Source organism: Chamaea fasciata, unplaced genomic scaffold (assembly GCF_029207755.1).
Source record: "Chamaea fasciata isolate MVZ Bird 193981 ecotype frontalis unplaced genomic scaffold, bChaFas1.0.hap1 SCAF_4, whole genome shotgun sequence".
Taxonomy (NCBI): domain Eukaryota; kingdom Metazoa; phylum Chordata; class Aves; order Passeriformes; family Sylviidae; genus Chamaea; species Chamaea fasciata.
In genome coordinates, this window is record NW_027094089.1 from 45,254,016 (window position 1) to 45,398,194 (window position 144,179).

Genomic DNA, 144,179 nt, shown 5'->3' on the forward strand with positions numbered 1-144,179 from the left:
CTACCATGTATGTCCAAGAAGGGAATAATAACCAGTGCTAGAGGGGCCCTGCCTCTAGCCAGGAAGAGGCACGGGAAAATCGGGTTTTTTGGACTGTGTGGATTCGATGGCCTGGCACATCAGAGCCACAAAAATATGAAGCTTTAGTAGATACTGGGTCGCAGTGTACTCTAATGCCATCAGGACATGTGGGGGCAGAACCGATTTCCATTGCCGGGGTGACGGGGGGATCACAGGAACTGACTCTGGTTGAAGCCGAGGTGAGCCTGACCGGGAAGGAGTGGCAGAAAATTCCGATTGTGACCGGCCCAGAGGCTCCATGTATTCTGGGCATAGACTTCCTCAGGAATGGATATTATAAAGACCCTAAAGGACTCAGATGGGCTTTTGGAATAGCTGCTGTGGAGACAGAGAACATTAAGCAGTTGAACACCTTGCCGGGACTATCAGAGAACCCATCTGCAGTGGGACTCCTGAAGGTAGAAGAACAACAAGTACCTGTTGCCACCTCGACAGTGCACCGTCGGCAGTATCGGACAAATCGGGACGCCGTGATCCCCATCCACAAGATGATCCGTGAGCTGGAGAGCCAAGGGGTGGTCAGCAAAACCCACTCACCCTTCAACAGCCCCATCTGGCCTGTGCGCAAGTCTGATGGAGAATGGAGACTGACTGTGGACTATCGTGCATTGAATGAAGTGACTCCACCGCTGAGCGCTGCTGTGCCGGACATGCTGGAACTTCAGTACGAGCTGGAGTCCAAGGCAGCGAGGTGGTATGCCACTATTGACATTGCCAATGCATTTTTCTCCATTCCTCTGGCTGCAGAATGCAGGCCTCAGTTTGCTTTCACCTGGAGGGGCGTGCAGTACACCTGGAACCGGCTGCCCCAGGGGTGGAAACACAGCCCCACCATCTGCCATGGGCTGATCCAGGCTGCACTGGAGAAGGGTGAGGCTCCAGAACATCTACAGTACATCGATGACATCATTGTGTGGGGAAAGACTGCAGCTGAAGTGTTCGAGAAAGGAGAGAGGATCATCCAGATTTTGCTGAAAGCCGGGTTTGCCATCAAGAAGAGCAAAGTCAAGGGACCTGCCAGAGAGATCCAGTTCCTGGGAGTAAAGTGGCAAGATGGACGGCGGCAGATCCCCACTGAGGTCATTGATAAGATCACAGCAATGTCTCCACCGACCAGCAAAAAGGAAACACAAGCTTTCCTAGGAGCCATAGGTTTTTGGAGGATGCACATTCCTGAGTACAGTCAGATCGTGAGCCCTCTCTACCTGGTTACCCGCAAGAAGAACAATTTCCACTGGGGCCCTGAACAGCAACAAGCCTTTGCCCAGATCAAGCAGGAGATTGCTCATGCAGTAGCCCTTGGCCCAGTCAGGACGGGACCAGATGTGAAGAATGTGCTTTATTCTGCAGCCGGGAACAACGGTTTGTCCTGGAGCCTTTGGCAGAAGGTGCCAGGGGAGACCCGAGGCCGACCACTGGGATTCTGGAGTCGAAGTTACAGAGGATCTGAAGCCAACTACACTCCCACAGAGAAGGAGATCTTGGCCGCCTGTGAAGGAGTTCAAGCCGCCTCAGAAGTGATTGGCACAGAAGCACAACTCCTCTTGGCACCCCGACTACCAGTGCTGGGGTGGATGTTTAAAGGAAAGGCTCCCTCCACGCACCATGCCACCGATGCCACATGGAGCAAATGGACTGCCCTCATCACACAGCGTGCCCGTATTGGAAACCCAAATCGCCCTGGGATTTTGGAGATAATTACAAACTGGCCGGAAGGAGAAAACTTCGGTTTCACGGACGAAGAGGAGCAAGTGACACGAGCTGAAGAAGCTCCTCCATACAACCAACTGCCAGCAGAAGAAACACACTACGCCCTTTTCACTGATGGTTCCTGTCGCATCGTGGGAATGAACCGTAAGTGGAAAGCAGCCGTATGGAGCCCCACACGACAGGTTGCAGAAGCCACTGAAGGAGACGGGGGATCAAGTCAGCTTGCTGAACTCAAAGCTGTTCAATTAGCCCTTGACATTGCTGAAAGAGAGAAGTGGCCAAAGCTCTACCTCTACACTGATTCGTGGATGGTAGCCAATGCTCTGTGGGGCTGGCTGGAAAGGTGGAAAAAGGCCAACTGGCAGCGTAGAGGAAAACCAATCTGGGCTGCTGATGAATGGAAGGACGTTGCCACTCGTGTAGAGAAGCTGCCTGTGAAAGTCCGCCATGTAGATGCCCATGTTCCCAAGAGTCGGGCTAATGAGGAACACCAAAACAACAAGCAGGTAGATCAGGCTGCCAAGATAGAAGTGTCAAAGATAGATTTAGATTGGCAACACAAGGGAGAGTTGTTCCTAGCCCGATGGGCCCATGATGCCTCGGGTCATCAGGGCAGAGATGCCACCTATAAGTGGGCCCGAGACCGAGGGGTGGATTTAACCATGGACAGTATTTCTCAGGTTATCCATGACTGTGAGACATGTGCTGCAATCAAGCAAGCCAAGCGGGTGAAGCCCTTATGGTATGGTGGGCGGTGGTCCAAATATAAATATGGGGAAGCCTGGCAGATTGACTACATCACCCTTCCCCAAACCCGCCAGGGCAAGCGTTATGTGCTAACCATAGTGGAAGCCACCACTGGATGGTTGGAGACCTACCCTGTGCCTCATGCTACTGCCCGGAACACCATCCTGGGCCTGGAAAAACAAGTCCTGTGGAGACATGGCACCCCTGAGAGAATCGAGTCGGACAATGGGACTCATTTCAAGAATAGTCTTATAAGCACCTGGGCTAGAGAACATGGCATTGAGTGGGTATACCATATTCCTTATCATGTACCAGCGGCCGGGAAAGTTGAACGGTGCAATGGCCTGCTTAAAACTACCTTGAAAGCACTGGGTGGGGGAACCTTTAAGAATTGGGATACTAATTTAGCAAAGGCCACCTGGTTGGTGAACACTCGAGGTTCCACCAACCGAGCAGGTCCTGCCCAATCTGAGCCCTTGCAAAAGACAGACGGAGATAAGGTTCCAGTGGTACACATGAGAGGTATGCTGGGAAAAACTGTTTGGATTAATCCTGCCTCCAGCAAAGACAATCCCATCCGTGGGGTTGTCTTCGCTCAGGGACCAGGTTGCACCTGGTGGGTGATGCAAAAGGATGGAGAGACCCGATGCATACCTCAAGGGGACCTTGTTTTGGGGTGAACTACCCATGACAATGTGGCTGCATCCATATTTGCATATATATATATATGTATTTTTAATAGTTAAAACTCAATGTAATATGTTTGTATGGGAAAAAAATTCGGGGTGGATAATGTTGGGGGTTGGGTTTGTTCCTTCTTTCTCTGGGGAATTTTTTCCCCACGGGTTGCCAAGGGGACCGGGTGTTGGATACTTGAGAGTGCTTGGCTGAAACAAAGAGATGGACAAAAGGTGGAAGGGGGAGATAACGCAGGTAAAAGACACAGCTTGAGGCAGCTGCGTGCTTTTCTGCTTCCGGCGTTCGGGAGACGCGTGTCGGCCGCTCCTCGAGGATCTCAGCCGCCGCAAAGCCCGCCGAGCAGAAGCTGGGCCGCTATTCTGCCTCGTCTTCAGCTTCTTCGGCGCTGCTCCTCTTGCTGCAGCGTGACCCTGCACTCCCTGCGCTGCCGGGACATCCTGCCCCTGCCTGCCGGGACACCCTGCCATCCCAGCTACCAGCCCGGGACTTTTCCACTGTTCCAGCTTGGTGCTCTGAGGATCCTGCAGGGACACCGAAACCAAACTGCCCTGGGTTTTGTGAAACAAAGCCCTCAAGGTTCTTGGTACTGTTGTCGTTTGTCATTAATGCTGTAGTTGTTTGGTGGGGGGGGAGTTTTTTTTGTGTTTGTTTGCTTTGTATTACATACTAGTAAAGAACTGCTATTCCTATTTCCCAAATCTTTGCCAAAGAGCCTCTGATTGTAATTTTACCTAGCAGATACCTGTCTTCCTAAACCAAGACACCTGACCACCTCCAAATACGTATTTTGAATTAGAGTGAGAACATACCAAAAATATTGATGTACCCTCAGAACAGCCACCTCATTAGTGATGCATTACATTCATACCCAAAATTCACACTGATTGGATCCTGGAAGAAGGGCAATGAAAAGGACTAAGAATTAGATCTTTGCTGCCATACTCACTGAATGGACTCCTGTTACATTTTTCTACTTTCTTCATCTCAAGGACAAAGGGTGTCCCAAAACAGTCAGATACAAGAGGAAGTGTTTCGTACTGTCTTATCAGCATTGAAAAATGGTTATCCTGATAGTTCAAACAGCAAGTCCTCCCCTTGCTCTGTGTCTGTCTTTTGTCTCCTGATCGTCTGCTCTGTGATTCAAATGGCTACCTTTGAGCTTAAACACGGATTTGGGGTGATATTCCGGGTTTCCTCTGAAATGGCCTATACCAAGTATTTATTTTAAAAAGAAAATTTATTTTCCTCAATTGAGGTGGGGGGTTGTATGTTCCAAATTTTACAGATTCTGCCAGTTCTATGCACAAATACTGATTTTGGAGCATAATTTTACATCCCAAATCTGCTACATTTTGCATCAGTGTTTTCCTTTAAGGTCTAGTAACAATTTAAAATTTTATATCAACAGGCATAATCATAATACCTTTCAATTTCTGCCATTCTTAAATATTACACACCATTTCAAGACTCTTGAAATCCAAACTATGCCAAAGCCTTTTGTTGTTCTCACCTGATCTACTGCCAACTTCAAAAGCATCCAAAGATCTTGCCAGCTCTGGACTAAATTGAACAGGATATAGTTAACAGGTTAACCATGTTGTTTCCAACACCAGTAATTTAGTTACTACATTCTAGGAGACAGACCTATATTAATTTGTTGTCATTTGCCAATAAATGCTATTTAGGTTTACTGTGATCTTAGAATGATTTTGCATTGAAATTAAGAGATAAAACATGGTCTCAAATGGTAGGTGAGTCCTAACTAGAAAAACATTTTCTTCGTTGAGGTTATTAAAGACCTTATAGTGAAACAGGGTAGCTAATTTCTTTAAAGATTACTAAATGCATGACTATAGCAAGAGCACATACATTTTAACACATTCTCACACTTACCTGAACAGAAGTTTCCCGAGTTCATCTCAGAAAAGAAAAACAACTAACCCCCTCCCCCTGCCTCCAGCTCCCGGGGGGGAAAAAAAAAAAAAAAAAAAAAAAAAAAAAAAAAAAAAAAAAAAAAAAAAAAAAAGCAGCTGCTGCTGAACCATGGCCACACAGTGATTTCAGCCTAGAGAAAACTCAGGTTTTTGATAAATACGGCTTTTAGTAGCTTAGCAAAACAATTTCTCCCTTTTCTTTGCTGCCAGTAAAATTCTGATAAAATTGCATCCAGTTTTCTGCAGTACATCAGGCCCCTTAGTGGAAGACACAGAATGGTAAATCACAATATGTAATTGTCATTTTAGTGGTTCTCTTAAAGGAATTGGTTTAGTTAGAGAAAGCATCTACTTTCATTTCTCTCCAGAAGTGATCAGCAGAGTCAAAGATGTACCTTGTATTTCTGACTCTCAGTGCAGTGAGCAGTTTAGTGGAGCAGTCATACTCTACTAGGAGCTGCCAACCTGTACACAGTGCACAGTAAACCTGAGAGGGGTTGGACCATAGCAGTCCGTGGCTGCTCTTTCCCTGCATCTGTTCTGCTACACCACTGTACTAATTCTAAGCAAAAAGGTGGAGGAAGTTAGCTTCTAAAATCCAGTTTGTGGAGTGACTTTGCATTTCATTGCACCACAACAGTTGAGCAGCCGGTAAAATTGCAGTCAATTGCAAGGTTTAATCAGGATTGTTATTTCTTGAGCTACAGTCTCTAGTTCAAAGCCTTGTGTTGTCAGGCTGGAGCAAAGTTAAATGACCTAGTCAATGACTACCCTGCTAAGAAATCTCTTAGGGTTTTGGTTTTTTTTTTTCCAGGCAAGTAAACAAAGAAGTTCCGACTAAAAGTGGTACTGTATAGTATTCTCAGAAATACAATGTTTCTGGCTACATAAACAAAACATGTTACAAAGACCTGAAGTTTCAGTAGGAGAGTTACCTGAAAAACAGCAATGCATCAAATTATTCTGAGTTAATAGGCACTACATAAAATGGATAATAGGTCCTCATTGACTAGAGAGCAGCTTAGAAGACCTTTTAGCTGCCAAATACTGATTTATGCTATAAACACTCAAAACCGTGGAATTACAATTACAAGTCCAAAACAGAAAAACAGGTAATTTGGTTTTGTTTTGTTTTTATAGTGTAAGTAAGTGTTAGCAATATGGACAACAACAACATCAATAAGAGAAAACTACAGTAGGTGTTAGTTTCTTTAAAGCTGATAGAATAACATCAAAGTCAAGTAATTTTTAGTAAAATATGGTGTTGCTAAAACCACATAAACATAGTTTGTTTAAAATAGACCAGGTTGACTAATTGCATCTGTCTACTTGTATTTGTATGCTGAGGAGACAAAATATTGTGCGCCCAGGCCCTGACGCTATAATTGGATCTGTGCATACAGATCTCTGTTCTTCCTCGAAGTTCTCTTTAATTAAATTACACTCTATACCTCTTAAAGACCATCATTTGGTTTATGTCTCCATATAAAAGAGGAAGCTGGAAACAGCACATCCATTCAACACAATTACACCTAATTTATATACAGTACAACTCCACAAACTTCCCTAAAGTTGCCAAAAACATGAATTTGACATAGATCAGGAAGAATACAGTTTAAATTAATGAGAAAAGGAGAAAAAGTAACAGAAATAACCAGTTAGAGAAGTGAGCAGAAAATAATAAATAGAATAAGTGAACCAATTAAAAACAAACAAACAAACAAACCCACAAATGAACAAAACCTCCAAACTCCAAACAAACAGAAAACCACTAAAACAGTGACAGGTGAAGCAGGAATATAACTCCCAAAGCCCAAGTTTGCTTCCTAGGAGTGTTTTTCCTCACATTATCTTTATGCCTCTCCCCTTCACTCCTTGCCTCCCAGGAAGGGAATGATCAAAGTTTTCTTCCTTTCTGTTGTTCCCTGCTTGTGCTGGCAACCAGCTCACAGGCCCTATCACAAAGGATTTATTTTCTTTTTCTATTATAACAATCTATCAAAATTCCTATTGGCTTTGTGAATTGCAGTTGAAAGTTAATTTAAAAGCATTCTTCAATGGCAGCAAAGTCTAGATCACTGGCAAAACACACTTCTTTCTATTTTTATAGTGTACAGAGCAATTACAGGGGAACCCTTATAGTATTTTTAAATTACATTGTATATTTAACTTGTAACAAGAAACATGTGTGCTAAGGGATGAAACTGTATGTCATTTTTCACAATCTGACCTCTAAAGAAAAGTTCTTTCAAAAGCCTCAAAAATTCTCAACTTTTAGATTTATACATGTATAAAAATTTAATTACTAACATATAAAAATTATATTCCAATACATTGGAAATATTGAATGTATTAGTATATTCTCATGTGTGTATGCATGCTCCCATATTAGCATATCTAAAATAGATACATCTATATTCTTACTTCCTTTTCTCATAACTGATTCAAACATAATAATTTCTGAGTCTGCTGTTATAATTTATTTTTGAGCCTTATGTTAAGACTAAAATTCATTTTTTTCAAACAACTACTTCCCAAAGTACTTCTTTGATCATGGTGAATTGTCTTGTTCCTGTAGTTTGGGGGGGAACAGAAAAGTAAACTTCTAGATACTCCTGAAGTCTATCAGACTCAAAGGACATTCAAGAATTACACTGTGACTATCATCCATTTGATTGAGGCTACACTTTTCTTTAACAACATAGCCCAGAAAATGAGTTAGCTGAGGGAAGTCCACCCGACACAGGACATAACCAGAGGAACACAATTACTTGCAATCACATGAAATGCAGATGTCTCTATTAGGTATTTCCAGGGTACCTCCTGCCCTTGGGCACCCACTTCTAGGGAGCAGGATGTAGATGCAACTCACTTGAACTGCGCACAGCCATGAATATGTCACCGGACCTTGCCTTGCCTCAACTTCCTTTACTCTCTGGTCAGGGGACCAGACATCTGTCCACTCTCCCACTGACGGATATCGGAGGCACCAGCTTGAGCTGTTATTTTGTTGTCCAGTGATTGCACCCAGAGGATGTGAATGTCTGAAACTCTGCTATGGGAAACCTGGGGTCAAGACGGTTAGGAAATCTGGTGTGACTGTGTGAAGGGGCCTTGGCCCAAGCTCAGGTGGTGCAAGAGTGACTGCCAGAGTGGTTCCTGGTCAGGAGAGAAGTCTCCTTAAGTAAGAGACTTACATGGCTCAGCAAATTTACAAACCCACGTCAACCCAGCTTTAACGTGGACGGGGCTGACCATCTTTTAGCAGCGCAACAGCCAGCACTGAGGCTGTGCCACGTGGAAAGGCAGCACGACCAGCATCCAGCTAGGGGCTGGTACCTGAACCCCGTCTGGTGGTGCTGGGTGAGTGGCTGGCTTTCTCCCTCTGTCCTGGCTTCCCTGGGTGGTCTGTGGGACCCCAAGGGCAGGAGGACACTGGGGCCACTCAAGGGATGGCAAAGTCCCTGACCTGTGGCTGCCGCCCTAAATCTTGCAGCGCTAGAGGCTGTGGGAGGAGCGGCTGGACAATGTAATCTTGGCTTGTACGAGCAATAACGTGGCCAAGAGGACCTGGACAGTGACCATTCCCCTGTACTGGGCACTGGTGAGACTGTGCCTCAAGTCCTGCTTTCAGTTCTGAGCAGGAAGGAAAGACACTGGGGTTCTGGAGAGAACCCACAGAAGGAAGACGTAACTGGGGAAAGGTTTGGAGCACAAGCGTTAAGAGCGGCTGAGAGAGCTGAGGTTGTTTAGTCTGGAGAAAAGGACGCTCGGGGGGGAACTTATCACTCTCTTCAAGTGCCTGAAAGGAGGATATAGCCAGGTCGGGGTCGACCTATTCTTCCAAGCAACCAGAGACATGACAAGAGGAAATGGCCTCAAGCTGTGCCAGGGGTGAAACATGGCAGAACATCAGGAGGATTTCTTTCACAGAAGGGGTGATTAAAGCTTGGAATAGGCTGCCCAGGGAAGTAGTAGCGTCACCGTCCCTGGCGGTGTTTAAAGAAGGACTGGACCTAGTATCATGGTCCAGTTGACATGGTGTTCGGTCACAAGTCGGAATCGATGACCTCGGAGTCTTTTCCAGCTTAAGTGATCTTAAGCTGAGTGACCGACGCCAAGTTCTCGAACCAGTGCGCGCGGGGAAGTCCTCGCCACAGGACGACCGCGCCCCACAGCGACGGGACGGCCTCAATGCGCAGGCGCCGGGGGGGGGGGGGGGGGCGTGGGCCCTCGGTGCGCCTGCGCCGCGCTCCGTTCCGCTCCACTCCGGGGCGGCCCCGCCCGCGGCCTCCCCGCCCGCCCCTCGGGCGGTACACTGGGGTGCCGCTCCGTCGCCGCGCCGGGGCCGCGCTGAGGGGTGGGCGGTGGCCGCTGGCCGCGGGGACCGCCCCGAGGGTTGCACCTGGTGCCGCCTGGGGCGAGGCGGGGTGGGGCGGTGACCAGCACATCCCGGCTCCTTCTTCCTCGGAGCAGCGGGGGTGGAGGGAGAGGGGCTGGGGGAAGTCCTCTTCACCTCCGTCGGAGGGAGTGGAGCGGAGCGAGGGGAAAGGTGGGTGTGGGAGAGGGGCCGGGTTTCGGAGGGGCTGGCTTGGGGTGGGGATATTCCCAAGGGCTGCTCCGCCAGGTACTTGTGGAAGAAGGAAGCTGGCGGCCGTCACCGACCTGGAGCTGAGGGGCCGGCCGCTGCCGCGGGGAACTTTGTGGTACTCAGGGCGTGCGGGTCTCGCTTCCGTTCCCTTCCTCTTTCTTTCTCTCTCTTGTTCTCCCAGCTCGGCCGGAGTCACGTTTTCCCCACGGTCGTGGCCAGGGCCGGCTTTCTGCCCCGCGGGGCTGTGGCCCCACGCCCGGGTTCGGGCCGGGATGCGCTGGGAAACGCCGCTCCGGAGGCTGGGCGCGCTGCCGTCCCTCCGCGGGGCGGGGGTGGCGGCCGCCGCTGAGCGCCTGCGCTTGCCCGGTTTTTAAACTTCTTTTCGGAGTTACCCCTGTTAAGGTGGTAAAAAAATCCTTTGGTGCGCGGGTTTCTTAGCGGTGGGATGCGATGAGTTTTTGGGTATTTGCGGTTTCACGTGGTAGCTGAAGTTTAGTACCCCAAGTCTGGGGGGTTCTTGCCTGTAGCAGAGAAAACGTGGAGCCGCTGCCGTTTCTCTTGTCGCTGGTGCCTGGTGGAAGTGCATATGTGGAGACGAACTGATTATTATCTATTCTGCAGGGTTAATCAATAATCAGAGTGGTAATTCATATAATGCATTTTAATAGACCTTACTGAAAGCCTTAACTATGCAGCAGATTGTTACAGTGATGAAGTTTCTACAGCACTGTCGTCCTCAGAAGATAAAACTACTTTTAACAAGTCTGAAGTATTGTGCTCCCATTGCTGGGATAGTGTGATGGTAGCTGACTGTATGTCTTGATAAAGTTTCTCAACTTGAAACAAAGTAATGAACCCAAGTTCATTATGTGTACTGACAACTTCCCTCACTACTTTTTAAGTGAAAATGTGATTACTGGTATTTTTACTTTGCCTATTGATATTTCAAAATCCAAAGTCTGGGAAGCTTGGTCATGGTGGGAAATTCAACTGTCCCAGGAAATTAACCATGCCTGATGTTTATTTTTTTTTTCACCATAACCGTATGCAGAGGTGAAAATAGAAATGTTCACTGAAGTCAACACTTCTAACTTCATTCAAAGATGCAGACGTTACACTAGCTTAAACTTGCATCCTGCCTCTCAGTGATATCTAAAACCTTTGCTGTTCTTAAAATCTAGGTATTCTGATACAGAAATTAAGAATGTTCTTTTTTTCCTTGTGTTTCAAAAGATGTCCTGAAGTCTTTTAACTCACTGTTGTACTAGGAGCCTTAATAGGGAGACATGTTGATGAGAACAGTCTTGTATAAATGCTGATTAATCAAACAGCTAATAGTCTTAGGAAGTATCTTTTTTAAGAATTTAATTTAAAAAATGTACTGAGTAATTCTGCTATGATCAGTGTATTTTCATATTTGCTTTAAAACTGCATGTTGCAAAATTTCAAGAGAAAAGTAAGTTCTCACTGAAGTGAGAATCTTTTTTACTAATCTGACAAATGTGCTTATGGAGGAACTTGTAATTTTCTTTTTTCTTTGTTCTATTTGAGAGTTCGGGGCTTTTTTTTTTTCTTTAGTTGTGGGATTGCTATCTAATGTGGGTGTATGATTCCTATACTGTCGTACAACTAGTATGATGAGTCTCTGTTCCCAAGTATTTTTTTAAAATTTTTGTAATAGTTTTATTAAACACAGTAAAACAAAGACTATAGACATACTACAGGTGAATCAAATCAGTGTTTTTGAAGACATTTTCTGAAGTAGAGCTTTTATGTGTTTCAATGAAGACACAGCTGGTTGGTGGTAACTGCAAGTTTGGGTGTGCTCTGAGAGGCTGAGATGCTAGAGTTCTGCCAGTGACACTTCAGGAAGACCTGGGGTGTTGGGGGTGTTTTGGGGTGATTTTTTTGTTAGATGCTAAATATCTTCTGAGAATTGAATGTCATTGGTTGATCTCCAAACTGTTAGTTGAAAATGCAAGATAATTTAAGATAGATGTTGGTTAAAGCTGCCTTAGTAAACTTAAACAAAATTTTTCGTAAGCTGTCTTGTGACTTCTTATTTTCAAGGGCATTAAAAAAAAAAGCTAAAGAAGAAAGATTACATTTCCTTGCTGCTTTAATACAGAAATGAAATGCTGAGGCTCATTTAGATTTAAACCTTATATTTAATGAGGGTGAGAATATGTAAAAGTAAACACAGAGAAATAATTTTTATTTGGATCAGAAAACTGTAGAAAGATGTGAGAATTCCAGATTTATGGCAAAGAAATTTGCTCTTTATTTGAGCTTACTATGTTAGCAGGAAAATGTAACTCAAGTTAAACTGATAAAATTCAAAGAAACTAGAATGGTGTGAACTGTAATTTTTTTATTTGCTATCAAAAGCGGACCAGATATGTACGTAGAACTGTGGGTGTTTATAGTTGAGGTTAGTGGCCTCCTTGTGGGTTAGTAAGAGGGAAACTCAGGAACAACAGTAAACACAGCAGCTGTATATTATTTTCAAATTAAATTCAGTCATTCTGGTACCAGATTAAATCTTCTGGTAAGGAGACTATGGAATTCTGGAAGATAATGCTCAAGCTTTTAAAGAGTCATCAATCTCTTCCTTATTATTGTCCATAGATTTGTGGCTCAGAAGCCTTTTTTTTTCTTTTAAAATTTTTATTTATTATTTTTATTTATTCTACGTAGAATTACTCAGTTTACTTTTTCCAGTAGTTGCATCATAAACACCTGTTTTTAACCCACTTTGAAGTTACGTGCTTGTGCAAAACATGTAGTATAGCCTAGCATGAATGAAATTGTCTCTTCTGAGCTTGCTGTCCACTCTCCAATCTTGTTTACTACTATTATCTGATATAATCAGAAATGGAAATCACCTATTACAATCAGAAACATGAAAATAGCAAAATATAAATGAGTCTCCTAGTTTCTCTAGCAGTTGTCAAGTTGCTGTTCGTTTGATTTGGTCCTTAGTCAAGAAAATTAATCTGCTCTGTGCACCCTGTATGGGGAGATAAGCAGTTGATTTGGGTTCTACCAGGGAGTATTTTCAGGTTTTCTGCTGAACTAATCCTATTTTAAGTGATAAGCACAAGTGTGTGTTTGTCAACTTTCTTTTAAAGGATATCCTAATTAAACAAATCTTATGTCAAAACATGAGGATGAGAGTTAGTTCTATCATGAAATTATGCCTGCAGCTGCTGTTTCAAAGAACAGTTCTTAATTCTTTTGCACCCATTAACTGTTGCATGTAATTGCACTCTTGCTTTTGGTTTTCCTGCTTTTGACCATTGTATATATTTTGTACTTGTAGTTTCATTTGATGCTTTGTATTTTTAATGCAAGACTATATTTAAGAGACTTTTTTCCCTTTTTCTTTTCTCATTTCAGCATGTGAAAATTGTGCCTATTTCTTGAGGTCTGTGGACGTAAGTTTTACATTGGAGTTAGAAGCAGCATTTTTGACACGCTTTGCAGAGTGGGTAGGTGAAAAAGTATTTTGTCTACTCTTGTTGATACCACTCTTCCCTGCTCTTGCTGTTTCCTTCTTGGCTGAAGTTGTTCAAACTCAGGTCTGCTGCCAAAAGAGCAGCACCATCCTCAACAATGCATTTCTGCACCTCCCTCATAGTGTAGCAACTGTCATATGTGAACTGCATGGTAAAATAAATTATTCTGGTACCGTGCTGCCTCGAACTCACTGCAGTGAGAACTGTGAAAACACAAGGGTGAGGAATGACATGACTGCCTTTGCTCACTGCAGCCATGGATCAGCTTAAACTGACCAGGAAACCACACCCTGAATTTCTTGTGAAAGCTAGTGGAATGAATGCTCATATGATTCAATAAACTGACCATTATCTTTGCAATTAACTTCCTTAGTCATGCTGAACTACTACTAATTTAACTTGTTGCCATTCTTATTCATTAAAAGATATGTTGTATTACGATGGCATTTAAAGTCAAGATAAATCATTCTTTCTGCCGAGTGAGCAGTAGAAGCAAAGGAATCAGAATCGTGTTAGCGTATGTACAGTCTGTGAAAGTGTGCATACTTCACACAAGTGTACAAGTGTATAGTGGGCTCAGGTCCATTAGGATCTTACCATTTGAATGAGACATTACCATTTTCTTGGAAGATGGATTGCATTAATCACGGGAATAAGTATGATCTGAAACCAGTTCACAAATAGGCAGAAATCAAATCTTACCATGTCATCTGCTTTGGGTGGGACCAGACCATATGGCAAAATTGTGGAGTGGTAACCTTGTCCTTGTCTGTAGATTGCATGGTAGCTACAACTGAAGTGGCATGTGAGAAGGATGTGACAAAATTTTAGAGTATTGCTCCAGCTTTTGATCAAGCTTACTAGGTGCGCTACTAGACTGCAGTTCTTTGGAAAGACAATAAACATTTTTAAAGCAAGAACTCAAGGCACATTTTTGCACATGTCTAGAGTGATACCATACTTCAAGGGCTGCATTTGAATGTGTAAATTATGCTTCAGCACTCTGAGGTACAGACTCTCCTTTCTTAAACATCTTTTCCAACCTAAATGATTCTATGATTCTATATGTCTTCAGGCTTTTAACTATAGGGTTTTCTGGGCTAAAAACAAATACTGTTCGGCAGTCAGCATGAAATGCATGATGATGTGGTGATCCCAAGAGCCATGAAAATGAAAAGAATATAGCATCCAAGTATTTTATTGACTTGTAACATTAAGAGGTGACATAGTTTAATTAATAAATTACATGTAATCCATCCTGGTATTTTTAGGCCTTCTTTGTCTTCCTGATTGTGCTCAGCTTGATTAGGATTTTGTTTCTCTATTTTTTTCCCATTTCTGTAGCTTTTTTGTTGGTTCACTTCCTCATTTTATTACATGATCCTGAATTCATTTTCTTACTCTTTTGATTTGTCAGTTCATCTGTTTCTATTTTCTAGTCTCTAATTTGTCCTTCTTTCTCCGTGTATACAGACAAGCTATTTGTTTTGGTCTTGTGTTACTAGGAAAACTATTTGAGCTTCACATGTGTTCCTTCCCCTTCATCTCAGTTATCTGTTCTTTCTCAAAACACAATCAGCGTTGAAGTAATTAATGTGAAATTATTCAGTGCACAGTATATGACCTTGGATATGGTGGAAGCTGTAGTGCAAAACTTAGTTTCTTGGAGGAAACTTACTGAACTCAAAAGTAGGTGATATGCTCATTTTTCGTTTGATTTCTGTCAGTGCTAGAAGCCTTTTTTGTGTGTTAAAAAACCTGGTGGAGAAACTGAGTTGTCTTAATTGTCATTAGTTTGAAATTCTGTCACAGAAGATTCTCTTTCTATATAATTTTCTTCTACTGTGTGCAGCCCTGCTTGTAAATGTACAATGGTTTTCTAAAATAGAAAACAAATGTATGGAAGTAAAATTAAGTTTAAAAGGGTGAAAGTAACTTGAAAATAACTCTTCATTGCTGAATCTTTCCTGCAGTGCTCCGTAACGTACTGTCTGTAGGGAAATCAGTTTGCTTGTGGTGATTTTTTTCTTGCCATCACATAGAATAAGTTTCAACTGTGTGTGTGTATATAAATATATTTGTACAGTAATGGGACTTCTATGTAAATAAAAAGGTCACTCTGTCTATACTGTTCATCTGTAGCCTCTGCTCTAGATAGCTTGTTTTTGGTGTATAATGGTTGCTCTCTGTAGGGCTGAGGGTTGGACAATAAATGCAGTATTTGGTATTGAATACCTAAGTAACAACATTATAATTAATTGGAATTTTTTTATTTCTGTGAACTTTATTTTGGACGCCTAGGGTTCATCTATTTTGTGTACAAAATTGATAGTTTTAGTGCATGTATGTAACAAGTGTAGCCTAGTGTGTTGTGAAGGATGTTACATCTCTCAGAGGAGCTATTTATCATGGTACTGGTTGCCATTTCAGTGTGTACCTTAAAACATAAGGAGAGCAACTCAGAACACAGACACACACAGAGCAGTGTTGTAGCAGGGTCCAGGGTTCTCAAAGCATCCTGTCTAAAGACTAGATTTGAACTGTCCTAGACTGAAAAGTGTTAGTCATTCAATTTTCAACCAAATGGTGAAATTTAAAACTGTAGACTTTCCAATGGTGGTAACTTGTTTAATAACCAGTGTTTTGTAAAGCACAGAGGGTGCGTGGATTTAATTATTGATAAAACTCAGGAGTTGTATTTGCTTTGTAGGTTTTCTTCTCAAAATCATGTTTCTTGCATAGCTGTTTGTATGTTTTACTGTTAAATCACTTCACAGTGTACCCTAATCACGGAATTTTTTTTTTTTTACCAACTAACTTTTGTGTTCTATTGAGACGTGGAAGAAATAAAGAATATTAGAGGATACATCATTGTGAAGTAAAACTGAAGGGGAAAGTTCGTGTTGTGTGACTGATGTAATATTTAGGTGAAGGAATGAGCAAGGAGAAGAACTTGTCCTTGTCCATGTATACTGAAAAGATGAAGCATTAATTTCAACAAAAGATGCATGTTTTCTGTATATGAGGAGAATGTAAACAAAAATAGAGGTTTATTGCTGCTGTGCTATGTCCTGAGTCTGCCAATAGGCTGAGATCGACTTTCCTCTTATTTATGCAACTAGTGTGTCAATACAGAAGATTTCTCTAAAGGATAATCCTTACAGGGGCTAATTTATTACTGATTTTTCCAGAAGATGAAGTGAAGGTGGGCCCGAGAGACACAGACCACTGTATGGGAGAGTTTCTTAGTGTGAGAAACTTATAAGAAATGTGGCTAAGGAAGCAGAGAGGAAACCAAATACACATGAGACAGAAAGGAGAACTGTGGGGTTCATAGGTGTGACTGTATTTTCCTTGTAAAAAACACTACTCTCCCAGAAAGCATAGAGTAGTAATTAAAAATTCAACTTGTAAATAGAAATATGGAATTTATTGTTGATCTTGAGGCAAATCTGCTAGAACAAGAGCTTAATAAACTCATAGTTTATGATACACATCATCAAACAGACTTCTATTACTTTCCAACTTCTTTACTTTAAGTGTGCAATTCTTAGGGCTTTTAGTCCTAGATTTAAATGATTCTTTGTGCAGATGAATTTTCCTTTTAAAAAACAGTAAAAATTCTCTTTTGGATGAAATATTTAATTGTGAGGCAGAAAATTCAATAGTCAAAAACCATACAGTCAAGAACATGTGTCTTTGGAGTGTCAAACTGAGAGTGGAAAAAATTTCATGAAGCTATTTCTAAGGCTCTGAAAATTTGTAAGTTAGATAAAGTAGTTTCATGCTTCTAAGTTAAGTGATTGATCAGTTAAGAGACAAATCTTTTTGGTATCTTCCTATGAATCTATGATGCTTTTTGGATACATAACTTCCCCCCAATATTATTTTCTTAAACTAAGCTGTGTATATTTAGTTCTGCAAAACAAAATGAATCAAAGGAACAAAAGTAGATGTCTTTTATGCTGCAAGGTAGAGCTGCTGATAAACACTGTATCCTGGACTTTTTCTGTTTTCAGAAGGAACTCGAGTTAAAAATGAATGCTAAAAGGGATGCTGCAGATAGCAATTTTCTGGAAATTTTTACTGATAATTGTGATCCAGCTAGTTGTTTTCTTTCTTCATGCTGTGCAAGTTAAACTATTTCCTTTGCAAGAGGAAAGAAAATAATCCACAGTTCATCACATTTTTACTTTTATCAAAATGTTTCTTTCTTTAAGCTGTTTACCATTACCTTTGCATAATTTGCTAACATCTTTCAATCTTTTTTTTGAATTTTTTTTTTTTAAATACGTGTTATTACATAGCCTAAGTGTTGTTACAGATCTCTTAGCAGTTGATTTAAATGGAAGAATCTCTTTCGTAGGCTTTCACACACACTGGTTCTTTCATTAAAACCCCTCATGGGTTTTGCTGTTACCATGTTGTTTGGCATTAGTGACATGGTTTTGTTCTGTTTCTTTCAGCTCTACTTCTTTCTTGGTTTAACCTTTAATAATAAATTAAACCAGATTGACCAGTTATGGTACCTCATAAGGCTGTGTAAATTTTTTTCTGACCAAGTTCAAGAGAGACAGCTTACTGGTGGTTTATTTAGGATCCTGAATGTTTAGAGCATGACTTGTGCATAGTAAAGTATAACATGATGCAAAACTCTACACAGTGTGGCCTTGTGTAGATACATTTGTGACTTTAAGTGAAACACATTTAAATTTAAAGTCAAGTATCTTCATCTGTACAGCACTTCATTCCATGTAGTGTTTATTTACAGATATGTTCCCATATTCACTTGCTTATTAAGAATTAGAATGAAGACTTTTAATAAGGATGGTGTTGAGTATTCTAATGATAATTTGAAAAAGATATATGTGTGAAAGGAATATATTGCAGTAACTTAAGTAAATTTTCTTCACAAAAAACCTGTTAACTCCTAAGGAAAACTTAATCTTTACGTATTTAAGGCTTAAGCTAGTTAAGAGGCATAGACATCAATCTTTATTTTTAGTAAAGTTTGTATTTATACTGTCAGAGGGCAATATTTTTGGAAATTGTGAATGAGTGATGATATCATGAAGAAAAGCAGTCATCTTTGATGACAGTTTCAAAGAAAGCCCTGCCTCTGTGTCATGAAGTCTGCTGGGTCTCTGGAGTATTCAAAGTGGTATATGGCTTATTGTCCTTTTGGATGAGCTTAAAGCCTACACTAAGTAGAGGTATTTCTGACTTTAAGAATGAAAATGCATATTTTATATTTATTAAAAAAATTAAGGTTGCCACTCTTAATTTTGCATCTCTTGATAATTATATGCTCAAGGTTGCTTTTGCATATTTTGCATCTTGAAGAGGAAAATGTTATGTTCTTGCCCTGTATCTAGTTTAAATGCAAAGTACATAACGTTTTTCTCCTAACATTTTAATTACTGTTACATAACTCTTTGAAAGTGTGCAGTACCTTGTTACCAGTACAGGAGGGAGCTTCAGTAGTTGACAGCAGAGGCAGTGGGGGAAGCTGTGTTGCTGGCAGAGCCAGTGACCATTCAGGCCTACAGAAGACCCGCTATCAGTGCTAAGACTGCTTCTAGAGTGACTGGCAATCAAGCGCTTGAGCCTGTGTTTGGGGGGATTATAGTAGAGGAAAAAAGGCTTGCTTATTTGTGATCATTGCCTATAATTTCCTTCTTCTTCAGCTTACTAAAACGGTAGGCTTCATCTATGTAAGGTCAGTTTATTTTTAATACAAATATATGGTTTTGAAGTTTCCCGTAGTTTGGCTCCACTTTCCTTGAAATCTTTTTATTTTGATGCCAACAGCATTGTGCTTCACATTAAATCCCTATTTTGGAAGTAGGAGCTGCATCTCCTTTGCAAACATGAAAGTGGAAGAAAGAGTAAATGAATATAGCAATTATCTAGAGACATGCTGCAGAAGTAAAAGATAATGGAAATTTTAACTCTACTCATGACCCTTAGCTTTTGTTTTCACAGTCAGATTCTGTAAAACTTAATAAAGTAGAACAGTTAGTTTAAATATAGCTATGGTTTATCACTGGTATAGCTTGAAGTTGTCATGTTTTGAAATTTGTCCTTTTGGGGCAAATTTCAAGTAATTAATTTGTTTTGCCATGCAGAATCTTGTAGAAAAATGTATGGTTTTAATTTACATGCATGGAGAGAGGTCCTTTTTGAAAGAATTATTTTCCCTTAAAATTGCTCATGCTCTTTTATCATAATGAAACCTATGATGATATTCTTCCTTATTGTTGACTTAAAGATCATAGCATAGAAAGATAACTAGCTAAATTCTAGGAAAACCACCAATACAGATATGTTTATCTTGAATTATCTCATTTCTAATTAATTGAACTGTACTGAAGAATTTGTGACTTCTAGAAAATCAGAGAGGGAGAAAATACTGCAGTTGAAAGCTGAGGGGAGGGTAATAAGTGTGTTACTTATAGCTACTTAGAGCTTTTCTAAAAATTAAAAGATTTTTATAGGATTTAGTGATTCCAGAAATAATGCTAAATAGATACTTGCCATAGTTTTAACACATGGACATGTTCTAAAGAAGGATTTTGCAGTACTAGTTTACCCTTCTGTTTCCAACTATATGTAACTCACAAGGATTTTAGAAACCTGGAGTTGCTGACTTTCAGATGTTTGTATTATGTTTTAGCTATGAATGCAGTGGGTTTTATCCTGGAATTGCAGAATCATTAGCATAAATTACTATCGGAATTTTAAAACTCGTAGAACAGCTGAAGTAGTTTCGAGGCAGGCATTTGTTGCTGTAGTCAGTTGTGTAATATGCCTTATTTAGTTAGGGAAATTGATCTGTTAGGTACAGGAGAATACTTTGTTTCATTAATCTATCACTGAGTGCCACACTTTGTGGTGGCCTCTTGTAGGGCTGTTTACTCTGCGGTTTAGATGTTACCTGTTTTTAAAGAAATGTCCAAAAGAAAAACTAAGCTTTCTAAGCAGCTGGTTTCTAGTTCTGACTCAATAATACAAGGAAAGAATAAACTTAATCTAGCTGTAGCTGTTCTCTTGCCTTACTGGTCACCAAGTAATAATCTCCAAAAAATGCAAAAATGCTGCCTTGAAGTAGGCGAGGTGGAAAGTCTTATGGTGTAAAAAAAGGAGTCTTAAGATGTTAGGAGATGATTAATGTGTTGGGAACGATGGAATGAGTGCAGGAATAGAGGAGGATGTTGCAGCCTTGGTTTGATAGCTGTCCTTGTTTTGAACAATTCCATTTACCTTGTTTACCACAGTGTGAAAGACAGAGTATTCATTATATAATTGGTACAGTCCTGGCACTCAAGGCAGGTGCTGCTTTCTGTGAGGTAGGCTTTGTGCTGGAACAAGTGTTTATCAGGGAAGGGTTAGGCAGCATGGTTGCTAGTCCTGCCTGCCTGTTCACTTCCACTGTGCGGCCTCACAGGGAACTGGAGCAAGCAGCTCTCTGAGGTTACAAAGTATTTTAATAATATCTCTTTCACTTCTATGTGAGAAAGAAAGTGGTCGAACAAAGGGTTTTTACAGACTGAAATTTTGTAATTTTTGTTTATTTTATGTGAGCAGAGTTGTGAAACACTGAAAAAGTTAATGTCATCTTTTTCATTAATCCAGAATATATCAAACGTACACATTTTGTATTTCAACTTGAACAACTGCCATGGTGTCAGTTTGTCTTTGCAATCTTCTAGAATGTTTTTGCATTTGGCTTGGTTTTGCTTTCAGTCAGTGACTGAGGAGGCTTGTCATTGATAAACTGGCTAAATAGGGAGGTGGTGAAAAGCAGCTTTTTAGTATTCTTGTACTTGAGAAATATTCTGGTCAGCCACTTGCAAAAACAGTGGCATTCCTAGCAATTTTTATATAGTACCTCCTTCCAAGGGGCCTGCTACAGTCAGTAAATGTGCTGTAATTGTATGGGTGGGTATATAACTTAGTATTGATACAAAAAGTTAAAAATTGGAGTAGTGTTTCAGTGGAGCATTCAAATAATAGCAGAAAGCACAACCAAAATCATCAGGTAAGATTCTAAATTCTTCTGTTAGAAACTGAGTTTTGTAGGCAGGGCTCTAAAGTTAGCAAGCCTAGGCCTGGCCAGTTTTTCTACAGTGTCTTGATTTAATGTTTAATTGTTTTGTTTTTTAAAGCAAATATACTTAAAAGTATGTCTGTTTGAAAATACTCCTTGTATCAGGTTGAAGATACGAAGAAAGTTATACATTTGAAATTATGATGGTTCTCTGTATTGTAAGAAGCCCAAAGGTTTGTTGATCTTTTATTAAACCAAGTAAAACAGTTGCATAGGTGATGAGCTTGGGGTTTAACAAGTTGGTTTGTGTTTTGGCTGCTGTAGTGGGTTAATGGTTGTCAGTCTAACGGCTCAGTCTAGGGAAGTGTCTTAGAATATAGTGACTGAATGATGTGTCAGTTTTAAGTACAGGCACGTGTCATGGATGGAGGTTATAATTTTGGTATAATTTTTCTCCTGTTGAAGCTGATTTAGTCCACGGTTCTGGAGCAGCAATTCATGGTATACTACAGTGAGCTGCAGTGTCACTTTTACAGATACAGGCCAGTTACACAGAATTGCAACACAGTTCATGTGCAGCCATGTGAATTGTGTTTCTTTGTGTGTGTCCTAAAAATGGAAGAGGTTGAAAAATATTTTCTTCTGAAAATGAGGTGGTTGGGGTTTTTTTAATACCAGTGTATATAAAACTAAATATGAAATTGTAAGGATACATGTTGGACATGGTAATGCACTATGTTTTTTCACAGCCTTCTGGAAGTATGCAGGGATTTCTTTTGTTGAATAAATGCTAAGTTAAAAACCAAATTAAAGCCCCCACAGCAGGAGTTGCATCAGTAGCAGCTTTTCTTCTTGCCCTCTAGTAAATAAAAGGAAGGTTTGTTGTAATAAAGGACTGTTGTTAATGACACAGGTTTTGTTTAACTAGCATGATATGTATTTTTCAATCAAAATATGCTCTTTAGGTGCAGTACCTGAGAGCTGGTATACTAAATGTACTGCTGATAGGTGAAAATTAATATCAGTATTGCATGTAAATTAGATTCTAGTATCTGTGCAAGTACAGTGTGATATGCATGACATGTAGTAACCATTTAATTGATATTTCTTTAAAATACAGGGTTTATATTTTTTAGTTCTCTTAATGTAAAAATTATTTTGCTGTTTGGCACAATTAGATGTTGTATTTAAATATACTCTTGAGATGCAGTTTCATGGTTAAAAATAGATCTCTACTGTTGCCAGAGAGGAGTGAACACACTCATGTTTTCTTCCATTCCACACTAACACCTGTGCTTCTTCATAACAGCTAAATTTGGTTGAAAAGGTTTCTAAGCACCCTAGCCTAGTCATAGTCTTCTGTTGTGAATTACTTTCCCACACTAGGGAAGCAGCAGGAGCACATGATTAACAAGGATGAAGAGAACCTAATTGCTCCTTTAAGCACAGACCCCATATAAGCCGGTACTCTGAGTAGTGTTTTTGCAGCCAATGCAAGCCAGCATGATGGCTTATTCTTACCCTTTCTTTGCAGTGGATCCTGCCACTTCTCAACCTCTCTTTGAGCTGAATGACTAATTTAACTCAACTTAGAATGCTGGCTGGCTGGAGAATTGAATAATGTCATAGGAAAACTCTTGGGCATTCTTGATGCAAGATAAATAGTTCTTGCACACGTGGGAGTACTGGACCAAGGGCAGTGGGAAGTTCTCTTTCCACCAAAGTGATTAGGAGCTGTTTGGATCAACTTATTCCATCTTGTAGAATCACTCCCTCGGTTTCTATTTTTCATTAAAATGCTTTTATGGAAGAGTGTGGTGAAAGTTTCAGGAAACTTAACTGCCTTTCAGAGGTGTTTCGGTACCTTATTTCTTGTTTTGAAGCTGTTGCTTGGTTGGAACTAGTACAGTAGTCTTAATGTGTAAACAGACATAGCTGGAGCTAGATGCTGATTTTTGAATGAAGAACCTATAGTACTCAAACTTTTCTGTCTGTAGTTAGAGCCTCAAATTGTTAACACTCTTAAATCAAATACTTTGACATTGGTCTTAAGAATCTGATGGTAAGTCATAAGTATTTTTATAAAATGTACTGAAAACCAGGGCTTTTTTAAAAATCTGCCATGGGTATGTTTAAATATGTCTTGGATTACTTTTGCTCAAGGTTCCCTGTGTCCTGTTGCAAGTGCAGACTCTGCCTATGTGGCTGTGTGTTTGTGGAAGTGTTGTTTTGCAGACCCAGAGCCTGCAGCCTGCTCATGTCTTGTCTTAAGCATTTGTTATTCTTGGTCTTTTTAAAAGTGAACTGTAGTGGGATAGATTTAAATATGAAGTGTAACACAGCTGAATTTGCTAATTTCTTGAGACATGGGAAAAAGTTATGTTGGCTTTTTTTTTTCCTGAAAAATAAGTTCCTGGCAGCTGTGGGTAATGTGTATAGGCAGTGGGTGTTCTTGGGAAGAACAAGTAAAGGGAATTGTTGCACTTTTATATTGAGCATTCTCTGTAACAACTTTTACTAGTAATCTTGTCTTTTATTTCTTAGAGTGGTCCTAACAAGCTTCTTCTGGTGTCAGTAACTGACCTTTTACCATGAACAATTCTACTCCAGCTACAGGTATACATTAAAAAAAATCTAAGTTCTTCAAAGGTACTTTGTGTTTTTTCTTTTTCTTTGTTGTTTTTTTTTGTGTGTGTGTTGAGGAAGATGCAGTAAGAGTATATGCTTACCTGTAGTTTTAGATCAGACAAGAAGTTGAAAGTGAGAGAAAGCTGGCTGATGCTTTTATTAGTATTACTTCCAGCACTAGGTGCACAGGGACTGTTAATGACCAATGGTTGCATGAATTAACTTTATGTCAAATAAATGAACTAAATTGTGACATAGACAATTGCTGTCAACAGTGGTTTCCAAATAGTTTATTTTCTATAAGGGCCAAGGGCAGAGCAAATCACCTTTTGGTAAGTGTCTAAGACTTGCTATATTTTCAGTGGGGAAGAAGGAGTCTGAGGAGCTAATTTGAAGATTTTTCTTTTTGACTTCTTTGACTTGCACCTGTCAGGCTGTTTATACTTCTGCTGGTCAATTCAACATGATGTCCAAATGTCTGAGCTTGGCTTGAAATAGCATAAGCTTATAGCTTAGCAATGTAATAGCTGAAGTATATATTTTTAATTAACAATGCAATGACTGATGATTCCCACTGGTATCCAAGATGTCTAAATGATATAGAGGTTTTTGGGATATATTAGTAGGCATTTTCGTTAAAAATCATATAAATCTAAAATTAAATATAATCGCCATTAAAAGATATCTTTTTACCTAATACAGCTGCTTCAGCTGCACCACTTGTTTGTTGTTATGTTTGGGGTTTTATGTACTTTTTGGTCTGGTGGGTCACACATTTAAAATGTGTACCTCTCTACCTCAGGCTACTCGGGGAATACATTTGTACCAGTCATGATTTGTGATTGTAATGAACTTCCCCTTGTACATCAGGAACCAATTTTCACTTGGTTCAAAAGGCTTCTCTTGGTCTGTCTGAAAGCATTTTTTTACTTTTACTCAATTGAGCATACAGTTCGGAAAGATGATCATCTTTGGCATGCTTTAAAGAAGTGTTGAATCAATTTTTAAATTCAGATTCTGGAAGATACAGATGGTTATCACTCTGCATCAAAATTAGTATCAAACCACAGCTGGAGAAAGAAGCATGGTTTAAAAAACTATGAAGTTATATTTGAGATGTAGCTAAGTTTCTCGAGAAAGGAGGCACTTTAAAAGTTTGCCACTTAGCTCCATTTTGTCACCTCTGACAATGTGTCAGAACCCAGAAGATACTGCTTCTGCAAGAGTCTCTCATATTAAACTAAAAGCAAAATTAATACTAGACTTCATTTTCTGCTTTCTTTAATCAAGCATTCCTTGACTTAGTATAAGTCAGGGACATCTTGTCCGTTTTTAACCTGAAAAGTAACTAAATAGTTTGTTAGAGATTGCCGTGTCATGGCTTGGTATGAATATGTGTTTAAATGGTCATGTTTGTCTTAAAGTTCACATTTCTCAGAATGTATACAGAGTACATTAAGCCATTTAAAATTTCTTGATGGAAAAATCAATGCATAGCAGACTTTTCAGTTTTGCAGGTGGGAGAATTGTTAAGTGTGGTACAGTTGGGGCTTTGATCATCCAACTTGAAATTTTACAGGCTTCCACTAAAAAAAACACTCTCTGTAAACACCCTTATGCAGAATGACTTGTGTGAACCAGTTCTCAGCCTTATGCAAAATCTGAAATTTCTTATAAAGCTCATACAGAATTTTTTTCCCAATCCTTTGTGTTTCTCCTTGGAAGGCTAAATGCAACAGATTAGGCATTAAGGCTATCTCTCTTGCCTTCATTGCTACTGCTTCTAAAACAATATGCTTGTTCCAGATGTGGTGTTCTGCTTAAAAGTGCTCTCAAGGATACTGAGTGATGTTCTTGAAGTGTTGTCATTGGTCACTTACCAATCCAAATCAGTCACTTACAGGATCCAAATAGGCATATGTTCAAAAAAACCCCCACTTCTGACAGTGTGTTAAAGTGGAATGCTTAAGAGTTTATATGGATTTCATACTATCTTTTTCAGCGACTTTTTAAAGCTTAAAATCATTTAGTACAGTAGGCTTTCTTTAATAAGGAAAAAACAAGCCCCAAACCTTGGGTTAGCTACTCAGTCACGGAAAGGTAAGTTGGTGATAAGAGGAAAACTAATTTATTACCTCCCAATTAGGACTTTCCACTCTTCTGTGCAACTAATGTTTTGCAAATATCTTATGTAGGCATTTGGGGAGACATTACTGGCCTCCCATTAAAAAAAAAAAACCAGCAGCAAACCAAAACAAAATCTCCAGAAAATAAACAAGTCCAAAGCAAAGCCAAACATCCGCCACCCTCCCCCTGCTATCAAGATTTGGAATTACCGATGGTGTCTTCTTACACTGTCCCTTTGTTGTATGTGAAATATCCTTTCTTAAGGTTCAAGGATCTGTACCTAAGTCAATGTCAGTGCTGAGGCAGCAGTTTCTCTCCTTTAGGTTTTGATATGTACACTCGGCAATGGGTTTGTCTTGTTTGTTTGTCTGTCTCCCTCCCTAAAATATTTTAGATAATGAGAAGAAAAAAGGTAAAGGAAACAGATTGCCATATTCCCCTTCACGTGTCCTTCATATTCGTCAAATTCCAAGAGGCGTTACCGGAGCAGAAGTTGTTTCATTAGGTCTCCCTTTTGGCAAAATAACCAATCTCTTGATGCTAAGAGGAAAAGGTCAGGTATGTCATTTTCAATGTTTCAATAACAAGAGCAAGACTGAAGATGTGGTTCATGTTATGATAATTTTGATCTTGTGCTTGAGTGAAATGATTGCAACAATGTCTAAATATTTCATTGATAGTGGAAGATTTTCTTATTTTTAAATGGGAAAGAATATTTTGAAATTTATTTTAAGTTTTTAATATGCTTTTGGATTAAATAATGAACTAGAAATATGTTAATAATATTGCTAAACATTATATCCACTTTATGTGAGAACAGATAGATGATAAAGAACTATATTGTCACTATTGATGACGTATGTCTTCAAAGAGCCTGCCTGCTTAAGTTGCCTACATGCATACTAATTTTTTGACGTCTGTTTAGTCCTATCAGATGTGCCAGAGTAGTTTCTGTAATGAAGAAATACAGAAATCCTAAAAATAAGCATTCATTCAAAAAATTGTCTGGAATACTGAGCTGGATTAATACAATGAATAAACTGATGGGTGTTTAATGTTCTGTTCCAGCTTTTACGATCAGTATGGATATCAGCTACCTAGGTAATATTGCTTGGTTTCAGGAATTTAGCAAATTGATTAGCAGTATGGTACTTTTACCAGCATTGCTTCCCATATGTCATACTTATTCCACCTCTTAGATGACGTAGTGTACTTAAAATGTACAACTTTCTAAGAGACCCTGCAAATTGAATAAAACAGCACCGTAAACATGCAGACACAAATGCATTTTAATGCTGAGCAAATCAGTATTGTACGTTCACATAATCTTTTTCTAGTGAGAGTGGAATTGGGGAAAATTATGCTTTTTTCTCTCTTGCAAACAAAAACAACATTGAAATCAGCTGTGTATTGGTTGCAGGCATTCTTGGAAATGGCTTCTATAGATGCTGCTGTTTCTATGGTGAACTACTACACTTCTGCTATACCTTTCCTCCACCATCAGCCAGTTTATATTCAGTATTCCAATTACAAGGAGCTTAGGACTGACAATCAACATAATCAGGCTGTAAGTACAATATTTCCATTTAACAGAATATAATTGCATGAGTTATGCAATTACTGGTTTTGGCTAGGACAGATTTAATTTTCCTCATAGCGGTTTGTGACAGTAAGTATTAAGGCCTTTTCTGCTTCTCACGTTGTCGTGCCAGTGAGAGTGCACAGGAAGATGGAAAGGGTCTCAGCTAGGACACTTGATCACAACTGACCCAAGGGATGTCCCACACCGTATGATGTTGGGCTCAGCATTGAAAGCTGGGGGAATGGTGAGGAAGGAGGGATGTTCAGAGTTGTTACCTCTTTCTTTCCAAGTAGTTGTTACGCTCGATGAAGTTCCTACTTTCTTGGAAATGTTTAAACACCTCTCTGTAAACAAGTTTAAATACCTTGTTTTCCCTTACTTGCTAATTTTGCCTGTTCAGCTGTCTGAAACTGAACCCATGAGTTTTCTCACTTCCACTCTTCCATTTCCCTCTCCCATTGTGCTAAGGGGAAGTGACTGAGCAGTTGTGTGACACTTCACTGCAAACTAGGGTTAAACCACAACACTTGTAAATAAGCAGGCTGCTCTTCACTATACCAGCAGACAATTCTGATATATATAACTTCAGTAACTTCTTAAAGACAGGGAACAGTGAAACTATAAAACCATTGAGGAGGAGCTCAAGTTCAAAAGTCATTCATTATGATGGCCACGAAATCAAGTGAAGGTGGCAGGAGGACTCCTTGTAGGAGCAAGGAGCTCCTGACTGGGCTTAAGCAATAAAAGAGAGACAGAGAAAAGTTGTAATCATGAACAGGTGCCCCAGGAGGATTATAGAGCATTATCTGAACATGCAGGGGTATGGTTAGGAAAGTCAAAGGCCACATGGAGTTGTCTCTGATGAGAGATGTAAAAAGCAGCAAGTTTGGTTCCTGTCAGCTGTAGAAATAAGTTTTTGTTTTTGTTTTTGTTTTTTTTTTTTTAATACATAGGCCTGCTGCTGAATGGGGCCAGGGACAAAGGAGATGGAAGAGGCTGAATTACTGAGAGCCTTCTTGGCAGCCTGTAGTGGTTAAGACTTGCCCTTGGTATTATCAAGCATATGAGAGCTGTGCAAAAAAGTCTTGATGAGGGAAGCAGAAAAGAATCACATTAGAGAACATTTAAACTAATTGGAGAAGCAACAAGTCTGTGGCACTAGTGAGATGCACTTTTGAATGCTGAGGGAGCAGATTGATGTCATTGCTATGCCACCGTATGATCTTGAAAATGTCGTGGCAGTTGGCAAAAGTTACTGAGGACTAGAAAAAAGAAAATCCTTCTCCTATCTTAAGGCAGGACAACAAGGAAGATCAAAAGAAAGATCTGGAGAACCGCTGCTTGACCAGCCTTACTTTGGTCCCTGGATAAGGAATGGAGGAACTCATTCTGGAAACTATCTCCAAACATTCTAAGGAGAAGAAAGTGGTTAGTCATAGTCAAGCATAGGTTTTTAAAAGGACCTTATGCCTGACCAATGTGATGGCCTTTTATGGTGAGATGAGTGGATTGGTGGATGAGACAAGAGGGTATTGATTATCTCAACTTTGGCAAGACTTTCAGTGTTGTTTCCAGTAATATGCTAATAGATGAACTAGTTAATGCAGTCTACTGAAGCGAACTGTGAGGTGATTTGAAAGGCTAAAATGGTTGTGACCACAACAAGCATAAAGCTGGGGTCCAGTCACTAGCAGAGTACTCTAGGGCTTAATACTGGATTTTGGATTCTAAAATGAATTTCAATTGCCCTCCTGTTTAGATACATAAATTATATACTGTGATGTGTATATCATGATTTTTTTTTTCCTCGGTATGAATGTTGACAGTAGTGATTTGGGCATAAATCATTAATTTGTGCTGACACAAAAGTCACTGAAGTCTTGTGAGCTTGTCAGTCTGGTAAATATTATTTCTATCTTTCCTCATATAAGATTGCTAGATCTATTTGTTATCTGCAAAACCAAATAAGTAACAAGATTTTTGTTTTAAGGATGTTGTTTGCATAACAGCCTCAGGAACAGTATATGTATATTTGCAAATAAGACACCTTGGGTCTCTCTGTGTGTATTTTCAACTTGGTACATGGCACTTGCTTTCTTCTATAGCAGCATTGTTTATTTTTAAAAATAAGCTGTTTGGCACTTATATTGGAGTTTTATCTAGATTTTAAAGAGAGCATAGTAAAGCAGCTGAATACTGTTACTGTCCTACTCCCTTGGCTGAGCCCTGATGTACAGATTATTTTACTGGGTTATATTTTTCTGAAACTAGGTAGCATGTGCCGTGTGCTCTGTTTAATCTGTCTTCCAAAGAAATAGTGTAGCTGGAACATGACTTCAGGTCGCAATACTGTGTTTGGAAAGGAACATCTCTCCATGGTCCTGCCACTCACAGGAAGTATGAAGACCTTTTTGGGGAAAGCCCATGAAAAACAAGTGAAGAGACTTGTGTGATCACAGAAGTCTAGTTTGAGGAGTGAGATTTGAACCTATTTTTTGTGGCTTTGCTCTAAAAGAAGAGTAGGGTGTGTACCTTTAAGCTTATCCCCTGACTTTGCTCTAAAAGAAGAGTAGGGTGTGTAGCTTTAAGCCCTATCCCCACCAAATCTTAGTTTCTGAAGAGAATGAAATCCTAGTAAAGCTAAAAAATAGTTGTAATTTTGTGAATTACACTGACTAGTTGTAAGGTAGGGGCATGGAAAGTAAAGAGCTATAATTTATTTATTAATGTGGGATTGGAATCAATAATATGAAGGAAATATGTTTTTTTGAAGTTATGTTTTATGTCCTTTTCATTTAGGAAAACTTTGTTTCTGTATGAATAATTTATATGTAAAATAATTGCACTCTCTGCTATGACTTAATTTCAGAGACCCCAGGCTGCATTGCAAGATGTGAATGTTGTGCAGCATGGAAACCTGGGTATTACAAGTGCTCTTGCTGCTGAAGGTGGGGTCCTTCCAAGTCATGGTTCTGTTCTTCGAATCGTTGTTGAAAATGTTTTTTACCCTGTCACTTTAGACATACTGTATCAGGTAATGAGGATTGCTTAAAAAAACTCACAATCTTTTTCAATGTTGCTACTGTAAATCCAATATATTTTTTTTTAAAGTACCTGTGGTTGCTGAATCTTCTGAGTGAGGATTGTCTCCTTAAAATAATTTCCTGAATCCAGGTATCTAGGTTTGAAATAGTTCTGTGTAAATGAAATTCAAGTTAACAGGGTTTTAGTATTCAGATTTTCATGTTGTCTCATTTAGTTCCTTGCTCTGGAAGCAGCAACAAACTTGAACTGTTAATTCTTCTTTCATGATAAGCTAGTGAAATATTGGATCCGTAGCACTCTTTCTCCTGAGTAACCCTTGTAGTTTGCTTTGTATTTAGGGTTTTATATTCACTTTTATACCTCCGTGCAAGTCATGTAATATGCAAGTTTTTTGGACAAATGTTCTTGGTTGTTTACCTTTAGAATGGCATTTGACTACCTCTGAAGGCTTAGAATAATGGTAGGCTATGGTTATGAAAGACATTACTGTAACTTCTGCAAGTTGTTTGGACTATGCTGTTGAAAGCTCTAAGTTTAAAAATAATAACTTTGAGACCACTTCTTTGCATCCAGAGGATCTGTTGATAATTTACAAATATTGCAAAGTTTTTCATCCTTGAAGCTTTTGTAATTGGTAGTAATTTATGCAGTAAAAACCATGCCCCTCATATAAGTATCTTAAATAATACAATTTAGAATAACTGGGATGATTTTGTAAGAGCCTGCAGTCCTGGAAGATTCTTTTCCTGCTCTGCTAAGATCTCAAACAATTGCTGTTTTTAGCAACATTCTGGTTTTCCTCTTACCTCTTAAAATTTTCTGTTTCTCTATATCTCCTCACCATGATACTGATTAACTAGTGTACATATTAGTTGTCACTTGGATGTAGCAATTCACCTGATCTAAACCTTCGTATGTATTTTTGAGTGTTGCTCACTCATTGCTGAACCTGTGCAAATACTATGTCAGCTGCTTAGGATTATTATTGCATTCAGAATAACCTCAGAACAAGCTCCTTATTTGTGGGTTATAGGAGCTGTACTAGTTCTAAGATTGCAACAGCAAAGAGGAAGTTTATATTAATTTACTTTCATTTGATTTTAGTCTACTTCACTGCAGCACAACTATGTTTTCAGTATTTGAATTGCTGTCATTCAACTACTTTTCCAGTATGACTTGAAAATTTAGCAATATTTGAGAAGGGTTCTTATTTGGAGTTTTTAATAGGGGACAATTTCCTCTAATTAAAGCAGCACTTTGTGCCCAGTAGCTGCAGTCTAACTTTTACTTTGTGTGATAAGGCTAATGGATCTCATTGCAGTTACAGCTTCCTCTGAGGGGAAGTGGGCGGAGCAGGTACTGATCTCTTCAGTGTTGTGACCTGTGACAGGACTTGAGGAAAAGGCATGAAGCTGAATTGGGGGATGAGGGTGTTGGGAGCAGGCTCTCCGGAGAAGTGATTACAGCACCAAGCCTGACAGTTTCCAAAGCCTTTGGTCAATGCTCTCCGGCACATGGTGTGACTCTTGGGGTGTCCTGTCCAGAGCTGGGAACTGGACTTGATTTATGACCCTTGTAGATCCCTTCCAACTCAACGTGTTCTGTGATTTTATGACTTGTGAAGTCCATTTCTCAAACCTCAACTCTGATTCATTATCCACAATTTTTCTGCAGACACTGGACAAATGCCTGTTTGGACTGTCCTTCCTTGTTCTTAGTTGATTAGACATTGCTAATTCTTTAAGTAAATTTTATCCTTCTTTCCCATCTTTTGTAGCCTTTCTTTAATTTTTTTTTTAACTGAAACAAAATTCTGAGTTCACACAGGTTTTGTTCAGCTGTCACAACAGAAATATTTTTCAGAAATTTATTTGGAATATTAAATGTTAGTTTTTAGTGTGCATGAATTATTCACTGCTTCTTAAAGTCCATGTTTTTTCCCTAACAGATTTTCTCTAAATTTGGCTTTGTTGTGAAGATTGTCATGTTCCATAAGAACAATCAGTTTCAATCTCTGCTCCAATATGCTGATGCAATGAATGCGTATTTTGCCAAAATGGTAAGTATAGGGTATTCAGCTTAATTTTGTTTGTTGGGGGTTTTCCCTGCTTAGGGACAGGGGACACATTAGGAATATTTTGACTGTTAACTTTGTGGTTTTCTACCATTCTAACAATCTTGTTGCACATGAATAACTTTGGCATCTCTCTTTAGTTAAGAGGACAGCACTCTTGTCATCAACTGCAAACAAATGTGTAGCATATACTCCAGGACCAGCATGAGTCTATCAAAATAAAAATCACTCTCAGTCCCTCTCAGTCTTCTCAAGGCTGAACAGACCCAGCTCCCTCTGCTTTTAGTAGTGAAAGAGATGCTCCAATTGCTTAATCTCTTTGTAGGTTTACATTAGACCCTTTCCAACAGCTCCATGCTTTTTTTGGGCTGAAGAGTCCACAACTGTACACAGTGCTCCACATGTGGCCTCATCAGTGCTGCATAGAGAGGCAGGATCACCTCGCTTGACCTGCTGGCAATGCTCTTTATAATGCACCCCAGGATGCTATGGCCTCCTTGGCCACAAGGACAGATTGCTGGCTCGCAGGCATCTCATGGTTCACCGGAACCCCCAGCACCCTCTCTGTGGAGCTGCTTTCCAGCAGATTAGGCCCCAGTCTATGCTCTGCATTTGCTTTTGCTGAATGTCAGAAGGTTCCTCTCTGCCCATATCTCCAGCGTGTTGAGGTCCGTCTGAAGGGCTGCACAGCCCTCTGGGGTATTGGCCACTCCTCCCAGCTTTGTGTTGTCAGTGAAATTGCTGAGGAGGCCTCTGCCCCTTCATCCAAGTCATCTTTAGTTCTCATATAGAGGGAGCAACAGGTAATAGTCAGATGTGTAGAAAATCCTTAGCAATCTTTTCATGAACCTATGATTCAAGTCCCAGAGAGTCCCTGGAGACCTTTTTATACCAGTGGTCAGGTCAGAAAATGGGTGCCTCTGTTCGCTGTAGCAGGGCATCACCCACAAAAATTATGCACCACTTCTGGGTGTTCTTGGGCACAAGTTCTGTCTGCTCTGTTGTTTCACTTGAAGTCGTGCCCAGGGCTGGGGACTTAAATTGGAAGAGGCCCTTAGGGTCGTTGAGTCCAATCATAAACCTAATGCTGCCAAGTTCAATTCTAAACCATGTCCTGAAGCACAACATCTGCACATCTTTTAAATACCTCCAGGGGTGGTGACTCCACCACTTGCCTGTTCCAATGCCTGATAACCCTTTCAATGAAAATTTTTTTCATAATATCCAGTCTAAACTCTCCTTACAGAACTTGAGCCCTTTCCTCTTGTCATGTCACTTGTTACACGGGAGAGGAGGCCAACTCCTACATTGCTACAGTTTTCTTTCAGGCAATTGTAGAGAGCAGTCTAAAAGGTCTCTCCTGACCCTCCTTCAGGGCAGACAACCCCAGCTCCCTCCAGCACTCCTTACAGGACATGAGCTTCAGATCCTTCATTAGAGTCCCTCATGTAAGGGTCAGTTCATGCAGTTAAAATTTCCAAATTAGTGTTTCTATTACCATCTGATAGTGTGTGTTGAGTGGGAGAGAAGTAAGATTAGAAATATAGGAGTTCAAGTCATGCTTAAAGCTATGTTTTGTCCAGTTGGTATGAGGTGATATAATACTAACTAGTGGACTACACTAGAACTCTACACAGGATGTTTAGGTAAGGATAGTGGCAGTATAATTGTCTACTTGATGTTTAAAAAGAAGACTTAATACCAGGTGCTGAATTACTGTTTGGACACAGTTGCAAGGTGAAAACTGTATAATGGTGGAATGGTTTGGATTGGAATCAACCTTTAAAGGTCATCCTGTCCAATCCTCTGGAGTGATCAGGGTCACCTTCAACTAGATCAAGTTGCTCTGAGCCATGTCCAATGGGCATCAGCCTCCTTTCAGGGCAACCTGTGCCAGTGTTCTTTACACCAACTGTAAAAAACTTCCTTCATACAGCTAATCCAAATCAACCCTCCCAGTTTAAAACCATTACCCCTTGTCCTATACCAACCTCCCATACTGAAAGATCTGTCCTGATCTTTCTTATAGGCCACCCTCGAGTACTTAAAGGCTGCATGTAGTGGTTTCATGTTCTCCAATTTCTCTTTTTCAAATTAATGTAGGGGTTTGAGTGTCTGCTAGAATTACTTACTCTTTTTCTGCTGTGAGATAGGATTAGGGGTGAAGCAAAGCAGGCCCAAAACCTGTAAGGGTATAAAGATAGGCATATTAACAAAGCTACAAGAGAGAAAAAAAAAATAATAAGAATTAGAATAAAACTTCCGAAACACCTCTCCTTTCCTCCAACAGCTGTTCCCTTTCCTACTGATGACATAAGAAACAAAACCTGGGATTTTCAGTTAGTTTCACCACTTTAAAATAGTCTTTCATCAGTTCTTAGGGAGAAGAGCCTGTCTTAGAAATCCCATGGAGGACTTGCCACAAGAAAAGAACAGTTCTCTGGTGGCTCCCGTGTCACAAATCTGCAATCACCCAGAAACTCTGCAAACTGTGAAGTCCCTCTCATTTGGCAGCTTTTCCTGTAGCTGTGCCTATGGGCATATCAGCTTTTTTAGGGTACAGTTTAAGGATGACTGTTCAACTATAAAACAAAGGTTCTCTTCATCATCTCTAAGATCATCTTCATCTCCAAAAACCAGAGGTCTTCTTTTTCCTTGGGGACAGAGGGCTTCATATCTTTTTATCTCTGTCTTCCTCTGTTCAAAATTTCCCATTAGATCACAGCTACATCAGCTCACAGCTATGACTAGTACTTTGCATCCTCCCAAAAAGCATTCTGTAAGTTACAAATGAATAGTTTACTCCATTCTCCATGGCCTCACAAGAGAAGTCCAGCCCCAACTAGGCAACTCCTCAATCCCACATCTCAGTCTGTCCTTTTCCTCTCACTTGGGGAAAGGTTGGTGCTTTGCAAGTTTCATCTGTGCAAGGAAAGAATTAACATTCTCTCAGGTCTGCAGAGAGCATGATTGTCCTGGGCAGTGGCTGTAGGTGGTAAAATCAGGCCATGCTGTGGCTACACCAGGATCTCGGCAGCCAGGCAGAGGCTGATGGACAGTTCCCACATGCCTTGGTGGCATTGAGGTGGGCCCAGCCACTCCCGGGGACCTGCCAGACACCTCCCACAGGACAGGCCTTAATGTTGGCTGGATGTTAGTAGCTGTGGGCAGCTGCTGGGGCCCAGGGGCCAGAACAGGCATGGGAGACCTCCTCGGAAAGGCTTGGCCTGGGCTGGGCCTGGCCCCTCTGCAGCAAGGAGCAAGCCAGGACCAGCTTACCTCTCCCAAGGCCAGAAGAAAAAGGGAAAGATTCCTGGAATTCTCTGATTTTAACATGTGTATTCCCACAGGTGTGTCACCTTTCTACTGATTTAAGCAGATATCAATATTCAACATTAGTCACTGATCAGGTTTTGCTATAGCTTCCTAGAAAAGTCACTTCCATAGGTGTTTTCCTTTCCTCATCCAACATCAATAAATGCAAAACCAGCACACTGCAATAATAATAATATAAACTAATAGTAGTGGCTGCCATGATGCGCTTTATATCTGAAAATGTAATTATTTTTCTTCAGTCTCTGGATGGCCATAGTATCTACAGTGGGTGCTGCACTCTGCGTATTGATTTCTCCAAATTAACTAATCTAACAGTGAAGTACAACAATGACAAAAGTAGAGATTTCACTCGCCTTGACCTTCCTTTTGGTGATGGCCAACGAACTGTGGAGACATCTTTATCTACTCCCTTTGGTAAGAAATCTTCACATCTAGTGCCAAATACACACTGAGATCGTAATTTTTGTGTCACATTTATGCTCTGGCTTCATGTTAGGTTCATAGAAGGGTACATTTTCTGTGCATTTTTGTTTGCTACGTCCAGTAAAACTTGCATGGAAAACATGAAGTCCAAGTCATGGTAAATGAATATCTGAAAAAATAACATGAAGAGCACTTGTGGGCACATTTAAAGTGTTGTAAAAAAGCTACAAAATACTGCTAAAAAGCTGTGAAATGGTATCATTGGTATGAGTAATATAGTAAATATTGCACATCAGAATGGAAATCGTCACAAATTGACGCTGGCTGCCTAAAGCTGCTTGAAAATAAGTGTTTTAAGGGTATTAGCTCTTTTTTGTTGATATTTTAAGAATAATTGAGTGCGGCAAGAAACAAAACTGTTTTATATATGTCTGTACTCATCTTCTAAAATACAAAATTTGAGAAATTTTCTTAAATTTTAGAAGTCATTTTGGAATAGAGGAGTGTCTGCTTGTAGTGACACCAGAAAAACTACAAGTGATAGTGTCTGCTTGAACTGACACTGGAAAAACGCTCACAACACAAATTGAATGATTTTAGCTATTTTTCTCTCTCTAATGACAACCATTAGCAATAATAAACAGCTAAGAAATGTCTTAACTGTTGAATGGATATCTAAATACTGTCCAATTTATTAGCACAGTATAAAGCGTGGGAGAATAATTCCCTCTTTTCTTTTACTTTTCTATAGCAGCTAGGGAAAATACTGGGTTTGTTTTGATTTTTTGGATAGTTGAGTTAGTTAGCTTAGATTAGAATAAGAAAGTGAGTTGCACTCACTGCTTTCTTGATTTTTGTCTTTACTGCTCCCCTTAAATGCAGGCATTGGATCTTTATGTAATGGACAACTGTCATTACAGTCTGGGGCAGAGGAGGATGGGATTTGCCATACAGCATTATAGAAATGTGCTGTTATAGGTCTAATATATTCTGATTAATTAGACTTGCACTATCTGAAATGTCAGTGGAAGGGAAAACTACAATTAGAGTAGTTTATTTGTGCAATTGCTTGTAGGGGAGAAATAACTATGCTTTTACAGAATAACACATGAACAAATCTCAATCTTACCCCTCACTCTGATAAGCTTCTTATTGCTAGGAACCTTGTTTTCTTTTACAGTAAGAGTAAGAAGTGCTGGAGCAGTCTGATGTTCATACCAAAATTTGTCTGTGGTACATTCACAGTGAAGCAGCTGCTCCTATATTTAAAAAACCAATAAACAGCTGTAGATGGGGAGAAGCATGCTTCCTAGCCTTTCTGTCAGTGGTGACAACATGCACATATTGTCATTGACATGTTCTGAGAGGCTTAGTTACAGAACATGAGCAAAAGATGTTCTAAGTCATGTGAGTACTTCCACTACCTCTTATTACTAGTGGATGTTGTTTTGATGTAGAATTATAAGACAAAGCTGGTAACTATCAGGATAATAACTCTGTTTTTTATTGTAGACTTGAAGTCGTCTTTAGAGCAAAACTGAACTGCTCTTGAAACTTGTTTTTCTTCTCTTTTTTCTTTATTTTTGTTTTGCTTTTAGTGGAAGAGATACTGCACTATAAACAAACAAATTTTGTGCATATTTTGCATTTAAAGAGTTCTTGCATCCAGTGAACATTAGCAGAAATACATAAATTGGTTTGCTTAGAAAGCTAGGCTGATAACCATAAAGCAAATGAATTTAAAAAAAAAAGCAACAAAGAATTCCAGATCTTTCTGCATTAGCTTAGTTTGACAATTATTACATTCCTGATTTTGGTATCAGGGTGCAACATGCAGGTCTTATTTGGCAGAATAGAAACTCTTGATCTGTTTCTTCATTAATGTGTCCTTTACTGTTCTTGGATTGTGAATAAGTGATAAATAACCATATTGCCAGAACTTGTCAGTATAATGCATCAGTGTGTGTATTTCAAGAATGTATTTACTTGCTTTGATGTGATAAATGTGTTCAGTGTTTTATATGAAAGACACTTTGTTGCCACAGATAAGAGGAGGTCTAATGTGTTGCAGTATTCATGAATACTTGAACTGCGGTGTCTGTTCCATTTCTTTTTGCAATTCATAGTAGATACTTCTTTTGGTATTGTATTATCCCTATTAATAATCACTTGCTAGTAGGTCTATTTTAGTCAGTGGTGTGGAGGCCAGAGTAGCTAAACAGACATATTAACAAGCTTGTAAAATATGTTTTCTGATTATACATGCCCCATTTAAAAAAATTAAATCTGGTGTGTCCTTATGTGTGGACCAATACACAGGTCAAGTTTGTGTCTAACTGCTTAGAACACAGCTTTGTGTGCTATCCTGGGTAGCACTTACCTCCACATACCTTCCATGTTGTGGAAATCACTGAGCTATCTTTGATGCTGGGACTCTCTATATGTTGCTATTCCAAATCTGCTTAATGCTTGTAATTTCCAGGGCAACTATAAAAAACACTAGTTATTTATAAAGTTACATAAACAGGGAAAGTACATCTCCCTAAAAAGCAGAATATATATGCTTTATGCATTTCAGAAGCTAGTAAAATTCAGAACCTCAGATTAGTTGTAGAAGTTTGTATTGTTTAATTTATACAGATCTTCATGTTCAGCAGTTATATCTCATCATTGCAAGACATCTTTGAATGTATTTACTTGCAGAAAATTTCTGGAATACATGTCCATTGTGGGAATAGAAACCATTGAACACAGGCTTTAACAGATACTAATCTCTGCTATGCTTTCCTATTCAAACGTCTCTAATTTACATTTTTCCCTGACTTCATTTTAGAGACAAATGTTGAGGCTGACCAGAATATTTGCCTTCAAAAGTGGCTAAAAATTGTCTTTTTAAAACACAGAATCTTGGATTTCGATGAGAGTTTTAACCCAAAAGTTTTATAAACATTTGGAATCACAGATAAAGCAACACTGGTACCTGATTCTGCTGAAATCTCTTCTGTACTGTAAAACTTTTAAAATCTGCTTTTAAAAACATCTGTCTGTTCTCTCTAGCCAGCCAAAATACCATCTTTCCAGCATATACAGGGCCTTCTGGGTTTGCCCCAGCCTTGGGCTTTCCTCAGGGAACAGGTAAGTTTGTTTTCTAAAAATGTGGCATTTGTAGTTATGTTTAGTTTGTAGCTAATGGCCCATCTGAATACTTCTGTTCAGAGGCATTTGTTTTAAAATATAGCAATCAAAACACAGTATTAATTTGAGTAATTGTAATTCTTTCTCATATATATTCAGTAAAATGTGTCTGTAAGTAAAAAACATATACTCATGTAATTTATCATTCAATACGCAAAAAACCTAAATGCCATGATGAACATTACCTGCGAGAGAGGAAATTAAGCATTTGTTTTTCTCAGAATCATAAAACTCCTATGACATTCATAGCAAATGAAGGGAAGTCTCCCGTTTTCTGGCTATCAAGTGAGAAATAGATAGTTTTTTAGGCTATGATCTTCTGCCTTCTAGCACAGGATAAACTTGTGTGCTGAATTATTTTTCTTCTTTCTTGGGTTGCAATTTATGTCCCCTTTTGCTTGGGTCTGTTTGTGTAGCTGAATATTGCTTTTTTCTCTGAAAGGGGGGTGCTTCCTGCTTTAATGGTCAGATACTAGTAATAACTAAATTCCTTAAAAACATTTTTTAATTGAATATTGATGTTTTTGCCAAATACAACCTGCTTGTGTATTCTTCCTTTTCCACTTTGAGATGTCAAGTGATGCTATTTATGCCTTTCCAGGTCCTTCTGTTCCACCTGTTCCTGGTGCACTTGGTCCTCTCACGGTCACCACATCAGCAGCACCTGGACATGTGACTATTCCTGGTATTCCAGGAAATTCCGTTTTACTAGTCAGCAACCTCAACCCTGAAGTAAGTTTAATTGATGTAACTGATGCAAGTGTCACCTTGTACCAACTGCCAGAATCCTGCAAACTGACATTAGCTGAAGGAATAAGAGAAATTGTCTCTGCTGATAATATAAAAAACAGGACAGGTCTGTACTTGTTTTAGGTAGTTTGCAGTATTGATGAGCTTTAGAAACTCCAGTCATCGGTGAAAAACCTCCTAACCGAATTTACTTTAGGAACCCTATGTTAGCAGTGTAGCTAGTAATTAGAGAGAAGTCTATGGTCAAATATAAGAAATGTTGGAAGATGTAAACAACATACATATGATAATTTACTGATATCTCTGTTAGTATGACTCCTCTGCAGGCTGTTTTCTCTGTAAAAAAGGCAAAGGATTTTTCCTTACACTGGTTAAAAAACAAGGAATTAAATGGAAAGGAGGGAACAGAAAAAGAAATAAAGGCATGCTAAATCAAGTACCTTTCTAAACATGTGTAGGATCTTTCTAGTTTTGCAACTTTTTCAAGACTGAAGAAAAAGAACGCAGGTACATCATGTTACTGACATCACTCTACACTTGCCATCATTATTTTTTAAAAGTTTATAAGTGCCCATGTTAACTTTTCATAGTACCACACAGATGCTTTTTCATATGGTGGCTGTAAAATTCCAAGGACAACTTGAAAAGTTGCTTATGTAGTGAAAATGACAGGCTGGTCTATAATCTTACTCATGTTATTTGAAAACTGATCAGTGCTTAATTAAAAGCTTTAAAAAATAAAAGCTTTACTAAGCTTTTAAAATAAAAAATAAAATCAAGCTTTACCAAGGCCATGGCTTAAAACACAGTTCTTTTTTACTGTTGAACAGCAGTCCTGTTGCAGCAATGTAAAATTCTTGTTAAACGCTCTCAATATATTTCCTTAACTATGAAAATGCTAGGAGTTGTTGGCAAAATTGAGGTTACCTTCATATTCTGAGGTTTAAAAATCTGTTCACCAGTTTCTTTAAGAAATTGTTCTGTTTCTGTTTTTGTACTAACAGCCAAATACACAGTAAGCATCAAAAACCCATCTGTAGAAAAGGTTGTAAAATGAGTCACTTTTTCTTCAATTTTTCAATATATCCGTGAGTTTCTGATGATGGCTGTGGATGTGCTTTCTGCAACTGACTATTTAAGATGTTTTTCTGAATCTGAAAGGAGCGTGCCTCTTAAGAATAAGCATATGTGAAGCATTGGTCAGAGCTCTTTTTAGGACATTGATGTTTTACATAGTAGTAGTAATCATAGCTAAGAATTCATTAACAACTTAGTGCTGTAATTCATGATACAATGTCAATGTATTAAGTAATGCTCAACTTCTTAAAAGGATAAAAATATGAATGTACTACAGCATTAATTGTTGGAAATATATTTCTTGGCAGTTCTGTAACACTTGTTCTTCAGTATTGATTGTCTGACCCCTGTCACTCCTTTTTTCTCTGTATAGAAAATCTGGTTGGTCTTATTTCAGTTCATATTTCTTTCCTGTTGCAGGGTTTCAGTGTGCATTTAAACATTCCTTGATGATTTTTAAATTATCTGGTTTTGTCTTTCATTCTCTCCCCCCCACCCCTCTTTTTTTTTTTTTTTAAGTAGAAGTATTGGGGTCTCATTTGAATAAGAAATTTCTTTTTAAAAACAGAAGTCTCCATCCTGAATTAAAATATTTGGGCATGAAGAATAAACTCTTGATGAATTTAAATTTTACATTGCTAGTAATTGTTCTCTACCACTAAATGCTGATGGTAAATGGGTATGACGTTACACTTAGGCTGCAATGTTTTCTATTTTACAATAATTTAGGTATGTTTGGTACACATTTGAGTTGAGAAGGAATAGGGCTAGAGAGTGTGAGTAGTGCTTCTGATAGACAGGTATTTTTAGAACTCATTACTTGCAAAGCCTTTGCCTCAGTTGAAAAAATTTTCACTGCATTAGGTTGTAAATTATCTTCTTTGGTACTTGGCACACAAGAATTTAATTGAGAATCACTGAAGAAAAATAATTCCTTTCAATATTTAGCTTTCTGTTCACAGCTTCTAACTGAATACAATTTAAATACCACTTTCTATGTGCTTCATACATAAACAGTTAAATTTGCTGTGTCTCCCTTTTGAATGTCATGGCCATGTAGAGGGATGGGGACAAAATTGATGACAAAGCAAACATATTTTGAAGCAACTGGGTTTAGTTTTGTTGGTATTGTCTGTTGTTTACAAAATACAAAGGAGTTCTTTAATGCTTTATTTTTAATTTAATGAATGTCTTTCTTTTTTTTCATGGGATGAGCTGCTAGGTTAGAAAGAATAAGGTCAAATAATGAAGCAACTTATAAAATTAATAGCTTCTGCAGCATGACAGAATGAGTCTTGAGTGATGAAAATGCATGAACTGAAGTGTTTGCTTGTTTAAGTGTTTCACATGCGCATAGCAAGTGTGTATTAACAAGAACGCCATACACTGTGGTTATTGTGGGAATGGCTTTTGGAGAGACAGGTTTATGTATTAGTATGCAGTATCCCTTCCACTCTTTTTGTTTACCATGCACCTATGGAATAGATGTCTTTATTTGCATGGCTTTAGAAATAATGTACTCATTTTATCATTTAAACAGGCCATCACACCTTATGGACTTTTCATCCTATTTGGTAAGATATGTCAAATATACCTTGACAAACCACTGGGCTAGTGGTTCTTTTTATTTATCTGACCCATGCTGGTTAATCAAAACTCCATTGCTCTGTGCGTGTCCAGGAAATGCACTGAGAGAATGCACTGGTTTTAAAATGGCAGTAAGTTGAGTCAGGATTTATAAGCCACAGATACGAAAATGGCAGAACAGTTAGTGTCAGAAGAATTTTGGTGTGTGGTCCAATTTGTTTACTACAAAAAATGGGAAAGCAAAGTAAGATGAAAAAACAGAGGTTGCATCAGAGGAAATTCTGTACAGAACTGGCTCATACATTTGCTGCAAGGGACAATGTTTGGCAAAGTAATATTTTAATATGCCGCAGTTAAGAGGACGTTGACAACTAATGCTCTATTTAAAAACTGAACATGAACATAAATATGCAATAGTATGACTAGGATCTGGGGGATGTTCGTCCACTTATGAGCCCCAGAAAATAATACACAAACTTTAAAACTCTCCTTTTACTAATGTTTTAACCAACCTGTTTAATGAGATGATTATTCTTTGTAACACTAATGTTAGTCAAAAGAAAAAGACTTGGCCATGTGCTTTTCAAAGTAGTGCTCTGAAAAAATTCTCTTTCTGGATTTCTGCAGGTGTGTATGGTGATGTGCATCGTGTGAAGATCATGTTTAAGAAAAGAGAAATTGCTTTGGTTCAGATGGCAGATGCAGCCCAGGCTCAATTAGGTATTGAGTTTTAAGCACAGTTATCCTTCAAGCTAACATGAGTTTAATATAAAGGAGAAATTTGTCATCTGTCAGTGACAAGCATAAACAAATTAAATTCATCATTGTGCTGTATGCACAGCATGCAAACGTTGATAAAATCCTAGTGGTTTAAAAAAAAAGTCCTGTGAATCTCAATCAAGTAAACACTAGAATTAAAACATACCACTCTCCTGTAATTTATTTCAAGAATACATTATATCATTTTCCTGTAATTTATTTTCTGTCTACCTATTTAAGAATAATCAACTGGTCTGTATTGAAATGCTATTTTACATTTTTTTGGCATTTGAACTGGAGATTATATTATATCCTTCTACCTTTTTTAAATGTAATGTTGTGACATAGCCCACCTGGTAGATGTGGAAATTGCAGTTTAAATTTAGAATGTGAAATCTGACACTAAGTAGAAAACAGTATTAGTATTTAAAGAATTGTCTTTTCTTCCCCTCCATTAATTCCTGTTCAAATTATTTTTCCACGGGTTAGCTATCAACTACTTGAATGGACAGAGGCTTTATGGAAGGGTCATGCATGCTACTCTTTCAAAATATCAGACAATTCAACTTCCTCGTGAGGGACAAGAGGACAAAGGTCTGACAAAGGACTATAGCAACAGCCCTTTACATCGCTTTAAGAACCCCTGCTCTAGGAACTTCCAAAATATCTTTCCTCCATCTGCCACCCTGCATCTCTCCAACATCCCGTGAGTATCTGCATGTGTCATCTCCTTAGAAAGATGGTTTTAAGTTATGTTGTCAAGTTAAAAAATCTGATGTAAGTTTTGGTTTTCTTTCCTTGGCCTTTTTGCAATTCATTCTGCTGTGGGTAATTCTGATAGGTAATTAAAAATAAGTGAATCCTTTAACTGTCTCTTTTTTATCATTAGCAAAGAGAATAACTGGAGGAATTAAGCAAAGAGAATAACTGGAGGGAATTATCTTCTTTGAGTTTTGATCAGTTCACGTTTTCTTGAGAGTATGCTTTTGCTTCTTGACATATGAAATCATGTGTCACCAAATTTCACAAAGGTTAAAGACATGTTTTTTGAGGTAATGTACATGGCAACAAAATCATCATTGACATTGTTATTTAATATACATACAGTTTTTAATAATTTTAAGACCTTTTAAAGATCAGTTTCTACAGAATTCAGATCTCTTACATGGAGGCCAAGTTGTGAGAAAGAAGAAGGTATTTAGTGTGCTCTTTAAGACTGAAATAATCTTTTTTATGTCTAGGATGTTACCAGTAGCGTGTGGAGTAACAGCCAAACATAAGTTTTTACAGGCTTCTCTTGTTTGGCAGCTGTGCAGGGAGGGAAAAAAGGAAACTATGGAATTTTGCCGAAGTAAGAAAGGAAATTATGAGACACTTTGAAAACAGCTTTTTGAGTAAAGCGAAAATCTTTCAAAATTGAAAATATGTGACGCGCACTTGCGCAAATTGCAAGATGAAATATATTTCTTAAGATTTTAGGAGATTTTTATGCAATCTGAATTTTACTGAGAAAGAAACAGGGTTGGATGAAAAACAATAGAAATGTCTGAAATATATTTTGTAGCACAGTGTGATACTAAAATGTAGAGTAAAAGGCAAATGTTTCGGGCTGAAGTGTTGTCATGGTTTGTGTTGATGGAGATAAGTTTAAACAGCAAAAACTAGAAGTCAAAACTGAGATCTTGATATTATTACACAGCTCGGTGCTCTTCTACAAATTGATTGGAGTTTGTTTTTGTTTGGTTTGGGTTTTTGTTTTTTTTTAAATTAGGCCTTCTGTTACTGTTGATGATTTGAAGAACCTTTTTACAAGTAAAGGATCTACTGTGAAAGGCTTCAAATTTTTCCAGTAAGTTCTCTTGTAAAATTGCTAAGCAATCTTTCATCCTGGAAAATAGCTAATTGCTTTTTTGTGACTTTCTATGTGTATATAACTACAAACAGAATTCCATGTATATATAGGTATAGGCAAAAGTGGTATACCTATCATGAGTTTTACGATACTTTCAGTCTTGAAATTTTAAATGGAATAATGGATTAGCATAACTAAACTAAAAATATGCAACCTTTTGACAAATTCCATGTGTGTTCAAAGTAAAACAAGTTTAAGGAGAGTAAATGCTCACTTCTTGAAAAAATACAAGCTTTGTGTATGTAAAATGCCATATAAATTTACAGTGATGACAAAGTATGTACATTAATAAATGTTAGTTGGCAGCATTATTTTAGTACGATCATACCTGCTAGAATAATCTCATCTGTATGGACAATGAAATTATTTCTTAGAGGTCTTCAAGCCTCATTTTGACCTAGCTTTTTGAAGTCCATTGTAATGAAAGAGTGATATGACTTTAATCCATAGATTCGCAAAGTGTATGTAGTTTCGTTATCTTTACATTTAAGCAGATGAATAAGTAGCTCTGATTCTTTTGCTGTACAAGTGTGTGTAATATCGCTGAGAAAAAAAACACTTATGCCGCTTTTCTGTGTTCGCTAGTGAAAATTTGGTTAGGATTAATAATCATTTTTATTGTTCATCAGGAAAGATTGCAAAATGGCTCTTATCCAACTGGGCTCTGTGGAAGAAGCAGTTCACGCTCTCATCGAGCTTCATAATCATGACTTTGGAGAAAACCAACATCTCAAAGTTTCCTTCTCAAAATCTTCAATCTGAATTTTCTGTGAATTTTCCCTTTAAGGCTTTGTAACAGTTTCAGTAAAATTTTCAAATAAAAGACTGAGACAGCTGTGACCAACTCTGTCTTTTAAAAGAAAACCTCATTCATACACAAGGAATTAAGTGACAATGTTTCTGATTTCAGCTGCTAGTATGACATCCATAGATTCTTCTGTGAAATTGTTTTAGCAACAATATTTATCATCAAATTTCCTACTTAAAATTATATTTTGAGAACATCGTTCCAGCTTTTGTTTGAAATCAGCTTTACAAAACAATTCAGAGTACTTCTACGATGTACCAAATGAGTATGTTTAATGAAAAGGTAAATCTACTCTGTGCTCAGTAAACACTAATTTGAATGTGAAATAGTGCTCGGGTTTCTTGAAGAAAAGCAAACACTAAGAGTGAGTATCCTCTAAATGGTATTTCTGTTACGAGGTGTGTTCATACTTTGGTGAATCTTTACAAATAACTTGTTTTTAAAAAGTCTGTGCTGTTCTTACAGATTAGATTATTAGAGAAAAGGCAGTGCCTTCTCTCTGTAGAATAAAAGGTATTTGATAAGTTTCTTCAAGGTGTGTGGTATTGGAGAATTAGTTTGACTTAACTGGTTGGAAGTTTGATGTCCTATTTCTACTATGAGGGGATAGTGTAACAGTATCTTAGAGAAAATAAAACAGGAAAATGGTCTTGATTTAAAATAAATTTTTACATTTCTCAAAGTAATTAAACGTTTGCAGTCTTATAGAAAAATATTCAGGTCTACGATGGTTTTGCAATTTTTAAGAAGTTATTTTTGCTAAGGTCATCTTTCAGGGCAGAAAAATTAAACCTTGAGGTTTTTTACCACTCTAAAGTCTAATACTTAAACTACTGTGTATTTACCTAAATTCTTACTATGTGCCTTACTATGTTTGTATGAAACAATAGATTAGAGCATTATCTGAAGTATCTTGCAAAAATATTGTGGGCTTTGTGAAAATTCTTCTCTTGGTCTTTTTGAAAATGTTTTCCACGATACTTCAAGATGTATTTTTTCATTAATTAATAACTAATTTTGAATTCTAGTTTCTTGTGCTTTTGTATGGGGATTGGATATAGATGGCAATGAGGTTTCATTTGTTGTGAAATCACATAGGGATTCTTTAAATTTACCTAGTTGCACTTCTCTGACAGTAGTTCTTCACTGACAGAAAAAATATACTAAAAAACCGCAAACAAACCTATATAGGAAGGCCAAACAGCAAATCCAGTTCTTCTGGACTTCATCTGACTTTCTGAGAGACACTGGCTGTATCAGAATAGTCTCTTCAGGCCTTCTGCATTTCTTTATTTTTAATGCTTTACAGTATTAAACAAAAGTAATAAAATGCTAAAATTCTTTCCTTTGTAAGTATGAAGGAATGTTTGATACTGAATCTTGATTACTCTTTGGGGAATGAGCTGAGATGCAGTTAGGTTTTGCCATGAGTGTACAGATAAATACTAATGACTTCTGATCCTATTTTAAAAAGCTAAATTTCCTAGGGTTTTCTTTAACATAAAGTAATTGAAAATTAATTTAATTTTACTTTACCACGTTTTAAAGACTGATTTCTTTCAAACATGGCATTTATTTACTTCTAACTATTGCAGAATTTGTTTCTGCTGTAATGTTTTGCCACTCATAACTGTTTTTGTTCATCTGAATCATATGACTTTATTTTTCTAGAAGGTATGTTTCTGTGTTTCTACCTTGATCTGAGTGTTCTGTGGTGACCTTTCTCAAATTTTCCCTCTGAATTATTTTTGCAAAATCAGCCTAATAGTAGCTTGCCAGATAATACCTTTATGTATGTAAATTGGTTACTGGTATAGTGTTAAGGAAAATTCCCAGTCTGACCATCCAGGATCCACTTTGGCAGTCACTCTTGCACCACCTGTGCTGGGACTGAGGCTCCTTCCCAGCTGCAGCCCCCACATTCAGAACAGGTTTCCTTACTGGGTAGACCCCAGGTTTCCCGTAGCAGTCTCAGGCATCCCAACTATTAAAATAATTTCATCTCAGTGCAATAACAAACTAACAGCTTGAGCTGGTGTTTCTGAGGAAGGATCCTGAACAAAGGAACCCCTGGGCTTTTATACCCCCCTGCCAGTGTAAGCACGGGAAGGTGTGGGATAATCAGCTCCTGCTGGTCTCAGTGTCCGGTCCCCTGGCTGGGCCGCAGGTCCTCAGGCCCTTGTTGTGCTGAGGGTTGGCTCTTCACGGCCTCTGTGCCTGGGCTTCAGCAGCCAGAGCTCAACCTGCAGCTGCACCCTGAGCTACCTCAGAGAATGTGTTCCTCAACAGTAGCAGCCAATCTGACTGCACAGATGTAGCTATATTAAGTGCTGTACAACACAACTATATAAATGTGCAGAATGTACTATGTACTGGAAGGTTCAACTGGCTTAGGAATAATATTCCCCTAAGACATGTTTTGGATTTCACAGAATCAGAGTGGTGTGGGTTATCTTCATGAGGTTCTCACAGGCCCACCAGTCAGTCTTTACAGGTCCTTCTGGATGGTATCCTTTCCTTCCCCATGCGTTGACTGTACCACACAGCTTGGTGTTGTCAGCAAACTTGCAGAGGGTACAGTTGATTGCATCCTTCCTGTCACCAACAAGGGTGTTTAGCAGCTGTGGTACCAGTGCTTATCCTTACAGAACACTGCACATTATTGGTCTCTACTTGGACAGCTCTTTGAATGTGGCCATCCAGCCAGTTCCTTTTCCAGTTAGAGGTCCACCCATCAAATCCATGTCTCCATTTTAGAGCCAAGGAGGTTTTGTGGGACAGTATCATGCTTTGCACAAGTCCTGGTAGATTACATCAGTTGCCCTTTTCTTATCCACAGTTGCTGTAACTCTGTTGTAGAACGCCATTAAATCTGTCAGGCATGATTTACCTTCAGTGAAGCTATCTGCTTCATAATCTTACTGGGAACCAAGGTGGGACTTCCGGACTTCCAGGTCCCTTGGTCTTTCTTATTTCCCTTTTCACAAATGAAGGCTATGTTTCCCCTTTTCAGGTGAAGCTTTAGCTTTCACAGTTTCATAGACTTGGGCCGCTCAGAAAACCTCTTTTCCTCCCAAGCTACATGTTGTTACTTTCACCCTCTGTAGCCTTTCTTTTAGCGTTTGAGTTCATCCAGGAATTCCTTCTTGTTCTAAGGCCCTCCTGACATTTTTGCCTGACTTCCTCTTCCTTGGGGTAATCACTCCTGAGCTTGGAGAAGGAGATCCTTGAATACCAATAAGCTTTCTTGGGTCCCTCTTCCCTCCAGGGCTTTACCCCTTGATACTCTTTGAGGCAGATCCCTGAGGAGGCAAAAGTCTGCTCTCCTGAAGTCCAGGACAGTGAACTTTCTGTGCACCTTCCTTGCTGCCCTAAGGATTTCAAATTTCATTTCATAGTCCTTGCAGTCAAGGCTGCACTTGAGCTTCGCGTCCCCCACCAGCCCCTCCTTGTTGTGAGAAGAAGGTCCAGCATAGTACCTACTCTCCTTGGCTCCTCTGTCACTTGAAGAAGGAAGTTATCATCAATGCATTCCAGGAAGCTTCTGGATTGTTTATGTGCTGCTGTATTGACAGATATTTGGGTAGTTGAAGTTCCCCATTAGGAACAAGGTTTGTGTGTTTGAGGCTTCTCCTCTTTGTCTGTAGGGGGCCTCATCTTCTCTGTCTTTCTGGTCAGACAGTCTGTAGCAGACCCCCACTATAAAGTCACCTGTCCCTTACCTGCCTTTAATCCTAACCCATTAACTCTCAGTCAGCTTCATCCACTCCCAGGTGAAACTCCATGATCTCCAGCTGCTCATTGACATAGAGGGCAACACCACCTCCTTGACTACCCTTCCAGTCTTTTCTGAAGAGCCTATATCCTTCCTTTCCAACACTCCACTCTTCGGAGGCGTCCCACTTAGGTGTCTATGACGTACCAATAAGGTCATAGGTGTGCACACATCTCTAACTCTTCTTGTTTATTCATGTTCTTATGAGCTATTGCATCGATGCTTTGGAGTTGAGACCCTAATGAAACTGTCTGACTGGCTGGAGTAGCTGGAGTTCCTTTGTGTTGTTCTTCTGGTGCTTTTCTGCTGACCTGTGATCCCTCTTCAGGTGCCGAGCATCTGTTGCTGGCACTGGCACCAGATTGATAGAAGTGGGGTGGACTGAGGCTCCCTGCCCCCTGGCATCTTTAGTTCATCAGCTTGGCAAGCCTATAGCAGAAGATGCTCTTCTCCTCTTTTGACGGATGGACCCTGTCAGCCCTCAGTAGACCCAGTTTCTGAAAGCAAGTCCCATGGTCAAAGCAGCCAGACCTCTGGCTGGGACACAGCCCCAGAAGCATTTGTTGTTTCACTGGATTTGACTGGCCCTTTAAAACACCTTCCCTTTGACTATGAGCAATGATGAAAAGACTGCCTGCAGAATCTTAAAAATTTTTAACTTAGGAAAAATCTGAAAGTGGGTATTTATTGTGTTTGCTTTTTGGTTTTGTGATACAAGTATTTTGTATCTTTTTTGATTTACCTTTATTGTTCTGGTTTTGCAACCAATTTATTCTTGTCAACATACTTTTAGATTTGTGTGTATCTGAAAGATGTTACCTCTTAGGGAGATCGGTTTTCACAAGATAAGCAGAAAAGCTTTGAAACTTGACAGTGCATCTTAACATTTTCTTGGCAGCATGAAGGCACTAATTTAGGCTGCTTTTTCCCTTTTAGTATTCTGCCGTGAATAATTGAAAGCACAAACAGAACACCTTACTTATTATGATGCATTGTTAGTGAAGAATCATGGCAGAAGGAATATTTTTTATACTTTGTGCTTGACTCATTAGTGTCTCGTACAAAAGCATCTCAGTTCTTGATTCTCTAAAGCCTATAATAGCAGATCCCTTGATATCTGTGAAAAGAGCAAGATTTGGGAAAGAATTATATTATTCAGCAGTCTTACAGTGTTGTGGATGGAAAGGAACTTCCAAAGGCCTTAGTCCTACATTTCAGTCAGACTGTGGACAACTTTAGCAGTTATTCCGATAATTTTAAAAAATCATGTAAATTAAAAAAAAAAAAAAATCAAATCGAACAAATTCACTGTTCTGTTTGGCAGTCTTCACTGTGAATTTGCTCCCTTAATATGTAACTAGGCTTTAAACATACTACATTCTATGTCTTTTGCCTTTTTCCCTGTTAACTCTGTAACTCTGAAGAGGATTTTGGCTTCATCTTCTCTATATTGTGGCCTTAAGTTGTTAAAGATAGGGTTACAGTTTCTTTAACATACATTATTAATTTCTGTTTGTGAAGGATCTGGTAATGTGCACAGTGTAAGCTGGAATTTGGGCACATGGTGTGGTTCTTTGGGGCTATCTTGTGCAGGGCCTGGAGTTGGACTCAGTGATCGTTGTGGATCCCTTCCACTTTTGCTTATTCTGTGATTCTGTGACTGTATGGTTATGCCTCTGTATATGTCATGCCCTTGACCTCCTAGTCCATTATTTTTGATGGATGCACACTTGGTTCAAAGTGTAATAAGGCCGTTTTAACAACCCAGGAGCAGCTATGTGCCTTTTCAAATGACCTTTGATTTGTTATATAATAGCAAAATTTCAGCTTCTTTGGATTTATGCAGAACTCTTAAAACATCAGAACCAATTTCTGAAACTTTGACTCGTAATTTGACTCAGTTGTCTTGTCTGCTGGTCCTGTAAGTTGCACTGGTTTTATGTACTGATAAATTGAGGTCCTTTTTATTTGGAAGATATTTCACATATCAGTTCATTTTCTGATTACAGACAGCAAACCTATGTTTGTATGCCAAGAAAATTATTAGTCTTTGTGAATAGTACTGCCAGTAAGGTCTGTCTGATCAATTATGTTGCCCTCCTCTGATTCACGCCAGTAGGAAAGTGATATGTTGGGGGTTTTTTATAAGAGATGTAGACCTACTACTTGCCGTTTTATTTTGTTAGCTTACATTTCTGTTTTTCAAACGAGAGGTCAGCTGCCTACAAAGACCATTGTTTTGCCTTAACCTTTGGCCCTGATATGTTGTTAGCTAGAGTACAACTACCAGACTTAGTTTTGTTACTGTTGTGCTGGAACAATGCTAGTCAGATGGCACAGAATTTTTTCTTTAAATTAACTTTATCTTCTGTCTCTGAAGTTTGGCTTGCTATATACAAGTTTGTTTGCTCTTTTTAAAGCAAATCCTAACAGAATATAAAATTTCTGAAGTATTTAAGTTCAGGGTTTTATTGAGGGGGATATGATATAAGAACAAAATTGGACCAAAGTTTTTGTGCCTTCACTAGTTGTATACGTAGGATTTTTCATATCTGTAGGTGTCTTAAGTATAATAAATATACATTTTCCAGAGGAGAAAAATGTATTTATATTGTGAAAAATTAATACTGTTTACTGACTATATAAGAAGTGAATTACAGCTGTTTCAATACAGATTTAATTATTCTACAGCCTTTCTAATTTTTTTCTCTTGTACTGCAGTAAGTAGGAATCCAAGCATAACTCACATTATTTCCAACTTCAGATAATAATTACATGTTGTGCTTGGAGCAGTCCCAAAGGAATTAAATGCTTACATGATTGAAGGTCCTTGATAAATGAAGAAAGCTTTTATTTAGCAGATTAATGTCATCACTGTAAGCACTTTTTCAGTTCTTGGAAACTGCTTTATTTATGAGTGGGAAGCTACCACACATAAACTTGATTTGAAGCACTTTCCAGTTCTTTTTGAATATCTTACCCGCTTTCTGCAGAAGTTCACCGTAGAACTGCAGCAGCACAAGACACAAGTTGCTAACCAAGCAGATTCTTGCATCAGAATGTCACTTCAGTCTCTGACCAAAGACTCTTCTGGTTTTACTGAGATATGTGAAAACCTGTTTTCTCTCACACTCCTTTCTGATGGGAAGACTTAATGCAAGGTGGCCTCTATTTGGGACTATTACTGGTGGTAGAAATAACAGAAAATTAGATAGTAATGTGAATCAAATGGTGTGAGAGAAGGCAAAAAGTTATTATGTTGCTTTTAGTACTGTACTCAAGACACAGTAAACGTCTCTCAGAATTGCCATCCTTCCCTCATTTCGCATAATCTGTTAATAAATGTTCCCTTTCAGTTTATAAAAATGTTTATCAAGCACAGGAAAATATTGTAAATATTTGTAACATCATGTTTGGTTTGGTTTTTGTTTTTATAAATCTGGCAAAAGAGTGTTTGGGGAAACAAATGGAAATGTAAAATGTTTTTATATAAAGAGATTGTCTGTATATTTTAATAAGCAAAAGCTTTCATTTGTAAAGCATCTTGTGGCATTGCGTGAAAAGTATTCCATATCTGTGAAGATGACTTTAAACTGAAAGAAAATATAAGACGTATTAAAGAAACCTATTCTGTGACTCTCTAGTGCATGGTGAGTTTGATTTTGTTTGTGCTGTAATATATTCTGTTTTTTTAGGTTAGTTTGTTTTCTAATTACATAGTATCTATACCTAACTAATTTCTTAACTCTAGTTGTTGTAGCATGTCTTTTAATAAATGTAATTATGGCTGTACTCTCTTAAATTTTCCTGTGTTCTTATCTATTGCTTTGGGGTTTTTTTTCTGGTGTTACAATTGTTATAATTGCAGCTAATAACGTGTAATTTTCTATTTTTTTTTCCTTCAGCAAATGTGGGCATTTAAATGAAAGCTTTTCATATCAAAAGTATTTTAAGAGGGTTAATGCGCATCTTTGGCCAAGAGGTGAAGGTCAGCAGCACCTAAACTTTTTCCTGAGCAGGGCAGAAGTTATTTTAATTAGGATGGAAATGTATTCTACAACTCTAAGCCAATACAGTAGTTGATGACTGTTTTGTTATTTGAGATAGGGATGAGAGGCTTCAGTGATGAGGGCCTTGGGGCCTTATTATAGAGAATTCTTCTGTCTTTTACCATGCTGTACTCTTTTCTAGTCCTAGGATTGAAATTTATATCCTTTGCACAAAGATTTTAAAAAATGTAAGTAGCAACTTAGAAAGATTGTCTGCTTTCAACTTCCTGTTTCTCAACTGTCTTGTTGATTGCTTTTCTTTCATACTTCTTTCGTTGCCCTTCTCCATGTTGCACAACACTAATTTAGACCTTCTTATTCTTGCATCCAAAATTCAGGATTGGTGGTAAACTATCAGATAGAAGTCTAAGGCCATAGATACAAATATGAGGGGAGTGCAACAATTAAAATTTCCAGCCAGTCTGGCAAGGATTTATTTGTCTGCCACCCAGGAAATTATGCTATTACCAGTCTCTGAGTGTAGCTGCTTTTGTAGGGAGAACAATCTGATTCAGTTTAGACTGAATTGCAGGTTTCAGCAAAATGCTTATTCTCCAAAGGCTAGATATAAAGTCCCCATGTGTAACTCTTGATTTTGTCCTTGATACTTAAATATTTGATGAGCATTCTGGGGAAAATGCTAGCTTTTGGTGGCCATAATCTGGCTTCTTATTTTTTGACCAAGTCTGCCTGAGAATGTGTGAGAAAGTGAAATTCCAGACTATTGTCTTCTCCCTTTACTCCTTAACCAAAAAATAAATCCCATCTTGAATTCTCGTCTCCTGTTGTTAACCCTGTAATACAATCACAGTAATATTTTTCCTTAAGCAGTTTATATAAGTGTCTATCTTGGAAAATGAAAAAATGAAATACAACTTTTAAATAGCACAGATATAAAATTTTTGATACCAGAAATTGTTCTGTTACTTGCAAGCTGAAAGAGAAAGGGCAATAACTGGTGAATTTGCCAGTTTCTCATATAGTTTGGATCAGTCTCAAAAGATTTCTTTATACCCCCAGGGCTCACCCTTTTACAGAGGTGGAAAGATGATTACTGTAGGCTTTGAAAATAAAATAAAAATTCCCATTTGCATTTTCTAAACTGCTGAGATATTTGTACTTGAGTTCTTTGGCATGTAGCAGGTGAGTACGAGGATGTCTAAACAAAAGGTAATGAAAGCAGAAGTTACAGTAGAATATATAGGTGAGAGAAGGTGTGGGGGGTAGAGACAGAGGGAAGAAGAGACCTCAGGAAAGTGAGTCATCCTAGAGACCATTTCCAGACCAATGCCTTTGCTGTTGACAAAAAACTCATCTCAGATGATGCAAAAAAACCCAGAGAGAAACAGTCCAGTGACAATGAGCACAAATGTCTTTAGGGTAGTGCTGTGGTAGCAGTATGAGTTACCTGGCTCCAAAAAAGCTCTTAAAACAAGACTACTACTTTAGTCTCAAGTTAGTGATCATTCTTACTCCATAGTATTTGCTGCTTAGTCTGACAGTTCCTCAGGATAACACTTCTAGGTCCTGTGTTTTATTTCTGATCAATTACAGCTACTCTGTCCTTTTGTGAGAATCAATCTTTTAATGGAAGCAAAGTATACCTTCTGTAATTCCTCCATGAAATCTCCTCTGTAAACTGTTTTTCTACCTATGTACTTTAGGGAGATACAAGAAGGCTGAAGGGGAGTTTTTCACAAGAGCAGTAAGACAAAGGCAAATGGCCTTAAGCTGAAGAAGAGTATGTTTGGATTAGTTACTGGGAAGAATTTCTTCACTGTTGGGGTGGTGAGACACTGGGACAGGATCGGTGGCTAGAGAAGTTGTGGACTTCCCATCCCTGACAGTGTTTAAGGCCAGGTTGGATGGGGCTTTGAGCAACCTGGTCTGGTGGAAGGTGTTGTTGCCCATAGCAGGCCGGTCAAACTATATGATCTTAAAGGTTGCTTCCAAGCGGGACTGTTAATGATTATATGAACTGTTTCTCTTGTGTTTCTATTGTTTGTACAATGAAGGGCCTGTAAGGGCTTTTATTGAGGGGTTTCTGTGGGTTTTTTTTCTCTCCAGAGTCCATCTTGGTCCGCAAAGGCACATTGCTCAATGCTTGGAAACTTTTTTTAAAGGAGGGTGGACTGAAGGATATTGCACAATGCTGTAGGCTTACAGCTTTGTGGTTGGATACAGGTTCCATTTCTGCTCTGCTATGGTGCTGCCTAACACGCACCTAGAGAATATATTCAGTAAGTATCTGTAGTGGTTTGAAAGCAAAACAAATGAGAGGCTCCAAGTCAGAGATACTATTTAATAGAAAAAAAAGGAAAGAAAGTAAAATAAAATAGATGCAATAAAATAAAAGATCGCTGACAGAGTCAGAATACAACCTGAGCAGAGTGATGGAAGCAGTCCAGATGAGGTGATCTTCCTGAAGCAGTGATCCTGTAGAAAGGTCTGGTAGCTCTGTTCCTCTGGGAATCTAATGGGTAAGGGCTCCCTGTACTGTCCCAAACCCCAGATTATATCCAGGTGAGAATGCTTGGTTCCTCCCCCTCGGCGGAGCATCTCACAGTGGGATGATGGGTCATGCAGGGGGGGTCCTTGATAGCCCATTAAACAGAGAGAGCTCCTGGAGGGAGTTATCTATGAGTCATGGGCAAGGCATTTGATGGGCCATTAACAGAAGATAATGGCCCAGAGGGAGGGAGTCTGGGAAAACACTGCCCCAGCTGGATTCAACAGTTCATGAAGATGGCGATAGAATACTTTGTGCATATCCTATACTACAACCCAGGACAGTATCACTGCCCATAAAAATAAAATTGAAGCTTTTTTTAAAACAAATATGATCTCAGCACAAAAAAGGACAAAGGCTAAAGAAATTAGGATAACTCTGCTATTTAGTACTATAAATTCCACTGATGATCTGGGAAAAACTGTCTGTAGCTCCAGGGTCTGTTTTAGTCAATGCAATGTGGGTGGGTGCTGGAAAGGAGGGTTGTGGGTTCTATTCTAATTAAAACCTTCTGATAAAAACCTAAAGTTGTCAGGTTTAGTTCTTACCCAAAAACATGGCAATGTTACTGGCTGACTTTTCAGCATTACTGACCTTCTCTCTTTCTTTCCTTTTCTTCCCTCTTCCAATTCTCTCCTATGGCCAAATTGTCCAAAATTGTCCAAAAGCAGTGCGAGATGTAATAACAGCAATGCAGTATCTTCAGCAAAATGTAATTTCTGTATATGTGGAATTCGACTCACCTAGTCATCAGATTTGAAGTATCGTGTGAATTGTGTAATTAAGGTTCCCTATTTTGAAAAGCTTTGAAAGTAGTTTTTCTATTTAAGGTCACAATAAATTTCTGAAAACTGTTTGCTACCCAAGTAGTCTCTTCTATCACATCTGTTGACTGAAAGTGGTTTCTATTTTTTTCTTCATTTGTGATGTTTGGTTGTCTGACATGCTCTTTTCCTTTTTGTGTGTATGTTCTCATTATGAGTGAACAGCTTAAAATTCTGTCTTGCTGAGGTATTATCTTTTCAAAAGCATACAGGGTTTCTACTGTTGCTCTTTGTGTTTCATCAAGTTTATCCTCTTTCTCAGAGCCTTCATTGGTCTATCAGATACTGAATTGGTCGAAGATTTTTGATAGCAGACCTCTCCCAATCAACTCCATCGAGTGTGTTTGTTTCAACAGTAAATAACTATGCATTATGCTCTTTGAGCATTAGATCTTTCCATGTTGATTCAACCACAAAGACATGAAGGTTAATAAACAACACCACACTTCTTGATGCTAAGACTTGCTATGGCATAAATGGTTTTTTCTCTTTTTCTGCTCTGGTTTGGCACTGCTGGTTACAGCCTGCCTGACACAAGGTGGCCTGAGTTAATTTCCTCTTCAAGGGTGCTATATGTGTTTGTAAGATTTCAAAAGAACTTACTGGAACTCTTTGTGGAGTTCTTTATTCACCAGTCAGTGCAGAACTCTGCTACTTGTGTGAACAGTTTTTCTTGGAGGAAGTTCAATCACTGTGTACCTCTAGCTTTCACACAAACAGCTTATTCTGCAGGGCTTAGATTCTCCCAATTTTATAATATAGGAAGACTGCATTTTTTATTTAGGTTTTTTTTATGCATACGATTTTAATCAAGGCCTGTCAAAAATATTTTCAGGTCATTGTTGCCACTCATCAACAGGAAAATAGATAAGGAAGAGGTTACTTTTGAAGGGCCTGAGCATAAGATGTTAGCAGCAGCATCCTGTCTTGCCTGGGATATCTCACTCACTGTCTCATGAAATCTAACAGGAAAATAGCTGATAACTTTGCGGATCTATTGCCTAGAAACACTGGGCTTGATTAAGATGCTGAATGTAACTTTGGGAATCCTGGTGACTACTCTTGATTCTGTCCCTTTCAAAGAATAGGATCCAATCTAAACAACCACACTTCCAAACTCACATACATGTAACTTCTTACTCTCAAAATGATGGGGCTCTACCTTCAACCAAAGTTTAAAACACCCTCTAATGTACATCTGGTTGTGTGTCAAATGGGTATAGAAAAAAAATCTGTAATTGTAATTAGACAATGGATTCATGTAGCACATTGTAAGAAAAAAATTCTCACGTTTGTGCAGGCCTAAATGGTCAGTCATCATTTAGTTCTCACAGGCTTACATTATTTAGATGTCAAGTTTTTCATGAGCCAATGGTGCCCTTGTGACTAAGCAAGCCCATGGTATCCTGGGTTCCATGGGGAGGAGTATTGCCAGCAGGCCCAGAGGGGTAATCCTGCCCCTCTGCTCAGCCCTGGTGAGGCCTCACCTGCAGTGATGTTTTCAGTTCTGGGATCCTCAGTACAAGAAAGACATGGAGCTCTAGAGTGGGTCCAGTGGAAGGCAACAACCACGATTAAAGGACTGGAGCATCTCTCTTATGAGGAAAGTCTGAGAGAATAGGGTGTGTTCAGCCTTGAGAAGAGACAACTGAGAGGGGACCCCATCAGTGTCCATGAGTATCTGTAGGAAAGGTTTCAAGAGCATAGAGCCAGGCTCTCCTCAATGATGCCAAGCAATAGGACAAAGGGCAGAAACTGCACGGAAGTTCCACCCGAACATAAGGAAGAACTTTTTTACAGTGTGATTGACAGTGCACTGGAACAGATTGCCCAGAGAGTTTGTGGAGTTTCCCTCAACTGAGATATTCAAGAACCATGTGGATGGAATCCTGTGCCATGTGTTCTCAGATAACCCTTCATGAGCAGGGAGGTTGGACCAGGGTCCTCCAGTGCTCCCTTCTAACTTTTCCCATTCTGTGGTTCTGTGATTGTAAGACAAACTTAATTTCATGCAGATATTATTTGAAGATAAATAGGGCTTTCAACTTTGCAATTCAAATGGAAAAGAAAATTTTAAAACTAGGTGGCCTTTTATTTCCATAGAAATGCCAACCTTAAGTCTTTATTACAATTTGTAACAACACAGAAATGCCATCACCCAGGGTGTATTTCTCCTCTGATTGCCAGTAAAATAGAATTACACCTAATTTAATTTTCCAAGATCAAAAAGCAGAGCTTGCACTGGTTGTGTAACAAAAAAAGCACTCTTTTTTAATGCCAATGAATGCATATTCTTTTGCCGCTAAAATCCAACTCATTCTGCTGGCTTTGTATTCCCAGGGTCTAAAAATACAGTAATTTAAGGTATTTTCTAATTGAGATAAAAACAGCTACTTTACACTTGATAAGCAGCATGTAAAATTTTAATTGCTTACAGAACAACTCAGAGAGTGAAGGTTGAGGTATTTACTATGAAAGGTTTGGTTACTAGATTCCCTTTTCTTTCCCACTACACAGTGTAGATGCAAATTTGAGATTCCCTGGTGACAAAGTACAATCGATCCATAGAGAAAGAAACCATGGCAAAAGAATCCCCAGCTTCCTGAACAGTTCAGAATGGTTTGGTCTATTGTCCACAGAATGGTTGGGGTTGGAAGGGACCTCTTGAGATCATCTGGTTCAACTTCCCAGCCAAAGCAGGTTCACAGGAACATGTTCAGGCAGGATGGCCAGGAACTCGTAAGACACAAAAATGGAATTTATCTTTGCAGATAATATAATTTAACAAGTTGCCATATTTCCCATCTAAAGTTTTTAGACTCACTTTTAGACTCATCTTGCCCATAGTATGGCAAAACTGAGAGTGAGAGAAGGATAATACACAGATAATTGTGTAGTAGTCAGTGGGATTTGGGTTTTCCCTGTACCTATATAAGATATTGTCATTAATTTTTGCCTTATTGACAAGCTGTTATTAAGTTCTATTCAGCTGCAATAGAAAGGCCAACACCCATGTGGTGAGCTTGAGGGGCCTGGCAAAGAAGAAAGCATGAATCACGTTGCCAAGTTCTTTCTCTTCAGAAAAAGATTTTAGCAGGTATTTTAGGATCTGAAAGGAAAAGAGGAAAAGATGTCTGTTCATTTACTTGGAGCTGAAAAAATCACATTACTTTTTATTTAGTTAGTTATTATTTTTAAAATGTATGAAGGAGGTGCTGTTACTGTTCCCTTCTGAACTTTTGCTTTGTGCTCTCTGCCTCTTTCCTCCCAACTATTGTCTTCAGTCAGCACAACCCTCAAAATAATGACACAGCATGAAACAATCAGAAGCAATGGCTATCAGCAGTATTCTTGGATGACATTCCAATATCTGACAACACTAGGACACCCCCCTATAAACCAACGTACACTAAGTCCTTGTGATTCAAAAACTTCTGAAAACTGAGGCAGGCTGCTGTGGCATGAAAGCTTCTACCAGAGGTTATGTTGCACCATACAAACTTACATAGGAATACTATCCCAGCTACACATCTAAGTGGGAGGGAGAAGTGAAGAGAGGCAGAGAGGAGTTATCTTATCAAAGCTCCCAGTGGGTTTGTGGCAAAGCCCAGTTTGGTCTCCTATGCTAAAACCCACAGATAAGCAGTCCTTTTGCTCTGGAAAGCTGCTTTTCTGATTAGCAGTAACTGTCAGCAGGCTTTATCACCTACTATGCCCTTGTTATGAGATGTACAGGGCATGCTCTGATATACGTTACATCCAAGGCCTATCCTCTAGGCAAATTGTATAGAAGCATTCAATATTTAGAGTTCAAATTCAGGTATTCAATGCTTTTACAGGAGTCTTATTTACATTTTCATCTTGACTTCATCTGCTAGGAGCTGAGATAGTGGCATAGGCACCCTGAGAGAACAAACAGAAGTACTGCAAACAGCTTAAGTGATAACATTTCCTTAAAAAAAAAAAAAATCATACAACATACTGCTTTACTTCTGCACTGTATTTACTGAAGCATTTTCAGTAGAAACTGAAGAGGCTCAGCCAATCTTTTCAGTTATTTCTGAATATTTTGAGTTATTTTCAACAATTGGTGTTCCTTATTCTGGAAACTAAGTGGGTAACCAGAAACCAGTTATTAATTTAAATAATTTTAAATAAGCAAGAGAGACAGAATTCAGATAGAAGGAATCTTCCATCAGGCTATAGTTACTCTTTTCATTGCCAGTTGGAAATAAGCACTTGATAGCAAGCTGTTCAAGAATGCAACTGCACTATGAATAGCTGAGTGATCTGTTAACAAGGATGAAATACATTTATTCACCCTGGCTGAAGATGTTTGCTGTGTTTTTAAAAATGTGTTTGCTGAAAGAGCCATTAGTATTATGTTTTGTCTTCATGTGTCAAAATAAGCAGTGTAATCCATGCCAAAAGATCCTTAGGAGAAAAAGCAAAGAGATTTGGGTGACATGATGTTGTTAATTGTCTGCAAAGGAGACAGAACAAATACAGATGGCTGAGGAGATATTTAATCCAGCTTGCATTTCTGATTTTCAATTATCTGCATTTAGACATTTGCAAGCTAAAAGTGCACAGGAAACTTGCAAGCATTTCTAGACAAATTTAATTACTTTGACCACACAACTACTTTCTTTTCACAAAGAGGAAAAATTGAAGAAATACTGGTACATACATCCTCTGGGTGATTTAATGTTAGGGATGAAGGAAATACTGTAATAACAAACTAGGCTTCCTTTACGTTTGACAAGGAAAAGATTAAAATTTTTATCCTATCCAGAACAGAAAATATAGGTAGATATTAGTCTGTTTTCATTAGAGAGATTTTTATATGAAACAAGCAAGATTTACCAAAGATGTTAAGGATCATCTTGTTGGGACACTAGTCTGCCTTACCTTACTGAATCTTTAATTACCTTTCTGTATCAATTAGCTAGGGTTTGGGCAGGTGACCTCTGGGCAGAAATGATCTGTGATGGATCTCACTGGTGGATTCAAACCTGAAGCAGTGGAAGAGATTGTTTGGGAATGCTGTGAATTCGGCATCACTGTCAGCATAAAGAGCAAGTTAGACAAGTATGTCAGGAATTATAAAGTTGACCTTGTTGTGAACAAATGACCTCTCAATATCTCTTGACACTTATTTCTTATGACCATGCATTGAATTTAAAGTAGCCTTTGTGTGTAGTTTAATTATTTGGTTCTGAAAGATGTCTTAAACAGCATTTAATTGTCTGTTAGAGACACGATAGACATTAAGGTAACAAGGAGGTTCCAGTCTAGGTCCAGTACTTTTTTCAGCTGATATACATCTTTGTTTCTTTCTTTAAAGAATATTTCTATTATGATTTTTAATTTGTTCTCTTCATAAATATGATGTGTTTCTTCAGGCTTTGTGACAAAAATATTTTTCTGTTTGCTGCATGAGGTGCTTATGATTATAAAAAGTTGTTCCCACTACTTTTATGAAAGGAAGAGTAGAAATTGCAGTGATTAGTAGGTCTGCTACACAGTGAGCTGCCAAGGAAGAGGAAAATTGTAATTTCCAAACCATTTTAATATGTTGTGCAGAACAATTGCTCTCTGAACCATTCCTTATAATGATAAGCTACTTACCACCACTGAGAATGCATGCTTCCAATTTCAGTAATTTTAAGGGAGAAATACACAGTAATGACATCTGTAGTGTGTTCTTCCAAAAGCAGGATCACTTGAATATAACTGGCTGCTGCTGAAGAATCTCATCAAGATGAATAAGTGTAGCAGAAACTGATAAAAAGTGTGTACATGCTTATGTAGGCAGAACAGTAATTAAAAAAAACCCCAACCAAACAAAAAACAAACAAAACCAACCCAAACTAACAGGAAACCCCAAACAAACAAAAAACCTCCCAAAAACAACAAACAAAAAAAATCAAAAACTGGAAGAGAGTAACTTAAGTAAATAAACCAACAAAGTTGATAAAAATTCAGTGAAACTGGGGTTTGTATCCCTTGAAATCTAACACCGATAGTCTGGTGTTTGTTATTACACAGCAGTAAAAGATCAGGTTATGTCACTTAATATTGGTGATAGAGGGCTGGGCTGCATTAGCATTCAGGAGCATTAATGAAAAGCCACCATAGCACATCAGCAAAACTTCTTCAGGAATCTCATTAGAGTTATCAAATATACCGAATTCTACTTTTGTGTTAGGCGTCCCCGATTCCTCACCTTGGCACTCCTCTGTTGTGGTAACTGGGCAAATGCATTTGTAGATGAAAAGAATTTATGCAGCTTTCTAAAATGCAGGCTCACGGACATGAATGAGGACTATGAGCGCTAGGGCTATTACTACTCTTCTACAGCAGAAAATTCTTCAGGCAGCGCTACTAGTCCTGGCTAAACCTAAGGTTTGAGGATTCACCCGAGCGGCGCCTAAGGTCTGCAGTAAAAAAGCTTTATTTCAACCACTAAGGGCTGGCGGTGTGCGGATGCACCGGCTTCGTACATCGTAGGACTGAGGGGCCAACTTCGTGCCGCGACGCAGCGGCGCCCTGCGGGGCGGCAGCTGGGACACCCACCCTCCCTTCGGGGACGCCCCGGCGCCCCGCTCGGGGAGCTGCTCGGTCCCGTTTGCCGGCGGCCTGCGGGAGGCGGCACGGCTCCCACATACAAACAGGTGCGTCTATTCAGCCGCTCTTCCCGGGAATCATGAATAATCCCACCATCCATTTCTCGCCCCGGCCCCAGGCTACGTACAGCAGCAGCTCTTATCAGCCTTGCCACCTGCCTGGCCGGCGCAGAGGCGGTGTCCCGGGGAAGGAAAGGGGTTGTGCCAGGGAAGAGAGGGGAGGGAAAAAAAAAAAAAAAAAAAAAAAAAAAAAAAAAAGGAAGAAAATAGAGGGTTTTGCGGGCAGCGGGGCCGGGGAGGAAAGGGGCCTCGCTGAGGGTGAAAGCGCGGCGGCGGCGATAAGGGCGTCCCGCCCGCCGAGAGGCAGCGCCAGCCGCTCTCCGCCCGGGGCCGCGGGCTCTGCCCGGCCCTCGGCTCCTCTGCCTCCCTCCGCCCCCCTCCGCCCCCAGGGACGATGCAGAGGCACCGGGGCTGTGCAGCACCGAGGGGCGCGGCGGCGGCGGGGACATGAGCTCGGGGGGCGGCCGGGCCCCCGGCCCGCTCTTGCTGCTGCTGCTGCTGGCGCTGCCACGGTGCGCGGGACGGCGGCGGGGTGAGTGCGGCCGGGCCGGGGGGACCGTGAGCTGGAAGTGGGCACCAGCCCTGCCGCGACCTCCAGCGCCCGGCGGTGGTGGCCGGATAGCCCTCGCTGGTGGTGGCACCGGCAGCCCATGGTGGTGGCGGAGCATTGCTGGGCGCTGATGTTGGGGGCAGCTCATGCCGGGGATAGTGGAGGAGCAGCACGTGGTGAGAGTGTGGGAGGCAACTCGCGGTGGCGGCGGAGCTTCCCGTAGTGGTGGTGATGGTGCCCACGGCTTTGGTGGCGGAGGTAGCCGTGGTGGGTGGTGTCCTTGGCGCTGGCTGGTGTGTCTCCTCGACACCTGCTGACGGCGCTGGTGACAGCGACCTCATGTCCTGCCGGGCTCAGAGGGCCTTGCTGTGGCGGGAGTCGCGTCTGAGGGAGGACACGGGTAGGACCAAAACAGTGAAGTGGCTGTAGTGCTGGCATGATGGACTGTATGCTGTGAAGGACAAATAACTAATAAAATTTCAGCTGTAGTAGTAGGGGGAGGTGGGGGGTGGAAACATGGCTTTTTTAATCTTCTGAAGCAGCAATCTGAGGAAGATACTCCCATGTTTTATCAGAAGATTGAGGTATCGTGAGAAAGTTCTCTCTCCGTGGGTGCTTGTAAATTTAATTTTCTGATCTATGTTGGCTGCCATTGCATACTGACAGTTTTCATTTTCTGTTCTTATCAGAAACACACACACACACAAGTATATAAAAGTGTGGATAATTTAGGAGTAGGAATCTAAGATGCTTCCCAGACCCTTAAGGCATTAATAAATGCACTGTGGGCAAAACTGTAACCCTGTGCATGTGGAAGGGCAGTTTTATCACAGTGATAAATTTGATGCATAACAATATACTGGAATGTTCAGTTGCCTTCTCCTTCCAGTTATGGTTATGTATTTAGACATTGTAGAATAATCAAAAATTCTGTCAGAGATGCTAAATATAGAGTGATGTTCATATTCTTTTCAATTTTAGCTGTCTTAGGAAAGTGAAAAATTGCATACTTCTGTGTCAAGCACCCTGTGACATCAGCTTGTTCAGTATTAGTTCTTTCTTTTAAAATGTGAAAAGGTGTTAGCATATGCATGTTTTGTCTACATTAAATCCATCCATGCTGACATTTTTCATTTGGAAAGTGAGGGTATGTGTGATAACAAAAAGAGCTTATCAAAAAAAATGGAGGAAGGTGAACATAATGCCCTGAAAGTATGAATAGGAAGAAGAGAACAAGTTTGTATTTTATTCTAATTTCATGTATATTTACAGCCTTGTCAAATTATAGAAAATTAGACTGTGTGCTTCTGTCTTGGTTTGGGAAGACAGGTATCTGCTAGGTAATAATAATAAAAAAGAAAGCTGGAGTTTCCTTTGGAACGGAGAGTGTAAAACACCCCCCCCCCCCCCCCCCCGCTTCTTTTTTTCTTTTTCAATTATAAATTTACAATCAGAGGCTCTTAGGCAAAGATTTGGGAAATAGGAATAGTAGTTCTTTATTAGTATGTATTACAAAGGAAACAAACACAAAAAAAACCACCCAAACAACTACAACATTAATAACAAAAGAAAACAGTACCAAGAATTTGAGGGCTTTGTTTCACAAAACCCAGGGCAGTTTGGTTTCGGTGCCTCTGCAGGATCCTCAGAGCACCAAGCTGAAACAGTGGAAAAGTCCTGGCCTGGTAGCTGGGATGGCAGGGTGTCTCGGAAGGCAGGGGCAGGATGTCCCGGCAGCGCAGGGGGTGCAGGGTCACACTGTAGCAAGAGGAGCAGCACCGAAGAAGCTGAAGGCGAGGCAGGACTGGCTCAACTCCCATGGGTGGCAGAGAAGGCTCAGGATTCAGGCTGAACTGGTGATAGTAGATTTCCCAGGACTGGATCCCTTTGGCGACAGTGAAACACTTCCAGCCAGCAACAGCCATTTTCTTTCTCCCTGAACGCCGAAAAAAAGAAGATCGCAGCTGCCTCAAGCTCTGTTTTTTACCTGCATTATCTCCTCCTTCTAACTTTGTCCACCTCTTTGTATCGGTTAAGTACTCTCAAGTATCTAACACTTGGTCTCCTTGGTAACTTATGGGGAAAAAATTCTTTAGAGAAAGAAGGAACAAACCTAACCCCCAACAGCTTCTCAACCTCTTTTAATATAAATTAACTTCTAAAATTACTGTCCTGTAAGTCATTTTATTCCTGGCAGAGTTCACAACATTTTTATAAATACCATTTTTACCATATTGACATGATACAAACAGATTGATAAGTATCCCAAATGTCTATGTGTAAATAATAGGAAAAAGAAACCCCCCAAAAACCACAACAAAACAGAGGAAACAGAAATAAAGACAAAAGAGAAACAAATGCATATGGAGAAAATATTAATAATATTTGATATATCTACTTACTAAATACCTTCTGAACCTTTCTGATTGCTGAAAAACTCTTTTCCTTGTCAGAGAAGAGAAGGATGGACAAAAATGCTCAGTGTAGTTTGTTTAGTCTTTTCTGTTTATTTTTCATCTTTAGTCTTTTAATACAATAGCTGTGGTTTTCCTACAAGTTTCAAAATGAGGTGTGGGGAGGTAGTAGTCTATTGTGTTTTAGTCTGGATTTTATCTCCACTTTGAATTCTGTGCTGGTTATCCTACCATGCCACTTGTAAGGTACTTTTAAAAAGGTAATTGTGTTTTTTTGTCCTTACAGCAGTTGTGAATAGATCCATTCCTGATGTCTGTGCAACCTGCCACATTCATGCAACATGTCAGCAAAGTGGAGGAAAAAGTGTTTGTATCTGCAATTATGGATTTGTAGGCAATGGAAGAACCCATTGTCAAGGTAGGCTGCCTGTTTATAAAATGGAAAGAAACTCTGTAAATTCCTGAAGTGCTCCTTCTCAAGTAATTTTAATGAATTCTTCGAAGCATGCAAAAAACTTTGTCATTTTCTGGCAGAATTCCCATAGAATATATTTGGATTGTTTTTCCTTACCAAAAGACTTCTACACGTTCAGAGGTGTTGTTTAATGTTTTGTTACTGAGGCAGATACTATCCTTCTAAGACAGACATTGATTCATACATGACGAATCAATACGTGAATCAAAGAATGGTGTCAATTGTTGTGTCTCCGTGTCTGTAAGAGCTTACCAGTGCTTAAAGGGGGTGGCCCTTCACCTACAATCTCCTCCTCTCTGTCTCTTACCCTTCTTTTCACAAAGCACTGGCAGCTGCTGGACCCTGCACAGAGTTCAGGTATCTTGTTGTAGGAAAAACAGAATCGTAGAATGCTTCAAGTTGGAAGGGATCTTAAAACATCACCCAGATCCAACCCCTTTGCCATGGCCAGGGACATCTTCCACAAGACCAAGTTGCTTAGAGCTCCATCCAAGCTGGCCTTGAACTCTTTCAGGGATGAGGTATTGGGGCATCCACAACTTCTCTGGACAACCAGTTCCAGTGCCTCACTACCCTCACAATAACAAATTTCTTCAAAATACCAAATCTGAAATCCATCCTCTTTCAGTTTATAGCAATTCCCCCTTGTCCTAGCACTACAGGATGTTGTCCAAAGTCCCTCTCCGGCTTTCCTGAAAGTCCTCTGTAGATACTGGAAGCCCATAATAAGGACTCCTCAGAGCCTTCTCTTTTCTAGACTGAACAACACCCAACCCCTTCAGGCAGCCCACGATTATCTTCATGGCCTCCATTGGACTTGCCCCAGCAGATTAGTGTCCTTCTTATGTTGGACACCCCAGAGCTGGATGCAGGGTTCCAGGTGAGGTCTCACCAGAGCAGAGCGGCAGAATCCCCTCCATCCCCTGCTGCCCACGCTGCTTCGGATGCAGCCCAGGACGCATTTGGCTTTCTGGGCTGTGAGTGCCCATGGCTGGGTCATGTGCAGCCTCTTATCCACCAGCGCCCCCAAATCCTTCTTGGCAGGGCTGCTCTTGATCCATTCTCTACCCAGACTGTATCTGTGCTTGGGATTGCCTCCACCCACGTGTTCCATGGAGTGCTATAATCTGTGTATGCCGTAAGAGCAAAAAGAGAGAGCAGGGCCACATGGTTTCAGCAGCTCTTAGACTCTTAGATCAACTTAAGCTGTGTCACAAAACTGTATTCACATTTTCATCCAGGAACAACAATTTCTGTTGTTCTCCAGCTTATCAGCAGTATTTACATCCCAAATAATTTATAAAGGAAATCAGTAGGGAGAAGTCTGGTTACTTGTGCATGAGTGAGGAGGGGAGTATACCCCACTTTTCCTAATCTCTCTCTAATATTTTTCAAATGTACTGACAGATAAAGATGAATGCCAGATTGGAGCCAGCAAGATCTGTGGAAATCATACACTGTGTCATAATACACATGGAAGTTTTTACTGTGTTTGCCTAGATGGATACCGAGCCTCCAACAACAACAAGACATTTATTCCCAATGATGGCACAAACTGTACAGGTAGACATCACAAAAAATTCTGAGCATGACAAATCCAGAACTTAATTTTCTACTGCACAAAAATATATATATTTTTCTGATCACTGTAGAACTTCTTTTCTGTTATATATATCAGAGAACATTTTGTTGTTGATGTGCTTGTTTGACATACAGGTTCCTAGCAGCTATGAACTAATTCCGTTTTGAACTCTGCTGTGTTACAAATCATTGCTTCACAGTCTCATTCAAACAATGATCTTTTCAGAAGCAGCAGCAGCAACTAGATTAACAAAATAGGATGATACTTAAAATTCCTCAGATTGTAATTTTTGTGTTTAGTGTAGAATATTAGCCAGTTCCTTGTTAGTGATGAACTGTCGTAACCATTCAAGAGATGCCCAGATGCAGGATTTTTCTGGAATTGTTTGAACAGCATATAACATTGGAAACTATTTGTCAAGTAAACCAGTGTAATTCTAAAGATAGCTAGCTACAAAATTGCAACAGTCCTCTTTCCAGGTGCTTGAAGATGAGACAATTATAAGCTTCTTTGTTTTCCTAGAAGAGCTGTGAGAAACTGTGCAGAACTCTTCATGGAAGAGTTAATCTTGGGCTCTATATGAATTAATTAAACCAAAAAACCCTATTATGAAGTTCATCTACTTTTCTTTGAATTTTTAGATATAGATGAATGTGAGGAGTCTGGGCTATGTGGTCACAATGCAAGATGTGTGAATACTGAAGGAAGCTACATGTGTTACTGCAATGATGGTTATAAATTAGAAACTGGAGAACATACTTTTCATCGAGATGCAAACAATGTTTCATGCAAAGGTGAGAATCTTTGGATGCTGTGTTTGCTAGCAGATGAAATCACATGTTGCACCAAAGTGTAGTGCCTGTTCTGGCCTGTGCTTCTCCAGGGCAGAAACCCTTTCCCTGGACTTTGCTTGCTGTGGATTTTTCTTGCCTTTTTTTTTTTTTTTTTCTTCTTCTTCTTCTCTCTTGTATTCAGTTTGTTCCAGTGATGTCAGGGTCCCAGAGTCAACACCAGATATTCCTACAGGTTCTCAGCAGTGCTTCAGACGGGCAGGGTCAGAGAAGCTTGAGAATGTTAAGAAAGTTATGTAGTTAGTTTCTGAGCAGAAAGGAAGTGTGTTGTAATCCAGTTGTTTATATAATCACACCACATAAAGGGGAAGAGAAGAGAGACTAAATAGCTGATAGGAGAGGTTAGATGAATGAAAAAAGCCTAGGGGAGTGAAATAATAAAATAAAAATCTACCTATTTATTACATAATGTCCCTTCTGCATAAATAAATGGTTCTGTTTATGTTGCCATAAAAAAAAAAAAACCCTCAACCAAAACCAAGTTTCCAATGTGAAAATCTGTCTTTAGTGCCAGTTTCACAGATGCAAACTGCTAGCAGTGTAAGCTGTGTATATCAGGGTATATAATGAACACAGGCATCCCAGGTGGAAGAAGCTACCTGGATTATATTCAGCTTTTATTTCTGAATTATTGCCAGAACCATCAGTAAAGCTCACAGCCTGCAATTGCTCAGTTTTTCTGACTGGAGTGCTCCGCTTTGTTTGCCAGAATTGCTGATAACCCTGCTTCTTATGTCACTCACTTGCCTCTCCATATTCTGTGGTGAAGTGGAGTGTCTGTACCAATTGTGTTTCTTGCAGAGTTGCACAAGGGAGCCCTGTCCGAGCAGATGTGCTGGAGGAGTGGAGCTTTTGTATGCAGGCTGTTTCAATGAGATGGAGGATTTGAGGGGCAGAACATTTCTTCTCAATTTATCTGCTGCAAAGTGCTTTACTTTTCCCATGCACAGGGAAATAAAGCTGTGCACTGGGGCCTGAATTTTTCCTCTGATGTTGAAGTATCATTCAGCCATTGCTATAATGAGACTGGCCCACTCAAAGCACCATCACATTGCAGTGTCTCCTCTTTGGTGTTCTGAATGGTTCCAGCTGCATGTTAGTAAGGGTGTAGCTCAGTATCTGCTTCCCTGTGTTCCTCCAGCTGTGGCCAGGATAATTCTCCAAATCTAATATTTTACCCCTTTGACAACCCCTCAGACTTGTCAGATCAGATGTATTTTGTGATGTGTCCATCTAGTTCAGCTAATTTTAAAGTGGTCAGATGTTGTGATTTATGTACTGTGAGATCTTCAAACCCAGTCTCTTTGCAGAAATTGGATGTGGTTCCCCTCCTGAAATGAAGCATGCATGGCTACATTGTGGGGAACTACAGCATGTTACCAGGAAGTGCATTTCATTATGAGTGTCAGGAAGGGTTTTACAGCAATGAAGGAAGGTTCTCATACTGCACTGCAAATGAAACTTGGGAACCTGCCACTTTAAGCCGTAAAGGTGAAGAGTCTTAAATCTTTCTTAAATTCCTCATTAAGGAGGTTCATGCATGGGAAGTGTGTTTGTGAAGATAATAGACTGTTTCCATTGAAGAAAATGTTTTTTTCAAGAGCTGGTTATTTGCTGAAAAAGGAGAAAATAAAAGGACATGTTATTGTTTACTTTTTTCCTTAGTGTAGTGACATTTTTATGCTGGTCCCTGCATTTTTACAGACACTGCAGTGTGTCCTTCTGCCTTTGGGCTGAGGTCTAGGAAACAACTGGATTTCTTTAGCATTCTGGAGGAAAGGCTACTGAGTTGGAAGGCATCACTGACCTCTCATGAAAACATTAATTTTCCTGACACTTTGTGAAGTTTTGTCTGCAGGTTTGCTGTAGATGCAAAAGAGAGACCTTGTATCACTCCTCATCTCTGGGTAGTTCTCATAATTTTAAGAGCACTTATGTATGAACAAACACTTCCATATCTCTGAAGAGTTAAGTTTCCTATGACTGTCTTAAAAATGTATACTTGGCTTTGGTGCTCGAATCATCTGTTCTCTGGCAATATTACTACTTCTGAGTCCATGGTTCTTTTTGTGCTCCTGTGAATAGTTAGAAAGCCTTTGTATTAGTTAAATGATACTTGAAGTGCAAGCTAACAGAGGATACACACTGTATATCAATTCTACAGGGGAGAATTATCATCCTGGAAATTGTCACTTAGTGAGGAGAGTTTTCTTTCCCTAAAATGACAACAGTCCTGTTGGTTTTCAGTTCTTTCCCTTTCTCTCTCCTTTTTTTTTTTTTTTTAATTTATTTTTTATTTTTAAATTTTTTTTTTTTAATTTAAGAATGGATGGAAATGTAACATTTATGGGAAGTGAATAAATTAAAATAAGGGTGCTAAAACAATGTCCCTGAGAAAAGCAAATATTAACTACCACTAGAAGTTCATAAGAAAGAAAAGATAAAACAATTATAAAACAATACAAATAACACTCCCCCCCCAAAATAAATAAAGGACAGTGAATTTGAAAACAAAAAGGGAGTGCCCAGAGTCTCAAGTGGTCCCTAGTGAAAGATTGTGGAATGCAGTTCTTGTGAGTTGCTGATATATTTAATTTTTTGTTAATGTTTTTCAGAAGTTGCTTTTTCATGGGATTTTTTTTAATTTCTACAATCAAACAGTAAGTTAGGTCAGACTTTCTTGGCACATCTGTTATGGTTAATTGAAATAAAATAAATGATACACCAAGAAACAGCCAAAAGTCTGAAATGTCAAACTTATTTCTTCCTTGTATTGCAAGCTCTCTTCCTGGTTTTCAATTAGGACTTCTCTTTCTTGTAAAACCTGCAAGCTGATTTTTTTTTTAGTACAAGTAAATGTACCTTTAACAAATTCTTCATATTTTTGCGTCAAGAACTTGACTTCTTTGTTTAAGCATTATTTAGACTCTTGCCTTAACATGAAACTTTTGTATTGTATGTTGTAACCTTTTCTATGGCTTTGCATTTTTAGTTTTTGTACACTCTTTAAAGTTTTGCTTTCTAAAGGCAGTTTCTGTTCATCAGCCTTCCTTTGAGTGTTGCTCATTGCAAATGGTATAGAACCACCTTATCCAATGTAATCAGGTTTGTAAAAGCAGGAGAGTCTGAAGATTCTGAAGAAAACCAGGACTTTTCTGTATACTAGCAGCTAGACTGAGGAGGGAGTCACAGATTTAGCTTGCTATTCTGAGAGAAAGACAGGAAAGTGTCCTTTTATTTGGAAGCAGATATTTGGAGTAGCTACAGCACTGTCAGTCATAGTGGGGATATTGCAGAGTACCTGAGGAAGTGTTTTATTACTACCGGAAAAGAGGGTTAGCTGGTAAAGATGGAAGAAATACTTATGTGAGTGCAGCTGTCATTGCTCTTGCTGGTTGACTAACAGGTCTATCTTCCTTTTCCTTCATCTCCTCAGGTGTGGACTGTGGAATTCCACCTCTTATTTCGAATGCACATTCAACACCAGTGAGTGGGACCACATACGGAAATGAAGTTACTTATGACTGTGTACATGGTTACCTGATGGCAGGCAACAGTCGCACTGCAATCTGCAACGCCAAAGGACAGTGGGATGGCCCTGATTTGGTGTGCAAAGGTGAATAAAGTCTGCATTCAGATTTATTTAGCGTAGATATCATTTAAGTCACTGCAATAAGTATCAGTCATCCTCTTTGGGCATGCAGTTTATACAGTCTTCTGGCGCAGAGAGTTGTCACAAAACAGAAACTATATATTGAACAGGGGTTTGTTTTGTTTTGTTTTGTTTTAATCTGTGTTGCTAATGAAGTTTCAATAAATTGTTAAAAGTTAACACTTCAAGAACATTATCCCAATGCATGTCAAGCATTGAGATGAAAATACAGCCTATACAGCTGACATTTTTCCACTTCAATATCCACTCTACTTTTCTGATAGTTGAAGCCACTATCTGAAATCAAACTGCTATTAGTTATTAACATATCTTCAAAATTCCTGTATTTAGACTGCTTCTAGTTGCAAATTATGATTCCTCAAACATGCTGTTGCTATTTGAGATGAGTCACATCTCTTACAGTGCTATGATTTAGAAGAATGTAGGCTAAAGAGTTCCTCATTATGATGAAATGCAGAGGTACATTTCTAAAAAAAAAACTTTTTTTTTTTTTTTTTTTTTTTTTTAAAATCTGTGCTCATATCCTTAATTCGGAGACCTTAAAATAATAACACTCTTTAGTCAGCTTTCACTTTTACACAGCTTCACTTTTCCATTTGTTGGGTAAGCAATATCTTTTCAGCTTGATCCAGCAAGATCAAGCTTTCAGTTTATTGCAATCAAATGTAGTAATTTTTTTGAATGCTCCATGTGTATGTTATAATCACTCTCTGCTTTTAGAATGACCTTTAATATTCTCATTCTGTGTCATGAGTCTAAGTAGAAGGTTTGCAGTGTTACTCAAGAATATGCTTCTGCTTCTGCATTTCAGTATGCTTTACAGAATGGCCATGGGCAGGGTAGCTGTAACAGCAGGAGTTTTTTTGTCTCATCACATACTGTCCTTCTGTGAGTTAAGCACATGCTTGCATATGCATTAGTTATTTCAAGGCTTGTTCTGATGATTTATAGAAGATACACTCATGCTCATTGGTGTATGAAAAGGAAGGTAGTCATGATGACGGGATGTATTGCCCACTGAGATACATATGGGCAAATGTAAATAAATTTTCCTTTAAAGGTTGTGCAGATCATGATTCTATAAGCTTTGGTTTTTACTTCTTTGGTTCCCCCCCCCCTTTTTTTAAAATAAAATTTCAGAATCACTTAAAATTATTGAAATGGTTTCAAAAGAACTTGTTTGCTCCATATAAGTTTTAATGATGTTGAATTTTAGTTCTTGCAGTGTTTGCTTCTTATAACTGAAGTGGTGTAGAATCTTTTATTGATGTTTAATTTAATTTATTATTATATTTTATAATGTTCATTGCAAATTGAAAAGCAGATTTTACCCTAAATAATACTATTCCATCTATTTGATCTTCACTTTTTGTTCTTTTTGTTTCCTGTTTTTATTATGCTGCCCTCAAAACCTGAGCAAATGAATTAAATTATTAGTTCATTATCCCAGCTTTCTAATTATCTGTAAAGTGGTTTGCATAGTCTATCAAAATTTCCCCCAGAATTGCTCGTTTATCTTGTCTGTAGCAGCATCTTTTTTCGAAACTTGAATTGAATCCACTGACAAAGGAACATAACCTTGATGCTGTTCTTTTATGACACTCCTTGGACCGTGTGTCTTTTTTAAGATCTACTGTTACTAATGGTAGGTAAAATGAAGGAATTAATAGCATGTGGAGTATAAGAGAGTGTTGTGGTACGATAGACCTATTCATAAAAATTTCCTTAAGATACTTGCTCTCTATTTCTAATCAGGACACTTTGTTATATTTTATGGGTCGTCTGGTAGGATAAATGCCCCACCCAGCTAGAAAGTCTCCAGCCACAAAATTCTGGGTTCTGATGAACTGGCCTGACTTCTAGAAATCTCTAAGAACTGGAAAAAAAGTGAAGTGTAACTTGCTGGGACAGTTCATCCCTCCATGTTTAACACTTCAATATGTCTTGCCTGTTTGCATTTCAAGGTTTTGTTTTTCCTGTTTTACTGTGTTCCAGAAATAGACTGTGGCAAACCTTGGCTGATTCCCCACACAACAATGACCTGGAACAACGCTACCACTCTGTGGAGCAGAGTGTACTATCACTGTAAACAAGGATATTATTTCAATGGAGACAAGAATTTTTCAGAATGCACAATAGATCAGTCATGGGAGAATATTACATACGTATGTGAAGGTAAAAGAATTACCATACAAAGTTGCTGTTTTAATTGCAATTTAATTAGTTTGACATTCCTGTTCTGAAGTTAGGAACAGGAGGAAGAATGAAGGCAAGAAATCCCCTTCTAATTTATGATGTAAGGAATATGGTGGTACTTTTGGATGAAAAGGTAACAGAAGAGACTTAACAATACAGCTTCTACTGAATGCCACAGATCTTTCCATAGCTGTCTTGCTTTTTATCTCAAACAGAAAGAGACTAATGTGACTGGAGTTTTATTGCTTCACTGAGAGCCTTCAACTTTAGAAGCCCATGGACTGTCACCAGAAGGGCAGAAGGCATTTAACAGTACTTTCTTCTGATTCTAATACTGTAAAGTGCAGTCCAGTTAAAGTAGTGGCAATTGAATTCAAAGCCCTTTATCTCTCTTTCCCTCCTTCTCTCTCTTGTTGTTTGTTTTTTGTTCTTTTCTCATAATGACCAAAGCAAAATTTGTTCATGATTGCCTTTCCGGCCTAGATCTAGTTGTCTGAATTTAATTACAGAATTATTTTCTTATTAAAGAATGAGTCCTGAGAAGGAAGATGTGTAATAAAGATGGTGTCATACTTTTGCTTGGAAACAGGATTTTTTTTGACGTTTTATTAACAGCAACAACTAGCAGATGTTTTGGACTATGACTGTTGTGCTCTTTAGTGTTCTTCTGTCCTAAAAAGGACAGTGTCTACCACTGTCTATCTCCAGTTCTCAAGTAGCAGTGCTGTGTTTTGCAGAAGATGCTGTTCATTTAGCTTTGAAACATCTTCATGGTTTTCAAAAGGACTAGAAATATGTCCTTGACTGCTGTCATTTCACTTCACAGAGTTACTGCATGAGGCCTCTCTTCCCTCACTTAACTTCTTGAGCATCTACTGTGAATGTAAAATGTGTGACATCAAGTACAATGAGTATGCAGAAAAGCAGTCCTCTCCGCTGTTAAAGTGCCCAAGTGAAAATGAAACTGCTGTTGTTAGAAGTCATGATTCATATTCCATTCAGGAAATGCACATGACTGTATTTTTTAAAATTGATTTGGAAGCCAGCATTGTGTAGAGTGACTAAGTTAGTCAGGTCTGTCAGTCTTTGCAGTGCCAACAGTTGTCTTGAGTACTCTGAAGCTTTGAAGGGCCTGAACCTGCAGACTGCACTCATAGGATTACCATGGATTTCAGCAAGAGCTTTGCCAGATGTCAGCTCTTGCTGCTGGATTAGAGAGCCAAAAAAGTCAGTTATGGTCAAATGGAACAGTAAGGAAAAGTTACAAAAATAGTCCAACTAGTCCAGACTCCTTTAAAAAAAGTTAATAATCAACAGGAAATTGTTACAAAATCTTGCATCTTCTTGACTTCTATATTTTTCATATTTACTAGAGGTAGCAAATTACTTTAAAATTAAATGAAATTTCTATTTGTGCAGTGATGCCTTTGAGATTTAAATGCTCCTAATGGTGTGTGTGCATAATTAATCAGTAATGCCCATTAAAGTGAGAGAAAATTATGTACCATTCCAAAACAATTTATGGAATGGAATGGAAAACCAATAGTCTTTTCATCTTGCCTGAAAAATTCAATTAGAAACAAGGCAGTTAAGAGAACATCTGCAGGAAGTTCTCTTTGACAATAATTTCTTCATTTTCTAAGAAGTGATTGCCATGGATGCCCTTTATTTGCATTGTTTGGTGCATTGTCTGTTGAGATATATAGTACATACATGTGTGTGTATACAAGTACTTTTCTAAGTAGCTAGTTTAAATATTAAAAAAATTTCTTTACAAAGTTAATTTTACTTATGATGCTGATTGGATTAAGCCATCAGTAAGGCAAGGCAATAGTAAGATGGATTACAATTTTTTACCAAGCTCTGATTTATACACATAAAATGAGGCAATTGAAGTGCAGAGAGCAGGCCGGCAATTAAAATACCTGCTGTCTAGTGTACTCAGTGTGTGAGCCTGGACATCTTGTGTAGCTGGTCTTCACAGAACTTCTTTCCCTGTGGAGTAGAAATGCTTGGTTTCCCTGAATCTCGGAACAGTTAGTGTTGGAAGGACCTCTGGACCTCATCCAGTCCAATCTCCCTGCCAAGGCAGGGTCGCCTAGAACACGTGACACAGGAACACATCCAAGTGGGTTTGGAATGTCTTCGTGCTTCGCTGAGCAGCCTGTTCCAGTGCTGTGCCACCCTCAGTGTAAAGTGAAACGCCACGGAAAGAATTCCACAACTAATAATAGTTGTTAGAGTGGTATGTGTTTATTGACGACCTCGAGATGTGTGGGGAATAATTTCACCAAAGACATGCATGCACACCCACCAGGGAACTTGCCTCCCTTATTATTCCCTGAGGTCTTACATATGCATGACATTCCATGGTCTCCCTTCATACATATTCATTCCCTGGCCCCGCCTGTCCTCACTTGGTATGGTAATTAACTCCACGCCCTTCTGGCCATGCTCAGTCTGTTGTGGTGATGGTATTTAGGCTGTGTTGGTGGTTTTCAGGCATTCGTCTCTTTACTTTTATCTCTCCTGTGTGTGCCTTGGCCCTCTTGGCACAACAAGGGAACATATCATCTTAGAGTCTGTCTTCTTTTCTTTATCTACGCCCTTAGCCTTGTTATTCTGCTGTTTAGGCTAGTTCTTCTTCTGATTAACTGAAGGTTCTTCATACTTGTGGTGCTTAAAAATATGCTAAAGGGTAACAGATACAGCATTCGGTGACCACTGAATGACATCTCATATATTCTAAAATACTACTTGGAATGCATTCTAACATACAGTATATGTTGTTCAATCTATTATAAAGGATCAGCTGGAATTTTTCAAATCTATGTCTCATAAAGAAGCTCTTCCTCATGTTGAGGTGGAACTTCTTGTGTTTTAGTTTATGGCCATTGCTCTTCATTCTGTCTCTGGGAACCACTGAAAAGAGTCTGGCACCATCCTATTGGCACCTGTATTTGAGATATTTTCATTTATTTAATTGCAAAAATGTGGTCTGTATTAGTAGCAGGTGGCATCTGCAACATCATCATCACTTACAGAATTTAACAGGCAAAAATACAAAGAAATCTAATACTTGGGTTTTTTCTTTCTACTAAATTATGTATGTGGGGGGATGAGTGGCAAGAGCACTGTAAATGAACTTGCATGTGTGGATTCTCTTTTAGCTACTTGCTGAAGATAAATGTCAGAGTGGAGTTGATTCTCTCTGCTTTCTGGTTAAAAAGTTGATGTCTTTGAGTTTCTTGGCATAATTTCTCCCCCTCCAACACTCCCTGGTGCTGTTAAACACTTTGCTCTTCTTTTTGCATTTTACCATTTGTGTTGTGTTTACCAGCACCTGTCTTTCCTGGCTGCCAGCAGCCAGGTCCTATTTACATCTCTCTGTCCTCTGCCAAATCTGCCTTTCTTGTATTTGACTCCTCCAGGATTTTTTTTTTTTCACCTTTAACCTCTGGTCTCCAGGTGTTTATTTGTATGTTGTTTCTAGGACACTTTCTCTTGGGATGGGAAAAAGATTGTGAAGGTAACCTCAAGGTCAGTGGGGTAGCAGTGAACTTCACTCGCCTTGGTTAATTCCAAATCAAAATTTTATAGTGCTGAAATATAGGCAAATGGAGGGTCTTTGCTTCTCCCATCTTATTTGTGAGTTTAAGCTGTTGATCAAAATCGGATACATTTAGGACCTGGATGTTACTGTATGCTACTATGTGTTTCACAAAGCCAGTTTCCAAGCTCTGTAAGTCACTGGCATTGTTAGATTTCACAGTAGAATGAACATTTCAAGGAACCTGTCTCCCTCTAGTTGCAGAATATTTTTTCAGAGAAACCTTTGTGCTATTATTGGATACTACGTGTATGCTACTGGGATTAATGTTAAACCAAGCCCTTTCTGTGTATTTGGTTGTCCAAACAAGGATTGTGTGTTCAGTAAGGATAATGGAGAAAAAGCAGTCTCCTAAGAAGGCTGAAGACTTTGTTGTGGTAATTGTTCTGTACAGGTTTTCGTGCTCTTTCACTCATATCCATTTAAAGTGGAAACTTTTGAGAAAAGATCTGCCAGTTATTCTGTGAATTTATGATCATTGTCTGGTGGCCTTGTCCTCAAAGTTCAGAAGGTATAACAGCAAAAAATGGATGTAGATACAGAAAAAAACCCCACAAGGCTACTAGTTCTGCCTTCTTCCTTCTAAGGGGGCCACTGTAGAAGATTTCTTCCCTTGTCAAAATACCCAGCACAGTCACTTTTGTTGTTTGCTGCTTTATTTTTCCTTGTTTTTTTTTTAGCTGTATTTTATGAACTCATTAGTCAAGTTGCAGATTTTCTTGCTAAGAAGTCTTGCAGATTACTCCCTCTCTTGTCCCCCCCCCCCCCCCCCGCCGTTATGCATCTTAATTCAGATCTCGTGGATATGGAAACATTTTCCCTCTGCCTCTGAGTCCTTTTTACTATCCATTCTTCTAATAAAACCATGTCTGATTTAAAGAATACAACAGCTGAACATAATCTTTTGCTTTGTGATGGTAGAGAAGCCTTAGACTGCAGAGTTTTGGGGCAGTACTGTGAAACAGATAAAAATAAAAATAAGCACCACTTAAATACAGTTAATCACACAGCTCTTTGTAAGAAATTTGTTTTAGAGAACGTGCAGATTAATCTCTTTCTTCTGTCCTGAAAACATGGAAACTTTCAAGAGCATTTCCATATATGATGAATGTGCAATGTAGGAGCTAAAACTAGCTGGGAAATGAACTGGTTTAGTGAGTGAGGCATCTATTTGTTGACTATATGGAGATGGAGATAATGTTAGAAAATAGTTTTATGGCAGTTCTAATAAAAAGAAAGAAAAAGGGCTGAAAAATACATTAACAGTTACATTATTGTTCTAATTAGCTGCCTAAGTATGAAGTGCAAGAAATGCTAGAAACTTATAATGTGCTGGTTTATTTTAGTGTCCTCTTGGTGCCCACATGCTACAAGGGGGCCCCTGTGAGACGGTAATGAAGTTTAAATACAGAGGAAGAGTGCCCTGACCTGTACTTGCTTTTACAGCAGAACAATACACCAACTATTTTGTGAATTTTCCCTGAAGAATCTACCAATGCTGTCCTATAAATACCTTTCAAATTTTCAGCAGCTAGTAACTGTTTTTCAGCTTAGAATCTATATCAGGTTGGGTTTGTATGACCTTGGTCATGTAGTGAATGTTATAAGAAAACATGGTAGTAGGACAAAGGAATGAAAATTTGAAGGCTGGTGAAGGAAATGAGTAAGTATGTTCACTGTTGATCTGAGTTGTTACCCGGAGCTTTGTTCTTGGCCATATGAACATGTTATCTTGTCATGTGAGAGCAACTGCACTGTGTCTAATGACAGTAGTGAGAGAGCTGCTGAAAAAAGCATGGATCAGCTGACCTTCCTAGCTGTGCTTTGTCTCTGAGAAAGCCTGCTCTTGTAAGTGTGTTAATTAACAGAGGTGTGTTGAGGGATGTATCTCGGGTTGCTACAACTGTCCTTCCTACGTGCTCGGTTCTGTGGACTCCGTTGTTTTAATCTAGTGTTTGTTTTGAAAATGTTCTGCTATGTTATTTAATTTTATTTATTCTACTACATGAAAAGATGTCAACAACTTTTAAAAAGCAACTCAAGTAAATAATGAACCAAAACATTCATTCATCTATAAATAAATTTTTTTCCAGTCTAACAAAGAAGCTTTTTAAAAAGTTCCTGGATCAGTTTATGTAATGCTGGCTGTATGTTTAAAGACTTCACAGTCTTTAGCTCAGGACATGCTTCTTCCCTTAGCCTGTTATTTTAAGTTTAGGAGCCAACACAATTAAGAGAAAACTTTCTACCTAACGTGCTTACCTTCTTTGATTTTTTCCTGTTTGGACAAAAAAAGGAAAGCAAAAAAACCCCCAAGACCAAATCACAGAAAAAGTAAGAAATAAACAGTTGCTCCAAACATAAGATTTGCATGAGAAGTAATGGTTTTCTTTCTGTGCTCATGTTTCTGGTCACAGAGGAGGAATTATTCAGTAATTTATCCGTATTCAATGAAACATGTGTGAGGTGGCAAAGGAAAACTGGAAGACTGGGAGTGCAGGAAATGTACACAGTAAGTAATAATGGAAGTATTTGAGATTGGGAGTAACTTTGTCCTGGTTTTATCTGCTGATTCAGCAGTAGATATTTGTTTTGTGGGTTTTGTTTGTATGGTAGTTTGTCTTGATCTACGCAGTGGAACACCTAGAAACCTAAAGGCGACTGGCTGGGTTAGGAAAGAAGAAAATTCCTGTCCTAAAGGTAGGTGAAAAACTCAAAAGCTTCTGGGTCTCATTCCAGTAAATCACCTGAATGCCTGCTTGAATCTGTAAGAGGTTACAGATTAAGTTTATGTTTTAGTGAAGTTCCATTGAAGAGCTCAAGCTCACATTGCCACAGAAAACACTGCAAAACTGGGGCTCTGTCCCTGTCTTTGACAAGTATCTCAACTGAACTGTGTATCACTTGCAGATACTGGATATAACATGTTTTAGAAATCCAAGGTATATTGAAGTCATGTGCCTTGCTCAAAAGGTTCAACTAATGTAAATCTGAACATTTTAGAACTGTTTTTCTTGGAAACTGAAAACAACCTTTGTAACTATTTTTTTTAACATGAGCATAAGAATAAAAATAAAGGCATAAATTCACAGAAGCAAAACAAATAGTTTGGTCAGTGTTTTTGAAAGCCAAAACAACATGATAAGAATTCCCGTGTTTTCCCAATAACATCCCAAGAGAGGGTTTTTTTGCGTGTGTTGTTTGGTTTTGGTTTTTTTCCCTTTTTTCAGTATGTCCAAGTAAGGAAAAAAATAAAAGGGATTATTTAGGATGTCCAGGGTAAGTACATTAATGTGGAAAACACTTCAAGGTTGGGTAATAATTTTGGAAAGCAACCCATCTTTCTCTTCCTATGTTATACCAAAGAATTTTTAGTTTGTATACTTTTATTGAGCTCTGCTGAGATGGAAAATACAGCTTCACAGTTCCCCTAACAGGTCAAAGCCGGTTTTTATGTATCCAATGGTAACTTGTAAGCTGTGGATCTCTGGTATAATGTGCTGCGTGCACATACTTTTCCTGAATTCAGCCATCTGAAAGACACTTCAGAATAGCCAGAGAAGGTGAGCTTTGTCTCTTCATGTCATACAAGCAACAGATTTCTTTTTCATTACACTGGGACAGTCTTAGACAAGCTTTTCTTTTACTGTTGTTTGGTATTCCATCCTGCTACTGCTTCTGTGGGGCAAGGGGGAAAAACTAGCAAAAGGGAAAGAAAATAACAAGTCAATGTAGTTTCTATCTGTGTGCTGTAAACAAGAAACAATATTTTCTTACACCTTACTATTTGAGTTGGAGACCTTTGTAGGGTCCACAATAGATTAGGTTCCTAATAGATTGGGTGAGATTCCATAGTAGATTTCTTCTCTCTGTTGTGGATATTATGAAAAAATATTAATAATTTTAACAGCCAGAAGAAATAAAGATCCAATTTATTAAGACATTTCGTAGCTAGTCAAAAACCCATATATTTTCCTTGAACTGTTACTCTAAACCAGATGTAATCCTGTGTTCCCTTAAATAAGTTAGTATTCTGAATTTTGGAGAACCATAAGAAATTGCGCTATTGTCTTTGTTTCAATAGTTTCATATACTGGGCCAAAGACTGGATGAGAAGATATTCTCAGAAGATCTGATATTTAACATCAGTACAAGTGAAAATAATCCAAAGGTGTGCTTAGATCTGAACTCTGGAAGAAACTACATGGTGAATATAACTACCATTTCTTCTACAAACATCACTGTGTCAGTTACAGTAGCAATTCAAACAAAGGGTATGTTCTATTTTGTATTCTATGTGCTTATAAAAGAACTTACTGTGCTGCAGAGTTCACTGATTTGAGTCTAACAGACAGGAAAAGGGGCTGTTTCCTAGACTTCATAATTCTTTATGCTGACTATCAGATGTAGCCACTGTCAGCGTCCTCTTTTTCTGCAAGATGTTTTTATTTCTGCTCAGTTGGCCATTGACTCTGTGAGCAAGGAGAGCAGTGGCAGTAAGTGCCCTTCAGAAAGATCTGGCAAATTTGCTTTTTCAGGACTTGCCTTCTTGAGGCAGGATTAGTACAGAATTTTGGTCCATGGTACAGTGCCTACTGGTTTCCATTTTTTGCCTTGAAATACGATTCTCTGCCTGTAGGAGAATTCCCTGTTGCTTGGCTATGTGATACTAATCTAAGTGGTATGAGCATTACAGACAATGCTCCTATGTTTACCAGCGATTAACAGGGTTCTGGCAGTTACCAGTTACTGTACAGAAATCATGTTCTAACAGTGGATTTCTGTAGTATTTTAGTCATGGAGACTTTAGGCTTGCCTTCTAACATACTAATTCTGGTGAGACAGACCTTGAGAAATAATTGCTTTTGGAATCCACAAAAATGCATTTGTTGGCATGCTTTTTACTAAAGGGAATCAACTATGACAAATTGTTCTGTGATAATTTTATTTACATCAGGAGGCCTGAACCCCTGATCTTTCTGTCATTATAACCTTCTAGGCCCAGACAAGTTAATCATGTATTGGATTTCCTGAATAGCATGCTTGGGTTTTTCCAAAAGCTGATTTCTCTGGAAAATGATCATGCTTTACTTATCTTGTGTGTTCATTCAAAAAGAAATTATAACCCACCTCTCTGTCTCAGAAGAGAATTAAATTTAAAACTTTAAAAATTTAAAACTTTTTTTTTATTCTCAGCTATTCATATTCAATTAAGCTGACGGAGGTAAAGTTTTTAAAATAAGTTGATCTCTTTTTTAATTGTCTCTACAGTAAGGGAAGCTATCAATAATGTATTAATTTTTAATGATACCTGCTTGAAATGGAGGAGAAGTGTCAGGGGAACTGATGTGGAAGACAGATACTCAGTAAGTGACAATCTATATTTTGAATATAGAAAGCAACTTTTATCAATCAAAAACCTAATTTTTCAAACACTCAACTGCTAGCAGTATTCCTCATTATAATAATGTCTCATAAAACCCCGAAGAATAGTCTTGCATAGCAGCCAAAGAAAGACCATGCTCTCTTCCAGTCCCCTGTTTCTTGCCTATTTTTTCCAATATTTAACTCTTAATTTGCTCTCCTTATCTGTACTTTCAAGTTTGCCATGTTTAAGCAAACAACCCACACAACTCTATTCCAGTTCCACTGAGTCAGTTCCCTTTGCCTTGTGGTATGCCTTCAGTCTGCCCTTACCCCAACGGGGATTTTCTACATGAAATACTTCTGCCAGGTCTCTTGATCACCTACTGTTGTCTCAATTTTCCCTGTGCCAGGAGGCACTGAGAGATTATCTGAAGGCATAGGATCTATTTAAAGAAAAATTAATGCACAGTTAATATTCAGCAAGCATTTTAGTTTTCATTAACAGACAAATCATTTGATCAGGAGAGCCCTGAAGTTGGTGACTTCATTATCATTTCAGTCATCAACAATAAAACACAAAATCCTACTGAAACTAAAAATAAAGAACCCATGAGCCTGAAAATTTCCCTGGAAATACAGGTGTCTCCAGACAGATCCCAGAGTGTCGTTGGCACTTTGGCATGGGTCAAAATAACTTGATTTTGTCTCAATCCTCAGGGTGAAACTGGAGAGGTGTTCATGTGAGCTTACTTTTATAATTCACCAGGAGGGTGAAATGAAAGTGAAAGTGAAACTGTTACTGGAAGTGAACTGTTACTGGAAGCCCATATGTTAGCAGGAAATGTGGTCTAGGGGAAATGAACAAAAAAAAGGACAGACTAGGAGTAGACGTGAAAGAACCCAGAAAATATCAGATATTATCAAGATAGATCAAATTTTGGAAGCATTGGAATTTGAGTAACTATCAATGCCAACAGTTTTGACAGATTGTATGCAGTGCTTGCTGTTTTGCTGCTTCTTCTAATTAAGAGCATGAGATGGCTTAATGCAAGTAATGTATTATAACATTTCAGTTTTCATGCTGTGATTGTTTGGTTACAGTTTCATGTGCAAGGCCAGCGCTGGTATCAGAAGAACTTCTTTCATGAAATGACCTTTGAACTTTCCACACACAAACAAGCTCCTGAAGTTTGTTTAGATTTGCAACCAGGCACCAATTACTCTATTAATATTTCCATGGTAGCTTTGAATTTTTCACTGCTTGTTTCTATGACAACACAAATTACAGGTAGGTCTTGCCATTTATTTTATGTATTTAAAAAAGCACCTAGTGAGTGTAATAGACTCAAGTGAATCTGTTGATCTCAGTGTTGGGTTGCCAAAGTATTCTTTCCATGCTCAAAATTGTCCATTGTAAAGTTCAGAGGCAGAAGGGGGAGAGAAATTGAGGTGTGGGGTGTTAATATGTCAGTTTGGGACATCAGGGAAAAGATAAATTGGTGGGTTGGACACAAGACTGGTATCTAGGACAGCTGAGTTAAATTCCCCATCCTGTTGGGGGCTAAGTCACTTTTTAAGAAAAAGTTCTTTCTGCAGTGGAGTTAACAGCTCAACTGCACTTTGTATGGGTGTTTGTGACAACAGAAAAAGACACTATTAAAGTCTGCAAGAATCCAAAGTAGAGTATGGGAATCTGCAAGTACCTCATACAGATACTTTTGCCTCTACTTGTCAGAGTACAAAATACATTTGAGCAAATAAGCTTCTGAAGGTAGAGCCTCAGCTTCACAATTTAGCAAGATATATGCCACTAAAATGCCGTGCTGAGAAACATCTTATGGATCTGGTTTTGTTTAGAGCAGTTTTCACCATCCCTGTACTGTCAGACTCTCTGTATTAGGTGAAGTGCAGTGCGGTGTTTGATGATGGTATCACTCTTCCTGTCAGGGACACAAATTATAATAGCTAAGAAATAAGAAAACTCTCTGAACATCTGTAACTCTGTTCGGCCACTAGATGGAATCAATTCTCTTCTGACTGCTTAGGAAGAGGTGGAGATTTGTGTTTTGAAATCCATAGTATCACTGTATTTTGAATAGTAAATCTGACGGTTTTAAGCTTCATGAAAGATAAAACATCTCTTGTTTCTTAAAGTTGCTGTTCAAGATATACGACCTGCTTGTTTCCGTTTTTTAAAACAAAATTACAGTAATGATTTGGTAATTCCTTTTCACAAGTTTCCTAAATGTCACTCAAAAGTAGTGCCCTTGAATTCATGAGTACTAGCTTTTGTTAAAAAAGCTAGTAAGATATCTTAGAGTTTTGTTGATAGAAGTAATTTTTGCATCCATACTCAGAGAAAAGGAAAAGCTCTTTACTCACTCTTCCTGTGGTATTTCCTCACTTCTGCAGGACTGCATCAGGTCACTTACTCAGCAGAGCTCTAGAGAACACTTTGCAGCAGGTGCTGTGTGAAATGGTATTTGTGTCTTGGCAGCCGGCATATTTTCCTCTCTGCTGAGTTAGTGCTTAACAAATGCACATGCATAGCCTCAGGAAAGGTCTTTGCATAAAAGTCAGGTCATTTCCATTTTGAAAGAAGATTTTACAACGCAAGCCTGTTTATACCTGATAGTTATCTTATTCAATAAGCAATAAAAGGTAGGTGTTGCTATGTCATGTTAGGAGTCTTTATCTAAAAGTTGATGTGCAAACACTTATTTTTTGACTTTCATTTAAAAAAACATAAAAGTATGTATTTTTTAAGTTATTGCAGAAATTGCAGAAAATTAAAAAGCCAATAATGATCTTGCTGCAAAACTTGCCAAATAATGGAATTTAAATAAGATTAATTGTGTTGTTATCTCATTGAGGATGAAAAGGATGCAGCTGAAATAATTCTTCTGGCAGCGCTGCTTTGACTTCTGTGTCTTATGCCTTGGAATTGCATTACCTACGCAAGCCGCTTAATTTATATAAAAACTATAACTTAAGAGTAGGTATATAATTTTCATCTTCATTTGTCCAGTTAATTTGTAATCATGTATGCATTTTCTGTGGTGGATGGAATGATCTCAATTTATCTGCCAAATAGATTCTGAAAAGTGGCTCTATTAGCTCTGGTGGTTTTCTAGCTAAATGGTATTGTAAAAATGCAAGATATGTCTTAAGCACAGAAGTTCTAGGGAAACTGAGACTTAAAAAAGTATTTTACTGGTTGTGTTCTCATGGGTTGTTTAAGGTTTGATATGCCATCCTTTAAGAGGTACATGATCAGCTGGTCTGTTTCCACAGAGGTGGGGGACAAATCCAGATGTTGTGTCTCCTTGATTTTTACAAACTTTTCACATTTTGAGAGTTTGGAAAATCTTAACTCTTAATTTTGAATAGTGTAAAGAGACATGTCCCAAACAATTGGATGATCACTGCCTTACAGACCTAATTTCCTGACAAGGATAGTGATTGTGTAAATTTTTCAACTGTTGGAGAATACAATAAGTATGTAAATGCTAGCAATAAGTTTGGCTATTTAAAAAAAAAAAAACAAACAAGATTTAAAAATGCATGTTATGAAAGTTACTTCTATATCCTGAATATCTATATCTATGGCCATATTAATCCTGAATGAGAATATGTTATATCCTTATTATTTCTAAAGAAAAAAAGCCAAAAACTTGGACCTAAAAGCCTGTTTTTCTCCCTGGCAAGTAGCATCCTCTAAAAAATAGTTTGGTGGTGAGCCCAAAGTTGGTTTTGCCCGTCATCTTGTGGATGACAAATACAGTCTAGCAAATGCTTCATGGATCATTGTAACAGGCATCTTGCACAGTCATTTATGTTGTCTTAACATATTTTAAAGAAACTCTCACCACTTGTCTACTGGAAATAGGAAATTGAGTCAATTATCAAAAATTATTAGGCAGTGATTATATTGTAGCTGTAAAAAGATTGTAGCAAGATTGTTTTTTAAGCAAGGAATCCTGTGTCCCTTTGTCCTAGGGTGACTTTATGGTGCTTGTATCCCCAGTCGTCTGTTCTCTTTGTGCTATATGTTGAGTTCTGTGCCTTTAAGACTGGTTCTGAGAGCGAAGCAGGGAAAGAAGAAGTGCACAGTTTGTTAAATAAACAGGTTTTTGCACTTTTCTCTGAGGAGGCTCTTTCCCGGACAGGTTGGAGGGAGGGACCATTTGGGTTTGCTCCCCAGAGGGACACCATTCAGGGGTTTTATCCCAAATTTGCACTAAACCAGGACACCCTTTCCAGAGAAGCAAAGGAAGGTCTTGTGGTCATACTTGTGATTATACTACTTACACGTGGCTCTGTTCATTCTCCTTTTGAAATATCGTTTATTAAGGCATGCTCAGGGGAGGCATTGTTCTTAATTTCACTACCTGTTTGTACATGTGAATTTAAGGTGGTTGAACTTTGTAACCATTTCTTCAAATGTTTGAAAAACAGAATAATAAATAAGGAGCTAGGTCTATTTTACTTTCATTGCTAATGCTCTGAATAAAAGCAATTTTTTCAGTTCAGTTACATTAAAATTCTATTGATATTTAAAACTGTTTTTGAGCTTTGCTTTGGGTAGATTCTTTATGAAAATTCTGGTGTTTGAGGAGTTAATGAATGCCTCTATGTTTACCGAGTATGGTCGGCTTTTTTTTTGTTTAGAGCAGACCACTATGACCACTGAGACATACTAAGACAGAAGTGTTTCTGGACACTAGAAATAGATCTTTTGTGCCTAAATGTAATTACTGATTACATTTCCTTCTTGTAAAATAATTCATATTAGGTATGATATTATTTCTCATTACTTTTCCTCCTATTGGTTTTCTGCTTAGAATCCAGCTGTATTTTGAGTTTGTTCAAGGCATTCTATTACATATGCTGCAATTCCTTGTGTATTTGAACTTGTACTTTCCAAGGGGTTTGAGTAGGCCTCACCTTGAGTCTGTGTACCTCAGATAATTGTAGTACTTCCTGTGTTTCTCAGCTGCTGTTCTTTTTGATTTAGCTGAGGATTTACCTTCAGGCCACGTACTCATGTGTGTCTCATCCTCTGTTTCATATGGACATGTGAGTGACAAAGTAGACTCACAAGCAGAAAGTCTAGAAATTGACTTGAATAAGAAGAATGTATTCCATCACATATTAAGTATAATCTTTTAGAGCCCTGCTCCTTTGTCTTGGTGTGTGGAAAATGTACAACATTACAAATCAGATTGTGATGTCTAATTTGTTCTGCCTTTGGATGTACACACACACATAAAAGATAGACTATTGTTCTGATCTGTTGTAGGATGGAAAAGATTTACAGTCATTCTCATAAAGGGAGTTCTTTAAGAGGGGAAAACCCAAAATCGACTTTCCAGTGAGGAAGTGAAAGACTGTTGGAGGTGAGGTGATCTGACAGTTCTTAGTCTGAGAGCACATCATGTACCTCCAGAGAAGCTGTCTAGTAAATTGTGCAGCATCAGAGCACGAGAATGGCCAAGAAGGGAGTTTCTGATTTATGTAATGGAGAAAGAGAAGTGATGAAAACATTAGCATCATTACTCCTTTTTTAATGTAGGGGGGGGAATGAGTTGCCAGTCATGTAAATAATTTCATACATATGCATACACTTTGTATTTTTGTGCAGAGACTATTTAAATGCATGATAATGAATCCATATGAACACCACTTCTCTATCATTTTTCTGAACTCCTCCATAGCTGTGAAACCACGGACATTCATATAAGTTGCTTTGTAAACATTCTCTTATTCTGTTTACAAAGCAACTGCTATCAGTGACGCAGTCTATGCTTTACAGCCAGTGCTTTGCAAGAGGAATAAAACTTTGATTTCCATCCTGTTTGCTTTGGGTGGATTGCTCACAGAAGAGAAACAAAAGCAAAAGAAAACATGGGGTCTTCTGTCAGGCCTTCTAGTTGAAAGCACCAAAAGCACCTTGCTGAGGTTTCACTGACCAAATTTTCATCCTCTCCCGTGGCCAGGGACTGTGAAGTGCCTTCATCTTGGTGCATATGAGCATATCTTGGTGCACATGAACATATGCCAGTCTCCCATGTACCACGCATCCCATTTAAGCAGCTCCAAGTTGGACAAAGGACGACTATACTTGGCCAAGAGGAAGGGAGAGCTGCAGAGTGCAGAGCACAGGCAGAGGATGTAGGGTGGCACTGTAAGCCTGTGTGCTCGCCCTGAGTCCAGCACAGTGCTGCACCCTTCTGCTTAGGCAGGCAAGGTCCTGTTATCAGCTTAGGAAATGGGGTGAGAGCAGTGGTGGCTGTTTACAGGGTCCCAGACCAAACCTCTTTCACTGAGTTTAGGAGGCTGTCATACCAGGTCCCCTCTTGTGGAAGGACCAGGCAGGCCCCTAACCCAAACACCCTGGGCCAGCAGCACCGAGCTCCCATTCTGCTGCCAGACCCTGAACACCTCCCCCAGACCTGAAGAACATCAGACTGAGCACTCAACACGCCTCATTTGTTCCTAAGGGATAACAAGGGAAAGGTGCCGCAGGAAGAACCGGAGCAGATGACAAATCATAGAAATGTTCAGGTAGGGATGAGCCAGGAGACAGGGATCACCCTGGCTCACCTACACACATGGCAGCAGATGACCATAACGCCACCTAGAAACAATCTGTATGGGAAGCAGCAAGATGTTGGCGAATTTAATTTTCAAGGTGGAGTTCCGGGCCCAGAGGTGCTCTGCAGCTGGAACTGGGGCCCCTTCAGGCCCTGCTCTGGCACAGAAAGCAGCCGATGAGGCACGAGCTGGCTCCCTGCGTGTTGTGTGGCTGGGAATTGCACCCGCGGCGTGAGGGCAGGCTGGCAGGACACTGGCGTGGAGGAGACCGAGAGGTCCCAGCCAAGGCCACATCTCCCTGCTTTCACCTCTCTTTCCTTGCCTAGGGCCGATTTTCTTCAAAGACATGCGGGCCCTGGGCAGTGCTCTCCCCAGGGAGGGAAAGGCCCGTGTGTGCGGCGGAGCTCAGCCTCCCACGGCAGGCCGAGCACTCGGCTGCAGCAGAGCCGGGCCTGGCCGGGGACACGGCCCCGCGCACGGGGTCCATCCGGGCTGTGCGCCGTGCTGAATTCATACCTTCCTGATGGGGAACGGCGTGGGGTGACATTCAGCCACACAGCAGGAGAACAAAGGCCACAGTCAGCAAAGGGAATCACATGAGTGGGATTTCCAGAAAGGACCAGTCTTTAAAGATCTAAATGATATTTTCTGTAGATGTGATCTTGGTTTATTTATTCTCCTTCCTTCCCTCTCTTTGCATAATGTTCCCCTCTAACTGAAAAATCTCTTCTCACTCTGTGCTAGAACAATTATTTTTAAATATGTACAGTAAAGTTAATTACTCTTCAAACAGTAATACAAACAGTAAACAATGTTTTCTATTGTAATAATATCTCTACCTTATTTTAGTTTTACTTTTATAGCAGTGGCTTTTACTTCCTTGTCTTAAAATTCAGCAAAAGCCTTTTGGACATAAAGCCCTCAAATAACCATGTGATGTCTGAAAAAGGCTGGAAGTAAATCCCCATAGTCTGGTGTCTATAAAGCAGATATTTTTTTGTGGTAGTGCTGGAGTTGAGAGGGATATCTCCACCTAACTCACCCACCTTTGTCAAGTGCTGTGGTATATTTTTACAGTAAGTATTGCTTAATGTTATTGTATCACTATAACATCATCATATATGTGCTGGGTCTAATTTACATAGTATGATTTTTTTTTTATATTTACATATATTTACATAGATCTCATGGTCATTAGATGGTTCTTTTGTACTGCACTTGACCTTCCAGTTCAGGGGTCATCAGGGGTCTTTGAAGGCTTCCAAGGTCTTCTTCACAGCTGAACTTGTCAACTTTGTCTTCGGAGCATGTGCAGTTGTGGTGTTCCTTGGTTGGTCTGGTCCTGACCGGCCTAAATTCCTTACTTTGTGGCTAATTGTCTTTACATTTGCCAGTTTCTTATTAGTACTATACTTATCTATCTCTGACGCTATCCACCTGGTGAGTTTTTTCTTTTTTTTTATGTCTATTCAGCATTGAGTAGCTAGTTAACCATATACTAGTCATTACTTTATATAGAAAGTTACGTTGGGTTATATAGGTATAAAAAGTTATGATTCAGGTTATATAGGTATCCAAGGCTATGATTCAGGTTATATAAGAACAGAAAGTTATGATTCAGGTTAAATTGATATCTTATAACTCAAGCACCTTGTGACTTTGGCCTAAGTTATATAGGCATCACATGAAAGAAATCCCTTGTTCGCAGGAAATTAAGATCATGCAAATGGTCTTATTTCACTAAAGGGTTGTTTTATTTAAAACCTGGCCTTAAGAGGAGTCTTTGATTTGACTTCTTTGAACTGTCAAGTTTGGTGAAGAGTTGCAATGTGATTTTGGACTTTGTTGTTCAATTCCATTATTATTTTTAAAGCTTTGTTATTGCCCTTACAGTGTAACACCAAACAGGCTTTAGCTCCAAGCACTGAGGCGTGTGATGATTCTCAGTGTTGCTGGGCAGGAAGCACTTCCTGGCATGTATTTTCTTCCCTGTAGCTTGCCTTCAGGTTCAGAGAGAAAATCAGTAGATGGATTCTTATTGTAGAAAATTAGCCTTTTTATGAAATGTTGAAGTTTTACTAACATAAGGCTGCTGTGACAAGGGAGTGCTTAGAGTGAGACAATCTCTGGATATACTTTCGTTTCTTAGTATGCTCTTCTCTGTTTTCCTGGTGTTGCCACAGATATGTTAGTCTGTTCTGCTGGTGAAGAGTTAAAAAAATTAGTTCTTTAAGAAAAGCAAGATGCTAACAGCACCTGAACAGACTGGAGGGTTTTGATTTCTTCACACAAATCACCTAGAGCAAGTTGTTACTTCTCTGTAGTATTCCCCTTTTCCTTCCAACTGTTTTGTGTGGTGTTAAGTCAGTGTTTTTAACATGTGGTCTTTAAATCTGGTAATAGTTATGATGTCCCAGCCGACTTCTTTTTTTAACTGCATTTTCAAGTGTTTAATTTCTGGCAAAGTTTTTCTTTTATTAAAAAAAGTCAGAGTGGGTAAATACTGCATATGGAATAACTCCTTCAGAGCTTATTTGCTGATCACCAAAGCAAAAATTAAACTACTTCCTTCAATTTTATTATTATTATTATTATTATTATTATTATTATTATTACTCCTTCACATTGCAACAAACTGTTCGCTCTTTTAATTAAAACAGGTAGATTGTCTTCTGTGTGCTTGATGTTTTTAATAACTAGTATTTTTTAACCAGAAACTAAATATAGCAAAAGACTCCATCCTTTAACAGCACTACGTGTTTTTTCAGATTTTTCTCTTTTTTACCCACTTACTAGTGCTGTCAGTTCTGGATGGCTACTTATTTTCATGATTTGTATTTCCCTGTCAAATAGAAAAATCAATTGTTATAACCTTAGTCAGCATCTTCTTGTCATCAAAATCCACATCTGTTTCCTCTTGTGCTGTATATCTGTAAAAACAATGCAAAACTGTTGCATGCAATGCACATTCTGGTTGGCATTAGAGAAGTAATTCCTAGGTTTTTCTTGGAAATTGAAAAATTCTTAAGAGAAATTAATAATAAAGTCTTGTGGTGATCCTGAAAGTCAAAGGAAGGGAAGATAGAAGAAGTATACCAGATAAAACCACCCTGAAAGACAATTTTTCCTGACACGGCCTATTGATAATGTCTGTGCTAAGGAGCCACTGAAATGAAGAGATAATTTCTGTCTCTTAATTAATGTTTGCTTAAGTTTGCAATGTGCAAAGGGCCTAAAGATTGGCTGTCAAATATTATTTTTTCATTTATTTTGTTCAGATAGAAATTCTGCCTGTACCTCTTACGGTATCTGCAGCTGCAGATGTATTGAAAAGACCAGGAGCAAAAACCATTTCCTGTTCTTGCAGGCAGCCATGCAGTTTCATTAACTCAGAGAACTCTCAGGGGTTTCTGCCCTATCTCTGCTAGAGGGAAGCAAGTCACTGTAGATCAATGACTTTCGGAGAATCATAGAATATGCTGAGAAGGGACCCACATGGATCCTCAAAGTCCAACTCCTGGCCCTGCACAGGACATCTCCAAGAGTCACACCATGTGCCTGAGAGTATTGTCCAAATCCTTCTTTAGCTGTCAGACCGGTGCTGTGTCCACTTTCCTGGGAAGCCTGTTCCAGTGCCCAACCACCCTCTGGGTGAAAAACCTTGTCCTGATATCCAACCTAAACCTCCCTTGGCACAAATCCAGACCATTCCCTCAGATCCTGTCATTGGTTATCAGAGAGAAGAGATCAGTGCCTGCCCTTCTGCTTTCCCTGGGGCAGAAGCTGTAGATCACTATGTAAATCTTACTCTCATTTCAATCCTAAACATTCATAGCTGGTTTCTTCACTGGTAGTTCACCCATAGCCTGGGTTTGAAGATAACCTGGTAAAGGGAACTACGAAAGCAATTTATTTGGGTAGGTAAGCTCTCGGGAGGTTCTCCTGAGGATGATTTTTGTCAAGGGGTAGAGATTTTTTTTGCTGAGGATGCTTGTATGGCCTGTTAGCTTTATTTTGGACACACCATGCTGAAGTTGTATCCCCTCACAAGTTTCATCTCTGTTTAAAGCAGAGATAGCATGAGCTTTCAGATTTCATCTTCATCCATTACAAACCTGAGATTTAGTGTAGTAGTTTGAAGGCAAAACAAATGAGAGGCTCCAAGTCAGAGATACAATTTAATAGGAAAAAAAAAAAAAAAAAAAAAGAAAGTAAAATAAAATAGATGCAATAATACAAAAGACCACTGACAGAGTCAGAATACAACCTGAGCGTAGTGATGGAAGCAGTCCAGATGAGGTGGTCTTCCTGAAGCAGTGATCCTGTAGAAAGGTCTGGTAGCTCGGGTCCTCTGGGAATCCAGTGGGTAAGCACCCCTCTGGTCTCAGAGTCTCAGCTTATATCCAGGCTGGAATGCTTGGTTTCTCCCTCTGGGCAGAGCATCTCACAATGGGATGGTGAGTCATGTGATAACGCCTAATGGGCCCACTAACAGGAGGTAGTCCAGGAGGGGGTTATCTGTGAGTCGTGTGGCAAAGGTGCTGATGGGCCCATTAACAGAAGATAAGCCAGAGTGGAGGAGGCAGGGAGCACTGCCTCACCTGGTTTCAACAGTTCATGAAGATGGTGATAGAATATACTTCAACCCAGGACACTCACGTAAGAGGATTTCTCTATCCATCACTTCCTTGTATCCTGTGAACTGGTTCCACATAGCTCTGTTGAACTGATGACTGGAACTCCAGGCACCATGATATGGTCACACATGGGCCTTATGTACCTTGGGTGGTACTATTCTAGTATTACATAACCCTGTTTCTTATGCCTTTGAGAGCAGCCTTTTGGATTTTTTCTTTCTGTTGTCATTTTGGTTCCTAGAACTCACTCTGAGATGTACTAATATGCCATACCTACTACTCAAAGAAAATTAGAATATTTAGCAGAAATTCTTGTTAGAAGCCCAGGTGTATCACCTTGTATTTCATACTGGTGGATTTAGCACCACTTTTGAAAAACAACAGCTGTTAGGGTGGTTCAGTTCTCCTTGTGTAAAGTTTCTATATTTCTAACGTTGAGCTGCAAAATTCATCTGTACATACTGGGATTTTGCACCATGATTGTTAACAAAATGCTAGTAGTACTAACCTCTAATAACCTTACTGCACCCCAGTACTTCTGCTTTCAACATGCTGTATATTTCTAGCTCCCTTTTTAGCAGTTACTTACCCTCTTGACAATTTTTCTAACAAGCCTCATTTTCTGCTGCAAAACTAATGATTTGCTATACTTCAAAAGAAACATGCAGCTATTTCAGCTCTTTGAAAAATCCATGCATCTCAGAAATGTTTTGCCTGATGTAATTTAACTTCAGGAAATCTGCATTCTTTCGTTTCTCTTCATGATATTGATTATTCTTTCCAGTTCTGAAGCCTTGGTTTTCTGTACATAAGCACTGCATTTGTTACTCTTCAGATATTATATCAGCAGGCTGATACACTGGTGTTCAAAAAGCCTAGCTGTACCTGTATTTACCTGTGCAAGTTCTTTCAGACTTCTGGGCTAGATGGTGTCTATGCTTTACACTCTGCCTCCTTGGTTGTGCACACTGAAGCTATTTTCATTTTTGCTTCCAGGCTGGTAGTGGTAATTTCCATATCAGTGTGTGGCTGTAATCATTGCCATTGAAATTAGAGGAAGAACTTCTTCAGTACTGGCCTTGATGCAAATTGCTACTAAAACAGATTAGAGTTCTGTATCCATATTGAAATGCAGTTTAAGGGCCTAGATATTGGTACCTGACTATGAGTAGTATCTAAAGAAGTTGCCTCCTTGAAAGTACTTTTGTCACTACTAAATTCTCCCTTATTCATACCATTGTATTTCTTGCAATGGGCTCTGTGCAGTTTTGTATTTTTCTTCTTCCGGTGTACTAGTTTGAAATCAAACAAGTGGGAGATCATAAGTCAGAATTATAATTTTACAGGGAAAATATTAAAAGAAATAAATAAATGCAGTAGTACAAGAACACTGACAAAGACAGAATATAACCTGACACCCTGTGGTGGTAGCAGTCCAAGCAGAGTGGTTCTGTTGAAGCAGTGATTCTGTAGAAATAATGGGTCTGATGATCCAGCAGTAACTCTTGTCCTCTGGGAGTCCAGTAGGTAAGCGCTGCTCTGGTGTTCAGGGTCTCAGTTTATATTCAGGCTGGAATGCTTGGTTCCTCCCTCTGGGCGGAGCATCTCACAATGGGATGGTGAGTCATGTGATAAGGCCTGATGGGCCCATTAACAGGAGACAGTCCAGGAGGGGGTTATCTGTGAGTCATGTGGCAAGGTGCTGATGGGCCCAATAACAGAAGATAAGCCAGAGTGGGGGAGGCAGGGAACACTGCCTCACCTGGTTTCAACAGTTCATGAAGATGGTGATAGAATATACTTCAACCCAGGACATCCAGACATTTCAATTAGTCTAGTAAATAATACTGCTTCCTCCAACAAAGCTTTCATGGCTCATCTCTGTAGTCAATCACCATTTTTGGGCACCTCTCTTTTTCCCAGCTAGCAGAAGTACAGGGGCTGCCAGACCATCCTGATTGTATTTGCTCTGTGTTTTCAGTTTATATTGCATGCAGGCTTTAGCTGTTTGGGGTTCAAGGCCAAATTCAGCATCTTTTGGTGGAAAAAGTAGCTAGCAATTGAAAAACGAACTGAAAAGTAGCTAGGAACTGATGGCTGAAATATTTCTAAAACCTTTTTGAACTACTGGTGTTTGTTTACTTTTCAGATCCCCCTTTCCCAGAAGTAGAATTTGTTGCAATTGAAGGTTCTGCACCTTTGCTCAGACTCCGGAAAGCAGAAGATCAAAACGGGCCAGTCAGGTTTGTCTTTATGCTCTTCACCCGTTTCAAAGAACATTCTGCAGATTCATGTTACATACAGATTACAAATGTTTTGGGTGTCAAGATAATTTTTTTTAGCAATGGAAAAGAACTTAAGCTGTACCTCCCAGTTTCTCCCCTCTTAGCAGAGTAGTATTTAGCTTCAGGCTTTTCACTGTTTTCTTGAACAAAATCCTAGTTTGGATAATTGCAAATTTTCACCACTGGCTTTGTGGTTTGATTTTGTTTTTCTTTTCCCTTTATCCACAGTGAGGTTACGGTAGATCTTTATTGATGGATCCAAGCACACCTCTACTGATGTGATTTTTCTTTTCCAATTAAGTCAGGCAGACAGTACATTTTTCCCCCCAGCACCATAGGAAATAGTGAATAACGTCCTCATTTATGCATATTCTGAAGTACTGTTTTCCTAGTAGTGTATTACTATCAAAGTGTATTTCTAGAGTAAAAGGATTTACTCCTTACTAACTGCTGTTGATGACGAAGGAAAGGGTAACTCAATATTACACCGAAGTAGAAAATATTTGAAAGCTAGTAACATCTCATGGAATAGCTGGTGTAACAACCTTAATGAATAGCCTTCTCATAGTTGAATACGATAGACTAAATATTGTTCTGAGAGGTATGAGGACAGATTTGATTTTTTTTTTAATGGTACTTCTTCTCTCCTCCTTTCAATAGAAAATGTCTTGTTTCTGTAAACTTACAAGTAATTTTTAGAGAAAATGGTGTATTGTTTCATGGGTGAACTTCAGTCTGAGGAGGAGGAAGAGATAGTCTGAAGTATCTCAGTTTTATGTTCTTCTGAACATAAACATGAACTTGCATGTGATGAGAAGACCCAGCTCTAAGCTGTGCATGCAGTGATTTTGGTTAAAAATGAAGTGGAACACACACATGGAGAAATGTTTTAGTATGAGAAGTGTTCATATTGGATGTTGTTGATAAAAAACAGTTAAGAGTCTACAAACAGAAAAAACCAGTATGGATTTAGGAATATCTGATGCTTATTTCATTGAAATGAGGGCTAATATTTACTCTTTTTTTTTTGTTTCACTCTAGTCTTTATCAAGTGATAGTGCTTCCCCTGGATTTGCAAAGCACTTTTATTTGTGACTCCTTTGCTGCTACAACTTTCTTTAATAACACCACTGGCATTAAAGGATACGTGGCAGCTGAATTTCAGGCGAAGGACGTTGCTGATAATATGTCAATTGCTCTTGGAGACAGACAGTATTATGGAAAGTTTTATAATGCTCCTTTAAAGCTGGGAGAAGAGTATTGTGTTTTTTTGAAAATAATAAGTGAGTGGAATAAGGTAATGGATGTTTTAAAATCTCTTCTTTACACCTCTTGAATGAAACGCTGCTGGGAGAAAAGATGAAAATGTTAGCTGGGTATTAATTTTTTTACGATGCTTCAAGAATCTCCTAGTTGACAGAATTAGATTAAACCTGAAGCTCTTTAAATATCTCTCTTAATTCCTTAACATTACATATGTTATTGTAATGTTGAAGCAACTTTGAATGCCAAAAGTCAAACAATGGAAAATAATTAAAAATGAATGGCTAACCTTGCTCACAGTCATTGAAGGTGTCTGTATTGGGCCAAAATTTTCTAAAAGAGATTAGTATGAGAATTTGAAAATCACTCCTTAGGAATGATGAGTTCACCCATTTTAATTTTTAATTAAATATTTTATAACAAAATATCCCAATTCTCCAAATGACATGGAAAAAAATATTTTATCACATATTGTTGCCTTCCAAAAGGCAGTGAGTGTCAGCTCCAGCTCCACTAAGAAAGCCTTATTTAAAAAAGTATATTATTATCATTAATTTTTTATAATTTAAAACTAAATATGTATTTTAACTAGAAACAAAAAGTTTCTAAAATGTACATATCATCTAGTTTTCCCGTTGTGTCTGTCTCAGGAGTCAACAGCTTTAAATTTTTTTATAATATAATCTCACCAGTAGAAACTTTTTCTTGTATGGGACAGGGCATAACTCTTTGTGTGCAATACAGTTCCTGAATGTCAAATACAAAAACTGAACTAAGGAACCTCTAATAAAGAAACACCTAAACAATGCCTCACCTTGACGTCAAAATAGAGTTTTTAGGACTTTGTGTATACGGCACAAAGCAAAGAGGCATAAAAAGACTGATCCATGAGTCGCTCATAAATAATTGTCTACAATTTTGTGAGCCTACATACAAATCTCAGTAAGTTAAAACAGCTTCTGTTAAGAAATAGTGAATAACGTCCTCATTTATGCATATTCTGAAGTACTGTTTTCCTAGTAGTGTATTACTATCAAAATGTATTTCTAGATTAAAAGGATTTACCTTTTACCTGTAATTGCCTCAGTTCAAAGTGAGTGAAATAAAAGAAGTGCATGTAACAAGAGGATTCTGGTATCTACCAATCTGTGCAGTACTATTTAACAATGGTCAGTCAGAGAGATTTTTGTAGCAGAGATGAAGTGGTCCTGATCCTGATACAAGTCTGTTGTTTGTCTTAAAAATTTAATTAATTGTTAGAGAGGAAAACTAGAAAAATGACAATAGAAGGCATTTCATTTCATAAATAATGATAAGTTATTAACATTGACATCCAAAATGTCCTGGAATTTGGACAATGAACTGTATTTCATAGAAAAATGTACTCTGTGGAGCAGGATTGTTAATCAGTCAAACATATACAAATTTGCCCTCTTTAAGTGCTACTAAATACATCTTTGAGCTTAGTTTGTTTATCCTTGGGTTTTATGCATTGATTTCCCTAGCTCTTTACCCTCCGTGTTTTCTAGTACCAGGGTATTTTAACTTCTTTTACTTTTGTGGAGATTTTTGCTTCATTCTACAGAATGAAGTAGATTATTGTACATCTTTGCCAGCTGTTTATTAAGCTGCCTCTAACTTACATTATTCTTTCTCTTTCTTATGGATTATTTCCTGATCTTTTGCTGCTGACATTTGCAGACATATTTTCCAGGCTGCTGATTTGATAGATTAATATTACTGTTACTTGTCGAGATCACTCTTGCTTTCTGCCATTTAAAATGCCTCAACTTCTTAATGTACACCTTCCTGTATGGCTTTTGTTGGTTGATGAAATACACAGTTACATGGAACAGTTATGAATCATTATTGGGATTGCAAATACCAAACTGCTTTGGTTTGCAGCTCTGCTTCTTTAAAATGGAACTTGGACCGCTGGTTCAAAAGTATTGGTTTATCTTCAGTTGTCATGCCCTTTTATTTTGTGAAATTGCTGGTATTGGAGGGCTAAAAATAAATTGTAATTATGAATTTTAGGTTATTTGGTTTTGAGACTTTGTAAAAATGTGATTACTTAAGTAACTGCATTTGGATTCAAGAGCTCATTTTTAAAAAAAAAAATTGCTCGTCCCTCAATTCTTAATACCTGTGAAATCAGCATTTCTTGTTAGCACATTTCCATTTGAATACAGACAGATTAGAAATAGATGTCAGAGGCTCCTAACTAATGTTCTCATTATTCCCTTTTATATTCTGGCATTCTTAAGGGTCCCTTCTGTCTCCTTTCATGCTAAAAATGGTACAATTTGTATCATCATGCTGCAAAATCATGTCTTGGTTTTGATTTTTATTAACATTATTACTGAATATCCCTAACGTATTATCATGTTCATTTTTCCATTTTTCAGATTTGGAGGTCTTGAAAAGAGTGTCTGCTGTGAGGTTTTTACTTTCCATTTATTTTTAGTTTCTCCGAGATTCATGGGACCTCTGTAACTTCCCTCATAGGCACGAGATGTCTCATTTTCTGCACAATAGAGAGTGTAATGAAGAAAGCTATTTCAAAATGATGGCACTCACACCAGTGCCCCAGAATCTGGTGTTTGATTGAATTTCTAAACCCACCCTATTTTCTTTATCTTCCCTCTTCTAAGATTTTCCTTGTCAGTCTTTTGTCTTTTTAATTAACCAGAAAATTCCTTATAGATAATGGGTTTAAGAATCATTGAGATTCCACAATTCAGCATGCAGACGCACATAAGTGAGATTAATCACACAAATGTGCCTTCATCCTTTTATCCAAATGCTTCAAAACATAGCCTTCTTTCTCAAATGTACTGTTATTCAGAGCAACATAATACACATTTTACTACAATATGATAAATGCATGTATTGTGTATGATTACATGAAAGTCTTTGAAAGTCATTTAGCAGGAAGCTCTACAAAAATACACTTCACAGTAATTACACAATAGAGAATAGAACCTAGAATAGAACTTTTTGTGTATTTATGACTTTGAAGAGCTGGGGGAAAATGCTCTACAGAGACCAAAGATTACTGTAAAAAAAAAAATTAAACTTGCTTAGCAAGTCTGCAAAAGCAGACCCATGATAAATATTTCTTTAACTGTAAATATTCTATAAAGTTATTAAAAATTGCCAAGCCTGTTGTCATAACTGAAGAAAATGGCTACATCTAGTATTTGTAAAACATGCCATCAGATACTCGGTTTTAACATGTTCTGCATGGGAGAGAGTTAACACAGCATATTCTGCTTTATCTTAGCATTTCATAAATTCTGAATTCTTATCAAAGCAATGTCAAAGATCCTTCCATGGATAGAAGGTTGTAAAAAGAAAGGAAGAATAATGAACCAAAAACTAGCACCAGCCTTTCATTGAAGCTCTATGTCTAACCTTGTTTTTGTAGTTTATAGTATTTTAAGACAATATAGAGGCTGCTACCAACTCCATTCCCAACAGTAATTTTTGTCAATGGCTGATCTTTCAGAGGGTGTTAGTAACAATTAATTTTTCTCATGAGAAACAGTGATTTTTATGTTTTCTTTTTTAGGTAAGAACACAGTCCTGTGCTGTTTGGGCGCAAATTAAAAGTAAGTAAATTTTTCCATCAATAAAAAGTCTAAGTTGTCATGACTTTGCCTGGCAGCATGAACTAATAATTGCTGTGGCTGTTTCTTCTTTTGGTATTCATGATCTGTTGACTTCAAGGATTGAAAAGATTAGAGACAGAAAATTTTCCTTGCTCTTCACTATTCCATTCCAATGGATTCAGCAATCCATTCTAAAATGGACTCTCCTGGTTTTCCCTGGTTTTCAATGTTGCTATTTCTGTGCATCACATCCAAATCTTTACAGCAATTTTTGTGCAAAAAAGAATTTGAAGAACAGAAAATGTGGCATTTTTGGAAGCCTATTTTAAAATAGTTCTATATTGGCTTAAGATTTAAAAAATCAGTCAAAGAACAACAACAATAACTAAATATTAAAAAAACTCCACAAAACCCACAAAAAGCCTCAAACAAAAACAAGCAAACAAAAAACCTCCAAAAATACAAAAAACCCAGCAGCAACAAAAACCAGCAACACAATATCCCCGCAATATGTTTTAGCTTTCAGAGGCCATATTTTTTATTTTAGAATGTTCATATGGTCTGTCGAGAATTACGTCTTTTTAGAATCTTAAAAAAAACAGAAGATACTGTGCAAAAATGAAAAATATGGCTATTTTGTATACTGGTAAGTACTGTTTCTTAAGTATATAAGCAGCATAACTTTAAAATCTGGTAAATTTCTCAGTGGAGTTTTATTTTGATTTACTTTTTGACTTGAAAATGTTTCAAGTTGATGAGTTTACGTCAGAGAAGTTTGGAATCCAGTAGAGATCCTGTTTCCCTCCTTTCCACCACAGTTGAAACTACTCTTCACTGACCTCATGTTTCAGCAAAAAGCAAACCTTTGCCTCCCCTGACAAAGAAAGCAGCACCACTGGAGTCTCCTGTGAGCCTTAATATCTGCTTTTGAGTTGAAAGTCTCCCAAATTCGAGTTAGGAAAGGCACTAACGCTGGAAAGTGAGACAGTACTTTGGAATGATGTTAAATCATGTGGTGCATGGAGTGCTTGAGGTGCACCTCCTCCTTATCTGGTTATCGCTGTAACTGATCTTCTAGTGACAACTCTGTTTCTTTCTAGGTTTTACTTAGTGACACTTTTTAAATTACTCTTAAGACCTAGTTCATTTACTACCACACTTAGAATAGAATGTAGGTGACTCTTTGTTGTGAAGATTGCTAAGATCAAGGATTCCTTAGGTTTGACAGTTCCATTGCTAGGACTGTTTAGGCAATAGTTATAGAGTGACTCTGGAAAGACAGAAAACTGTCCTTTTCTGAATTTGTCTTTTATCAACATGTAGTACATCATCAAAGGCTGTCTTACAAAGAGGTGAATTTTAGGTTTGAGGCTAAGAGAATGGACATAGGAAGAGTAGGAGAGTAGGACAGGTGAAGCCTTTGGCTTTTTGTTGTAAATCTATTTGCCTTTAAATCAAACAGACATGTAGTTAAAGTGTCCTTTGCCCTAATGTACTTCTGCAGCTGGAGAGGCTGAGAGTATTTTTGGCTTGCTGAATCCTTTGAGAAATATTTCCTAACTCAACTGGTGTGGAAGGCAAATCTCTAAACTAAGTCTGTTTCAGGTGCCATCTAGCTAGACACTGTGTAATAGATCATTGTCATTAAAAAATGGTAGAAAATTGTATCAAAAGCTCACTTTCTTCTGCCACAAATAAGTAAAATGAAGTTTTAGGGTTTTTCAAGGTATACACTCTACAATATGGAAGGAAGACAATTCTGTAATTTTTATGGAGGGCTGACATCTTCTCTAGAGATGTGTAATTTACAGATGGAAACTGGTGTTACAGTGTTATAAGGACAGGTGTATCTTTTACCAAAAAGGAGAATAATAATAATTTTGAAATACTCTAATGAATCTTTTTTCCCCAACTGGATGGTAACTACTAGATAGTCGGCTCCATTACTCTCATTAACTGAGCCATAAGTATAGCATCTGGATTTTGTTACTGTACTTCAGCTATGAGGAGCCTGAAGCTGCACTGTTTCGTTGGTTTGTTTGAATTGTTTGATTCTTTCTTTCAGATTTATCACCCTCTCTGCAGTATATGACTGCTGTTGGATTAGCGTCAGTGGCTGCTGTCTGCCTCATATTGTTCCTGTCATTCTCTGTGGCACGGTATGTGGTGTTGCTGCCTCTAGTTTTGCAGTCCTCCTTCACATGTTTTTCTTTTCAGATAGTTTTTCTTGCCATCACGCTTGGTTTTGGCATCTTGGGTGGTTAGAAACTGTAATCAAGGGTGCTTTCAGTGGTCAGTAATGCTGTCCATTGCTTGAATTGATGTCCTCTGTATCTTTGCAATTACTGGTAAAGCATCTGAAATGTGTAGGGCTTATCTTAGTAAAGGAAGGATTTAAGACGGTGAATAGAACCAGGACTTTAGTGCAGAAGTGTTCTGATTTAATGGGAATTAAATACATGGAGTTTATATGCTGCCTAAATGTTGTTGTACTTTGCTTATATACAGAGCTCTTTTTTTGTCTTCCCAAATTTATTCAAAAGGCCTGAAAAGAATTGTTTTTCAGTAATGGCTGAACTTTACTTAAAGGCCGTGATAAAAACATATTTAAATTTTTTAAGAGAGTTATTAATTTATGTTTCATGATCCTTCAAGCATGGTCAGTAACTTCATAACTCTCTTCCTTTCAAAGGTAAAATAAATACGCAAGTTATGTAATTGTAAATGCCTACATACATGCAAAACCTCTTCCCTAAAAACTATGTCTTTGTCATTATTTCAATAAGCATATCTACAAGAATAGTCTTCTGATATATTTCCCTTGAAAGGCCAGGAGCCTCCAGCTCGGGGGCTGTGTTGATTGATTAAGCTGCTTGTTTGGCATTCTGAAACAGAAGGAACTAGTCATATATAGGGCTGAAGAAAGTTGGTTTATTTGGATTGTTTGTGGTTGTCTAAATTTCAAATCAGTTTTTGCAATCAAAATTCTGAATTAAACGTTCCATGGTCTCCCTTTTTTCTTTAAGTAATTAATTAAACAGATCTTAGTCTTCCCTTGGCAGTAGCATGCAGTAGTAAACTTGAGCTTGCAGTCTTGGTTGTTTTTGGGGATTTTGAAAATATTATCAGAGTCAGTTTTGGTATTTGAGGAAGAAGGGGCTTTTACTGTTGATTTCTAAAGTAGCTGACTCCTGATAGAAGGCTTAGCAGTAGGAAGGGGTTCCCTGGACTGTCCTGGTGTGAAAGGCTTCTCAATTATTTCAGTTTCTCTGGCAAACATGTGGCGAGGGATATTAGTACTTTTCAAAACTATATTGAATCAATTAGGTTCATAGTGATAGGAGAGTGATTTGAGATATGAAGCAGTACTAGAAGAATCATGTATGAGTATGAGCGACTTGTGAGAGAGTCCAGAGAAGATAGACCCTGAACTTCTACTTCAACCTTCTTTTGAAAGGAGTGAGGGAAGATTAAATCCTTAAGGAGCTGATTGCATTGAGTATATTTGACAGCGGTGTATTGTAGGGGACAAAGACTTAATAAGTCAACAAGTATCTTTTAGGCCCTTGATCCCATTTACAGAGAAATTCTTGAATCCATTCTCCTGTTCTAAGGAATATCAGACAAAATTCTTTACAGAAATTAAAACTGCCCCATTCCAGCAGTAGGCAGAGAAGGGAAACCCCAGATATCAGTTGTGATAAGACCCTTCAAAATGAAGGAAGTATCTGTAATATTTTAGATAACAAATATGCTTGTAGTTATAATTGACTGTCAGTTTAATGCGTATCTGAGTAAGAATGTGATTTGATAAAACCCATGTGAAATCAGTCTTCTGCCCTATCCAGTTGTAAAACCATGGTCCTGTTTTAGACACTACTCTGAGACAGATGTGGTCTAGAAGGAGGAAAAAAGAGTGGAATTTGATGAGAGAGTGCTGGGATCTATTTAATCTAACTGCAAACAGGGCATTCTAGTGGTAGGTTGCTTAGCTTGGCAGAGAAGATACTGCCAAGAAGCATGATATGTGTATACCACTATATAAAGATCAACTTCCTCCTGTTGGTAGTGCCAGTGGTACGTGTACCAACCATGGGCAGTTATACCCATGTGTTTCTGAACTGTAGGAAGTGGAGGCATCAGAACAAATTGCTGTGAATGCTGTTTCTGGGTGGTCTGCAAGAGGTTAAACAAACTTGTCAGTAATGACATAGCTATGGCTGATCTTGCCATGGTGTCAGCTGAATGGTCTTGGATTATTTCTTGGGGTCCCTGTAAGCTTCTGTCACAAAGAGCCACTGTATTCAAGTGCTCACCAGCTTGCCGCATGTCTGCTGTCTCAGAAATAATGTTTCCATAGTGCCTCAGGGTGTGAATTCCTGCTAGCATGATTGCTGACAGCTCATCATTCATACACCTTGCTCCATTTCTCTTAGTTCTTTGCTTTCTTTTGTATGTGATGCCCATTCACATGCCTAAGGACAGTGCCAGAACACCATAATTCTTAAGATATACATTGGGCATCAGTGTTGTTGGTGCCAAAGTTAATCATCATCTGGTAACCTAGGGGAATGCTTCCTATCCATCTCACACTGGCTGTAGTGATCAAGATTTGTACTAGCACTGTGCGTCTCCAAAAAACTTCAGAAGCACTGTCATATATCTAATCCGTATGAGTGATACAAGTTTCCTGTCAGGTCCATGTGTGAGTCTTGAATCATGTGTAAGACTTTTTTTTGTAACTGAAACTTTTTCTCTTTCCAGCTCTTGTCTCCGCAGCGCAGTACATCCCCCACCTACAGTGTGTGAGGCTGTACATTTATCTACTACACTAGACGTGGCACCAGCAGGGATTGCATCATCATTCCTGGAGACTGAAAGTGTCTCTCTTCTCTGATGTTTTATTTCCCGAAGTCAGCATAGAAAAAACATATTCTTCTTTCAAAGCCAGTATGTGTCGGGTATCTGCATGTCATGTATGTACTACAGCATGGGAGTTCAAATGTGTTTGTCGCTGGAAGTGAGATGTTTATTGTCTTGCCTTATTCCAGATGGTGTGGTGTGTAAAGGAGAACTTTCCCTCACAAGTAGGTCATCATGCATCCCATGTGATCCCTTGGTCACAGGCTTTCAGCTATTCCAGCTGCATCAGTGCCTGATAATGAGTGCTTGTATTGTACTTGATTACATGAATAATCCCCTGATCCAGTTGGAACTTTTTGAGGGTTAACTGCTCCTTTAGATACCTTTGCACACGTAAACTGGCCTATTATGCCCAAAAATACAGACCTACCCTTATGTGAGATAAAGTGCCTATTGTGTTTCCAATTATAAAGGTAGAACATTTCTGTCAGTCACTTGCAAGTAATGATATGTCAGTAACATGTACATTTGTTAGCCATGAAGTTGCCACATTCGAGTAGTGTCAGTAACTGATGTGTTCCAGAGATATTGCAGTCATTGCTCATAGCAATTAGCAGTAATTGCAAATAATATACCAATCTATAAAACTGGAGTTTGCTCAAAAGCTGCTTGCTATAATGGCATGTGAAGCTAATTTAGAGAAGGACCTTTCTGTGTTTATTGCAATTTTGTTAATCTCTGTTTACAGCTGAGTAAAGACATTAAATCATTGTCTGGTTAATTGGCTAGTGTGTAAAATCTGGTTAGAGTCACTTAATAAAGTACAATTAACCAATTTCTTATGGCATACTCCCAGTTAATACATTCTTTTCTTCTGTAAGAAAGAATCAAGTGGCTTTGATTATTTCCACTCCTCTTCAGAACTTGCTCTGTTATATGTTAACAAAAAAATCTGTTACCTGGTGAAATAAAAAAGCAGATGTTTTGGTTTTCACTTAATTTTGTGATTTTTTTTTCTAAGTTATGTTTTGTGTTTTACCACTTAAAATATATGCTACATATTTTTGGAATTTTTAAGTTTCTGAATTGCTAAGATTTCTGATGTCTACTGCTCTTATAATTTTAGATGTTCTCTCTCTATATGACACGTCGTTAGGGTCTTTTTGGGTTTTAAGTGCAACAGCATATTTCATAGTTAGAAACAAAGAGGAATTACAGCCAAAAAGAATTTTCAATTCCTGCATCCAGCTGAGAGTGCGCTTTCCAGGCAGATACCATTCCTGTTATGCAGCATTTACAGAGCTGTCCTTCACGTCAATAGTTAAATAAGAGCACCTTTGTCTACATTAGGTATTAAAAGTCGACAGCATTTTCTGTTGCTAATTGAGAAAGAATAACTAAACTGTTCATACTGGGAAACCATGCCTTAATTTTTCAGTTTCTCATGTGGAATTCATTCTCACACATTCCATGCCTAATTCCCTTTCTCAATGGAATAGATTGCAAGGTTTGGTGTAGCAGTACAAACTGCACCACTTGGTTCCCATTCAGTCTCCTGCTGCTCTGGTCCTGTGACAGAGTTCATGAGCAGCTGTTCCTGTGTAAGGGAGAGCTGGAGAGGGTGGAAATTATTTAGAGAAACATATGTGCCATCCTCTGTGAAAAGACTTCTTTTTACACTTTACTGAGACCACTGGTATATCAGTATTCTACACTTGATCAGAAGCATAAAGTCCATCTTGTCAGTGGGTATAACTGGAGGTCTTTATGTAACCTTCAGCAAGTTACTTCTTTTCTACGTTACCTAAATTGCTTTTTCAGAATGTAAAGATTTCAGAGCAAGTTTTTTTTTCTTACAAAACATCAGTACTTCACCTGGTAGTTGGATAACACATTTAATGACTGATTTGGACATTTCTATACAGTGTAGCTTCTTAATACCCAAGATACTGATAAGTCCATACCCAATGGACTGATAAGGGAGGAGAGATGAGTCAGGACCCTCTGCCACCTTCAATTTTCCACAGCAGCTATAGTTCTGAAAGTTTCCCTCATTCCTTCTGCCTCCCTTTTCACTCTTGGCAGATGTGCCTCTGGCTGTGAGCACATCTTCATCTGTGTTTTTCTTTTTACTTATTATTTCATGTGTACTTATCTTTCTTTCACCTGTATCTCTTTCAGTTAAATGTAGAAAGAATAGAGAACTAATTTAACCTTGCCATCCTCAGATAGATGTGCAAATGTTAAGGTTTTTTTGTTAGACCCTTGCTCTATTGGTGCCAAGCTTTTCTACTGAACTAATTGCAATATCATAACCATACTCTTGTATTTCCAGAAATTCTAGAGACATTTCTAGTGATCCTTCACTGCTGTACCTTCAGTTTACACTGAAATTTGTCTTTTTCTTCCATTTTTTTCTCTGTTTCCTTGGACAGGTGTTCTGCTCTCAGACCAAGTAAGGTTAAGCAAACTGAATCTACTCTGCTTTTACTGTTGCTCTGTACCGCTTCACGGTGCTATATTGAAATGTGCTGTATTGAGAAACTCATTGATCCATACTAATGAAACTCATTAGATCCATGCTAATGTCTGCCCTAAATGAGAAGTGTTTTAATCCTCTTTATAGGAAATGGGAAATTGTTAGTCCTGGATGAACAATTCTTGTAAGCTTAAGGGAAACTACTTTTTCTATTTTATTCTATAATTGTGAAGTAACACAGGATAGTGTAAAAATCCAGCACTTAGGCAAGTAATTGTGATGGTATGTCAAGTGAAAAAGGTTTTATTGTAAAATACACTTTCTGCTCCACGTCACTGATGGGTCCTTTAAACCTTTTGGTGCGATTTCTTTGCTTCAGGCATGGTAAAGACAGAAGCCAGCCAAGCTCCTTTGTTTCAGTATTTATATTGTATCAATCAATTGTACGAAAAAGGCCAGATAAGTGAGCCAGTGTCATGGTTTTAAGCCTGCAAGTCCATGGAAATGAAGCACCTCACAGGCACTCCCTCCCTCCCTTCTCTGTGCTATCCAGTGGAATGGGGAGGAAAGTCAAAGTAAAACTTGCATGTTGAGCTAAGAATAAGTTAATAATTGTTTAAAATAAAGTAAAATTAATAGTAATTGTGAAAAAGAATATTAATAATAGTGAAAACAGAAAAAAACCAAGTGATGCATGATACAAGTGTTCACTGCCCACTGGCAGATGCCAGACCCCTCTCCTGAACCCAGACTGGTCAGGATTGTGGGTGTCTCCCCCAGTTTATGTACTGGGCATGATGTTCTGTGGTGTGGAATATCCCTTTGACAAAGTCAGTCACCTGTCCTGGCTAAGCTCCCTCCCAGTTTGCTGGGTTTTTTGCATACCTCCTCACTCGAAGAGCATGAGACAAGGGAAAAAAAGAGTCCTTGATTAAGGATAAACACTATTTAGCAAAAAACCAAAACATCGCTGTGTTATCAACACCATTCTCATTCTAAATCCAAAACACGGCACTGTAACAGCTACTGAGAAGAAATAAATTTTACCCCAGCTGTAACCAGGACAGCCAGCATGCTCCTTGTGTTTGTGTATGTTCTCAGATTTAACTATTCTCAATCTCCACTCCTGTTTCCAAGGTCTTGCAGTATTTTGTGAGGTCATTTCATATTGAGCAATATTCTGGTTCAGCCAGAATCCAGCATAGGTTCACAGGTCTTGAATCATATACTGAATAGATTCTGTGAAATTAGTTGGTGATCTCACTGCTGAGTTCTAATGTAAGGGAATAAGTATCAGTGTTGCAAAAGTACTGCAGTTCTTAGGAGCATAAGAATGACTCTTTGGACTGCACAGGCACCGTCCTTTCATTTCTGACAGATGAGGTCTGAGGAGGCAAGAGTGCAATAATTGAATTTGTGGTATTGTTATTATGGAGCTATTTCCATTTTGAAGTTAAAAAATTTTTTTAGCAGTCAGTTAACAAAATTTTTGTTAACAAATTTTTGTTAACAGTTAATATTACAGTCACAGAAGAAAAAGGGGAGACTTTTTCTGGAGTTCTCTTTTTCCTCCTCTTTCCTCAAGAATTTTTGTGTGTACTTTTTCAAGAAATATTGCCTTTGTTCCTGCAATCTCACCATTGAATAAGGAAAGCAGCCTTTTATAAGTGTTTTCCCAACCCTGAGGCAGCAAAATTCATGCAGTTCAGTTACAGTTCTTGTTTTATGTTCCCTGGAGTCCTTGTTGGATCACAATGTTGTACAGTATACACGTATTTTTATATATATATTACAAAAAAAAAAAAATCGGTTTGTTCCATTGCACTTAACTAACTGAAGATACAGTCAAAATTTCCCAGCAAAGATGGAGAAGCTTGGTTTCCACCCCAAGACCATTAAAAAAATACTAGTAGAATGAGAAGCAATAGAGAAAGAATTACATAGAAAGCGAATTCTTAACAGAAAGTAATTTCCAAGGCCAGCTTTTCCTGAGCAGCTTTTAGCACAGAATATTTTAGCCTGCTTTGGTAACAGTTCATATAAAATTCACTCCTGCAGCTATCCTGGGAGGAGTGAAAAGGCAGCAGTCTGTGAAGGTGTTCCAAGCTTAATGACCACAAATCAGCTGTGCTAATACATTGAATAAAGACTAATGTAACAAAAACAAAGGGTAGGGTTGGTGAAAGCCAGCTCTCGGCTATCCCTTTTAACTGTGTAAAATGCCTATCTCAGTTTTACTCTTAGCTAATGAAAATGTTAGGAAGTTTCATTTTATTTTGTATTCCTGTGAATTCTGACCCATTCTGGGTATTTTATTTTCATGCATTCACTTGTCCAGTCCTTTCCTCTAACCTGGAGTATTCCTTCATGCACAGAAAAACAGAATCAGATCACTGTGAAATGCCAAATTAGTAGTAATTGTAAGTATCTGCTGAGAGGCACAGGGACAAGGCAGTGTTTAATACCTTCCTTGCCTGTGTTCAGCGTGGATAATGAACCTGAGCTGGAGGACCATGACTCAGCGGATGATCAACTCCCAGGTGACCCTGAAGTTGTGCAGGATCTGTTGCTCCAGTTGAACATCCACAAATCTGTGGGGCCTGATGAAATTCCTCAAAGAACTAGATGATGTCGTGGCAAAACCTGTCTTGATTTTTGAGTTGTCTTGGGAATCCACAGACGTCCCAGCTGATTGGAGCTGATAAACATTGTTTCGGTTTTCAAACAGGGCAGGAAAGAGGACCATGGAAACTACAGGCCTGTCAGTTTCACTTCAATGTTCAGGAAAATTATAGAAAGGTTATTTTGGGAGGTATTGAAAAACACCTGAAGAGCAACACAGTCACCGATTTCTGCCAGCACAGCTTCTTGAGTGGAAAGTCCTGCTTGTCAAACCTGATTTCCTTTCATTACAAGGTAACCCACCTGATCAAGGGGAGCCAGTTGATGCAATCTCTTTGGATTTCAATAAAGATTTTAATACTGGCCCTCCAGTATTGAAAAGCACTTCTAGAGGAAATGTCCAGTTCATAGCTGTATAACCACATTACGTGATGGGTGAGCAACTGGCTCAGGGGTCAGACACAAAGGGTCACAGTGAATGGGGTGACATCAGATTGGTGACCTGTCACTAGGGGAGTTCCACAGGGCTCCATCCTCAGCCCTGTGCTCTTCAACAGCTTCATGAAGGACTTGGACAGACACTGATTTCTCTGTTTGTAACCAGTGACAGGTCATGAAGGAATGGCCTGAAGCTGTGTTGGGGAGATTAAGTTGGATATTTGGAAAAGGTTCTTCACCCAGAGGGGAGGTTGAACACTGAACAGGCTCCCCAGGGAAATGGTCACAGCACCAAGCTTGACAGAGTTCCAGAAAATTTGGGGAATACTCAAGCTCATGATGTGACTCTTGGGGACGGTGTTGTGTGAGGCTGGGAGTTGGACTCGATGATCCTTGAGGGTCCCTTCCACTCAGCATATTCTGTGATTCTGTGATTCTGTGAAAGAGTGCTTCAAGAGGAGTTCTGCCCTTTTACAGTATACCAATCTCCAACAGGGAAATGAATATTATTATTATTTTATGTGATTATAGAACATGTTTCAGTATGACGATTTGTGTGGTTTATGGCTTAATGAAATCTGCCTCCTTCCTGCTCTGCTAAGTACTACCTTAATCACGTTACTCTTCATGGCTTCTATCTGCCAGATGTTCATTTTTATTACAATAGAACAAGTTCAAAACTGGGCCTAGATTGAGGTATACTGAGGAATTCATTTTTCTCCCCCAGATTTTCATAAAATTCCTTTGAATTTATGTAATCATCCACATTCTCACCCTGTGCCATTGAAGATTGTTATTTCTAAATTTAGTGCAATGAAATATATTTACATTAGCTTAGACTGTACTGTTGCGTTTTAACTCAAGGCAGAAAGAGAAGACCAAGGGGTGAACACATTGTGTATTTTTTCAAGAAGATGGAAACAATAGGTATAAGAATATTTCCTGGTATGACCATGGCAGTATCCACAGAAGCTTCAGCAGTACTATTATTTCTCCATTGTTTGTCTACACAGGAAGTTAGTGTGAAGCAAGGTGGGTAGGAATTTCCAGCTACACATAGCCTTTGTGCAATTCCCTTTATTGTTTGAAGATACAATTCCATACTTTATGTGTGTTCCTTCTTGAAAGACTACTTTATTTAGTCTGTCCAACAGCATATAAGATGAAATGAGATTGTTGGAGTTAGTTTAGGATCCTGTTGATCTGCTCTGCTTTCTGCTGAGACTCCTTGGTTGTTTTCGTCTTGTTTTGTTTTGTTTGTTTTTAAATTGCACAACCTGATAATTACTCCAACAAGACTGTTTAATATTTTTCAAATAAACCAAAGTTTTTAAACACATATTTCATATATTGGCTTTGGGCATTTAGCAATGAAAAGCCATGCCATCTTTGACAAAGAGCAACAAGTATTTATTTTTCAATTATATCCCTTACTGCAAGCAGCAGCTCTAGCTTCACCCAGCTTCACCCTCCAAACCAAAATGCAGAGTTCATGCATTGAAAAGGGGTTGCATTTAAGGTGACAAAGTAAGATTTAAATTATTGTGATTTTGTAATCACAGGAGCGATTAATGCAAAACACTTGTTAGAATATCAGCAAGGATACTAAGCTAATATGAGAAGCAATCCAATGCCATTGAGATGTTATTTAGTTTTGTGCAAGCATGTCCCAGCAGGCAAGAGTAAAGCAGTATGATAGTAAAATACTTTTGCCTCCAGGCATTTTGTCTGGTACTTCAACTTTCCCTTCCCAAATATTTTCCTTGCAAGTCTGCTTTAGGTATTGACTAATTGCTTCCTATGTTTAGTCATATCCTTTCCTTTTAGTTATATGCTTTCTCTGTATGGGTAAAACTGCTGCAGCCAGGATATGCTTTATTATTGTAATAAAGACAGAGTGAAAATGGTTTCAAATACTTTCATACAGTGTCTGGAAACTACAGTACTTAAAAGAGATACTATTTCTCAACACTCTAAATATCAGGTGCTGATTTTTAGGGTTTTTTTAAGATTTCCAGTCCCTCTTAAAATCTTACCTCAGCAGTCATTAAGAACCTGAAACTCTTACACTGAACTTCAGTTCTATATCCCTTTCCATTTTTAAAGTATGTTTTCCTGTGGGCGACATATGAGTCAAGACTTAGAATCATAAAATCATTGAATATCTCAATTTGGAAGGGACCCATACATATCATTAAGTGCAACTCCCTGCTTTTCACAGGACTACCTAAAATTAAACCATACGACAATGTTCAAGAGCTTTTTGAACTTGGACAGGCTTGGTGCTGTGACCACTTCTCCAGGGGCCTATTCCAGTGCCCACCCTCTCACTGAAGAACTTTTTGCCTAATGTTCAACTGGAACTTCCCCTGATGCATCTTTATTCCGTTTCTTTATGTCCTGTCTCTGGTCACCAGAGAGAGATCAGCATCTCTCCCTCTGCTGACCCCCACTGCCCTCACTCACAAGCTTCAGATTGGTGTTTCCAAACATTGCTTCTGCACTACTTATTCTCACACTTTTAGGTTTTCTAAAGAAATAACCCTGCTACAAACTCTGTCTCCCCACAATAATATCTTTGCCTATTGTCTGTGTTAAAGCACATTCAAGAGCAACAGGAATATTAAAATTGTTGTGTTTTGAGTTTGGTGAAAGCAGGCAATCGAGAAGGACAAGAATCCAGCCTCTCTACTTGTCAGACCCCAAAGAATCTACTGCACTAGTAATTGATGTTCTGCCCAAGTTTTATGAAAAGTGGAATACAGTAAAATCCATTGCACAGTCAGTTCTCTCTGTCTCTTGCATGCAAGCAGCAAAGAAAAACTTTTACTGCTTAGTATGTGATTAGTCTCCTGCTCCTTCTAAGAGCTGAGTTCATTTAACAACACTACTCAAGTTATGTTAGGAATTATGTTTGAATTCAGGAGTTCAGATCCAAGGAAAACTAGGCTTGATTGGACCCAGTGTTCGTAGATCTGCTTGTTATCTAAACTCTTTCAGCACCCCTGCAGACTGTTGTCTGCAGACCAATTTAAAGAATTATAGAGCAATGTTTTTCTCACTATTCATTTTCAGTCTGTTAATTCTTAAAATCCGTTATGAGAATCAGAAAATCAGTGGAGCTGGAGGCATCTGCCATAGAGAATCACAGGAGTGTTTCTCACTAGATAAGAACAATGATGCTCTCTGAATTCACCTATCCATATTTACGAGGAAAAAAAATAATGTAAGTGCAATCTTTCCATAAATAGGCAGTCTCCCATAGTTGCTGGTCCAGGATGATAACACCTAAGCAAAAGAATACCGGCTTCTCTGAGTAATGTGTTTTTCTGGTCTTCTGGGAAACATGGACACAGCACAAACAATATCTCCAAATACAATGCATGGAGAAGCTAAACCTTGATGTCGATATAAGCACAGGAAACAGGCTACATAACTAAACAGAAGATTTTAAGTGTGAATCAAGATAACATTTAGATTGTCTCAGATAAAAAAAGCCTTTGAGTTGCTCAGCTAAGCCTCTCAGTTATTTACAATGGGCTTTCCAAGATGTCCACTAAAACCATTCTCTTCACACCCCATTCATGCTCTTACCCATTTCTGTTCTTTCAAGAAACTGCTGAGAACAATGTACTTATGTCTGTAATTCTCTGTATTGGAGGCTGCAGATTAAAGGTCCTTGTGTGTGTTAGCAGGAATTTATTACTGGTTTTGCAGCATGTAGTTTATATCCTAAATTTGCTGTTGCCTGACTGTAGCAAAAATCTGCTGATTTTTAATTATCTAGAGGAAGTCTTCACTTCAACCTTAGCCCTCTCACAGCTGTAGAAATCTGGCTAGCAGCTGCTGGAAAATCACAGACAACAAGAACAAGTCTTGAAACTGCAGAAGCAGCAGTTTCCTTTCCTGCCATCCCCAACTGCAAATCACTATAATCAGTCCTTGATTTATAAAAGAAGCTTTCAAAACCAATAGAAATGATTCTCATTCCTACCTTTGACATCTGTGAGCAAACCTACCACAGTCTGACTATCACTTTGTTACCTTTTTTATCTTGTATAAATTTTCTCCTACATTGTAAGTTACATTAATTTCCTTTTGTCTTTTTCCCAAAGGAGTCAACATGTTGTGGGAATATAGGATTGCAGGTTTTTTTCCTCTTTGGAGGAAGGAGGGAGAGCAATGACTCTTTTTTTTTTTTTGTGGATGAAAAATAAAATCTGTTAGACCCCTAGGAAATATATTCTAATTTAAAAGGTCTTCCAGCCTGAGGATTTCAGATCTGCTTGCTGTGACATTTGCTCCTTTGCACTATTCCACTTACATTTCAAATCAAGACAAAAAAAGTGCATGGATATACTTTAAATTTGGAACTTTCTGTTCAGCAGCAGGAAAATTGGAGAAAGATAAAGAAGTGCCTCTTAATGCAACTTTAATCCCTATCTTGCAACATGACAACAAAAAAGTTTTGCTGCTTCTTCACAATAAGTTGTTGAGCTATAAAAATTCTAGTAAGAGTTCATATTTTAAAAAATGCATCTAAGAGTCAAACTGTCCCAAACTGCTTCAGTACATCATCCCAAATGTGACTGGCTCTTTTGCTATCAGAATTTTGAGAATAAACTGCTTCTTCTGCTGCCAGTCATTGAATCTGCCTTTTGTCATGGTTCCCCACAGGCTCTTAAAACACTTGCCCTCACATTTGACAACTTATGTTTTAGAATCACAGAATTCATTGCTTGTCTAGCCTTTGCATTTCTCCATGGCACTCCTAACAGACTGTCTGTGACTCAAGACAAGCACTCATGACAGTTAATCTTTCTGGTGGATCTGACAGGAAGAGTTATCCAATACTTCCTTGTGAGATGATCATTGCCCATAGATTTTCTGTCAGGGGGTCAGCAAATGAAAGCAAGCGACAGAACCTCTGCAATTTCAGGCTGTCAAAGTCTGAAATTTTTATGTGTGTCAGTAGGGAGGCGTTTCCACAGTTCCAATTAAAGATCCAACTGGATAATGAGGAAGTGACCTGAGACTGTTAGAGGTATCCTTTTGTGTAATTGCTGAGTTTTTTTTTTTTTTAAAACAGTGTTGATGTCAAGACTGACAATACCCATCCAAATAGGTCTTCTTCTGAGGGAAGGTTGAAGGCCTGCTGTTATTTTGAAGGTGCAGTTTCTAAAAGTGCTGTGTCAGGTTCAGGGAGAGACAGCGTCCTTAAATTTTTTAGATTTTTTTTCTTTTTCAGAAGTGTATACTTCCCTTAGGGGAAGGAAAAAAAAAAAAAAAGCCCCCAAAACAAAACAAAACAAAAAATCTGATTAAGAAGGGAAAGCAGAAGTGTAGTGGTTTGAAAGCAAAACAAATGAGAGGCTCCAAGTCAGAGATACAATTTAATAGGCAGAAAGGAAAGAAAGTAAAATAAAATAGATGCAATAATACAAAAGACCACTGACAGAGTCAGAATACAGTCTGAGCAGAGTGATGGAAGCAGTTCAGATGAGGTGATCTTCCTGAAGCAGTGATCCTGTAGAAAGGTCTGGTAGCTCTGGTCCTCTGGGAATCCAGTGAGTAAGGACCCCCCGTACTGTCCCAAACCCCAGATTATATCCAGGTGAGAATGCTTGGTTCCTCCCCCTGGGTGGAGCATCTCAGAATGGGATGATGAGTCATGCAGGGGGTCCCTGATGGCCCATTAAACAGGGATAGTTCCTGAAGGGAGTTATCTATGAGTCATGGGCAAGGCATTTGGTGGGCCATTAACAGAAGATAATGGCCCAGAGGGAGGGAGTCTGGGAAAACACTGCCCCAGCTGGATTCAACAATTCATGAAGATGGTGAAAGAATACTTTGTGCACATCCTATGCTACAACCCAGGACAATAAGGTAAATAGATCCCAAGATGTTGCAGAAGTACATTAGGATTTACACCAAGGCAATGATGGTAAATTTTTCTTGGAAGGTAAATCTGGGGCATGTACCTTCAGGGAAGGAAAAGAGTGTTTTGGATATGGGACTTGGATACATGTTGGTGGTTAGAGTATGTATGTTTGCCTCTGGAAGACAGACAGTGGTACCTCTTTAAATCATTTCTAGATTCATCCTTTTGTAAAATACTGATAAACATCTTGTTTTGTCAGGGGCTTTTAAAAACAGATATAAGGCTTTGTTGAAAAAAAATTATTAAACCTGATTTTGCTTTTCAGAAAAAGAAATGTAGATTTTATGGATTTTATGCATTTTTAGTCATTCCTGTATTTACTTCTTTATTTGTTTTGAACTGCTGCTTCTCCTTTGTACTTAGGAAAAAATACACGGTGCTCTTTCTTCCCTTTGTACAACAAAATTCTTATAATGTTTCCTCTGCTGCTTTTCTGGGGTTATTTATCTTCAAATACCCCTCACTGGGATGAAAAACCTTGTGTCTGGTTCTGAATGTAGATGATCATCTTACTTTCATGCCTGTCAAACCTTTTGTGTTCTTTATATAATGTCTTCCCTCCCAGAGAACCCAAAATACTTTGCCAAAAGAAAGCATGAGGAACAGAGAGATTAGGTGTTGTCCTGACTGCCACATAATTGGTAAAAACATGAAACTAGACCTGTTAACATTTGACTGTCAATTTTGTATTGTGAGTGCTGATTTAGACAGTGCTATTCCCTTCTTTTCTGGCAACTGTTTTTTTATGGTTTAAAAGCTGGTTCAGCCACACGTGATCTATCTGTGATCAAGGCCTGGGTTTCATACTACACAGACTGATTTTCCATTACATTGCTGAATGAGAAGGTTATGTAAACTGCTTGTTAATACAGGGCCATTTCCCATGGATTTTTATTCAGCACTGTGCTTGTGATTAGAATGATGCATTTCTAGAGTAGGTAAAAATTAGATATATTCCATCCTGTAGGAATTAATGCATTTTTATTTTTTATCTGTTTGGTGAAAATTATTAGTGTGAATGTTATTCTGTAGGGTATTATACCTGTGTGTACTCTGTAGCTGCATGCCTGACACTGGTTCTCAGCAAGAGGAGGAGGTCATAGGTCTCTACTAGATCTCTTAGCTACTCATCTAAAGAAACTGCAAGTGGAGCACCCTGTCTGCTTCCTGTGCATGTGGTGTCATTGCAGCAGGCAATGTTACCTGCACAATTCCCCTTAGTCTTGGTGTGAGCTTTGCAGTTTCTGTTGCTTTAAACTGGCCAACAGCTAAGCACACTTTACCCTGTTTTCTACAACTCCAAAATGGTACTGGGAGGCAGAGCAAGAGAATACTTCCTGTGGGATTTCAGTGATCTGCTCCCTCTGATAGTCTCTGTCTGCTAGTGTGGGATACAAGGAAGCAGATGAGGAGACTAGAAATACCAGAAGTCCTAGTATACAGTTGTGATCTGTACACTGTGGCTATGGCACGACAAACATCTGAAACTCCTTTGGGCCCAAGGGCCAGTAAAGGAATTTAAAAAGCAACCAAGTTTAGTGAAATTATAATTTTTTCTTTCTCCTGATTTGTGAGAAACACCTCATTGATAACTGGAAAACAGTGCTGAACTGTGGCTGACAGTCATCTTTTTGGTCCACAGTGAAGTGACCTGTGGAAAATACAGACATTCTTGAGGGGAAAGGACCACTATCACTTTGGAGAGAGGCCACTGGTAAACTCTATTGCAAGAACATGATTAAGGAGGAGAATGAGTTGCTCAAGAGATAAAGAAGATAGAATTTGGCAAGAGGTGAATACACCACTTCTGCTTTTTGTGCTGGTTTCTCCCATGTTCTCTTTGTTGCAGTTCCTCATATCCAGCCGTGTTTAGCTGTCAGTTTGAGGGTACAGCCAGACAAGACATTTGCAATTCAGCAACACAGGTGTAGTGGTTGCAACATCATGGTCACTCTGGATGTGCTCGTATGGGGAGCAGGAGAAATTGTATTTCTCCAGAAAAATACTTACCTACAGAGAAAAAAATGGTGTAGTGGGAGGAGTGGGGACAGCTGAAGCAGCCTGAAGTTAAAGCTGAGATCATAACTTTCCCTACAGCTAAAGTAAACATTAGCTGTTTTTTTTCCCCCTTCCAGAAATACAAAAAAAATTTCTCCTGTCTTAAACTTGGCAAAGTTCAGGGGGAAGAAGGCACTGATGAACACCTTTGTAACCTGTGTTTCAGGCATCTATCAAAAGGCAGATTTTCTCTTTGTTATTCAGATCAGGAGCTTCAATTTGAATCTCTCCTCATGCAGAACACCCTGAGTAGTGTAATCTTAGACACTTTCATCGTAAATATAGAAAGGACATCCCATCCACTCAACCCATCACATTCCAATGCTAATAATGCTAAGCTCCCTGATCCCTTTAAGGAAATAAAGGATTTCTGCTGGTTTTGCTCTACTCCTTTTTTTTTTTTTTTCAAACAAGCAGGGTGTTTGTGTTGTTTTTATACTCAAGCACAAAGCTAGTGCTTGTGCTCTAACAATCTGCAGATATAGCCATAACCATGATGTGAACTTGAGCAGGACCTGCACACCAGGTGCTGGGTTGAGTCTGCTACACAGCACAGGAAGACCAGCTGCAGCCTCTGATGCTCATGGGACTGCTCTCTTGCTGTCTTGCCATGCAGAATTCCACCACACCTCACCTCTTTTTTTTTTTTGTCTGGCACTGTAGCCTGCCCTCTGCTTTCACAATTCACATTTCTTTTAATAATAATAAGAATAAGAATAAAAAAAAATTTTTAAAGCTTTAAAACATTATAAGTTGAAGTAACCAGTCCCCTCTTTACTTATTTTGGGTTTTTTGGGGGGTGTCTATGAACCAAAAACCCAGATCCTGCTTTGGCGTGGCTGACCTGTAGCAGCCTTGTTCCCCACACACAGGATTCTCTGTGAGACTGTGCTTTGCGAAGTATGAAAATTGGATTGTTAAAATCTGATCCAGCTGGGTTTCAGAGCCTCATACTATTTTCAACAGATGATAAATGGTTGTTGATATTTGTATATCTAAGGACTTGTATTGGCTTTTTACTTTTCAAAAAAATCGGGATTTTTTTGACAACAATGGCAATTTTGTAACAAAATCACTCCTTTTTCTACTGAGAAAGAAAATTTTACAAAAGGGTTGCTGAAACATATGTAAATAGGCATTTTTTCAGGTACAAACTATAAAAGTCCACTGATTTAAAAGCACCTTTTTTTCACAGTTTCCCCATGTAAGGGAGGAGCTGGAGAAATAGGAAAGGTATTCCTTCAGAATCTCATAGTACTGCCTCTGAGCATTAACTTCACATCCATAGAGTGTAGGAGCATCTGTGGACAGCAGGGAGAAGGAACTCTGCTCACTTGAGATATTCTAGAATACATGGTTTTATTGCAAGGGTCATGGGTAAAAAGGGCCTTGCCTTAGGCCACCAGCCTCGGCTGAAGGGAAGTCCCAGAGAGAGGGAGAAAGAATGAGAGGGTAAGAGTTAAGAGAGAAGAGAGCGAGGGAGCGAGGTGGCAGGGGTCAGAGAGCAGGGGGAAGAGAGGAGAGGTAAGAGAGCAGGGATAAGAGCGCTGAGAGAGCGAGATTAGGGGGAAGAGGAAGAAGTAAGAGGTAAGAGAGCAAGGTTCTTGTTACAATACATTATATCTCCTTTTGTGATGAATGTTCTAATTTACAGTGACCAACCAATACAAGACACAAAATCCTATGGAATCTACATACAGCCTATAAGAACTACTGCATTACCATACTGTGTTATATTTTAAACTCTAAAAACGACTCTTTAGACTTTTCTGTTTTGCTACATTGACCTTTGGATCCCTTAGCCAGCAGAAAGGTATTGTTCAATCAAAAGGAATTCTCCTTCAGCTAGCTAGGCTATTGTTTTCAGGTTATATAGTAACTAAGATTCAGTATCCTGCAACTCAGAGTAAGCTTCCATTTCTATTTCAATTATAGGTTTCATATTTTCAGAATCTTTTGCTAAGCAATCATATTTATAAGGTTTCTCTGATTCGTCTTCCCCAACAATAGACCTCTACCTGGTCTATTCCATTGGGATTTTAATAGATGTTCTCTAAAGCATCTTGAGATACTAGCTGTTCTTCTGGGGTTAGGCGAACACCCACAAACATCTGGGTACCTACACTTTTGCAAACCAGGTTTCCTGAGGACAGAGAGGTCTGAAGATATTTTGGATGGACAGGAGAGCCAAGGGCAATAACTCCTCTTGTTTACTGTAAATTTTACAGAACTGAGAACAAAGTAATGGGTACAGCTACTGCACCCCACAGAAAACTGAAGGCCTAGAAAACTCTGGTGTTACAAGTGAAGAATGACCTTTTATTTACACTCCAGCAGTAATGGTTCAAGGATCAGTCCAAAGTGTGTAAGCCAAAGCACATCCATTAAAAGAGCAATTCCCTTTATCTCCAATAGGGTGAATAATTCCTAAGCCATAGAAATGTTTGCTTAGTAGTGATTTTTTAAAATTCATTTCTTGGTCATTAGCCCTCCAGTGTCCCTTGTATATATGTATTTAAATATATATATACACACATGTAGAGGGGTTGAAAGGTGGATACAGTGACAGATCTGTGTCCTGCTCTGGCTCTCCGTGCAATATTCATACAGCTTCCTTTGCCATGCATTTGATTACACAACATTATAGTGTATTTTTGATTGCAACATCTCTTTATGATGAGAAAGTTCACTTAAAAATGTTTTTTTTCTATGGGGAGACTTAAAAGTCACCATTGAAAGATCTGAACTGGACAGGTACTGTGAAAGCACATGGTAGGACGAGGTATCTCTGACTACAGTGCCAGCAGAATAGTCACTATAGAACTGTCCCATAGGTCTTCAGCTTTCACCTCCCTAGGGTGAGTGTTGTGCCCTCTCTGTCTCCATTTTTCCTCTGCGCAATATGGGTGGTAATGACGGTTCTTCCACTGAGACCCTGGCAAGGGCAAGGCATTCCCTTCTATGCAGCTTTTTCACAGTGTAAACACCAGCCTGAGGACACTAGCATCATCTTTATTTTTTCGGTGCTGGAGGTCTGGCAATGACAAGCAGCTGGTGAGCCCACTGGCTGCAGTGGACAAACTCTAAAAGAGGAAGCAGGCTTGAGGTAGGGTATGTGGTACAAAACTGTCAAAAGCAGCACTGCAGACCTTCTCATTTAGGATATGCAGGCTCATTACATAGGTACATGTTCTGTCATTTAGAAACACGGAGAGATCACTGAATTTTCTGCATCCAGAAAAGACAAATTTTTTAGGAAAATCCCGTTTGTAACGACAAGTTATCTTGTGCAGACTGTAATACTTCTGAAGCAATTCTTCTAAGACAGAATCTTGGCCAGACCCTGTGGTCAGAAGTAGTAGTTTTTTCCCCTTTAGAGGCACTGTCGCTGTGAAAGGTCGGGTCCAAAAAATGGATGCCAGCAGTCTCATAGGAAAGCCTTATATTTTCTTCACATGGTATGAATGCCTGGCAAAGCTAGTGCAGGCCAGTAGAGCCAGATCATTCCCAGCAGCTTTTCTGCAAAGTAGTTCTACTCTAAGAGGTTCAGTTCTTCCACACAAGCCTCACAGCTCATGCACACTCTTCCTCCCCCCTGCATCTTCTCCTGCTGACAAGGCACAATTTTGTGGGTTGGTCTAGCAGCAGTTGTTCTCCAACAAACATGTTCCAAGCTGTTATGAAGCCATATTGAGTGGAATTCCCATTCTTCTTTAGGGTGCCATTACTTTTATCCCAGCACAATGAAATATTTCATTAACTTAAAAAACCCTGTATTTGAGATGTCTATTATATGAGACCTTTATCCTGCCCCCATTTTTTTTTAATTACTGTGATAAATCTGTTTCAGTTTGGTTCAGTCAGGAAATATCATTTGGTGAGCGAATCAAGACAATCCAAGAACGATGTACAATTTAATCCTGTTTCACCTAAAGCCATCAGGCTTTGTCTTCTTCAAACAGGTGCAAATATTTCTACAGCATCAAGACTGAAAACACATTTATTGTGTTTTCATCAGTTCATCCAGCATCACACAGAAGCTATTAACTCTTTTAAAGTTATCTGAAAACAAAATGCACTGTGGGTTTGGTTTTTCAGGCCTCCTTGTTCAATTTCCTTAGAACTCAACCCACATTCAGTAGTATCTGGCAAGAGAACTTGTAATTTCATATTTAAATGTACATATTTTAATATAATTGCTCTAGCACAGAGTGAGAAGAGATTTTTCAGTTAGAGGGGAACATTATGCAAAGAGAGGGAAGGAAGGAGAATAAATAAACCAAGATCACATCTACAGAAAATATCATTTAGATCTTTAAAGACTGGTCCTTTCTGGAAATCCCACTCATGTGATTCCCTTTGCTGACTGTGGCCTTTGTTCTCCTGCTGTGTGGCTGAATGTCACCCCGCGCCGTTCCCCATCAGGAAGGTATGAATTCAGCACGGCGCACAGCCCGGATGGACCCCGTGCGCGGGGCCGTGTCCCCGGCCAGGCCCGGCTCTGCTGCAGCCGAGTGCTCGGCCTGCCGTGGGAGGCTGAGCTCCGCCGCACACACGGGCCTTTCCCTCCCTGGGGAGAGCACTGCCCAGGGCCCGCATGTCTTTGAAGAAAATCGGCCCTAGGCAAGGAAAGAGAGGTGAAAGCAGGGAGATGTGGCCTTGGCTGGGACCTCTCGGTCTCCTCCACGCCAGTGTCCTGCCAGCCTGCCCTCACGCCGCGGGTGCAATTCCCAGCCACACAACACGCAGGGAGCCAGCTCGTGCCTCATCGGCTGCTTTCTGTGCCAGAGCAGGGCCTGAAGGGGCCCCAGTTCCAGCTGCAGAGCACCTCTGGGCCCGGAACTCCACCTTGAAAATTAAATTCGCCAACATCTTGCTGCTTCCCATACAGATTGTTTCTAGGTGGCGTTATGGTCATCTGCTGCCATGTGTGTAGGTGAGCCAGGGTGATCCCTGTCTCCTGGCTCATCCCTACCTGAACATTTCTATGATTTGTCATCTGCTCCGGTTCTTCCTGCGGCACCTTTCCCTTGTTATCCCTTAGGAACAAATGAGGCGTGTTGAGTGCTCAGTCTGATGTTCTTCAGGTCCGGGGGAGGTGTTCAGGGTCTGGCAGCAGAATGGGAGCTCGGTGCTGCTGGCCCAGGGTGTTTGGGTTAGGAAAACCAAGGTAAAATCTGCAGAAAAAAATTTACAGTCCAAAGCTTTGTCAGCATTAATTGCTTCCTAAATTTGATGAAGGACTAAAAAGATGGTCAACTTGGAGAGTCAGACTTTTTAGCGGTATTTTGCATTAGTTTGGAAAAAGATGGTGAAAAGAAAACTGGAGAACTGCAAACTTTTGAAACACAGTGTATTTTAACATGTCTAAACACTTCCAAGTAGCAATTCATTGAGTGCTTTAGAAAGGTTAATATTATAAATCTGAAAATGCCATGGAGAGATTGAGCACATTCTATCTCATAAGACTGTGTTATGCTTGGTTAATGACCATCATCAGTCCTTGTTTATGGCAGAGCATATAGACAGAGAACCCAAAATAAGCTTCTGCAGGGGTAAACTTCCTTTGTCCTGAAGGTATTCAGGTGAGTAAAATCAACAGAGCATGCTCCAGCTGGATCAAAGCTCTTGACTCTGATAGAAATGGAAATGTTAATTGAAAGAGAACAACAAACCAATTATGTATTTTACAAGGACAGAAATTTGTTGGATTCCTTAAATCATACTTCCAATCAACAGAAAAAAGTGTCCTTGTTTTGTCTCTGGTAGAAGAGATTGGATCAGATCCCTGTGAGATGGTTGCTGATTAATTGCTTTTCAATTCAGACCTGCACAGGTCTCAAAATGTACAGACAGGTGTAAATGCAAATAGTTCTGACCCACTGGATTGCTCTGGATGCTGGGTGTCGTGGAGGGTGGGAAGGATCATGGGTCAGAGACCATCATGTGGGAGGTAACAGACAGCCTGTTTCTGCAAGGATTTATGTTGCTCCTGCTGCTGCAGAGGCAGCTGGCTGGATCACTGGAAATCCAACATGATAGAAATTTATTAGATATGCAGGTCACATTTTCAACTCAAAAGAAGAAATTACATGCCAAAAAATTTATATATATTATATTTATATATAAATATATATATATACCCTCTCTGTTTTCTTCATCCCTTTACTAGTCCCAGTTAAACCAGGCAAAATAAATCACTGGGTGTATCCCCTCCCTATCTCGATTTCTGAAATAAAGCAGTCTGTCTACAGAGAGGAGGTGAGCAACGCTTACAGTTAATTCCTGGGGTAGACCTGTGCCTTATAGCCAGAGAGAAAGCATTTGAAAACACCTAGATACTTAAGTATCTAAGTATCTTTTAAGTATCTCTTAAGTATTTAAGTATCTTTTAAGATACTTTAAAAGAATTTCAGAGGAAAAGAAGCAAAAAAGAAACAACTGCTACTGAAAATAGTAGAATAGTTACCTATTATAAAATTAAACCTAAAATAGTGTCAGAAGTGGTTTCTAGTTTCATGCTCAAGTTCAGATCAAATCTCTGTGGTCTATTTCACAACCACCCGAGGGAACCAATAGTTCTTATTGTAGTAGTAGTACCAGCTTCCACAATAGTTTTGAAAAACAGACTGAAACTTTTAGTCTTAAAATAATATTTATTAATTGCTAGAATTATCCTAGAGCAAAGTTGCCCTGTACCTTAAAATCATTTCTGATGTAAGATCATAATTTGCCAGAGAGGTCTGCGAAGGTCAAGCACAACTGCTGAACACTAAAGCAAACTCTTCTTTACTGACTTCAAAGGTCTAGTACAATAAAAATAACAAAATCTATCCTTTAAAAAGATTTTTTAAAACTCTAGTGAGAATTGGGATATCTTGTTAGCAGACAGAGACCTAGGGTAAATTACTTTTTAGGTCCTTACTGAACCTCAGCTGCTAGTTCTGGATTGTGCTGTATGTTTAGGACGGGAGCATTTTGACCAGTAGTAAAATCAAAAGGGTCAATATTTTTCTATGTTAACTCTCTATCTCTTAGAAGTCTGGTATCAAGAAGACCAAAGAGAAGCATTCACAAAGCTAAATCATTATTTGAAAAGTATTGAAAGAGACAGGACTTTAAAAATGTTTACCTGGTAAGGCCACTTCACAGTCTAAGTTGCCTTCCTCTATAGTACTGTGGATAAACTGTAATTTTGTCAACAAAATTTATTAATCTACTTGAAGAAATAGAAATAAGGTTTATTGCACTAATTGTTCCCAGTGATACCCAAAAAATTGCTTCTATTTAACAGGGTCCTGTAACAGCTGCCCATACTAGCGAAAGGAATATCTGAAAGAGCTTTGATCCTCTGGAAATCATCTTTTATGTTTTCTTATAAAACATGAGGCAGTTTGTAGTATCCAAACCTGTGCTAAACATGATTTCACTAGTATTCCACATTCCTGTGAATACTTAAAAAATATTGAACATAAAAGTCCCTTGAGAATGTTTGTTATGAGCAGGAATTCCAGCTGTATTTCAACCTCATGATGAACTAATCCAAGCAGAAAGGCAGAAAGTCTACAGGTGGAATATCAGTTATCAGCTGGTCGAGTTCTATGGCTACTACTCTTTCCAGATAGATTTATAAGCAATATTTACCAGAGATTTTAAACCAGAAATAATTCTAATTATTCTCCAGGCAAATGGTAATAGTGAATTACTATTTCTTTTAGGATCAGCTTATCAATTTAGTTTCATTTTTTGTTAAACCTATTCCTGCTTGGAATGGAAAGGCGTAACTGTAAAGAAATAAATGCAGCCCAAACGCAAAATTTATTAGTTCCTGGAGTGGTAATAGAAAACATTATTTTGTATTTTTTTTTTTTACTGAAACTATATATTAATTATTAAAATATTATACTACAAAGCAGCAAGCATTGTTTCTGTTATTCTGTTAAAAGAAATACACAGAATTCATATAAAAAACTGTTCATTTAAATAACTTAATTTCTTAGAAGAATTCTGTCAGAATAAAAAATTCCCTCATATTCAATAGTGTTCACTTATAATTTGACTATTTTTGATTATTAATTCCAGAGATATATGAAATTTGTGCCAAATCCTATTTCCATTTCTTAAAGCCTCAAATTAAAGAAAAGATTTACCAAATGAAGATATATGACACCTAACCCTAGAAATACGTATTTCCAACAAATAAACCAGATTTTATTTTTGCAGAGTTTTAATAGTTGAAGTTAAATTTTTTTCTCTGATTCTAAATTAATATTCACCAGATCATGGATATTTTTTCCTTATGAAAAAGAATGTCAAAATGGATTTATTTCTTTCAGTCCCTAGATTGTTCATATGTTTCCTTTTGACAGAAAATGCAAAAATGACATGCAAGTGAAGAGGATGCTGTGAAAAACCCGGTGCAGAGCTGAAATGCTTGCTGGTGGTGCTGGTCATATTGAAAAACGCCAAGAAGATACTAACAAAGTAGCAACTAGCATAACTTCAAACACACAGATAATATCCCAGGAAAAAATTCCTATCTAGCTGTTTGCTAAATTACTTAATGATAACAAGCACAAAAAAAAAATGGTTACTTGATTTACACTCTCAGTTGTGGTTAATTCTAGAAAATACTGGGGAAAATTTGCTCACTGTCATTCTAGGGAACAGCGCCCATCAAAACCAAGCAGATTCTCAGGCAACTTTAGCTCATATACCATAGCTTGAGCTCAGGTTAAAGCTGGGGACAACAGTGCTTGTTAATTTACAGTCTGCTGATCACGTAGGAGGCAGTGGCCCCTGCTCCAAAACTAGCCTGCCTTTTGCTGGCATGTTTCCAAACAGCATCCAGCACAGAATGCTCTACGTGTCAGCAGTTTGCTCCCTCGAGGGTCATCCTTGTAATTCATCACACTGTATTTTGGACAGCTTTTCCTGTCTCCAGTCAGTCAAGTGACTCAACCACATGTCTTCTGAGGATAAGGAGAGAAATATGCCAAGAAAAAACAAAAGCCGTTTATGTTCAGGTCAGCCTGCAGTGTGTGTGGCTGCTAACCAGAAAGTAAATCCTTATGCTGTGCTGTTAAGAGTCCCATTAAAAAATTCATCTTAGACCAGAGTCTTAGTGACCAAACTCATGCTGTCTCATGTAGATAATCAAAACCCTCAACAAAAATCAAAGAGTCTATACTAATTCTCAGAGCTACTCTACCTATATTAGATTTAGAAACTGAAATCTACATCCACTCTTACAAGAATCCTCTCTTATAAGAATTAGGATTGATAGGGAGAATAGGAAAACCTTAAGGTACTCACTGAGTAATCCGAGTTAAAAAAATATTTATCCTTTGTAGAAATAATGGAAGTTTAAAGTAAAAATATTCACTGATTCACCTATAACAGTCTACATGATGGTTTTTCAGTGTTGTTTGTATTAAAAGGCTAACAAATTATCACCTGATAGCTGTCAGCAGACCAAGAATTAGAATAAAAGGTGTGAAGTATCTAATTTACCTAGTGGAGCACCTCTGAAAGGCTTTGAGCTTTTAGCTCTGTAAATAGCTGAAAATTGTCCGTGGTTTCCAATTTCGTTGAACTGGCTGATGGGGGAGACTCAGCAGATGTGATACTTGATCTTTCTTTTTTGGTAATACATTGTGTAATATTGGCTAACTCATCTGGCGCCCGGCTGATTTTTCCAATTTTTCTGGAATGGGGAAGCACACCAGAGTTTGGAGTTTTCTTGTTCTGATTTTTTTTTTTTTTTAAATCTCCTCAATTTACTTTGTGAGCATCTGGCTAAACATTGGAAGGACAAGGTTTTTGAAAAAAATTAATGTCTACTCCAGTCTGAATATAAAGCTTATATATCCTTTTTATCTGTGTAATGATTCTCTCCAGAGACTTGCAAGGGAACAAAAAAAAATAAGACAGAAGTAACCAGGAGGAGGAAGAGATCTTAAGAGGTCTGCAAGACCAACCTCCTGCTACAAGCAGGGTCAAAAATGACATCAGATGTTGTTGCTCAAGGCTCTATGCAGCTAAGGTTTGGATATCTCCCAGGATGGACATGATTTCCCTTCCCTGTGCTGAACGTGTTGGGGAAAAAAGCTTATACTTATCTCCAGCCTCACTGGCCTGGCTCAGCTTGCTGCATGCCAGCGCACAGACCCGCCCCTGGCTCCAGTGCATCACTGCTGGGCTCTGCCTATCTGGGGCAGGGCTGCCCCATGCAGGCTGGCCCCTCTTTCACCCTGTCCCAGCCTCCCCACAGGGCAGCCATGCCCTTGAGCATATTGACTGCTCTGTTCCCATTTGGGGTCATCTGCAGGTGACCAGTATTTGCAATGAGTGATGTATAGTTTTAGAAATATTTACTGTATTGTAATCAAGACTAAGGAATTTCTTTAGAAATGTGAAATGAAAGGGGAAAAAAAGAAATTTTTAAAAAAGACATGGTCAAGCAAATCACTCCCTCAAATATGTAATTCAGAACCAACTGCCTGTTGACAACTAGCAGTAGACATCTAAATCTACGTGTGTTTTGGACAGAATCTAGGCAAATAATCTTGCAAAAAAAACCAAACCAAACCAAAACAAACAACAAAAAAACCCCCAACAACAACAAACAAACAAACAACCCCCCCCCAAAAAAAAAACAAACCAGGAGACCACACCTCTGCCTAACAAATACATGCAAATAACGTAAAGGCAACTGCATCATGTTGAATTTGTACATGCTGCAGAAATGGCCACAAGAACTTGGTGAATTTTTGGATGCTTTCTTCCTTCTCCTAGACAAGGAAATCTGCTGCAAGATGGTGTTTCTAGTTTAGATCGAACATTCTTAACAAGTGTTTCTCCCAGCTTGAGAGATGTCATGAGAGGAATTATAAAAGCTACCCAGAACTTCAGGAGGGCAAAAAAGCAGAAATGCAGACAGGTTTAGGCAGAAAGGGATCGCTAGAAACCCCACATCTGGCTTCCCGTATAAGGCTGGGTTACCTTCAGCACTAGGTCAGGCTGATGAGGCCTTTATTCAGCCTGATTTTGAAAACTCTCAAGGGGAAAAATTCCACTCTCTTTCTCAGCACTGTGCTCCACTGCTTCACCATCCTCAAGGCAATTTATTTTGCCTTTGTGTCTAGACAGAATCTGCTTTACTGCAACTTTTTTACCGTTACCTCTGCCATATGCTGCTGAAAAGACTATGGTTCTGTTGTCTTGATAATCCTCCTTTAGGATTAGCAGAGGACACTGTAATCACCACCCCTGATCCTCTGTCTCCGTACAGCTCTCATGCAACCTGAGAGTCAGAATGTATTCAAGGGAAAACTCAGCGCAAAATCTGGATAGAAATGTGCAACCTTGGCTGCAAATACCTATCTACACTCCTGCTTAGTACCAATCCTTCAGATGGATAAAGAAAATGCCTATATGTCAAAACAGTGCTATTCCTTGCTGTGAGCAAGGGCAGATCACACATCCTTGATCTCCTGTGTCAGCACCCCACTGTGCATGAGAGGCAGCACCCCTGCAAGCAGGGAGAGCGCAGTGCTGGGGCAGGGTATATTGCTTTTGACTTCAGAAAGGATTTGTTCTTGGGGCAGGATTGCAGCATGTGGCATTTGTTAGTGCTGTATGCTATGTAGTGCTATATCTGTGTCAGCCAAACTAGGCTCAGTGATTCTGATTTTTGATTGGCAAGAAGGACAGAAATCTGTACATTCACATGCATTTTACACAGCTTTTGAGTTTTCCTCAAAGTCTCAAGCAGAGGTAACATCTAAAGACCTATCTGCTCTTAAAAGTCAGGAACTGAATGTTCAAGACCTCGGGTGTCTTGCTTCTGCAATGTGCTATTTGTCCTATGCCACGACCTCCTGGGAGGATCTCCCATCCGTCACTGTTAACCCCAGGCATGGAATCAAATAGCTTTTTAATAACTTTAACCTTCCAGGTGTGGACATACACTCAGCTTATCTGATGTCCTCGTAAGGCCATCTCCTATTCAGAAATGACAACTCAAACATGAACAAGTGGTGATCCAGTCATAGGTGGTCCTTCTCCATTACCAGCTGCTGGGCCCTGTGCCACAGAAGGCCTGATTTCTGGATCACCAGCCAATGAGGATGGGAGGAGGCAGCCCTCATGGAGAAACTTGGCACTGTGGGTATGGAATTTCTATACTGTCACCAAAGAAATTGAAGAGATTTCTGAAATGGAGATAACTTTAATCATAAGCTTGATGTCCATCTTTCTGCTCCATCAAAAGGCAGGAAAGGGGGGCAGCACTAATAGTAACTGAGTTGTTCCTTCTTAAAGTCATTGTGACTAGACACACCCATCCTAACAGGAAATACTATCTTCTGTTTTAAGATGCCCATGAGCACATGCTCCTAGTAGGTCTTGAGAAAAGGCTCTGTTGCTTAAAAAGGTCTTCATATTCAACTGACAACTCTGAAGAGAAGCAGGAGGACAGAGTGCATTCCTTAACGGCACCCATGGGAAGGAACACTCCCACTCCTGAAGTGGGTGGTATGGTGCAGCAGCATGAAATCAAGCCTGGTGTTACTTGTAGTAACTTGGTAGGAACAACCTTGGGAAAGAAGGAGCTTGAACTCTAAAAGAGGAAACAATGAAAATGGCAAGTCTGTAGTTTTTTCTGTTTTCAGGAGGCAGACAACCTCTGAATGTGCTTAGTTATGCTGAAAGAACATGAAGCCGCTGGGCATGGTTATAATTCATTGTCCACCTGCACTTCTGATTAAAAAAATGAATCTATTATAACTCTCATGCTGACCCAAGGCTGACTAAATATTTGCATTTTCCCACTGCAGCCAAGGTAAAAGCGGAGATCAGGGAACAACGCCCCTAAAGATATATTTCTTATGCGGTTGACCATTTTATTGTTTTTCAAATATTTCAGTGATTTCAGAGCCCCAAACAAAAACTTTGTATTTATTGGTCATTGCTATTGATTTTTTTGGTTTTGGTGGGCTTTTCCTTTAGGCAGTGTTGACACTTTGCACTGCAACATCAGATAACTAATTTCCTGACTTGACCACAGAAGCATGGCAATATGAGTTGAGATGATTGAAACAGATTCAGAAAGGCTTCTGTAGAGAATGGCAACACTGAAAAAAATATTTGCTATTTCTTTGGAGAACCGATTTGTGGTTTCTCTCTCTCCATCTTTATCTGCCATCTTATTGTTTTTCACTGATGTTGAAATGACCATGTGGATTCACTGACAGCCTTGGTGTACACAGGACTCACGCAAAAAACTTGAACACCTCTGTCAATAATTCGTGATGCTTAATCTGAACTCTCTGATGTTTGCTGAGGTAGTTTTCCCAATTGCAAACATGACTAAATCAAGTTTTCTTGTTTTATCTAACCATTTCAATACAAACTATAAAAAAGAAATACAAATCCTTCTCCTAAAGTTTTCTTCTGGGATGGCCACTGGAAGATTTTCACCCTTCCAGTGTAACCTTCACACATTTTCAAGCTGTAAAACTCATGCTGGACATCAAGGCCTCCTGGTGCTGGATGGATACAGCAGAGCATCCTACTTCTCTTGTTCCTTTCTTACAAACCCCAGCTACCACTTGCCACCCCCCAGCTCCCATGCAACCTTTGTTCATCCCCAATATCTGCCCAAGCAAACCTTGCCAGCCACCACACAGGTTCTATTATCAGATAACAGATATTTAGCTCTGTAACTTAAACAGAAACTCTCAAGTTTTAGGGGGCTCTCAGACTGCTTCTGTTCTCTCTTAAATAGCTCTTCATCAAGTTTTCCTATCCCTTTTTCCCACTTTCATTTGATTGTTTCATTTGTTTACTTTCTCTGGGATGAGCCTTTCCTCTGCAGTGCTGGAGGTTGTTGCTGCAAGTGAAGATGATGCTCAAGCATGTGCAAATGATGAGCTGTCTTAGACGTCTGCACCTGATACAGTTGCAAAGTTTCCTCCATTCTATGATATTACTCCCTTTGAATATAAAAATAGTTAAAAGAAATTTTTTTCCAGACCATTTCTTTCTATCTCCCTTTCTCTGTGTCATATCTCTTCTCTGCATTTTTTCTTCCTCTGTGATATTTTCTTTTCTGTGAGAGCATCTGGAAGGAGCTGGTCTCCTTTTTGACCTTAGCATTTAGATTCTTGGTGCTCTCAGAGGCTGGCAAGCGTCTCAGGGGAGGTTGTCTCAAGAGAAAGACCAGTTCCTCCAGACTAAGTGTGCTCAAAGGTTTGCTTCTCTGGAAGGCACATGAGGCTTGGGGCTTCCACCTTGGTAGATTGGGAGAGACTCTTTTCACGTACATATGCCACATTGGAGGCTTGTACGAGACTTGAGCATCTCATGCAGACAGGACAAGGGGAGACTGTTAGCTTGCACTGTGAAAACAGGGACAGTGACACAGGCAGAGAGGCTCTGTGTCTGTGCACATGCCCTAGGAATCATACTACATACACATATGTATATAAAAACATAATAAAATATGTGATAGTGATGCCTTAAGCTTTAGCTTTAGCTTTCGTATTTGCAGATTCTATGTTACCTAGGGATGTAGCTTGGAGCCTCATATTAAGTGTCAGTAAGCTTTCTTCACAGGGTAGGTAGACAAGACAAATTCCTTTTTGCTGAACACCAAGGACAACTCTCAGGCCTGAAAAACATAAACAATGGTGGACTGAAGGGAGGAACATGAAGGACGGGACCTCACAACCCGAAGCTGTAATTGGACAATTAAACCCCAATACGCAAATGGACCAAAACTGATAAAAATGTAAGACCTTGTGACCGGGAGGGGTTTTTTGGTGTAGTGTTTATAGTGGACTCTGGGTGCAGCCTTGGTCGGGCTTCAGTCCTGTTCAAGGTGGATCCTGAAGGCCTTTCAATAAATACCTGTTTTATTCTCTAGCTCTGTCCAGTCTCTGTTTCAGGTCAGCCTTCTAGGCAACAATAGCAGGCAGTCAGAATGAGCCATGAAAACCAGCTTTTCTTGAAGCCAAGGCAGGCTCTGCCTTTGTTATAGGTGTAAGCAGGGTCAGTGAATCTTAAAATGGCCAATAAGCACCAAAATCACATCTGCCATTCATTCTGTTTTCATTGGCATGGTAGGATCTAAACTCTGATTTGGTCTCTCTAGCAAAAAAGAGGTGCTTGCAGTCTGAATATTTTCCAGTTTTACTACTTACTACTCCTACAGTTTTACCCAGCCAAGCCTTGCTTGTTAATCAAAGTTTTTACTAGTTTCCACACTGTTCTTATTGAGTAGGTCAAAATCATAAAAACATTTGGTCTGCATCTTTCTTTCTTCCTTTCTTTCTCTTTTTTCCCTTTTTGATGGCTAGCAAAAGTATAAACAGACTTCTGCTTGCTGTATTAATGCAACATCACTACCCAAATGTTGGTCACTAGCCCCTTCCCCCATCCTTCTTCACAGTCAACAGTTCTGGTTTTTCTCCTCCTTTGAACATTTATTCTGTAAGAGCAAAAGACTATGAGTGACTCAGTTTCCCCAGCTTAATCCATCTCAGAAACTTGTTTTTCCTCACTCAGAGGAACATATATACTGTACATATATACTGTACCATACTGTACACTGACTTATGGAAGTGGCACTGATACTGAGTTTCAGCTGTGCAGCTATGCCCTTATGTGAACTGGAAAAGAGTTTCATAGCAAAAGAATGTCATGGGCAGGAAAAGTTCAAAGTCACATGGACATTCCTGAAATAAAATAGTGTTTGCTTCATGACATTGCCACTTATTCCTGCATTACGTCCCTAACTGCAGTCCCAAATCACTACACAAAAAATGATGGATTGGGAAGCATTTTACTTTGTCCCATGGCATAACTCTTCTCCCATTTCACAGAGATTTGTGCTTGTAAATTGCATTAAAACCCTTGTGCAGAACAGCAGTGCTTTTTTCTTCTTTTTAGAGGGACTGTGTGTGATCACTTTTTTTACCTAATAAAGATTAGGAGGGAACTCCTGAGGAATTGCTAGTTGTTCACAGGGTTCCTTTCTCTCCTGGTCTGTGTTCTTTTCTGCCCATCCCCACCAGGGCAATCAAAGGCTGGTTGGATCCTCCAGCTCCTGCGGCACGCGCCTCTGGCTCTAGTAACTGCAGTTGAACTGAAAGATATGCGCTGGGGGCAAACCACAAAAGCTCAGATTTTGAACATCATTGCATTCAATCGCCTTTCCCTTGCAGCCAAGCCCTGAACCTGCTGGAAGGCTGTTTGCTCCTTTTCACCCAGGAAGTTAGCCACTCCCTAGGGATGAACTGCAGGAGACCTCAGACATGCTAGGTCTGTACCTGGACACTGGGTCAGGTACATTGTGACACAGAAATATTAAAAGCTCAGCTACCCCTAGTCATTCATCTGCATGACAGCACTCAGTTTATCCCAAGCTGCAGCTAAATGCAGGGGCTTTGGGGAGACACCTCCCCTCCACACTTCCTGCCCATAAGTCCTAATATATCCCCAGCAACCTCTGGTGGCCAGAGCCCATTTGCTGTTCCACAATGCAGAAAACTACCCACTTGTAGCTTAGTGTCCTCCAGGGATACTTATCAAGAAGAAATCAAACAGCTTCTCTGACAAGACCAGCTCTGGGGGAGAGATGCCTGTTCAGAATCATTCAGAAGCTTGCGTTTTCTTGAGAGGAGGAAAACACCCAAACTTTTTGTTGTTTAGACAATCACCGTCTCATTTTTATTCTGGTAGTCTTAATAATTCACTGTTTTCAAACAGTTTTTTCAGACTGTTTCAATGTTTTCAAACAAAGCATTTTGAGTCACAGGTAGTGCACCCTCTTTCAGTCTCTCTGTTTTGGGCCAGCCTAACAGATGACATGCCTTAAAGATTCAGTGATTTCAGGGAATATGGGATGGTCAGGGAGTTCTCCCATACTGGGCATTTTGAAACCCAAGAGCCACAGAATCATACATGGTTTGAGAACAATTTTTTTACAGTTCAGTCACAAGAGAGATGCATGTACAGTGAGTCACCTGTATGGGTTTCTCCCTGGGACAAGCAAGAGCAAAGAAATTGCTCTTGTAAATTGAAGAAAAGCCCTGGAAATGAGCTTGATGTGATGCTAGCAAACTAGAGTGCCAACAAGTACTGCCAGTGCTCCCTGGCATCTTTCACCTATCATCCTTCACTAGGAGTCTCAGTGTCAGCTTGTGCCAATGACAGATACTGAACAATGGCCACAGACTTCTGCTTTAACCATCTTTAAACCCATAACCTTAGCCACTGAAACAACATGCATGGTGTTTGAATAGCCCTGCTATCACTTAATTAACAATGTGGGACAATTCTTACTTAAGCTGTAATTTTGCACTCCTTCCAGTTCTTGATTTCTGAAAGGCTCAAGCATCAGTGCCCAGGTGGCAGCAGAACAGAAGTCTCCCCACCTTTGTAATAAATAGCAAGTTGAATCAGTGGAGCCTGTTTTGCCTTGCTGATCTGCCTAGTTGTTGAGCTACTCTGTGAATGCTGTTGTCCTACTTTGGAAAGAAGGTGTCTGCTAAAGAAGGCAGGAACCTCCCTTGAAGTGGAGAATATAAACTCCCTCCCTCGCAATTATTATGATTTTGAAAACAAAGGGCTCTCAGGCAAAGATATGCGAATAGGAATAACAGTTTCCCACTAGGAAAGTTAAAATAAAAATGTAGTAGTAGTAGTAATAATAATAATAATAATAATAATAATAATAATAATAATAATAATTTTTTTTTAAACCAACCAAAAAAAAAAAAGTGCAAACAAACAAAAAGGAAAACACTGACAGAGTCAGAATACAACCTGACACCGTGTTGGTCAGGGTGTTGGTAGCAATCCAGTTAAGTCCTCCTGGGGTGACAGACGTGGTTCTGCTAGAGCAGAGATGACCCTGTAGAAGGGTGTAGTTTTCCTCTGAAGGTCCGGTGATGGTGAGATGGGTCCACTCCTCTGGAAATCCAGTGGAAACAGGCTGCCTTGGTTCTGACTCTCAGATTTTACCCAGGTAGGAACGTTTGGCTCCTCCCCTTGGGTGGAGCATCTCACAAAGGCATGATATGATTTTATCAGTCACACAGGGAGCCTTAAAGGCCCATTAACAGAAGATATCCCCCTGGAGGGAGGATGGGTTGTGGAAGAGATAAAGAACACTGCCTTACCTGGTTTTAACAGCTGGTAATAGAATACACACTTTTGGTTACATCTTGCATTGCAATCTAAGACAGCTGTGATGACTAATACAGGCTAAACACTTTGTCCAATGGAGAATGATTGAGGAAGAAGGAAATTATCAAAGTGTATGTTTGAAAGGAAAAGGTAAGAACTGACGTTACCATAGCCCCTTGGTCAAATGCAGTCAACACTGTCAAAATATGTTCAAAACAACAATCATCAATGGATCTTCACCACTGTGTTCATTCAGTGTTGGATAGGAAAATGAAAACTCTTCTTTTTTTCTTTCCCTTTCTCTTCATGAGACACTAACAGAATTATTTTCTTTTTCATGCTGTTATTTGCAGGCTTACTCACTGGTGTGAACCTTCTGCTGTGCCTAGAGCCATTGGCAACACATATACTCCTCCCCACTCTTCATTTACATTTTAAGAAAATCTGTGGGGTTTTAACATCTGGCTGTAATAAAACAACATATGTGATGATGGTATTTCTCTCTGGGCTGGACTCTTTCGTAGTCCACTTAAGAAAACTGTGAGGAGTTGCTGAGATATCTAGCCTGAGGACCCAGACTTCAGATCATCATCAGAAAGATACCCAGTTTTGCCTTGAGGTAGAGATCTTCAAGGTGTTCTGGCTTCCAGAGAGGAAAGGATAGAATTAGTACATGGATCAATCCTGACTTCAATTACTGTTGATTCAACCTAAGAAGATCTAAATCAGTCTATCTTCAATATGACTCTCAATCACTTCCTCCCACCTCCTCAGCACTACTTGGAAGTTTCTTTCTGCTAAAAAAATTGTTCCGGCTTTAGGGTCTTTCTAACATATATCTAGAATGGAAAGAACCTACATCAGACACTGAAAGCAGTTAATTCCTTAAATGGTTAAAGTGTTTCTTTAATGCAATTTGGAAAATGGTCTCCTTTTGAAAACACTTAATCCAAGACACAGCCAAAAGGTGTTGAATTGCATATGTTCTCAAGAACAAAAGGATAGTCAGACAACTTAATGTACAAGCACATAAATATTGATCTTTGTGTCAGTGTGCATGCATTAAATCAGTGGTATACCCAAAAGAAATGTACAAAGGAACATACATATTCAGGTTTCATCATGCAATTCTTTTTCTTTCTGTTCTGTTTTGTTGCCATTTCTGTTTCTTTTTGTAGTGTAGCAGCTAGGGAATTAGTTGGGGTTTACTGTCTGTGCACAATACTATTGCAAGGGGCTGATAATTTTAGCTGTTTGTGAGGGAAGATTAGCTGACAAAAACTGGAAGTAAGTGTATTCAGGCTTTCCCCAGAGAGGTAGTCTCTACCTTCTTTGTTTTCTCATTTACTTCTTTTTTCTCAGTCAAAATAAAATATCTTTCAGATGGAGGGTCTTACCATTGGCTTGCCATGATTTCTGGGCACTGGACAATGCATAGGTGTTTTGTGGGTTTGGGCTCCTTCCATGTGCTTCAGTGGTATTCATGGCTGCACTCTGATTTTGGCCTCTGCACATTGAGATGATATTACTTGGGCAGAGCAGCAGCCCTGTGGCAAGGGTAATGGGGGCTCCGCAGTCAGCTGTCAACCTGACCCCTCCTCTGCCCAGATCAGATCAAATCTGCCATGTGTAAATGGAAACATGAAACTGCTGAACACTGTGACTGCAGCATGCCTGCTGTCACAATCCTTCCTTCAGACAGGAAAAAGAGTGGTGATAGCTCTGAAGTATGCAGCTTGGACATCATCCTGACCACGTATGTGTCTCATTCAAATTTTGTTGTGTTTTTAGTCTGTTTTACATCTGACGAATAACATGGTAATAGGTCACAGAACACAAAATATCCTCACTGAGATCAGCTGGAAAAACAAACCAATTCTTGAACTCAGTGGTTCTTCCTGCCCTTGGGGATGAATATATCACTTGTGGGTGGGTTTGCAGAACTGAAAGCCACCCTTCCAGGCAGCAAACCCCTGCACAGCCTGTATGCATTTCCCTCTAAGACCTGCCCAGGTCTCCTCTAGCTGCTGTCTGCTGAGAATACATACACAGTATAAAGCCAAATTGGTAAGTTCTGATGCTGATTGGAGCTGCAGAAAACACAGGACTTTTATGGACTCCCTGAGTGCATGTAGTGCAAGTGGAGGCCAAACGCATGCTTTGTCTTTCCCCTCCCAAAAGCAGGGCAAGACAACCTCCTATCTTCATCCAGGTGGCAGGTGCTCATGGTTTCAACAGGATTCATGGCCTGTGGTAATCCAGGTAACGCAGATGATGCAGGAAAACCTTGAGTTGCAAGCAGCATTTTCAATCTATTAATGTCAAACCAAATCCCAGTAGTCGTGTGTGCAGTGTGGTGTGTGACTTGCACAGGTGGAAAGTCCAAACGGTGCACAGGTGAAAAGTCCCAATGAGCAGCTAACTTGAAATGGTAGTCCATATTCAGAGTGGGGCATGTTAATAGCATCTCTGATGAGGGTAATAGGGTCATCTGGGGTTCTCTGGTCATTGCCAAGTGTCCCATGGGGTCTGACACCTGCTGTCATGTTTGGCCAAACTATGATTTAGTCAAGGCTAATCAGTATCGCCCCATCAATCCAGTGGAGATAAATGACCTGAGTCATCAGGATGATCTGGTTTGGAGGCAAGGATCTTGTGCTTTCCCTGTAAACAAAAGGTTCGTCCAGTAGTGGACTAACTCCCAGAAGACAGGCAAGCAAGCCAAACCTGAACCTTAGGGCCCCTTTCATGTTTCAGCCTTTGCTCCATTACCTCTCCAGCTGGTACACTGCACGCACCACTGCACAAAGTGAATGCATGTTACATGACATGTTCCAGCACAGAGGTTTCTTTGAGAAAGGCAGATCAAAGCATCACATGGAAATTCAGGTTGGGAGATCTTCCTGGCACAGCTGTACTGCTCCTCCTGTCCTTGATATCTGAGCATAAAGAGTTTTTGGTGTGACCCTGGAGGTATCTTATTCCCAAGAGCACACTGCAACCCAGTGTCACACAAACACTTTTTGTGTAGTCTGTGCTAAAACAGAGCTGGACTGCACACAGGCATTCCTCACTGCAGGGAGATTTCCTGCTTTGTCAGATTCTCTTGTTCCCCAGAGACTTACCAGCAACTGCCCTTGGTCATACTGTCAGAGTGGATCTGGATTTTTCCAGAGCCCTGTCCATTTTCAGACATCACCTGATGAATTTCATGACATGTTTAAAGTCACACAGCAAAGGGGTGACAGGAGCCAGGCCCATGTCAGGCCTAAGCTCACTGAGCAGCAGTCAGGATAATAAGTTTAATTGTTGCTGTTTACATGCTTTTTCCCAGCCAAAAGTTTTAGGAGCAAATGAATGATCTGGTTGGACTTCCAGACGTGTCCATGGTCTGTCCCTTAGGCTCTTACAAGTGCTCTTGTAAGTGCTACAGGAAACACAGGAAGTAAAATGTGCATTTGAAACTGTCCATAAGAAAAGAGGAATGTCTCCAAGGTGGTTCAGAAGCCTGCAGAGTCCCTTCCCCAGCTGAGTCTGTTGTATCCAGGAAAATTAGGTTTGCTAGCCTCCTTGGGTCACTCGTAATTGCTGCCCTGTTACAGCTGCCTGTGGCAGTAGCCACATCAAAAAATGAGTTTCCCAGCCCAGCAGAGAGGACCTCAGTGTTGAGACCTGGCATGATCTAGGCTGGATGGGAATCACTGATCTGGAGATGGCAGGCCCATTCCCAGTTCTCGCAGCTGTGTGTCCCCTTCCAGTCCCATAATCACCCAGTTGTGAGCTGCCTCCTTAGAGTGCAGCTCTGTGGGAGTAAGAGGCCTGTGTTCTTGAAGTGCTTTGCATTTGCCTTCCTGTATCACTGTCTTTCAGCAATCAGCCAGCTGCAGATAAGATGGGGAAGCAAACTTCAAACCTTTTTCTTCCATCACATTTGGGTTTATTTCTGAATATTTTTGTAGTTTGGATTCAAGAGGATAACTAAGTTACTTG

At 39.2% G+C, this 144,179-nt stretch overlaps 2 protein-coding genes and 1 long non-coding RNA gene across 8 annotated transcripts; 2 read left to right on the forward strand and 1 right to left on the reverse strand.

Moving 5' to 3' along the window:
• Positions 1–9,489: 9,489 nt before the first annotated feature.
• PTBP3 (polypyrimidine tract binding protein 3) lies at positions 9,490–46,669 on the forward strand. 4 transcript variants are annotated; one of them, XM_066181428.1, is made up of 15 exons: positions 9,490–9,723; positions 13,162–13,253; positions 23,875–23,946; positions 26,480–26,643; positions 27,506–27,652; positions 30,537–30,701; positions 32,661–32,771; positions 36,362–36,536; positions 39,603–39,680; positions 40,342–40,472; positions 43,108–43,141; positions 43,782–43,874; positions 44,403–44,619; positions 45,685–45,762; positions 46,455–46,669. In XM_066181428.1, the coding sequence occupies exons 3-15, from the start codon at positions 23,922–23,924 to the stop codon at positions 46,585–46,587; spliced, it is 1,551 nt and encodes a 516-aa protein (XP_066037525.1). In that variant the 5' UTR covers positions 9,490–9,723; positions 13,162–13,253; positions 23,875–23,921; the 3' UTR covers positions 46,588–46,669. The 4 variants fall into 4 exon arrangements, with proteins under 4 accessions (XP_066037525.1, XP_066037526.1, XP_066037529.1 ...); XM_066181429.1 differs by lacking the exon at positions 9,490–9,723 and adding an exon at positions 9,805–9,877; XM_066181432.1 differs by lacking the exons at positions 9,490–9,723; positions 23,875–23,946 and having other exon boundaries at positions 13,170–13,253.
• A 13,320-nt stretch (positions 46,670–59,989) lies between these two features.
• On the reverse strand, positions 59,990–64,207 carry LOC136288896 (uncharacterized). Its single transcript, XR_010720635.1, has 3 exons — positions 64,020–64,207; positions 63,422–63,574; positions 59,990–60,899 (listed from the first exon to the last, which is right to left on the reverse strand). It is a non-coding gene; the product is annotated as an uncharacterized lncRNA (long non-coding RNA).
• A 477-nt stretch (positions 64,208–64,684) lies between these two features.
• SUSD1 (sushi domain containing 1) lies at positions 64,685–109,450 on the forward strand. 3 transcript variants are annotated; one of them, XM_066181425.1, is made up of 15 exons: positions 64,685–65,011; positions 67,730–67,861; positions 69,326–69,481; positions 70,142–70,294; positions 73,788–73,967; positions 76,020–76,199; positions 82,248–82,342; positions 83,915–84,104; positions 85,102–85,196; positions 86,299–86,485; positions 98,581–98,674; positions 99,758–100,013; positions 103,554–103,593; positions 105,659–105,752; positions 108,358–109,450. In XM_066181425.1, the coding sequence occupies exons 1-15, from the start codon at positions 64,927–64,929 to the stop codon at positions 108,488–108,490; spliced, it is 2,070 nt and encodes a 689-aa protein (XP_066037522.1). In that variant the 5' UTR covers positions 64,685–64,926; the 3' UTR covers positions 108,491–109,450. The 3 variants fall into 3 exon arrangements, with proteins under 3 accessions (XP_066037522.1, XP_066037523.1, XP_066037524.1); XM_066181426.1 differs by having other exon boundaries at positions 67,733–67,861; XM_066181427.1 differs by lacking the exons at positions 82,248–82,342; positions 83,915–84,104; positions 85,102–85,196; positions 86,299–86,485.
• The last annotated feature ends 34,729 nt before the right edge of the window (positions 109,451–144,179 follow it).

Coding starts and splice junctions, on each gene's coding strand:
- PTBP3 (XM_066181428.1), top strand. CDS start 23,922: ATGAACAATTCTACTCCAGCTACAG. Junction 39,681..40,341: donor GGGCTTTCCTCAGGGAACAG/GTAAGTTTGTTT, acceptor ATGCCTTTCCAG/GTCCTTCTGTTCCACCTGTT. Junction 43,142..43,781: donor TGGACTTTTCATCCTATTTG/GTAAGATATGTC, acceptor GGATTTCTGCAG/GTGTGTATGGTGATGTGCAT.
- SUSD1 (XM_066181425.1), top strand. CDS start 64,927: ATGAGCTCGGGGGGCGGCCGGGCCCCCGGCCCGCTCTTGCTGCTGCTG. Junction 85,197..86,298: donor ATGTGGAAGACAGATACTCA/GTAAGTGACAAT, acceptor GTTTGGTTACAG/TTTCATGTGCAAGGCCAGCG. Junction 105,753..108,357: donor CTGTCATTCTCTGTGGCACG/GTATGTGGTGTT, acceptor TTCTCTTTCCAG/CTCTTGTCTCCGCAGCGCAG.